The sequence below is a fragment of the Vigna umbellata genome, chromosome 2 (assembly GCF_029865625.1).
Source record: "Vigna umbellata cultivar VRB3 chromosome 2, Vumbellata_1.0, whole genome shotgun sequence".
Taxonomy (NCBI): domain Eukaryota; kingdom Viridiplantae; phylum Streptophyta; class Magnoliopsida; order Fabales; family Fabaceae; genus Vigna; species Vigna umbellata.
This window is the reverse complement of record NC_142166.1, coordinates 10,437,469-10,559,498: the sequence shown is the minus strand read 5'-3', so window position 1 is coordinate 10,559,498 and position 122,030 is coordinate 10,437,469. Positions and strand designations below refer to the sequence as shown.

At 31.5% G+C, this 122,030-nt stretch overlaps 10 protein-coding genes, 2 non-coding genes and 1 pseudogene across 14 annotated transcripts in view; 7 read left to right on the top strand and 6 right to left on the bottom strand.

The window, feature by feature from the left end:
* Positions 1–5,983: 5,983 nt before the first annotated feature.
* On the bottom strand, positions 5,984–8,545 carry LOC148203401 (uncharacterized). The gene is made up of 3 exons (XM_088107908.1): positions 8,189–8,545; positions 6,602–7,951; positions 5,984–6,359 (listed from the first exon to the last, which is right to left on the bottom strand). Exons 2-3 carry the CDS (start codon positions 7,928–7,930, stop codon positions 6,336–6,338), a joined length of 1,353 nt encoding a protein of 450 aa, XP_087964034.1. The 5' UTR covers positions 7,931–7,951; positions 8,189–8,545; the 3' UTR covers positions 5,984–6,335.
* Positions 8,450–10,341, top strand: LOC148203400 (uncharacterized; annotated as a pseudogene).
* A 4,414-nt stretch (positions 10,342–14,755) lies between these two features.
* On the top strand, positions 14,756–22,845 carry LOC148203399 (putative clathrin assembly protein At5g35200). The gene is made up of 13 exons (XM_088107599.1): positions 14,756–14,800; positions 14,879–14,948; positions 15,421–15,518; positions 15,596–15,737; positions 16,197–16,291; positions 17,776–17,841; positions 17,924–17,989; positions 18,086–18,166; positions 18,237–18,317; positions 21,944–22,087; positions 22,166–22,238; positions 22,328–22,437; positions 22,582–22,845. The coding sequence occupies exons 1-13, from the start codon at positions 14,756–14,758 to the stop codon at positions 22,843–22,845; spliced, it is 1,335 nt and encodes a 444-aa protein (XP_087963725.1).
* A 4,068-nt stretch (positions 22,846–26,913) lies between these two features.
* On the top strand, positions 26,914–26,985 carry TRNAD-GUC (transfer RNA aspartic acid (anticodon GUC)). Its single transcript has one exon. It is a non-coding gene; the product is annotated as a tRNA-Asp (tRNA).
* A 47-nt stretch (positions 26,986–27,032) lies between these two features.
* TRNAS-GCU (transfer RNA serine (anticodon GCU)) lies at positions 27,033–27,114 on the bottom strand. The gene has a single exon. It is a non-coding gene; the product is annotated as a tRNA-Ser (tRNA).
* Positions 27,115–51,144: 24,030 nt separating this feature from the next.
* LOC148203396 (uncharacterized) lies at positions 51,145–53,524 on the top strand. Its single transcript, XM_088106432.1, has 3 exons — positions 51,145–51,515; positions 52,419–52,568; positions 53,151–53,524. Exons 1-3 carry the CDS (start codon positions 51,246–51,248, stop codon positions 53,253–53,255), a joined length of 525 nt encoding a protein of 174 aa, XP_087962558.1. The 5' UTR covers positions 51,145–51,245; the 3' UTR covers positions 53,256–53,524.
* Positions 53,525–55,209: 1,685 nt separating this feature from the next.
* LOC148203395 (grpE protein homolog 2, mitochondrial-like) lies at positions 55,210–58,701 on the bottom strand. Its single transcript, XM_088106203.1, has 6 exons — positions 58,455–58,701; positions 58,000–58,180; positions 57,722–57,915; positions 57,446–57,613; positions 56,364–56,492; positions 55,210–55,626 (listed from the first exon to the last, which is right to left on the bottom strand). Exons 1-6 carry the CDS (start codon positions 58,581–58,583, stop codon positions 55,540–55,542), a joined length of 888 nt encoding a protein of 295 aa, XP_087962329.1. The 5' UTR covers positions 58,584–58,701; the 3' UTR covers positions 55,210–55,539.
* Positions 58,702–60,458: 1,757 nt separating this feature from the next.
* Positions 60,459–61,953, bottom strand: LOC148203394 (uncharacterized). Its single transcript, XM_088108084.1, has 2 exons — positions 61,749–61,953; positions 60,459–61,490 (listed from the first exon to the last, which is right to left on the bottom strand). Exons 1-2 carry the CDS (start codon positions 61,867–61,869, stop codon positions 60,703–60,705), a joined length of 909 nt encoding a protein of 302 aa, XP_087964210.1. The 5' UTR covers positions 61,870–61,953; the 3' UTR covers positions 60,459–60,702.
* Positions 61,954–64,017: 2,064 nt separating this feature from the next.
* Positions 64,018–67,328, bottom strand: LOC124821316 (uncharacterized). The gene is made up of 3 exons (XM_047293184.2): positions 67,090–67,328; positions 65,537–65,742; positions 64,018–64,425 (listed from the first exon to the last, which is right to left on the bottom strand). Exons 2-3 carry the CDS (start codon positions 65,720–65,722, stop codon positions 64,246–64,248), a joined length of 366 nt encoding a protein of 121 aa, XP_047149140.1. The 5' UTR covers positions 65,723–65,742; positions 67,090–67,328; the 3' UTR covers positions 64,018–64,245.
* Positions 67,329–73,608: 6,280 nt separating this feature from the next.
* Positions 73,609–78,636, bottom strand: LOC124821319 (uncharacterized). 3 transcript variants are annotated; one of them, XM_047293188.2, is made up of 7 exons: positions 78,473–78,636; positions 77,111–77,301; positions 76,910–76,990; positions 75,878–75,998; positions 74,633–74,947; positions 74,086–74,145; positions 73,609–73,869 (listed from the first exon to the last, which is right to left on the bottom strand). In XM_047293188.2, the coding sequence occupies exons 2-7, from the start codon at positions 77,299–77,301 to the stop codon at positions 73,783–73,785; spliced, it is 855 nt and encodes a 284-aa protein (XP_047149144.2). In that variant the 5' UTR covers positions 78,473–78,636; the 3' UTR covers positions 73,609–73,782. The 3 variants fall into 3 exon arrangements, with proteins under 3 accessions (XP_047149144.2, XP_087962628.1, XP_087962629.1); XM_088106502.1 differs by lacking the exon at positions 78,473–78,636 and adding an exon at positions 78,030–78,189; XM_088106503.1 differs by lacking the exon at positions 78,473–78,636 and adding an exon at positions 77,444–77,916.
* Positions 78,637–79,331: 695 nt separating this feature from the next.
* Positions 79,332–112,032, top strand: LOC124845496 (structural maintenance of chromosomes protein 3-like). Its single transcript, XM_088106092.1, has 30 exons — positions 79,332–79,473; positions 79,963–80,011; positions 80,170–80,245; positions 80,905–80,943; positions 81,042–81,109; positions 81,211–81,282; positions 81,630–81,709; positions 81,845–81,923; positions 82,032–82,149; positions 84,695–84,870; positions 88,537–88,782; positions 88,868–88,989; positions 90,987–91,131; positions 94,637–94,809; positions 95,022–95,121; positions 96,671–96,807; positions 97,032–97,233; positions 106,140–106,227; positions 106,312–106,462; positions 107,179–107,329; positions 107,447–107,638; positions 107,714–107,897; positions 107,982–108,052; positions 108,127–108,278; positions 109,061–109,229; positions 109,559–109,705; positions 109,983–110,075; positions 110,358–110,532; positions 111,284–111,475; positions 111,698–112,032. Exons 2-29 carry the CDS (start codon positions 79,997–79,999, stop codon positions 111,472–111,474), a joined length of 3,612 nt encoding a protein of 1,203 aa, XP_087962218.1. The 5' UTR covers positions 79,332–79,473; positions 79,963–79,996; the 3' UTR covers position 111,475; positions 111,698–112,032.
* Positions 112,033–116,762: 4,730 nt separating this feature from the next.
* LOC148203393 (ethylene-responsive transcription factor WIN1-like) lies at positions 116,763–117,729 on the top strand. Its single transcript, XM_088107895.1, has 2 exons — positions 116,763–116,856; positions 116,956–117,729. The coding sequence occupies exons 1-2, from the start codon at positions 116,777–116,779 to the stop codon at positions 117,506–117,508; spliced, it is 633 nt and encodes a 210-aa protein (XP_087964021.1). The 5' UTR covers positions 116,763–116,776; the 3' UTR covers positions 117,509–117,729.
* A 2,745-nt stretch (positions 117,730–120,474) lies between these two features.
* LOC148203392 (SPX domain-containing protein 1-like) overlaps positions 120,475–122,030 on the top strand; it is a 3,001-nt gene continuing 1,445 nt past the window's right edge. The window contains exons 1-2 of the mRNA XM_088106090.1: positions 120,475–120,807; positions 121,660–121,786. Coding sequence (XP_087962216.1) covers positions 120,538–120,807; positions 121,660–121,786 — 397 coding nt within the window. The 5' untranslated portion in view covers positions 120,475–120,537. The remainder of the gene's footprint in view (positions 120,808–121,659; positions 121,787–122,030) is intronic.

Sequence of the window (122,030 nt, the reverse complement as noted above, 5' to 3'; positions counted from 1 at the left end):
TATCGTCTGAATTGATTTATTGAATTTTAATGGTGGTTTTGATTATTCGTTTGGAAAGAGTTGGGAAGGGGTGTCTATGTCCACGTAATGTTTATTTCCTTTTCTGTTTAAATAATTTTTTACAAGCATATGAATTATATTATAATTAAAATTTAGATGTTTAAATATTTTATTATTTAATTAATAAAAGGTTGAATTTATAAATAATTTTTTTAATTGAGTTTTATTTTATAAAATTTATTATTCTTTTATAAATTTTTTTAAAGTTCTTTTCCATCGTATTTATAGAATTATAATATCATTATTTGTCTTTTTAAAGATCAAATACCATGAGATTAATTCTAGTAAATGATTTTACAAATTCATTTCATCATAGTGAAAAATAAAGTAAGTTTACTTTTTTTTAAGATCAATTTGCATTCATTTTCACTTTTATGTGGGTTATTATTTAAATCATGTGACTCAAAGTGAATCTTTGTTTATTTATGATCATAGAGATATGCTTAGATTTCTAATTGTAACTTCGTATGCATAGTTAAATTATCATGTGAGCAATAGAACTCTAAGAAACAACTTTTAGTTAAAGAGTTATCTACCTTAGGTAAGAAAAACTAGTATTAATTCTTACTTGTAGTACTTGTTAGACTGTAGGTTTATACTTGATTAGATTTGGTTTAAATTGCTAGATTGATCTAATATGTAAAGAACTATGTTGAATGAATTAGTGGTGAAGGGGAATTATGTTAAAATATGTATATGCTTAATTATTGTTTCAAATTGTGAAATGTTTGAATGTGAGTATTCGAGTTTAAACAATTGACTTCTAATGATACATTCAATTTTTCTTTTCGCACAATAAAAGGAATAAAAGTGCCCATTAGAGTTAACTGAACAAGCTAAGATACTCATGTTCACTGATTTTTTGATATGGCACCAGGTAGTAGGTTAGTATTGTTGGGTGTAACCTTAATATCTAAAAGCAATGAGTTTTACTAGTGATAGCGTTGGGTGTCACCCTAAGACTGTTAGGCATTCACTTAACAGTGAGTTTTAGAGGTGGCTGACATTGGGCATTACTTAGGTTTTGATGGGTGCTAATTGGATTTTAAATTCCAAAGAGCTTCAGGGGCTTGAGGCATTGGGCACAAGATAATTCATTAGCCAATGCTAGGCTCCCATTTGTATTTGTTGAGCGATTTTAGTGAATTAACATGTAAATTGAAATAAATAATAGGTGATTGATGTTGATAAATGAGTTATGTGTCATATATTATTTTTTTTTCTTGTGATTGTGTTTTTTATATTCTTAAAGTTATTGTAAATAAATATGCTTGTGAATGGAATGATGGCATAGTTATTCCTAGGGTGAGAATACTGGAACAAGTTGGTTGTGTGTTATTGATGTCAGAGACAGAAATGAGATTATCTTAACTTTACTAGTAATTGGAATCATATAAATGAAGATAATTAGTTGTAAGAGTCGAGGGATGTTCATATATTTAGAGTGAGTCGAAGAAGTTGAGCTTGTAAAATATATATAATTTACCTTATCATGCTCTATGGATGGGAAGATCCTTGAACATGTTATAACTATAGCTCATGAGAAGTAATAGTGATTGAGTAATGATAGATGTAGGGTATTAAAGTGCTAGTCAATACACCAATCTTGAGAAGTTGTGTCATATGAATGTTTGTGTATACATGTGCCACGAAGCTTGTATATATGATTTATGTTATTTAAATGTTATTCCTTTGGATAAGATGTGTGATTTGTTAAAAGGTGTATGTATGTACTAAAGCCATTGTTTAAATTTAGTACTATGATTTACATTTATTCTATTTTATATGTTTGTTTGTGGTCTATCTGTCTTTAATGATTGTATGTTATACGTGAGTAGAGAATGTTGTTGGAGAAGTAATAAGATAAATAATGGAAGATTAAAGTATAATTATTATTTAGTTATATAGTTTTTCATTAAAAACACTTTATATATATATATATATAGAGAGAGAGATTTTTCTTAAGTTTCACGGCTCAAGGGTAAAAAAATACATATTATATGTTTACATATTTAGTAACAAATTAATCAGTACCATAAATATGCTAAATGTTACCCTATGTATTTTGTTTATTAAATTCAAATTTATTAAGCAATGATTGTGTACATTATATATAAGATTTTATAACGTTAGTTTGTAGGTTCTTAAGTCATTTGCCATTTTTTATCTCTTTACTTGACTCGATAATTCAATTTCTCTCTACTTTCTTGCTATTTTAAATTAGTTTCTCTAAAGTACTTTTACTTTGGGTACTTTATAAAACTTCGGTACTTTTAATTCAATTAATCTACTTTGTCTTTCAATTGGTTCATTCTTCTCTACTTTCTCTTTACTTTCCAATAATGCAATTTGACTTTCTGTAAATTACTTTTGTATTGGTTTTCTAATTTTTTAATTGATTCTCACTTCATTAGTTGGGATTTTCTATTCTATGATTTTAATTGCGTTTGTTTCAATGATCTTAATATCTAGCTAGATTTGTTCAGTTAAGCGTTATTTATAATTTCATCATGAATTGAATTTCGAATTTTGGTATATGTGGTTACTTTTCTTATATTTAATTCATAACTTTTTTTTTTAAATTACATAGATGATTCATTCATAGATAAATACAAGTCTATATCTAACTATTATACCCAAAAAGTCATATATAATTTTAATGATAATAAATAATATTAATTCATGGTTATATAATGAGTTTACGAATGCATTATGTTAAACTTTTGGCAAGCGTACCAATAGTCAACTGTAGTATAATGATTTTTAAGTAAGACTTTCGAACCCACGAGGAACAGTTTCGATTTAAACAGATAAATTTTTATCTCAAACAGTATATATATAAGGATGTTCAATTTGATTCATGATTGATGTTGATAAATAAAACTACGTTGCGTGAAATTAAAATAATAACAACAATTAACTTAACGAAGATTAATATGAGAAGTTGAGATTGAATTCATCTATCTCACTCGTCTGCAATCTGGATGAATACAAACATATAACAACTAAAATTACCAACATTGATGCAACACACCAAAGTCATTTATATCAATTCCTCACATATAAAATTCATAAGAGCAGTTCCTTGAATATTGATTCCTCACATATCCAACAAACTGTCCAGCATTATATTCAAGTGTTATAAGCAATTGATAAATTGAAATCTATCCCTAGCATCACAGAATATCAAGTATTCTTGCTGAGATCAGAGTTTTAGAAATACTTTCCAGTCAAGTCTAAAATCCACATTCATGAAACTATTGTTTGGGTAGAATCAAGCATTAAGAGCAGAACAAAAATACCAATGTTGAATAAAAACAGAAATGCTATATATAAATATCACCAGATTACATCCGAGTTCGAATCGATTACATTCAATCCCAAGAGAAGAGATCAGCCACCCATGGTGGCGATTGACATTCTAAGAAATGAAGATGAGAATCCTAAAGCTAAAATGCACGAAAACCTCTTTGGGTCGCTCTGTGTCTGCTTTCCTCCGCAGCTTTCCCCCCCTTTTCCTTTCTTTCTGCTTCGTAAGTATATAAACTGCCCGAATTCTCGCTTAAGCTAAATTATTCTCGCTTAAGCGAGAAGAAACTTCTTGGAGAAGATAATCATTCTCGCTTAAGCTAAAATAGTCTCGCTTAAGCGAGAATGACTTTTAAGGTAATGGCTTCCTGGACAATTCTAGCTTAAGCGAAATCATTCTACCTTGGGCGAAATGTTGTAGAATTTGCTAACTAAGGATCAAACGATTTCTTTTTACTCAATAACTCAGAAACATGTGATTACATTTCATCTTTCTTAGATTGGAGAAAATTGATACAAATGTACTCAATTCAAAACATAAGTACTCAAATTCCATATGAAAATTAACTACTTTTTTGCACTTATCACATTACAAAGTTAATGCGACAAGCCGGATTATAATGGGACAATGAAAATAATTTAGGAAAAAAGTCATCAGTTTATTAAAGAAACTACGAAAGATCTTAGAAAATTTATAAATATATATTTATTTCTCTCCTTCTATATATATAAATAAATTAAGACGTCCTGCAAAATTAATGTAAATTTTTTAAAACATTTATTTTTCTCTTAATATTAGTAATATATATATATATATATATATATATATATTACATTATTCTTTAACTAGTTATTTTTTAAATAAAATATTTAGTCTCATACAAATTAACTACTAGAATTTTTTTAAGAACTACAATTAAATATTCTTATCCATACAATTACAGATTATGCAATGAACAAAGATATCATTTTGTGGTAGATTTTGTATGAATTTTATTTAAAAGAAAATATGAGTTAAAATAGAGTTTATTACATATTAATTATTTTAAATAATTAAATGTTAAAAAAACACAAATGATTCTAGAAAAGATTAAATATACATTTCCAAACCTATTTTTAAAGTTTATTTATTGAAATAATTTTTTTAATATATATACACACAACCTAAAACTCTTTAAAAATGTTAGAATTTACACGAAGATGTTTTTACAAGCCAATTAACATCAATATTAGATGTACAATTATAAATCAAACAAGACCACCTCCACTAATTGATGCAATTTCACATTTATTCCAAACAAGGTAAAAACTTTGTACAAAATTTTCTATCTTGAAATTGATTAATAAATTGATACTTATTTGAATTCAATCTTTCACCATTAAACTAGTTTTAATCTCTAACGTCAGTCCAAAAAATTCTGATTCCATTCCTCCAACTTCATTTTGCATCATAATTCATTAAAATACATTCATGTACATTGTTTAATTCGTATATAAAAAACTTTAAAAAGGATGCTCACCTAAACTTGCTTAAGTGATATCTTGTAAATGGAGACAAAAATATTAAAATACTCTACTTAATAATAATAATAAGGTTTAATACCTCTTTTGGTCCCTCGAAAGGGGACCAATGTTCAATGTGGTCCCACCTTTTTTTAGAAGTTCAATGTAGTTTACTTATTATTAATTAATTTATTTATAAACTTTTACTCCGTAATATTATTGACAATTAATTTACTATTATTTTATTTTAATAGCATTAATATCGTAATAAAGTACCATGATATTATTACTTAGAAATTTAATACCATTTAATAATTAGAAATAATAAAATAACGTTTCATCTAATACTATTGCATATAATTTTTTTAAGATATATAATAATATGATAAGTTTCTTAACATATTTCGTTACTAAAGTATATCATATGATCAATTATCTATAAACCAAAGGGAAAATTAAATTTGTAAAAAAGAAAAAACACAAAATGTTACTTTTTAATATATTTTTCATCTAAAATGTCAATTTTCTAAATATCGAGTGAGCATCAAAGTTACAACTATATTCCTTTATAGAAATAATATTAGTAATTAAATACATATACGAATATAAAAACATAATTGTAAGTTAATTGTTATATTTGGTTAAAACAGTGCAATTAAACTATTTTTAATTTCCTGCCTCTGTAATTTAAAATGAAAAAAAAAAGAGTGCAACAACTTTAATTTCTTCCATAAATTCACTCTCCATCTGAATCAAAAATGTCATTTTTGCCTTTATAGAGAATCTGACACATTAAGAATCTTTGATTGAAAATATTTTCTGAAGGATTACAAGAAATCAACAAAGCAAGGGAGGAGAAAGGAGAAACGATTTCTTGTAACTCTATATTATAATAACATGGTTTAATAGTAGAAATTTTCACTTATTAAGGAATTAAAGGCTTTTAAAAACTGAATTAACCATCATAATAAAACTTGTTAATATTCAACCAAAGGGTGAAACTGAGAAATCACATCGTTAATAAAATAAACCAACAAGAGTAATTGAGGGCATTCATTTACATCCACTTCCATTCAACACTATGATTGCCAAAACCTTAATCTACGAATAGATATCATTTAGGTTTATCTGCCTAAACAAGATTATCTCAATCGATAAAATGATATGAAGAACAATGCCAAAGTGTCTTGTACATCCCTTTTTCAAGAGCTCGATTCATACACAAAGATAAATAATCCAGGACAAACGACACTAAGACTCGTAAGGATATCTCTGTCTTTGTGTACAGAAACCATTATCAAAATGAATACATTTGTTGGCAACTGTTCAGGTTAGAGGATCTAATTCTATCTTTTTGTAACAACTCCACTACCAAAAAAATAAAACTGTGTATACAAACCGTATGTACATGTAATGCAGTGAGTTCATTGATTTTGTGAGATGGTCATTCTGCAGGTACTTCATCAAAGCCAAAAGTGCAACATTGCCTGTTCATAGAAATTTACTTTCATCAGTTCTTATTTGAAATTTAAGAGCACAACTAATGCATAGCTTCATGAAAAGCCAGTACCAACCTATCCTACCCCATGATCATCACATTCAAACTGATACTAAATGTAAAGTGTACACCACAAAGAATCAAAGAAAAACATGAAAGATTCAGTCCAGCAATATAGTATTTCTTGTTCCCCTCAAAAGTCAAGGGAAAAAAACAGGAAATTCTAACTACCTCTTGGAGAGAAGCCAAAGACACGTTGTCCCTAGGAGCAGCTTTTTTGGTTTTCAAGTCTCTCATCTCTGATTGTATTGATTGGAGTTGACTTTGTATGTCCTTTAACAGTCTCAACTGTTCTTCATCATTCCCTTCATGGATAATCTCTTGCTTTGCAGTAATTCTCTCCTTCTCAAGCCTCTCAATTCTCTGATTCAGCTTACGAAACTCAGCTTGAGAATTGTAAACTTCATTCATCCCTTCCTTTTTATGGTCACTGACTGCCATCATAACTGTAGGACAAGCAGCTTTTATTTCACTATACACTTTAAACACACTCTTTCTCTTTTCTGCTGCGCCAAGTTTAACAGGTTTTTCAACCATTCCCTGATAGTCAGAATCTGGTTTTCTTAATCTGTTCTCTGCATTCAAATTCCATTTCTCGTGCTTTTCACTAGTTTGTGGGACTTCATATACATCATAGACATTACGCAAACAAGGAGAATCATTTGCAACTCCTCCATTATGTGTACTTTCACCTTGACTAACTTGATCAATGCTAGCCTGCGATGAAATTGAATAGGACCTCCCTCTTCTACTACTCAAATTTGCACTCTTTTCTCCTTCAGCACAATCTGAAATGATCTTCACTTGTTCATTCAACTCCTTTATCTGGTTCAAATAAGAATCAAGAGTTCCACTACCACCTGAAAATTCAACTGGTTTTCTTGCCAAATCCAAGCCAGATTGAGCTACTTCCTTGTCAGTACTCTCCTCCTCTATTATCTTAGGAATCACTTCAAGAACTGGACTAGGTGATCTTTCCCTGGTAGCAGCTCTCAGGGAACTCAGAAACTGAATTGCAGGCATTGATTGTAGCCTTCTAACAGTGCTACTCTGACCCCCATTTTCTCCATTTCTTTTATCACTCCTATTCAGAAGGAGATCCTCTTGGAACTCAAACTCATTAGCACTAAGATCACACCCCAAGCTCATAAGTTTGTGTCTATAAGCCTGGACTTGAAATTCGAGAGACACAATTAACATTTCCTTCTGATACATAAGTTCCTCAAAAGCCTCGAGAGAGGCCTCAGCATGGCCTATCTTCTCTTCTGCCACTCTCTTGTAGTGACTGGCCTCCATCTTCACCACAGCCTTCTCTCCCTGCAAACGCAGTATCATGTCCAGTGCTTCATTCGTTGCAGTAGCTGAAGCTTCTCTTTCCTCATCCAACTCAGCATATAGCTTTTCCAGAAGTTGCTGCTGGGCACGAAGTGTCTCCTTCATTGCTATTTGATCACTTTTACTACGAGATATCATAGAAGAACACCTCATACTTTCTGCCATTCTAAACCTTTCTTATTGAACCTATCACCAACCCAGAACACAGAAATCAAGTACAGCACAACCACCCTTCGATTCACAATCATTCAAGAATCATAGGGCGAAAATATTATTATTCAAAACCCACAAAAATTAAGAAAGCTAGACGAAATTTCAATCGTTAAATAAAACACTATTTGCCAAATTCCATCAATACTAAGAAGATCCATTAACATATATATCAAAACGAAGAACAAATCGATGAATAAAACAAGCACTTACCAGTTACCACAACAGAATCTCAACCAAACCTAAATTCAGGAATCAGATTTTGTGAGAAAGAAGAAAGTAAGTGCAAATGGGATCTTGCAGGAAAAGGGTGTTTTGAGGAAGAGGAAAAACTTCACAAACAAATGAAAAATATTGGTTTGCTTAGAAAAGAGGAGAACTAGAGTGTGAAACTGTACAAGCTTTTCAAACAAGTAAAAAGACTTCACACCACACACGGAGAATTTATGAACCTTCCAATGGGACAAGACAAACATGAAAATCTCACAATGGAAAGAAAAGAAGCAATCTGCTGCAAAATTGGGTCAGAAATTTGAAAGAACCACTCACTCAGTGTGTGCACAATCCTCCCAAAAAGTAAAAAAGCTAGCCTTTGGTGTTTGCTTTTGTTATACGTGCAGGAACTGTACTGGGTCACGCGCACAGCAGAAAAGGACAGAGTGTGGCTTTCTGTTTCCAGTTACGCGCATAAGACAAAAAGTCCATGATTGCTAAGGTTCTTGGTTGGTTGGTTTCAATCATATTTCATATTTTTAGTAAAATTGCACTGAAATTTCGGTGATTTTAAAATTCGATCAAATATCCTATTTTATTTTAAAAACATTATGCTGTTTTTGCTTATTTTTTACATTACATATATATTTTATTGGTGATTAATCATTTCTCATTTTCTTGTAGTGATGGGGAATGGATTCTTATTTTTTTTTGGAACCTTCGTTGGTCTTAATTCTTTTTTTATATTTGGTTTTATTGAGTAAAAAAAGAGAAAACTCGAAAGAACAGGAAATTGTTTTATTGGAAATAACTCATTGAAAAAAATAATGAAAAGTAAAGATAATTATTGAAAAGGAAAAGAAAAAAAAATATTTATTAGTGTTGTTTATTAATGTTAATACTTTTATTTATCAATAATGTTTTATTATAATTAATATATATACATATAGTGTTATTAATATTTTTTATTTTTTAATAATTTATAACTATAACTCTGTAAGTGGCCGCCTTAAAACTAAAAGAGTCTCGGGATTAGGGATGGCAACGGGTTGGGTCGGGCACGGATAGTGCCTACCTGCAACCCGATCCGACAAAAAAATTCACCCGCAAATATTAAAAATATATATATTTTAATAAATTATTAAAATAAAATTTAAATAGAATTACACAAAATATATAAAATATAATATAAATTAAATTAAATATAAATTTAAATTAAATATAAATTTAAATTCAATTTTAATTAAATTTAATCTTGTAAAATATAAATTAATGTTAATTTTAATTAAATTTAACTTATATAAAATATAAATTAAATTTTTATTTTTATTTTTTGCGGGTAGCGGGTATCCGCGGGTACGGATAGTATAATACCCGTATCCGACCCGTTTATAAGCGGGTATTAAAATATCTGCTACCTGCGGGTTGCGGGTAGTAAATATCCGCGGGTATCAACTATCCGTCGCGGATTTTATCCGCAGATATCCGCGGGCGCGGATTTTTTTGCCATCCCTACTCGGGATGAAGTGGCCGCCTTAAAACTGAAGTTAGAGGAAGAGATAAATCCTCACTCTCAAAGTAAGAAGAAACATGCAAAGACAACCCTTCTACTTGCTAACATTGAAAGCGCCATGGCGGACATCCGCAAGTCTGGCCGCGAGCTCCAAACAAAAAATGAAGAGCTTGTAAAAACAAATGCAAAACATACCGCCACCATCGAGCATTTGAAGGAGCAGAACTCCAAGCTACTAGAGCATGGCAAGCATCTTGATACAACTTGTTTGGATGCTCGTAATGCGACGCCTTGAAAGCAAGGGTTCAAGCCCAAGATGTCCAAATCATGGGTATGGGAAAAGCTATAGTTGAGGAGCATACCTTGGGCTTTCAGAAGGCACTGAGACAGGTTCCCTTTTCTCCTTAATGCATCCACCGAGGGGGTTGGCTTCGACGTGATGAAAGATGTTTATCAAGGGAAGCTGATGCCCATGAAAGACATTCTGGATGAGGAGTTTGTAGAAGCAGTGACCTCAACAACAACTGAAGAAAGGGTTGAAGGGGAAGCACTTGCGGAGGTGCCCGCCAATGAAGGTACTGGGAAGGAATGTCAAATAGTGGCTCCAAAGGGTAATGTTGCCCTTGTGATTATCAGTTAGTTTTAGCTTTTCCTCTTTTGAATGATTATGTAACAGTTTAAGCGTATCCTAAACATTTGAACAATTTTATTGTTGTGCTGTTGTGTTTCCTGTCTTATATTTTGAAGTTGAACGCCTTTGTATTTGACGTTGTTTCATGTGAGTTGAAAACAACCTTGTATGTGCCATTGCCTCACATTCATTAGCTAGGTGGTCGAGACACCATTATTATGTAGTTGATAAACATCAATCGGATGATGTTATATGTGTTATAAGTATTCGCTTGAAACTCTTATATTGATAGAAGAGGTTATGGGTAACATTTCCTCCTATGTAGTTGATATTTTAGGGGCTTTATGAAGAACTTTTCTTCAATGGACGAGAGTGGTAGTTCATTTCGACCTAGGAGTTATTGGGAACTTCCTAGTGAACGAGAGTGGCAGTCCATTGAGGGCTTCCTCCACTGTTCGATTTTCGACCTAGGAGTTACTAAGAACTTCCTAGTGAACGAGAGTGACAATCCATTCGGAACTTTCTTCATCGCTCGATTTTCGACCTAGGAGTTACTAGGAACTTCCTATTGAACGAGAGTGATAGTCCATTGGGGACTTCCTTCACCGCTCAGTTTTCAACCTAGGAGTTATTGGGAACTTCCTAGTGAACGAGAATGATAGTCCATTGGGGACTTCCTTCACGACTCGGTTTTCGACCTAGGAGTTATTGGGAACTTCCTAGTGGATTCGCCACTTCATTGAATAAAAATTGTTCGGCTTTATTTATTACAACATGCAAACACAAAAGAATTTAAATAACAAAAGTCTATGTCATTAGAAACTTAAACATGACAGTAATGTTCATCTAAAGTAGAATTTGAGATTAGTCGCATTCCAAGTGTTAGGGATAACTTTCCCATTGAGTAACTCGAGTCGATAAGCTTCATTCATCAAATCTTCTGTGACGCGAAATGGTCCCTCCCAATTAGTTGCTAGTTTTCCATGCGCTCGATTTTTCCTGGCTTCACCTCTCTTGCGCCATACGATATCTTCTTCTTTGAAGCTTCTTGGTTTCACCTTGGTATTGTACTTTCTTGAAATCAACCTTTTCTGGGCAGCGGCACGAATGACGGCTACCTCTCGTCTTTCTGACAAAGTATCGAGGTTAACCTGCAGTTGTTCATCGTTGACATCTATATCCTTGATGTCTCGTCTCAACGAAGGTTCACTCACTTCAACCGAAAGCATGACGTCTTTTCCATAGGTTAAGTTGAAGGGATTTCATCAGTAGAACCTTGCGGAGTACATTTGTATCCCCATAGCACCTCGGGTAACTCCTCTACCCATAAACGTTTTGTTTCGCCTAATCTTCTGTTAGCAAAGGATCTTTGAAGACTTGTAGTATTACAGAAAGCTTTTGTAGTAATTGTAATTAAATGTTTAAGTTCACCTGCATGATTTTTATAATTCATTTAACATGAATTTTATAATAAGAAAGTAAAAAATAATTACCTACACTAATTCCTTTGACATGATTTTTATAATTCCTTTGACATGATTTTTATAATTCATTTGACATGATTTTTATAATAAAAAATAATCATCCACACTCATTTATTTGACATGATTTTTATAATTCATTTAACATGATTTTTATAATAAGAAAATAAAAATAATGTGTAAAATGAATATAAATGTATCTCAAGAATATTTTCTCAAAAATCAATAATTGCTAAGATTCTTGGTTGGTTTCAATGCCCACCATATTTCTTATTTTTAGTAAATTAAATTATATTTATTTTTATAAAATATTTTCTTGCATTCGGTGATTTTAAAATTCTACCAAAATATTCTATTTTATTTTAAAATTTTATTGTAAAACACTCATTCAGAAAATAAAGATAATTATTAAAAATGAAAAGAAAAGAAAAATATTTATTATTATTGTTTATTAATGTTAATACTTTTTATTTATTAATAATGTTTCATTATAATTAATATATATAGTTATTAATATCTTTTATTTTTTAATAATTTATAACTATAAATACATAGTCAACTTTATTAATTTTATTATAAAGTTAATCAATTTTATTAATTTTATGATTGATAATAGAGCATCATTGACTGTTATTTTGATATAACACGGCAAATATTTTTATTATGCAATTATAAAATTATAAAAATTAATAAACAACATTAATTTTATGAAGAAATCCAACGTAACAACACACTATTATGAAAGCGGTTAACACTCTAATACCGATGCTTAAAAAAAAAGTAAATCTTTACTTAAAATTCTTTGGTTATCTACAGTGTTAGGCCAAAAGACACACTTAAATATATACATGTTTACAATTTGGATTAAAGCATACCTTGAGATATTGGTACACTGTCTTTCAATTTTTTTTTCTCATCTTTATTTTTGCAAAAGTTCCTCTTCTTGCATTTCTTCCTCTTCCTTTACACAAAAAATGTATTTATATGTTCTTTTCTTATTTTTAAGATATTTTGGTGTATGACAAGTATGACTCAAATGACCTTTAGCACATAATGATAATTTATATTTTCATTTTATTTGTCATCATTTTCACCTTCTATATATTTTTTCTTTTTTCACATTATTATTTCACTTATGATGATAAAATGTTTCTTTGAATTTTTTTTTATATTCATCCACAATCATGAGTACTATCATGAACACGACCAATACAAAAGCCACGACCATGAAAACATGAATAAGATATTATTGCATTCACTTTTAGGAATGGAGCAAAGTCAATTTGGATGCTCTTTGTTTTGTTTAGCAACCAAAAGTCATGAAATTAATTTAAAATATTTGTAAAATTCTTTTTTTGATATTATTATTGCAGGAGTAAATGAGTTGCTCAAATGTTTGATTTCTTTCTTTAATAACATCACCAAAATTCACTGTATCTAAATGTATTTCAAGATATAATACCCAAGATAAGTAATTCTAATATCAAGGATCACAAATTCAAATTTTGGAAGAAAGTTTAACATATTTAAAATTAGCACATAAAATACTAATAATAATAATCAAATATTAAATTATAAAATACTAATAATAATAATGAAATATTATACGAATAATATTTTATGTATGAAATTATAAAATTGATATAACAATATTAAATGCTAGAGAAATAATCAAATATAAATAATAATTACATAATTATCATAATAATAATCACAATAAAAATAATAATAATAATAATAATAATAATAATAATAATAATAATAATAAAACAAAGATGAAATTTGATAAAGTCAAATAAATTTTATCACAAAAATAAAATTATAAATGAGGAAAAAATTATAAAAATTATAAATTATAAACGTTATACGCTTCTTTTTCACTAGTGTGAGCAATGTCACCAAGAGATTAGAATATAGTTGACTATATCTTTAAGAACATAAGAAACAAACATATTAAGAAATAAATATTTTATCTTTTAAAATGTTTTTAGTCAAACAAAATTTAAATAGTTCACTTATTTACCTGTACATCGTGTAGGTCCATAGTTAATATTACAATAATGAAAAAAAAAAGTAAAAGAGATAATGCTGTAATATCGCCGACAAATATGCTTTTTCAAACGTTGAACATGTATGTTTATTTCCACAAAAATTGTCACCTAGGATGTCTTGCACTGTTGAACATTTCTTTCACCTTTGAACATCTCCAACGGCCAACTTGATTCAGATGTAAATTTCTTATTGCTTTTTCATTAAAGTAATAGTACAATTCAATAAAACCATTTAAATTCTTAGAAGCTTTTTTTCATCTTGTTTAAATTCTTGTGTTCTTGTGTATATTACTCAATTTGTTAATTTGATTCTGATATTTATTGTTTTAAACAAGTTTATAATATCTAATATGCTTGAAGATGCATTTGAATTCTTTTATCGGAACCTTCTTGAATAGTTTGAACAATATTATATTCTTCAATATCATTTTTGCCACGACATTGTATTAAAATGATCTTAGTAAACTGTCATAGCTAGCTAGAGGTGTTAGATATGTATATATTAATTGATTAACTTTATCTACTCCATGCAAAGCTCGAATCTACGTGAAACGTAATGCTCGTTCGTTAACTTTGTTACATGAGATTTTTTCGATCATAACAATGATTTAATATATATTAAAAAAACTATATATATTAAAATTAGTGTGTTTTGAAAATATAATAGAGAGAAAATATAAAAAAAAATATATAATTTTTATAACCATTTCATTGTGTTCAAGCTTGAAATAACATTATTATTCGATTTGGTTTGTGCAATGTTTACAAGTTTAATATAATGAATTTATTGACTGTATTCATTCATGATTAATTATAGTTATATATAGTACATAATTTATTTGTCTTAATTTAAAGTTATTCCCATTTGAATTTTAGATGAAAAAAGTGAGCATGAAGAAGGCTTTAAAGTTGGCAAAATTCAGTGGTGAACTTAAGGTATGCTGCATCCAATTTCTTGTGTGACTAAATTTGTTTGTGAGTGAATGTTGCTTAAAATGTGGTGATGAATTGCAGGGACTAGATGCAGCAATTGCTAAGGCGACTAGCTATAAGCATAAATTACCAAAGGAAAAGCACATTCGTAGTAAGTGATTTCTAGTAAATGTTTAATGAGTTTTGGTTAAAATATAAACAAAGTTCTACCTTAGAAAAGATAAATACGAGTTTATATATATAAAAGATATTTTGACTGATAAAAGATTTTTTAGGGTGATATAAAAAATAAAGACCATGATATTTTAATAATTTTTTGACAACAAATTATGTGTCATTATTATTTTATTTGTCCTTGTATTTGAAATGAACCAATCACAAACTACCACATAGGTTGTTGTAAAAAAATTATAAAAAAAAGTTGTTAAAAAGATATTTTTCAAAAAATAAATATGTTAGAGTTTGATTCAAAACGAACAATGTTAATTGTAAAGATTTATGTGTGTTGATTTTTCCTACGGTTTTTTATTTCAATATTTTTAGATTTAATTGAATATGATCACTTAATTTTTTTTATCTTCAACTCAGTCTAGAAATTGACACTTTTTTTTTAATGTTTTCAGCAATTTTTCATTCACTGTCTCCGTCAAAACCTCGCAGTGAGGTGATTTACTGTATAGAGGGTCTTACAAAGCGTTTTAGCCATTCTAATAATTGGAGTGTATGTTCCTAATTAACGATTTTCCGATCTGTTTTTGGTTGGTACAGTAGAAGCTTGTTCATTGTGTATTTCTTCAGGTTGCCATGAAATCACTTTTAGTCTTACATCGTGCCATAAGGGAACTTGACTCTTCCATTTTTGAAGAGCTTCTCCACTATCGCAATGCTAAAGGTTACATCATTGACTTCTCATTCTTTCATGGAAAATCAGCCCCCAGCGGTACATGCTTTGCTCATTTTCACTTTTCCAACCTTCTCTTTCTCTTCGTTTCTCTGTTCGTTTCTAATTTATAAAGTCCGACGTATTTTTACATTTATTTAATAAAGTATAAAGATAAAATATCATAAAATAGTTAAATTTTATATTTTTTTTACGAAAAATGTTAAGAAATGAATTTTAAACTTTATTTATCTTATAAAACCAGTTTGTAAGGTGAGATTTTTGTATTTATTTATATATTTTAAATTAACTTTATTTTTAATCAATGTAAAACTTTCAATAAAAAATAAAGTAAAAAATAATAAAGAGTTGTATCAAAATAAATATAAAAAATTTATGTGTTAAAATATATTTTTTCATTTATATTATAAGAAACTATTAGGTATAATAAGTATGAACTTGGGTTTTTCTATTTGGATATTACTTTACTAACTTGGATATTTTGGTGAAAAACACTAGATTTTTCTATTTGGATTCGTCATTATGCCCTCTACCTTGAAGAACGCATACAATGTTTCAATGTAATAAACTATGACGCTGCAACAAATAGCTCGGTGAGAAATTTAGGTCGTAATCTTTTCCTTAGTTTTTGGATTATTTGACATAACAAATTGTGAAATAGGTTTTGCACATTTATTTGGTAACTCTTATTAGGGTGAGCAAAATTGAACTACATCAACTTTGGATTGAATTATTTTAAAATTAAATTAAATTTAAACGTGTTTTAAGATAAATGCATTGAACTGTGTCATTATTTAAATGAATTAAACTGAACTTCGTCAAGATTTGAATGAACTAAATTAAATTGAACTAGGGTAAATTGTTTAATTATTATTCATACACATTCTATTTTAGGCTATATTTCTCAATATCGTAGGTTGTATTCTGTTTTGGTTTAAATGGTGTTATTTAAGAATGTTCAATTTCCATGAATCAAATTTATAGAATATTTCAATGTAGATTTTATTTTAAACAGTCGAGTTTTTTTTTTATTAAGTCAACTTACTATATAAATTTAGTTCACATATTTTTTACAACCCTAACTCTTCCATGTCCGTCATTGATTTTTGCATGACATTCTCTTTCTATGTGCTGCATTTTATTACTTTCATTTTTCAACTTTTCTGTCGCTTCCTTTGCATTTTTCCATTGTTTTAGTTTGATGACCATGCGATGCAAAATTCTTGAGATAGAGCAGTTGGTCCAAATTAATTATCTTGTATTTTAAAAAAAAATATTCATGATAACAAATTTGGTGGTTGAATTATTAAATTTTTGTATGCGTTTTCTATTTTTTACTCCTTGTCCACAAAAGTGATTGCTTTATTTTTGTGCTGTAGTATTATATGAATAATTTTCATTCCCTCTTGCTCCAAAAGTATATCTTTTCTTGACTTGATGTCTTTTTTTTAAGGCTGAATATGTTTTTTGTTTAATATTTCATGGTTTTATTTAATATGATTTCTCAATTTTTTTTCTCAATTTTATCCTCATTTTATTTAAATGGCCACGTGTAAATAAACATTTGATTCTATGGACATTTAGAAATATAGTGAAAAGCTTGACACCAAAATCTTGTTGGAGCAATTGCCAGCCTTACAAAATCTCCTCTCCAGACTTCTAGATTGCAGGGTAACATTAATTAGTACAACAACCTAATCATGATGTTTAATTTCCATTTGATAATTTTAATGTATGACTCACAAGAAAACCACTTTCTATTTACTTTTACAGCCAAGGGGTGTAACTGAACAAAATCGCTTAATTCAATATGCTACTTCAATAGTAAGAATTATCATCTTTTATTAAATGATTTTCTTCGTTTTAATTAGATCTCTTAAGAATTTTAATTCTGTGCATATATAGTTTTTGATATTGACTATTTGATGAATCTTTAAAATATAATTTTTACGTTTTAAAATATATTCAATTTTTTTAATATATCAATTTTAAAGATTCAGTAAATAATAAAAAAAACTCGATAAATAATTGTACTCATCTTTTGATGACGTGTTTGTTTGTGATATTTATCAACTAGGTTGCTGGTGAAAGTGTCAAACTATATGTTGCAATAACTGTTGGAGTGGTTGAATTGCTTGACAAGGTGAAAAAAGCTCAACACTATAAGAATGCAATTTAATTTTATAAGTAGTTGTTAAATTTTATTTATTTCTATTTTGGCACAGTTTTTCGAGATGTACCATAATGATGCTCGTAGTTCACTTCGAATTTATAAAAAATCAGTGACTCAGGTACTTTACATATTGTCAATTTTTTATTTGCATTTATGCATGCTTAATTCTTTTACCAAATTCGTATTATGCTTGCTGAGTTATTTTTTACTGTAGGCAGAATGGTTATCTGAGTTCTTTGAAACTTGCAAAAGATTAGAATTTGGAAGGGGGAGAAAATTCATCAATATTAAAATGGTATTATTAAGCTTGTATTTTTAATTTATATATTGCTTCATAGTGAAAATGTTTGACATTTGTTTTGCAGCCTCCTGCTTCTTTTATTAGTACCATGGAGGAATATATTAAGGAGGCCCCAAGCTCCTTAATGCTAGAACACAACAACATGGTATGATGCTGAATTGTGAATTACATCATATGTTTTTTCTTCTAAGAGGTTGATGGGAAATAGGTTTCAATGAAAAAAAAAAAAGTACACCTTACTTATCATTTAGTTCACATGTTTTCATTTTCACAGTATTTTTTCAATGCATGTATCTTTTAGAAGGGTTGAATGTGTAGAGATGTTTATTGATTCAGATTACTCAGACTCAACTTATTCAATTAAATCTAATTAATTTAGGTTGAATTTTAATTATGATTGAATCAATTCCAATCCAATTGAAACTAATTTATTTTTATTAGGTTAGACAATGAGTTAAGTATGGAAAATCCAAAACTCAACTCAAAATCCATCCTTATATTTATATTAATTATGAACAAATTATGTCTTGAGTTATTAATTTAATTTTAAAAAAAATGGATTGAATTAGATTTTTTAACATAAAATATTTAGAAATTCAATTCAACCTAACTCGATATTATTTTAAAAGTTGGATAATGGATTTATTATCCTATCCTACCCAGGTATATCATTGTATCATTAGGGATTTTATCAAAGTAATATGATTGGTTGGATACAGATTACATTATCCAATAAGGTAGGTTTGAAATTCATTTATTGGGAGTTTAAGGTTAATTTTTTATTTGGGATTTAATGGGTTTATGGAACATTAACTATACGTATGCCTAACATGCACGCTGGATTTATGGAATCATTAAACTCCTTTTGAAATTGTTAAATATATTAGGATTTCATTGCTCATTTACTTGTTATTAAAGTGTACAACTATACGTATGCCTAACTTGCTCTTTCATCATGTTTATCTCATTTATCTGTGCACTACATATTTTTCTTTGTTGCTTTTGGGGTAATAGTTTATAGTATTAGGGTCATATATGTGTATGTGTGCGAAGACAAATACTAGAGTTATTCTTTGATGCTATTTTAAATCTAAAGAGAAGTGAGTGTTTTTATAAATTAGAAAAGTCTCTGACTGTCATGAAAGAAGATCCAAGCCATGACAATTTTCTCATTCTAGATATTTTATAGTTAAGCATTAATTTACAATGAAATTAAGAAAAAAAAAGTCTAGGTTATTTCGTTTTAGAATGAATAAAATTAATAAATTAGTTTGAAGAAAAAAAGTTGTAATTTTTTTAGTTAAGTGAGTCTATCTATTTAATTTACCAATCTGTAGTGGGTCGAGTTAGACTCTCAACAGTAAGATGGTTTGAATTGACTCACTAAGTGACCTATCCGTAATGGATTGGACAAGTTAGATAGCTCGTTTTACTACTCTACCAGTACATCACTATTAATTTAGATGGAGCTGTAAAGTTGACTTAATGATAATAGTTGGAACGGAGGATGAGAGAGGTTGTATAGATTCAACTCTCTCCACCAACAAAATACTAAAAACTAATACTTATTGATGGATTAATATTCGTCGGTGATGAAGGCACAAAGACAATGCAATGACAGGGTAATGACACAACAACAACAAAAGTCACGACTAAACTTGTCACTTTGATACGTTCTTATCCATTGAAAATTAACACATCATTAGTTATATTTTTTCTAATGATGATCTTGATGGAGTAATTCCTTACAAACATGGCTTCATTGTGTTTGATTAAGTTTTGTCACAATACATTGTAAAATATAAAGATATGTCTTTCGTAAGACTGAAAATAGTAGATCATGTAAAAATGCAAGTGTTTCATTTGACAGATGATACATCACCTTGCAATCTTGGCTTTGTCTAATAAGCGAAGCCTTTATGATATGGTGAGCACACAAGATCTTTAAGCTTACATACCTAACAAAAATATTCTTGAAACTTATTTTTGTATGGAATGTCTTTGTTTTTTGTTTACCTAGATGATTCGTGCAAGCATGGTCTACATCAAGATCTCTTGGGATATAAGCTAAAGTTGCTTTATTTCAAGAATCATCTTAACACAAGCTTGTGTCTACTCTGATTCACCAATTTTTCTCGTACACTCTTAGATTTTATTTGTTAAGTAAAATGACTCTTCAAACTAGCGAAAAGACATTTTATGTTGCATGGAGTTCTTTTAATGCATCTACATCCGCACTCGTTAAATGCTGGAAGATTAAGTTATCTTAGTTCAAAAGCCCTCAATGACTAGAAAAGGATTTTCAATGAGTCTTTCTTTCAAGCTCTATATAATTTGAAGAAGAAGAATATATAGAAGAGAACAATTGTTAAGTGCTGAAATGTTACTAAAATCATTTTGCACCCATAAAATCTACAAAAGAACACTGTTATGTTTGGTTAACAAACTAGAAGAGAGTTTATATCTTTGTATATGTCGTAAGATGGTAATTCTCTCTAGTGAACAAATTCTTATGATTTTTTTATCACATATTCATACAAACCTTGTTTGCTTAGTCAGAGATGACTATGTTTCAAAAAATACTCATTGTCTTAGTCAAGTATAATTGTTGTCCAAAAATTAGTCTATCTTCACCAAGAAAGATCGCATGTCAAACAATATTCAATGGGATAGAGATGAGTGATTGGAGTCTAAAAAATACTTGATTTGTTTAGCCAAGAGTATATGAGGTAAAAATATCCAACATTTTAGATACATGTTAACTTAAAATTGTGTGCTTATCATGAAATCAAAACTCCATTTATTAGATAAAACATTTGCAACCTCTATGATTTGTTGTATATATTAAACAACAAATCATGTAGGTTTAAGAAACATTTTCGTTAAGCACAAAGATAATTTAAGATTGTGTGCATATCATTGGATAAAGAATCTACTCATTAGACAAAACATTTACGTCTTACATAATTTGTTATATATATTAAACCCATAATATTTACATACAACATTTTCATGTTTTATACTTTATTATGAAAATACTTAACCAAAACTAAACTTGTTAAACTTTATTTTAACATATTTAATTATGTTATTTCAGTCTCATAAAGATAACTTTAATAATTTGTGTATTTATGTGCTTATCATGGAATTAAAACTGCACTTATTAGACATAACGTTTGCAACCTACATGATTTGTTGTATATATTAAACAACAATAAACGATAAATCATATAGGTTTAATAAATATTTTCATTAAATAAATATTTTTATTATACAACATTAACTTAAGATTGTGTCCATATCATCAAATAAAGACTCCACTTATTAGACAAAACATTTACCTCTTACATAATATGTTATATATATTAAACACATAATATTTACAGATAACATTTTCATGTTTTACATTTTGTTGTGAAAATACTTAATTAAAAGGAAACTTGTTGAACTTTATTGTAACATATTTAATTATGTTATTTCAGTTACCACAGATAGATAACTTTAATAATTTGTGTATTTATGTAAAGGAGAGATATATTCTCAAATGGGTGGGTGGTGGAAAGGAGATGAATAAATATATAAATGGTTACTATTAAAATAATAAATCAAGATTATGGGTAATGAATGTCACACGATAAGGATGAAACTCAAGTTACTTCGAGAATTTAAATAAATCTTACTCAAATTTTTATTCAATACATATATCCGTGTCTTATAAATTTGATATTTTAATATTACTTTAAATACATTTTAAATTAATATTCTTATTAGGATGACAATAGTGAAAGACTTATCAACAACAACAATGCAAGTTCAACGGGTGATATCTTGACTATAAATGACGATGTTGTTGATAAGCCAACAAATGCTTATACTGAAAACAACATGGTTGTGCCACAACCTGCTGAACTTATGGTAAATGTTGTTTCTAATTGTACATTTTCCATTTCCTTTGACAACAAATTCTAAAATTCAATGTTTTGTTTTTATTAGGGTTTGCATGACTTACTCACAGGAGCATCTGAATTTGAAGAGAAATCTCTAGCAATGACATTTATCCCAAGTGGTAAACTATTCTCTTACCATAATGTAATGTCATGCAACAAAACATTATTAAAATTTATTTATTTATTTTGTTGAAATATAATTGAACAGAAAATGATGAGAATCGGACAAGCCCAGAACTAGGTTGGGAGGTTGCACTTTTTGCTGAACCAGAAAATTATAATGGGAATATAACAACTGAGATGGAGAATAACAGAGAGGTTAGTAGTTTTTGCGATTTAACTATAATTATAATGTTCTTAACTATGAATGTTTTGATAGAGTGATGTGCATGACTTTTGAAAGAGAAAAAAAATTCTGACTGGTTTTTTTGTTGTGATTCCTTTGATGTTTTGAAAAAGAAGGTTGGTGGAATGGAGTTGTGGAAAGATGATGATGAGATGAATGCTGAGAAAGAAGAAAGTGTAAGTGAGTTTAGTAGCAAAGTAAGGTTTAATCCTTTTGATCATGATGATGAGCAATTTAAGATGCCATCTCCAAATTCACTTCCTAACGTTCCATATGAAATGGGTGAGATGCCTTACCAACATTTAATGCAGCAACAAAGAAAAACAGCCAATCCTTTTGATCCTTCAACTGTGCCAACACACCCAACCCAAACTACATAGCTTTCTTTAGGAAAATTGATTGTTTCTTACCATCAAATGGGTCTAAAAACTTGTATGTTAAAATGTCATTATCAATTTGTTTGTGAAGGTAGGAAACTCCCAGGATATATAGGTTTATGCATGTAGGAAACTCCAAGGATGTTGTTGTACAACTTTATGCATGTGTATCACTTTAAATTAGAGTAAAAACACCGTTTGTAATTTTTGTTCTACCACTTTATGCATATGTATACTTAAAAAAAAGCAATACCGAACTAATTTATAGACATTCAAACTATTTATTTTTTAAACATGTATTTAGATTTAAAATCTAATTCTATTATTTAGATTTGGATATGTAAATTTTTAAACTATTTTAAATATATATATATATATATATATATATATATATATATATATATATATATAAACTTAGATTTAATTTCGATTCCATTCAAATATATATTATATATGTAACAATCAATTTTCCTTCATTTTTGTCAATCTTTTCAAGTTAATATTTTTTTGTTGATTTCCTTTAAAGAATTATCAAGACAATAAATGTATGATTTGTGACAGTTTGTGATTTTCTTTTTAATTTTAAAAAAAAATATTTATGTGTCAAGTCAATATTGTCTCACATGATAATAATAACACTACATTTTAGAGTCAGTGACATATGTCAGTGTCACGTGTTAATATTAATGTTATATGTTAGTGTCTTGTCTTCAATATAGTCCCTATATTCTTTATTTCTTGTTCAATTTAATTTTAATTTTTTTTTAAAATGGAGCAATTTTTTGTTCTTTTTCAAATTGAAATGATATATTATTTTCTCACATTTCATTAGTGTCAAATTTCTTTCATGTCTTCTCTAAAAAAAAGTCTAACATAAATACCACTATTTCAAAATCATTCACATATTTATTAAATATTTCTAATTTTGGGTTAGAGTTGGTCTAAAATTAGAATGAAAATTTTAGAAATGGGACTAACACCATTTGTTTAAAATTTTAAGAGGTTAAAAATCACATAAAGTATTTAAATTAAAAATCAATTAAACAATTTAACCTAAAAATCAAGATAACATTTATATAAAAATTAAATTTGCTCTCAATTTGGAAATGGATAAAATTGATCACTCTAAAAAAATTTAAAACTGAATTGAATAAAAATAATGAACATAGATATCGCATTGAATATAAGATACTGACATGTGACATCGACATTAACATACGACATTCCTACTATGTGACACTATTCTAGTTTGAAATATATAATTTTTTAAAATTAAAAAAAGTAAAAAATAATTTAAAAAATAAAAAATAAATAGAAAAACCACGTGATATACATTTTTTTTTGTTAATTATTTAAAAGAATCAAACGAAAAGATAAACTAAATTATTATTTTAACCTTATTCTTATCCGTAAAAACATGAGTATTTTCGCATTTTTTAGATATCTATAATATTGTGTTAACTGGTAAAAGTATTGTAATTTAATTAAGTTAATTTTGTTTGTATTTATTATGAGAAAAATATAATATCCATTTATATACATGTATTTTGAAAAGAAAAATATTAATTTTGTTAAAAAGGCATAGTATACTCTTCAATAAAAAATTTAATTTCGTATAAAAGACGTCATCTATAATTTTTTCAAATTTTAAAAACCGAAAACAAAAAGTAATATAATTTATCTATGACACATTAATAGCTCGTGAAAACACAGACAACTTTTTTATAATAACTCAAATTATTTTCATTATTTATGATTCACCACATGTTTTGTTTTTCAAATATCAGTCCTCATTACTTGTGTAAATTCTACAATATTATTTTATTATAAATACTATCATATTTTTAATTTTATTAATATTATAATTAAGAACATCAATTAAGTTATTTAATTATTAAATAATTTTTGAATTTAATAAAAAATAAAATTATTAAACCAATATTAACCATACGTGATAGAGAGATTAACCAATTATTAAAAAATCAAATTTACGAAATTGTTTTATTTTAACCGTCCTAAACAAGCATCACCACACTCTAAAAATAAATAATCAAAATAAATAATCTGATACTCATATTTGTACTGAAAAGTAAAAGGAGACTGTCAAAGTAGTCCAGAACAAACAAAATAGGAGAAAAAGAATATAGGAAGAAAACCTGAATGTGAACAATAAACAGTACATAAATTCGTGAAATGAATAGATTAAAAAAAGAAACTGATAATCAGTTTTATACAAAAAAGAATATCTCAAAATAACTGTTAATGTTTAAAAAATCAATAAACAATTACATTAAAAATACTTAAATAGAAATACTAAATGTGTACACAACAGAGGTATCTCTTTATAATAGTTATAGATATTTGAAATAAACATATATCTCCCGTTAATAAAGGATCATGAAATTTTTTGTTTCATCTTTTTCTTTATAAAAAATAAGTATAATTATACATGTATTATAACAATAAATTATCATATTATATTAAATTAAATAGTTTACATAATTTTTTTTACAAAATGATAAAATTACATTTACGAGAAAGATCAGAAAAACAATTAAATTTATTACACTTATCATACTAGTTTAAATATTATAAATCAGAAGTCGAGTTGATTAGATGAACCAAGAATTATGAAAATATTTCCCGTAATAGTAAAACTTATATAATTTTTTTAAAGATGAGTGAAATCTCTTAAAAAATCTTAAAGAAAGATTAAAAAGTGAATTACTAAAATTTATGCTTTATTGATTTTATTTTATTTGAAAATTTTTCATGCACACATTTCAGAAAAATCAAACGTCTAAATATCTTAGTCAGATTATACACTTTTTATACTATTAATATACTAATTCCTGAAAAATATTTTTACTAACAATGATCCTTTTGTTAACATGGTTGCATTAGTTAAATATAGTTTTGATATTCTTATAAGTACTAGAAAAAAAAAAGGAGATCTAATGTTGATAGACTATTATTTACAATACATAAAGGTTGGTCAATTTTTTTTATAAAAATCAATAAAAAATCAAGAAATGAGAGCAATTATAGAGTGTAACAAAGTAGTGAATAATTGTTTGAGATGAATAATGTTCTCGTATACACGTACTTTTTACACCTTGTAACTTAGTAACTAGAAAATAAAAGACATATAATGTAACATTTAAAATAATACAATTATCTCAAAATAATTAAATAATAGATGTAATAATGAGTTCTCAAAAGCATAACCATCTCAAAATAAAATAAACACATGTAAACATAATTCTATTATCATAACTATTACCTAAACATGTGACACTAACTGCAGTAATAGAATAAAATAACATGATATATTATACAAATGATCATAATTCAGAGTGCATGATTCAACAAAACTTTATTGGATTCAAAACAGTAAATTGAATAATATAAATGTGAAAAAAAAAAACTCAAAACTTATTATTTTGGGTTTTGGATTAAAGGGTAGTATCAAATGTATTTATGTAATTGAATAATCAATTGATAAATATCCCTCCCATATTTCTCCTTCATATTATTCAACAAGTTATATTAGTGTTGATAATTAGTGATAGTTTATCATTAAAATCTTGAGGTCAAGTGTGATTGAAAAATAAATAAATTGAAGAACATATAATTAAGATAAATCCTTGTATGTGTTGTCTTTTCAAGTTTTTTTTTCTAAGATGGCTTTAAACATTTTGGAATTAGTTTTTTTTTTAAGTTTTATCAAGTTGATTTCATGTATATTTAGCTTTTTGTTTTTATTAAATTGAATTTGGGTTCCACTTAATGATTAAAATATTGACAAGAAAAATTTGATTTGGGAAAAATTACAAGAGTTGATATCCTTTGGGAATTTAATTTATTGATGGTGTATTTTGATGAATAATTGAGTTTAATATGATTATTGAATTTAAGAGATTTAACTAACAGTTTAAATAGAAATTCATCCGAATTTATATTTACTAATTCAAACTTTAATTTAATTTGTATTGATTTGTACCGGATATGGAAGATTTTCACGGTGAAATTTTGTTAGAAAAAAAATAATTAGTTAGTAACAATAACATGGTCGTTGTAGTATAGTGGTGAGTATTCCCGCCTGTCACGCGGGTGACCCGGGTTCGATCCCCGGCAACGGCGTTTTATTTTTTACAGCCAAAAAAGTTATAATAATATTATAAAAACGACGTCGCCTGAGAGATTCGAACTCTCGCGGGAAAATCCCATGTACTTAGCAGGCACACGCCTTAACCACTCGGCCAAAGCGACTTTACAATTCATACTTTATTTTTAGTTTTGTTTTTAAAAGAAGGTTGTTTATAGTTTGGTTGCAGGTTAGGATTATAATTCATCCTCTTTACTTATAATCTAGCCTGATTATTATTTATATTTCAATACATTGTGATCTAATCATCAAACAGGACAGAAACGGAGATTGTCCTCATTGTACAACCCGGTGAAAAAAAAAACGTAACTACACACGATTAATCATGATAAATCAAACATTAATTTTATGGGTTAAATTATTAAAACCATAATGAAAATGAACTTGTATTAAAAAAATACTTTAAATATTACATCACAAATTATGTTAACATAAACATTCATTTCATATATATTAAATCATATCTCAATTAAAGACAAATTCACTTTAGAGAAGAAGACTTATATGATCCTAAAATACTTTGCATTGCAATTTTTTTTTTTAACACAATATCATTCGAGCATGATTCTTTATCCCTTGATCTCAAAAGAAAACAAAAAAGAGAACAAAATGATATATGTGGTTGTGGTTGAAAACTAAATGACAAATGAAACAATAGTCGTGAAACAATATTCTCCTTTTTTTCTCCTAAAGTTTTGATATTGGAATTATGAGTAATTTACACAGCTCTCAAGTTAACAAATATCTTAAGATGTGGATTATTATTTATTATTAATCTTAAGTGTCCATTCAAAATACATGTTGAATATTATGAGAAAATAATATAATTGTAGATATAAAAAACGAGAACTACATTTACACGTTAAATTATTGATGCACTAAATTTAAGTATATTTTTTCACGCTAGTATAATATTATTTAAATATCATTTTTAAATATATATATATATATATATATTTTTTCAAAATCAATTTCTAAAAGTTGAGATTGACTAGTAAGAGAAGGTTGAGATGAGAGGTTTGAAACTAAAGCTTAAGATGAGTCCGATTGAAAGTCAAGAAACAAGATGAGACTAAATATTGAGATAAATTATTTTAGGTTTAAACTCTTTAGTTGTCCCTATTTATGTGAGGTTTTTTCATTTTGATCTCCTTTTTATTAAAATCCCCAATTGAGTCTTTAAAAGTGTTAATTTGAATTAATTGAGCATCTGTCGTTAAATTTACTTAACAGGGTTAAGTTTGTGCACAAGTGGAAGGTTGATGTGTCTATCTTTTAAGACGTGGCATTGTGAGAGTTGAAATGTGGCATGGTGAGACCTGAAATTTGGTAAAATGTAATAATTTAATGTTTATGTGGGTAAATGAAGAAAAATTATCTTTCCCAACAACAGAAACCATTTTCAATGGAAAAAAATCCAGCAGGGGAGCTCTTTTGCCTGAAGAGATTGGAGCAATTCCTGGCACCCATTTTAGATTGAAGAGGATTCTCAGAGGCCATGAAGTTCACCACATCAAAAGAGCCACCAAAAGCATTGTCAGAAGCACTGGAAGAACCATTTAACATTCAGATCAAACTGATCCGCCCATAAATTCTCTATCCTAAACAAACCCAGTAACCCCATTTAACATTGAAATCAAAGCCCACAGAACTGTTCTTCTTCAAGACATTCTCAACAAAAACAATTAACTTTTTTCTTTTAATCTGTATTTTAATCCACTCACATTGGTTCCAAATCTCCTACCATACCTATTATCCTTCTCTGTTTTAATTTTCTCTAACTAATGCTAATTTTAAAAAAAGATACCCTCTTTAACGTGAATCGATTGAAAAATTGGAACCAAAGGTGAACGAAAAATGATACCTTGGAGTTGAAGGGCATTAAGGTAGAAGGTAAAGATGTCAATTTTAGTGTTGCAGTGACTGAGAAATGATAAGAATGGATATTGATTTTGTTGTTGGATTGTTGATGATGAGAACCACCATAAGAATATTCATTTTGTTGTTGTGGTGGTGGTCCTTGTGGTACTTTCTGGGACTAGAAAGACCAGAAAATCTTGAAAAGCAATAAAGGGCATACATCAGATTTTGCATATCAAATCCAAAGTTGAGGTCTTTGAACTCTTTGAGTCTGGTTTTGAACTGAAAAGTACAGACACGAACAGAGATGAGAAGAGGAAGAAAGTAAAGAGGTGTGAGGGTAGAAAACGAAGATTATTATTTTGTCTTTGGATCTAACTTTGCCTTTGTCTTTGGATCTAACTCTTGTCGTTGACCACTAAACTCCTTCAACATTGAGGCGCGACGAGATGGTGGATGCGTGAAGAAGGTGGCGGTGTAGCGAAGGCGCTACTAGCGTTCTCACGATGGCTTCACGGTTGCGGTGTAGCAAGGTGATGAAGGCGAGACTGAAGGCTTCGCAGCGGCTTTACGACGACGACACTAGGGAAATTAGGTTTGTGCTGTTGGAAAAGATGACTCTGAGGTAGTATGAGTGATGTGGCAAAAACTGGCCACGTCAACGTTCTAACATGTGCACAAACTTAACCCCGTTATATAAATTTAACGGTAGGGGCTCCATTGATTCAAATTAGCACTTTTAAGGACTCAGTTGGAGATTTTAATAAGAAGAGGATCAAAATTGGAAAAACCCGCATAAATAGGGACAACTAAAGGGTTTAAACCATTATTTTAGGCTGAAATTAAATATAGGTCATTTAAAACCAAAGGTAGAGATAAGTCGCCTCATGTCCAAGGTTGAGACAAGTCTTTCCAAACCAAAAGTTGAGATGGACCAACTCGGGTTGAAGGTTAAGATTACGAATGTCAAAAAAATTCGCGCGCCACAGATATCTTCAGATAAAATCTGCGACAGATAGTTGGTAACCGCGGATACTTAGTACCCGTGGGTTGCAGGTAGCATGTATTTTAATATTCGCTTATAAACGGGTCGGGTGTGGGTGTTATACTATCCGTACCTGCAAATATCTGTTACCCACAAAAAATAAAAATAAAAATTTAATTTATATTTTAATAAGTTAAATTTAATTAAAATTAACATTAATTTATATTTTATAAGGTTAAATTTAATTAAAATTAAATTTTAATTTACATTTAATTTAATTTATATTATATTTTATATATTTTTGTAATTTTATATAAATTTATTTTCATAACTTATAAAAATATATTTCTTAAAATATTTGCGGGTGTCCGCGAGTATTTTTTTAGCGGGTATCCGTGCTGGTAGAGGGTCGGGTTGCGGGTAGGCATTATTTGTGCCTGACCCGACCCGTTGCCATTCCTAGTTAAGATGAGTCGTCTAGGACAAAAGGTCGAAACAGGCCATCACAGGTTGATGGTCGAGACAAGTCTTTCTGAGCCAAAGGTTGAGATTATCCATCTTGAGTCGAAGGTCGAGAATGGTTAGCTCAGATCGAAGTCGTGATGGGTTGGCCTAAGCCAAAGGTCGAGATTGATGGGTCGGGTCGAAGTGCTAAACAGGATATCTTGGATTGAAAGTTGAGATGGTCGTCATGGGCCACCTAGGTCGAAGGTCGAGACAGACTATTCTAAAAGCCAAGACAAGTTGGCTGAGGATGAAGGTCGAGACAAGCTGTTTGGGTCGAAGTTCAAGACATGTTGTTCTAGGTAAAAGGTCAAGACAGTACGTGATGGGTCGAAAGTAAAGTCATTTAGGTCCAAAGGTCGAGACTGGCCGACAAGGTTAAAGGTCGAGACAAGACATTTTGTACCAAAATTAGAAATGGGCTATCATGGCTAGAAAATCAAGACTGACCTGCCCGAACCAAAGGTTGAGATGTGTTGGATTAGGTCGAAGGTTGAGACAGAGTGACTTGGGTCGAAGTTCAAGACAATTGAATCTAGCTTGAAGGTCTTGACTGGTCGTCTCGGCCTAAAGGTCTAGATTGGTCGTCTCATGCAAAGGTATAAAACAGTCGTCTCGAGTCAAAGGTCTAAACGAAATGCCTTGGGCCAAAGGTCGAGATGACCTTCCAAGACTGAAGATCGAAATGAGTCATCTCGAACTGAAAGTTGATATGGGTTGTCTCGAGTCAAAGATCGAGATGGGTCGTTTCACGCCAAATGTCAAGATAGGTCATCCTAGGCCAAAGGCCAAGATGGGTAGGTCTGGGCTAAGTCGAAGAGGAGATAACTCATACTTAAGGTTGAAATGAGTTGTCCCATGCTAAAGGTCGTGACGCGTAGGTCAAGGATGAAAACTAAGACGAGTTGGTTGAACAGAAGGTCGAGACGATCTATTATAGGTTGAAGGTAGAGGTGGGTATGGCCGAACCAAAAATTCAATACTGACTAACTTAGGCTAAAAGTTGAGACTGGTTGTCCAGAGTCAAAGTTCAAGTTGGAATGTGTTAGACTAAAGGTCAAGATGAGTCTTTTGGACCAAAGGTTAAGAGGAGTTATCCCTAACCAAAGTTTGAGATGTGATAGCTTTGACCAAAGGTCGAGACTAATCTCTTATATCAAAGTTTGAAACTGGTTGTTTTAAGTCGAAGATATTTAAAAAGATTAATATTTTTTATGTGTAAGAAAAATCTATATTAATCGGTTCTAATTCATATAAGATTTTTTTAGATTTTAATTATGTAAAATTTTTTAATAGAGGTTTTAGTTATGTGGGTCTGATGTAAGTAGATAACAATATGTAATATACCAAATTTACATCTCTACTAAAATAAAAAAAAATAAACAAATCAAATTTAGGCTTTTTAACTATTACCAATAATTAAACTTGTAACCAAAAACTAGTGTTAACTAGTATAAGTAATCTTTAACTAGTTAATTATACTCTTTGGATATTTATATATATATATATATATATATATATATATTAATTATAGTTATATAATTAACTCATTCACTAAATACTAAGGTAAATGTAATGTAAAAACAGATTAAGAAACAATAAATTGTACATTAATGACAAAACAAATTATTTTAGTGGTAAAACTTGTCAGTAATTTGAGACAAACGTGACACGAGTCACCGTTTTTGACAAGCTCATTTCCCAAGAGAAATGACAAAATAGTGTAAAAGAGACAGAAACAAAAGACTGACATAATTTTGAAACGGTAATAAAACAAAACAGTGTCTGCATTTATTGTCCCCCAAAATTCAAAGATCACTTACCCAAAAGCTACAGGATTGGCTGTTACAACGTAGAAACCCAACGTTGAAATAAAAAAACGTCTTCTTCCCAATTTTTTCCTTTCCATCGCAGAGTTTACATGGTAAAATTTCTCTCAACAGTGTCATCAAATATATACTTTTTCTGAATTTTATATAGAATAAAAATAAAATAAAAAAGTTGAATAACTTATAAAATAAACATCATATATTTATTTTTTAAGCTCAAAAAATTCATATGCAGTGATTTCAGAAGTATACACTCTACTATTAGCCTTTTACAAATATAAAACATTAGAATTATACCAGAAACCCAATTGAAGATGCAGAAATCAATGCTGAAAATTACCAAAAACCTGAGATCATAACAATAAATGAAAAGTATGGGAAGAATAAGTTAATCTCCAGTTCTTCTTGCATATTAACATTGGTCCAAGAACAAAGAGAAAAAGGAAACAAGAGAGTAAGCTAACAGATTGAGCCGTCTTGCCAATATCACGATCGGCAGCATCAGAAATCAAAACTCAAAGCAGAAGATGAAAAGAACAAAACTTCACATCCACATCAGCTAAGAATGCACATTTGCCTGAGATTCTGCAGAAAAAGACTGTATTCTTCGATCCAGTAGGCTCTGACAGCTACAATCCTCACCATATTCACCTCTCTCAGCTTCAGCAGCTGCCACCACAATCATAATGGAATCATCAGATCAATAAATATATATATATGGGGCAGGTAAAGAAGAAAAAAACTAAAACTTTATAGCAGTGTTTGAAGACAGAAGTGTGAAGGGACCAAATAGTGGGTGGGGATGAATATTTTGGGAAGAAATAAAAAGAAAAAGAGAACAAAGAGAAAAGGTTGCATGAAGGCTAAGAAATGTGTATGTTTGAAAATGAAAGTAGTGTTGAGAATTGAATGTGTAGCTGTTAGCAGCGAGTGCAATTTTGTCCATAAAAAATTACAGGACCCCATGAAAACGAAGAAAGTATAGAAGAAAACAAGGGAAAAATGAATGGTGGGTGCGTGTGTGGGCGCAGAGTTTTAGACATGAGATAAATCTGCTTGGTTCGGCTTAACAACCACATTCTCTCATCCCGAATCACTTCTTCTTCACTTTACCATTCCTTTTTCTTTTCATTTCTTTTCTTTCTTTTTTCGTTTCTTTTCTTTTCAGATGATGCTCGACACCCAAGACCAAATTACCTACATTTGCGCAAGCAACCTCTGTCCCTCTTGTTCCCCTTCCCTGCCCTTCTTTAAAAGTTCCCAACTTTTGACTTTCTTCCCTTTGATCTTCAAATATTTATCATTCTTTTACAAATATAATTTACATACCTTGTACAGATCAACTATATTGTAAGAGAATTAGTTGGTGCTAATAATATAGTGTCTATCAATTTGACTATCTTATGTGTAATATCGATATAATATTTGTAAAGGTTAAATATGTTTTTAGTCTCTAAACTATCAAGCGAATTTGTTTTTAGTCTCTCTTTTAAAGTAAGGTACACTTTGATCTTCTCCTTAAAGAAACTATAATTTTTTGTCCTCCAAAACCAACGGCGTTAAAAATCCGCTGAGGTGGCTAACGGTAATACCAAGTCATTTTCTTTTTTCTGACACGAATCAACTTTTCCCAGCTTTTTTCCAATCCTCTCCCTCCCTCTTCCTCAATCTTCTCCTTAAACTCCTTCTCAGAAATCGTCACATTCTTCAACCTTTTCACCGTCATCACCGACCCTGCCTCAAGCACCGCCTTCCTCCATACTGTCACGAAAAACCCTCCGCAAGGAGAGAATGGAGAAGAGGTCAGTAGAGAAAGAGAACAAGAGAGAAAGTTAATGGTGCGATTATTGATTCTTAACGAATCATTGATCTCTATTTGGACTTTCTTGACAAAATTCCCTTTCTTCTAATTCTTCTTTGTTTGTTGTTGTCTCTACCTCTTTGATCTGCAGCTTCAGCATCCACATGTGTTTACCCCTCAAGCCTTGGGTATGTTCTTGATCATGGATCTTGCTGATTTGTTAAATTAATACGCAATCATTCATTTATTTCTCTTAATTTCAAGTTCAATTTTTTATTTATTTTTTTCCTAATGGCAAGATGTTGGTTGCTTGCGTGCTGTATTAAACTGGTTTTTTCTTCCATTTACAGAACATGAAGAAAACCCTTCTTGTCTTTTTCTCTCTATGTTGAAGTTGCCTTTCATATTAATCAAATTGCCTACTTTGATGCCCTTAGATGGCTTTGGTTAGATTCAACTTCAATTATATCATTTGCAAAAGCAAAAGCAAACTGTAATTTTTTTACACACTTTTAGTTTACAGTAGCCAAAAGGCCATTTTTTGGGGTTCATGTAGCCACCTCCTGAATCAGATTTACTCAAAAGCCAATGACATCAAGATTAACCCTTTTGAAACATTAGTTGTTATGATTATGATGTTCCACAAAAAATAAACTTATTCTTAAACTTAAACACAACTCAGAGGGGACTCACATAGCTTCCACCTTATGCAAATGCAACAACAGCATCAGACGTCGTTGGTGAAAGTCGAACTCAAACACTTCATTATGTCTATTCTCGACGACCCTATCGTGAGTTGCATCTTCGGCGAATCTGGTTTCAGAAGCTACGACATCAAGCTCGCACTTCTTCAACCACTTCCACCTTCAAGAATCTTCTCACGGTTGACCCCTCCGGTTTTCCTCTATAACCTCGAACCGGTTCAGAAGACTGGTTCTCAACTGGATGAGAATTGCCGCAGAATCGTGGAGGTGGTGACGATGAAGAGCAAAAAAAATCCTCTTTTGATGGGGTACGCGAAAAGTGCTCTGAAGAGCTTCATCGAATGCGTGGAAGCTCATAAAGGTGCGGTATTGCCCTATGAGCTGAATGAGTTGAGGCAGGGCTGACGGCTAGGGCGTTCGATTTGGAGGATTTGCTCGGGGCTTCGGTGGAGGTTTTGGGGAAAGGGACTTTCGAGATGGCGTGGAGGAAGACGGTGCTTGAGGCAGGGCCGGTGGTGACGGTGAAAAGGTTGAAGGATGTGACGATTTCTGAAAAGGATTTTGAGGAGAAGATTGAGGGAGAGGGAAGGAGAGGGAGGGAAAAAAAGCTGGGAAAAGTTTATTCCTGTCAGAAAAAAAGAAAATGACGTGGTACCACCGTTAGCCACCTCAGTGGATTTTTAACGTCGTTGGTTTTGAAGGACCAAAAATTATAGTTTCTTTAAGGAGAAGGATCAAAGTGCACCTTACTTTGAAAGAGGGACTAAAAACAAATTTGCTTGATAGTTTAAGAACTAAAAACATATGTAACCCTATTTTTAATTGAGTTTATATTAATTTTTTGTGTTTATTTAGTATTCAAATGTTTTATAGTTTTTAGTGGAGTATATATTGTTTTACTTTTTTTTCTTTTAATTGGATGATGTGATTGTTATTATGTGGCTTAATAGTACTGATGGTCCCAATTTTTGTCAGGTTTGTTCGAAATGGTCGTACTATTTTTAAAATATTCAATGTAGTCCTAAAGATTGTAATTTGTGTTCAATTTAATCCTTTTTGCAAACACCGTTTAAATCGTTAACGACCAACTGTTCAGCTGTGCAAAACCCACATGAGATGACATTTAACTGCCCATGTGGACACCTTAAGGCATAATGAGGTGAATTTATTGATTTTGAAAGTGTATTTCTGATATTAGGGTTTTTGTTTTGAAAATTAAATTAAGGGTATTGAGGATGAAGATTAAGACGTTGCAACCTTGTCCTTGTGATGGATGTTGATGGTCTTGCATTAGGTGGATGTGCAATTTTAGGGTTATGTGGGTTTTTGATTTGGGAATTTTTGGGTTGGTTGTGCTTCCTTGCAGGTATATGAAAGCATGAGGGAGAAGCAGGTTCGCAAATATGGTGGTTCTTAGGTGCAAATGGGATGAAGGTTTCGAACTGCTAGACTACGTCAATAAAGAAGGACGAACTCGCGAAGACATCGCGAATCGCAACGGTGTTGTTTCTGAGTTTTGGTGGGTTTTCTGGATTGGATTTGATGTAGGTTTATGGTGCAGTTGATGATGGTGAAGTGCACTTCGCGGCGGCTGACCCAAGGTTGATGGTGAAAGGAGAGGATGATGGCACGACAGCATGGTGCTGGTGGTTGCGCTATGGTGGCAGCGTGAACTATGAAGAAGATAATGCTGAAGGCGCGCGATGAAGATGGTGACGTGTGGAGGTGGTCAGCGGCGTCTTGGTGGTGGTCTTCTGGGTTGCGTTTGCAGGTCTGTGGTGATTGCGGTGGCGGTCTGAGGGTTTAGGTGTGGTGGCGCTAGGGTTAGGTGGGCTAGAAAGAAATTAGGGTTTCAATTTCTGTTTGGGCTGAAGGTTGAAGGAGATGGTGACGTGGCAGCTTCTCAATGCCTAGATCTATGTGTAAAGGATTAGGACACATGGCAGAATCTATTTGGTCCACCTCACTGTGCCTTAAAGTGTCCACGTAGGCAGTTAAATGTCATCTCATTTGGGCATTGCACAGCTCGACAGTTGGCCATTAACGATTTAAGCAGCGTTTGCAAAAAGGACTAAATTGAACACAAATTACAATCTTTATGACTACATTGAACATTTTAAAAACAGTGTAACTATTTCGAACAAATCTGACAAAAATTGGGACCATCAACTCTATTAAGCCTTATTATGTCTATATTTTTTTTTCTTTGTTTTCATGGATTAATGTATTGATAAATATAAGGTTTTGTGATTTCATAAAATAATATTATGAGTAGTCTAATACATGGCAAAAGAGTATGGTAACATGGCAAAAATAATTTTTTAAAGTTTACATATGTTTATGTGGTTATAAATGGGAGCTTATATGTAGATATCCTAATTATAATTATAAACATATAAGGGTTGGATTTTCCTTTTAATTATAATTAGAAATAAATTAAGAGTTAGGATTTCTTTTGTTAATTACTTCTAAAATTCATTTTTTGATTAATTCTAAATCCCTCTATCATTACAATTGAATATGACAAACCCTAATTTGATCCTCAAACATTAATTTTCTTTCTCTTAACCAAAAACCTAAATTTTGGGGGAAGGGTTTATGTGGCGGAGGTAAGGCTCTAAACTTGTTATTCATGGCGTGGAGAACTTACAATTCCCAATTGCACGAAGAAGACTACAGTGATGCAGTGTCATGATTCGTGTGGGGTTCTTCGTCGTGCATTAACGGTGGCTAGGAGGGTTTCGTTTCCCCTTTTCGGTCTGGTTATTTTCGCAGGGAGGGGAAGCACGCTCAGGCAGCACAGGTGCGACCTCTTCGCGATGCAATGGTCATAGCAGTTGCATCTCCCCGATACAAGGGTTTCTCTCTCCGAGGACTTCGCGACAAGGGTTTCTATTGGGGTTTTTGGGGCTTATTGTTCTTGCGTTTTTTTATCTAAAATTTGGGGTTTTTGGGACATATGTTCTTGGGTTCCTTATTTCTTCTCTGAAAGTTGGTGGCGCAAGGAGCAATGGTGAGGGAGGCTCCTACTGTTCTCTATTTTTTGTTCAGCCTTTTGGAAAACCATTTCTTCCTTTTTTTTCTTTCTATTTTTATTGGGATTTTTTTGTTTCTGGTTTTTGGCTCATGTTGCACGCAGGTGTTGCCACGAAGAAGACATGGTGGTTGTAAATTTGGGGTTCTTGGTTAAGTGAATTTGGGTGGTTCTTTGTTGTGTTATGATAGGTTGAGGTTGAAGAAGGTGTATCATGGTGGTGACCGGCGGTGACCTCTAATTCTATTAGCATTAAGTTTTTTCCCCAAATGTAAACCCTAATTCCACCACATCCTCTTATTGGCTTACACGTCACAATCAATATCACAGGACAATGTCATGACAACAAAATATGCACAACACAGATTCAAAAATAAGTCAACATTATCGGTTTAAAACAGTATCAATAGAATTAGACTTGATTGATGCACATTATACACTGTCAATAGAATTGGACTTGATTGATGCACATTATACCACGTGTGGACGAAATTGAAACTTTTTTAAAAGGATAGACCAAGTTGACACACTACAGCAAAACTAGGAATAAAGTAAACAATTAAACCAAATAATTATCATAAACTCAATTAAAAACATTCGAGAGACTTGAAACTTAGTTAAATTTATTTAAATTATTTATCTTATGATAACTAATTCTTTCTAAAAGTAAATAAGGTTTAATAATTATTAATTTTGATGAACCAAATAATATTTAAGTTTATTATCACAAATAATGTTAAATATGACTATATGATAACTTTTTAAAATAATAGTTTTTCATGCTATAACATGATAGTTATATTACCTTCGTAATATCGTTTAAAGAATTATTTTTAAGAAGTGATTATTTATTTCTTACTTAATTATGTTGTCTGGGTTACTTATTTTCTTGACAACTATTTTTCCCTTTGCCTATTTAAAAAAATATATTTTCTTTTTCGAATTCCCTCACTAACAAAGTGATTTATTTAGAAAGAAGTAAAATTTTGATGATGATCATAAATGAAAGTAAGTTTAAGACTTAATAATGATGGAGATTTATGGAGAATGGTTGAAGAGTTAAAGTGATTTATGAAGAATTGTTGAAGAGTTAAAGAATGTTTGGATTCAAGAGTTATATTAAAGACTAATAAATTTAGTTGTTGAAATAAAGTAATATATGTATATTAAGTAAGATAATAAAAATTGAAGACAAGTCAAAACTTAAGACTAGAACAGTAAAAAAAACTTGAGAGAATTTTATTTATGCAATAAACACTAGAATAATCAATTATTTTTAGTGATTATTGAATATCTCATTGAAAAATTATTATTTTAAAAAAGTTTTTGAAATAATTGATTATCTCATAAAATTTATTTTCGAAAATATTACTGGAATAATCAATTATTTCTTATAACAATTGATTATTCAAAACATTTTTTAGACTAACTTTTTATTTTCTTAACCTAATTTTGAAATGGAAAATTAGTGATACGGTGTCATTCAAATATTGAGAGAAAAACTTTCTATAGCAAAGCTTTTGAAAAGTCTAGTTCTTATGAATGGCTTAAATTTCATCAAGTGTGACTGTTGAGTGGTAAGGTGTTGTTGTCTACTATATTTTGTAAACTTGTTCATTTGAGGTGTGTGATAATTCTTTGTGTGATTCAAAGGAGGTATTCATTCCTTGTAACATCAAGGAAGATATTTCTTCATCTTTTGTGGCTCTTCAATAAAGGCATGTTCTTTCCATATTCTAAACTGCTTATTACATTGGTGATTGTAACTTTCATTTTTAATAGTATTTGATTAATCACTTTAGTTGAGTTTGTAACATCCAAATTTCTCACACTTTATAATTCATAGTCGATATATTGTAGCATTATGTCAGACCCATAAAAACCCCAACTTAGTGGAGTACAGGTGTAAGCGAACAGAACGTCTGGAATTCAGAAAGTGGAAGACATGTGTGTGATGCAGATTGGACAAACGATTTTGACGGTAGGAGTAAAACTGAAACTTTCAAGTGCCACTCCTCTGCATGCACCATCCATCTTCAACCTTCTGATATCTCCTCCTTCTCTCTACCATCTTCATCTTCTCTCTAAGAAAATCTCATTTTCTCTTCTTCTGATCACCTCTCAGGCATCGTTTGAACACTCCCGACGTCAAGATCTTCAGTTTAAACCGATCGGTTTGTGGTTCTAAGCCGGTGAGTTCCTTTCTCTTTAGCACGATCGTTTATTCTCGCATGCAAACCTCTATTTCTGGTCGCCTGAGCGAATCGTATTATTCTGAGTGTTTCTGGTCTTCTGTTTGGTTCAGTATTCCTAAAATGTGACTATCGAACGTAAAGTCTTTGGTAGTGGGGATTTCTATTCTACATCGTTGAGTGTTCGGTTACGTTTAGAGGTAAAGGAAGCTTATATAATTTGATTAAGATTCTTGTTTGGAACGTTTGTATGTTTGCATGATACATTGTTTGATTATTTGATGAGTATGAAATATGTGTGTTACTGCTTGTTTAGATGTGTGGATGGATGATTGATAAATGGTGTGAACTGAGTTGAGATAGGTTTGGATCTTCAAACTGTAGTATTCTGAGTAAATGTTGTAGTATGGTCGAGCGTCATTAGTGATCGTTCGATCCTTCATGGAAGTGCATGGCCTTAACTGATTTCTCATGCTTTAGGTTTATTGTCTAAGAGTCATTTTGTAATACTCTATAGGATTAGGTAAACTGTGACCGAGAGTTAGTATTAACCGTTCAATTTTCCTTTGAGCGTCCGTCTATACTAAATTCTTCTTCTGGAAAGAATTTCATTAATGAAGATCGTTTTATAATATTAGATATATGTAAATGACTGTTCGGCCTAAGTGTAGTCCTTCTTTAGGTTTCCTAAACAATTTAGTTAATGTATTCTATACTACTTAAAGCCGTAGACGTTATCGTTATTTTTCATTAAAAATAAGTGTGGCACAATTGTGTGTGTGTGTGTGTATATATATATATATATGTGTGTGTGTGTGTGTGTGTGTGTGTGTGTGTGTGTGTGTGTGTATATATATATATATATATATATGTGTGTGTGTGTGTGTGTGTGTGTGTATATATATATATATATATATATATATATATATATATATTCGTTCGTTTTATGTAAGTTTATTAGTGCTCGGTCTTGGACCAAGCGTTCGATCTCAGTAGCGTTCGTTTCTGATAAGTTCTTGGTCTTGGACCAGTGCTCGTTCAATAATGTACGGTTTCTACAGGGCTCGGTCTTAAACCAAGCGTTGGGTCTCCCTTCAGTAATCTATTATTATCGTTTTTAGAATAAGAGTCTTCAGCCAAACTCGATAGCGTTCGTTACTTCATAGTTTCTCATCAGTATTAGTATTGGGTGTCAAACAGTGTTGGTATTTAAAAGGTGTTCGGCCTAGACTCTTAGTACTCGGCCTAGGCTTCGTGGCGTCCGGTTTGAACCCTTAGGGGTCTGCTTATTGAAGTGGATAAGTAGCGATCCTAGTCCATAAGGTTAACTTGGACGGAACGGATTAACCTCGGGTGGCAGTTGTTGAGGGTATCCCAGTTACTACATCACCCGGGTGCACAAACGTCGTAGCTACACAGGATTCATACAATCCGGACAGTCAGAGTCAAGTTGTCGGTCTTTGTATGCCATTACGCATGAATTATGATTTAGGTGTTGTTGATTTAATCATGAACGTTATATGTTGTTATTGAATTAATTAAATTACATAAGTTTACCCTGTTTATAATTGTTTTCTGTGTTGGGCGTTCGGTTGTTATCCTGTTGTAATGATCATCCATGTGGATGAGAGTAGAAGGAAAAGAGCTGTTGGAAGAAGCATTGAAAGAGGCAGAAGTGAAGGCCGAACCTTAGGAACGTTCGGTCTGTTGTTGGTTTCATCTTTTGTAAGACCGTTCGGTAATAGTTTAGTTTGTAAACCATTCGGTCTAGTTGTAGCTAGCGTGCAGTTTTAATTCCCTACTATTATGTAAGGTCGGTTGGCCACAATAGTATCTCGTTATGTGTAGAGCTTATCTATAGTATTATTAATATTTGATTATTCTCGTATATGGTTTTATACTGTATTTTTGGGATGTTACACATTACATAGTCATTCATAAGAAAATATAAAGAAGATCACACTAGCAATACATATTTTTAAACTCAAATTTCAACTTATCAAACTCATAAAGATAACTCGAACTCTTGTATATTATTCTTCGGTCTCTTTCTTCACTTGCACTGGATCAGGCAACATTCTCTCATCTAGTCCCGTATAATGCACATGTTATACGATCATTGCATAAGATATATATATATATATATATATATATATATATATATATATATATATATCAACACAAACACAAACAAGTAGGCTTCACATAAAACATGTTAGACGATTTATAAAACATGCTTAATTATATTACTTCACATAACGATAATCATATCATCATGTAGTAATTAAAGTAGACTTAATGATCACAACATATAATAATCATGTCAAACACATTCATCTCATCATACAATAATCACACCATACACACTCATCCGGATGATACGTTGATGTGCGATCACGGGAGATTGTGCACTTGTGGTGACCTCCACTTCAGATACACTTCAAATACAACACTTCATGTCATCTACAAGGTAAATCTGTTAACACCTATGCCCAAAACCGGCACATAGACTAAGACCTCTTGCCCCTCTCATCACATAACTCATCATTCTCTACTTGAGACTGAATGATTAGTAGAGTATCAGGATAACCTCCAACAACGGGACCCTTAACATCAACGTGCACACTAATTACTTACAACCATAGAGTCTCTCCATAAGACCCTTGACCAATGTTACATCATGTTCATATCTTAACATAGAATAATATTCAAGTCAACGATACAATCAGACATACCAATCAGTAAATAAAATTACTCAAAATTCTACTCAATATTATCAAATATTATTAGAAATTTAACCAGTTATAGTATTTCATAGAATGATTATTCTCATTACAACCTTTAATTAAATATCTAACCGATCAAAATAAATAATAACATGTTTAGAACCTACTGTAAAAATTTTAGTTTGATCCAACGGTTAATAAAGTGAAAATCTTAATTTTACTCAGTTGACTCAAAAACATAATTTAAGGTGGGACTAAATTATCTAATAAATCCGAAATTATTTTCTCTAAATATATACAACCAATTACAAATATGAGCGGTCAAGGTGAATAAATATGTCTTAGGAACTACATATTAAAATTTTAGGTTAATCTAGTGGTTAACTAAATTGAAATTGAAGTTTTACCGAAGTAACTTAAAAATAGAATTTGAGTGATTTTCAAATCTAACCAAAATGTGAAATTAATTACATTAAGCATAGTAATCCAGTTAAAAATTCGAGCGATCAAGATAATTTAATACGTCTTATGGACCATATATCAAATTATCAGGTCAATCTAATGGTAAACAGAGTGGGGATTGCAGTTTTTATTGAGATAACTTAAAGGAAAAAATTATAATGTTAATTATGTTACTCAAAAATGCTAAATTTATTCCAGTAAGTACAAATCTCTAATTAAAAATCTAAATGGTCAAAATGTTGGAGGTGTTACAAGATATTTATCATTTGACCTATTGTAAATTTTTGTTTAACTTATCACATAAATTAATCATATTTTTTACCCTTCAAATTATTACTACTAGTAATACTTAGAGAAAATTACTACATTTTATTAAGATAAATATATTTATGGGCTTTACATAGATGATTAACAATTAGACACAAAATCTTTTTATCTGAACTAGTATAGAATAACTGTATAAAATTTTCTTATCTAATACTCTTTATTTTACTATTGTGATTGCTTAGTTGAAAATAAAAAAGTTAAGGTTTCCATAAAATTCTGATTTTTAAATTTTAATTTTTAAGTTTAAAGTCCAACAATTTTAATATTTTGCGCTACTATTCTAACACTTTCTACTTCCTCAGATTGCATATATATCAAGATTATATCATTTGAATTGAGTTTTTGACAGATTTTTTACTTTGTAAGTTTGTCTTTCTAATTTTGGATTAATATTTTTTTAATAATGCGTTTCAAATCTTAGAAATCATATTAAGATTCGATAGACTCTTAATTTAATAATTGGATAAAAAATTAATTTTAATTCATATATTTTGTTTAATAATCTTCATTCAATTGAATTAATTAATTGAATTAGTTAATTCAAACTATAATTTAAATATTTTAAAAAATTATAATAAAAAATTGTATAAACTTTGAATTGGAAAAAGTTAAACTCACAATTTTTTCTACTCTATCTTCCAACTTTATCACTAAATCACATTGTAACACATATTTGTATATGTTAATATAAAATTGTTATTTATACTATAGATTCTAAAATCATTATTTATATATTTATTGGAAATTGGATATATGTTCACTTAATTACATAATACTAACTCAAAATTCTTCCACAAATTATCTAGAAGCTTGAAAATACCACGTTTTTCCTCTGTACACCTATGAAGTAAACCACTCTAACTTTTCAATAATATGTGCATTATCCACCTACATAGATCGTGCTTCCTAGACAATTTTATATACTTATATATAAAGCTGTCAAAACGGATAATTTGACTCGATCCGACCCGGTCCATTGCGAGTTGGTCACTTAGTGAGTCAATTCAACCTGACTCACTTATTAGTAAGTTAAAAAAATTCGAACTCGGTTCGATTCACCGTGGGTTGGTTGGTTAAACAGGTTGGCTCAATGACTCACTTAATTATAAGTTTTCTTTAAATAAAAAAATTATAATTTTTTTAAATTCAAATTTAAATAAATTTCACTCTAAAATGATGTTAAACTTCAAAGACAATTTAAAATTAAAAAAAAATCATACAATTCAAGCTTAATCCAAAAACAAACACAAAAGGCAAAAACAAATAAGTTTTTAATATTGATAATTTTTATATCATTTGTCCATCTATAATATTAGAGTTTTGAATAGATAAATCTATAATATTTTTGTCTCTTGAAACATTTTTTTTATCTCATCTACAATATAATAAAAAAAATGTTAACTAATAATATTGAAATACAAAATAATAAATAATTAAATTAAATTAAGTGGATTGGTGAGCCACCACGGGTTCAACCCGAATGAGCCGGGTTTTAAGTGAACCGGATGGAAAACTAACCCGTATAAAAAAATTACATATTTTCAAACTCAACCCGGCTCAAACCTATGGTGAGGCAGTTTGATTCGCGTGTTACAACTCATTTTGACAACAGTGTTTATACATATAACTCCTTTTTCTATTTTTCTCTTTCTTATCATATCATATAAATATAAAGAAAAATAAAATCGTGTATACGAAAAAGAAAAACACATTATTTATATACAATAAAAAAAATAAGTCTAATAGTTTTGCATAGTAAACATTAAAAATACACTCTCAATATATTATTTTGATATTCCAAAATTATTAGTAAAAAAAATCCATAAATGCATATATTTTATAAATTTTTAATTTGTATTTTGTGTCTATACGATGTTGATGAGGATTTTAGGAATTTGATAAATGATTTTGATTAAAGATAAGATCTGTGTGAATGATATGAGATTCCTGTTTCCAACTTTATGTTGGTTTCTATTCGGGTACATGTTCTCTCTCGTGCTCCTATTTTCTTCTCCCATAGTAAAATTCATTTCCTTTATCTAATATGTGACTTTTTCTCAGACATTATGTCCCTTGTCGTGACAGTATTGCACAGAAGCTTTGATTTGAACTCAAACTGTTTATAAGAAAAAAAATGCAAATTTAGCATAGAAAGTTGAATTGGAAGTTTTCAGCAAACTCCGAAAGATAATTTGTTGAAGAGAAAGGTTGAAATAGTTATTAGAGTGATTAGAGTAACATCATCAATTACCCGAAAGGGAAATAGCCGCATAACCTTTTTTTGTTCTGTTTCCTCCGTGTTCCTTTTGCTCATTTCATGCTTCTTTTACTTTACAAATAAAATTACTCAAGTACCCTGTTCATTATTGCCACTGCCAAAAGCTTTTTTTGGATCAAATAAGGTTTCTTCTTAAAAAAATAAATTCTTACACCCAATAAATTATTCAGTTTAGGTTTAAGTCTATGGAAAAAAATTATTTATGGTACATTTACTATTGTATTTACTATATAAACTTGCAATTGTCGTAGCTATTTTGTGGTAGAATTGATTTATTATATGACTCACTTGTATAAATGTGATTTAATAAAATATAAAGATTATTAATTATTATAGGATGTTATAATAGAATAAAATAAAAATCAATTCGATTAATGTTAATCTATAAAAGGGATTATGATTATGTATTTAGTTATAATGTTTTTTCACATTAGGTCAGTGAGGAAAAAGAGAGAAAAAAAAAATAGATTGAAAATAAGATATGGGAGAAAATAGAAATAATAGAAATTGAAGAACTCATTTTCATTAGATCTTTCATGTATCAAGGTTAATATCCCATCAAGATTATATTGTGAAAATTGTAAATCTTAAAATCCTAAAGTAGTTTTTTGCAATGAATTAAGAACGTAGGAAAGTTAGAAATTAATTTACACGTGGTATCAGAATTGGATTTATGATTTTTCATATGATGTTTGTTCTATATTATGTTTTACCAAAATCTAGATACATTTTAATTATGAATTTAGGAATTTCTCTATAATACTTTTGAACTCTAATTTAAGTTTTTTTTTTCAAATTAGTAGAACCCTAATTATGAAATTTAGAAATTATAGATATTTTTTTTATGTTTTTGGTGATGCTTCATTTTTGATGTTTCATTGCATGTTTTATTTATTAATTTATCATTGTAAATTGAAAAAGTATTTTTCACTTGCCATGGATGGATGTGTTTTTGAAAGCAATTCAAGAATTGACTTTGTTACTTGTCTTGAATTGCTTTATTTATGCGCTTCAATCGCATTTAATAAGCATTTAATAAGCATTGAATAAATTAAATCCTAGTGTTATGTGTTTTAAATGATGAAGAAAATTGCACCTGTTAGGATGTTAACGTGGATTAAATGCAATAAAGGTTTTGTGTTGGAAAACAATTTTCTATTATGCAATTTGAAAATTGATCCATCCCTATTATGAAAATCTAAATGCCTTTATTGATATGAATTGCGAATAAAAAATTTCTATTAAATGAATTAAAATTATTTTTTTAATTTTATTATGTAAATAATGTATCCCTATTTTTATTTAAAATTAAAGAAAATGTTGTTTATAACCATTAAGGATATTTATTTATTTAAAATCAAGTAGGATGAATTTTGTTGGTCATGTGGTCAAAATTTTAAAGTTATTTGATTTTAAATTATTAATGGCTTTATTTCAATTATCTAGTATGGATAATAAATAATGAATAATTGATTTATAGGTCAATTGAAATTATTATTATAAAACATTTTAGGACTGTCCAAATGTTGATTAATTGTTCTTATAATGTAAGAGCATGGTTATAGATAATTTTGTATACGTCACTAATTTTGTTTATATATCTAAAGGAAGTAAGTGACACAAATTGATGTGTATTTTAATTATCATTAATGTAATATGATTAACATCATTATATTTATATATTAGTGGATCTTTCAAAGGAGAACATTAGTATACATAAAATGATTATTTTTGTTTGAATCTGTATTTATGTTTAGTTTTCTTAATCAAAGCATTAATATTTGACATGTGTGAATTGCAGTATCTATTATGATATCTTTACATTCGTTCGCTACGTTTGTTTCAGTCTTCAATGGATTGAATTTACTTTACTAGAGTGAGCAAGTCCAATTTCACTTAGGTGTATTAGATCTTGATTTGGCTTTTTAAGTTTGTTGCTATCATTATTGATGATATTAGCAATGAAGAGAAAGCCCATTACAAAGCTTGAAAAAGTTCATTCAGGCTTAACCTAATATTTAAGCGCATGAGCATAGTGAGCAACAATATGTTTGCTAGAGTTTAAGAAATTTGTGGAAGAGCGCTCCCAAACTGATGACAACTCCCTCACTATGACATTGATGAGTACCTTGACCACCATGAAGTTTGATGGCTTGCTTACTATGCACAATCATGTGATCGAGATGACAAACATCACAACAAGACTCAAGTCTTTAGGAATGACAGTGGATGAAAGTTTTCTTGTGCAAATCATTTTGAACTCATTATTGTCTAAGTATGATTTCTTTCAAATAAGCTATAATACCATGAAAGACAAGTGGAATGTGCATGAATTGCACAATTTGTTAGTTCAAAAGGAGATCAGACTCAAGAACTTAGGAAGTCACTTTGTTCATTACATAAGAAATCAAGGAGTTGGAAAGAAATTTGTAAAGAAATATGGAAAGGATAAATGACCATTAAGGATTGGCGAGTCCTACACCAAAATCGAGAAGAAAAATGACAAATGTCATTTTGTCAGAAAGTCTAGACATTTTTAGAAAGAGTACATAAAACGTAGAAATTCAATTCCTTTGTATATGCTTGATGTTACTGGATATTCTTTTAAGATTGGGAATGATTGTTTCAATTTGTTTACGCGTACTTGTTTGATTGTATCTGATACATTTTATGATGACTTATATAAATTGAATTTGGATAATTTATATGTTGAAACTCTTTTAACCTTCATCATAATGTTGACAACATAGTTTAGTGGATAAATGACCTGCTTGTATGGCATAAGTGTTTAGGACACATTTCCAAAGAAATGATGGAAGGATTAGTAAAAAATTAAATCCTTTCGAATTTAGATTTTAGTAGTCTAAATGTGTGTGTGGATTGTATTCAAGGCAAATAGACAAAACACATAAAGAAAATATCCATAAGAAGCACTAAGCTTCTCCAATTCATACACATTTATATATGTGGTCTACTTGACATAAATTCTTTCAATAAAAGAGAAGTACTCTATCACCTTTATTGGTGATTGTGTTATGAACATGGTTATATGCTGCAAGAGAAATCTCAGTTAATGACTATAAAAATATGGCCTCAGCCGGTGGGCTGTTGTGAGTTGCACTAGCATCACCTTCTCAATCTAATGATAACATGTCTCTGGATCTTGCAAAACACTACTAACAAAATAGATTGTTTTATGTTCGGGGGCGTCTTGGATTAGGGTTACACTTATCGCTTCATTTGAGACGACCAAGTAGAGTTACAACTCATTCCCTACGACCGGTCGTGCCATGATAGGTGGGCTGGCCAAGAGAGTCTTTTTCCCGTAAATGAGGCTTCACACTGCTCATCCCACTTGATATGAGAGCTCTTCTTTATCGTCTTTAAGATAGACTTTATTTTTTCCATCAACTTGGGGATGAACCAGGAAAGAGATGTCAGACGACCCACTAACCTCTACACCTCCTTGAGATTCTGTTGACTCCTCATCTCTAGGATGGTCGTGCACTTGTTCGAATTTACCTCAATGTCCTCTACATTGAGCATGAAACCCAAAAACTTGTGCACTTTGAGCAGTTTAACTGCATGTTGTAGCATCTGATCTAATCAAATACCTACTTCAGATCTTTCGTGTGTTCTTTGATTGAATGAGACCTCACCACCATATCATCCATGTAGAAGTCCATGCATCGGCCTATCTGATGGTGGAAGATCTTGTCCATCAGTCGTTGGTACGTGGCCCCATCATTCTTCACATCGAACGATATAACCATGTAGTAGTAGTTAGTATGCTCGGTGATGAAGAACGTTTCGTCCTTATCTGGATGGTACATGGGCATTTGGTTATACTTAAAGTATGCACATAGGAAACTGAGGATTTGATGACTTGGCACATCATCCACCAATTTGTCAATGCTAGAAAGGAGATAGGCATCCTTCTGTCATGTCTTGTTTGGGTTAGTGAAGTCAATGCACATCCTCCACTGACTGCTCAGTTTTTTAACCATGACCATGTTTGCTAGTCATGTGGTATATGTGACCTCCTGAATGAAGTCAGCTTCTTCTAGCTTCTTGACCTTGACCTTTACGATTCTTTTTCCTTACCCAGGTGATACTTTTTCAGTGTCATCGAGCAGGCCTTCTTGAACAAGACGAGCTTGTGGGACATCACTCTATGGTGAATGTCCAATATGGTTGTTGTAGTTTAGGTAAACAAATTGTTGTTGGCCTTCAACACTTACACCAAAGCTTGTTTGTGGTATTCGCTCACACCATTGCCATGTTTGTTAATTGGTCTTCTTATTTCCTTAGGTTTAATTGTTTGATTTCATTTTGTGGCTCCATGCTATCCTTTTTATTTGTCTTGGGATTTAAGTAAGTCACGTCCAAATCTAATCTTCTTATTTATGAATTGAGTCAGCCAATTTTTAATAACTATTTTTTAAATGTAAATAATTGTTTATAATAAAAAATTATATAATAATAAAATTATACAAACTATTTTTTATAGTTACTAGTAAAAAACAATTTGTTGAATATGATAATAAAAAAACAATATTATTATTATTATTATGAAATTAAATATAAATAAATTTTACAATATTATAAATAATTTTTGTTTATTTTGTGGTGAGTTTTATAATTAAAAAAAGAGTTAAGTTTAAAAAAACAGTTAAATGGAGAAAAACGGTTAAATTTAAAAAGAATAATTATATAAAAGATAAAATTAATAAAATAATTATTTTAACTTAAAAAAATTATATTTAAAGTATAAAATTATAAAATAAATGTCAACTCCAAAAGGGAAAATTCTCTTTACCTATATATTGTTAACAAAGAAAATTTATAAATTATAATTTAATAAATATTCGCTAGAATAAAAATATGACACATACACACATTTGTTTTTATTTTATCTATCAATATATACATATTTATTTTAAATATAATTTAATAAAAAAATTAAATATATTTTTATCTCTTAACTTTTGTAATAGAAATATAACAAATTTTAGCATCGATTATCAATTAATGTTGAAAAAACTATATTAAATAATCTAAATGTTAAATAAATTTAAAAATTTAATTAAAATAATTAAATTCACATATTTTTAAAATTAAAAACTAAATTAAATTACAAAATAAAATAAAAACGAATTCTAATTTTTACTTAACATTAAAAAAACAAAACATGTTTAACTTTTAAATAAATTGTTTTATAGAAAAAAATAAGTCACTTTTATAATATTTTATTGTAATTTTATCTTATACATATTTGTAGTGATTTTTTAAAATAAAAATAATAATTACATAATTTTTTAAATTATATTTAATACCATAACAATTTTAAAATGTTTACATTTACAGGATTTATATTTTCAATAATAATAAAATAATCTTAAAAGCTGCCACTACTTGCTTTTAACCTTATTCTCGGAACAAAAGCCACTTCTCACTGTGCCACTTCTTCCCTGGCATGCCCAGAAGCAACCCAAAACTCCAATTCCTCTTCGTGTTCTGCCACCGCCACTAAATGGAGGCAGTCGGTTCCAGACTCGGCCGCGCCTCCTCTCGTTACGGTTCCACCACCGTCTTCACCGGCCCCGTCAGGAAGTGGAAGAAGAAGTGGGTCCACGTCACTCCCTCTTCCTCACCCAGTAACACCAACACCAACAACAACGCTCACGCTCCTGCCAATTCAAACGCTTCCTCTCTTCTCCTCCTGCGCCGGTGGACCCCAACCACCGACGATGACGCTGCCGCCACCGATGAGCCTCCTAGGAGGAAGTTCCGTTACACCCCTGTATGTCTCTCTCTGTCCCTGTCTTTTTCTGGTTTACCCTTTTGAATTTTGGGGTGAATATTTAATTGGGGTTTTGTTTTGTGGTGAAAAGTTTCCAATTTTGTTCTTGCGCTGTGTTGATGGGGTGTGGTGTTTAAGTGGGTTTGGATTTTTGCTCTGTAACGAAGGAGTGAGTTGGGGTTTGGGGATGTGATAAAGGGTTTGTTAGCTGCCTTATGTGTGGATTTTAGGTCGTGATATATGTGTGACAGAGAGGGAAGAAAACAGAGAAAAGGAAGTACAGATTAAAGTTTTTCTTTTTTTTTTTGTGGAAAAATGTGTTTAGGACCTCTGCTTTGCCCGGAACTGAATTTTGGTGCATGTAATCTCTGATTGATGAATTCTGATCCCTAATTTTTCAAAATATGTAATTTAGTCCCAGTCAATGATCAAACTTCAGTTACTGATTTTGATTTTTAGTAAATTAGAAAAGGGATTAGAGTCATATCTTTGGAGACTAAATTCTTAATTTTGAAAGTATAGGAACTAAAATGTAGTTTGACCAAAAGTGGGTAAAAGAATACATTTCTCTTTTTTCTTTTGGGTGAAGGAAAATGAAAAAAATAAGTTTAACTTCTAAAAGTACAATAACAACAATAACTAAGTATTACAATTGAGAAATAAGGGAGAAAAATAGAGAGGAAATGATATAGGAGAAAAAAGTGCACATATGCACAAGGTTGCTTTAGTCCTTATTTGGGTGGAAATTGTGATTCCACTGAGGGTTGAAATTTGTATCTTTTACTGTCGGTAGAAACTAGTTATGTCATAAATTTGTGTATGGGATGGTGGATGGGTGGATCATTGTTTCTGTCAAATATGTCATTTTCATTATAGTGAGGATTGCTCAATTTAATGATGCAGATTGCTGTTCTAGAAGAACAGAAAAAGAATATGGTGAAGGATGAAAATGAACCTGCAACTGAGAGTGATCAATCCGAAGCTAGACAGACAAATGTCATTCATGAAATGCAAGGGAAATTGAACATGAATGAAATGTCGGAGGAAACAAAGGTAAAGTAACAGAGTCCTTCATTCCTGTTATGAATGGATTAGAACATTACTCTGCTTTCGATTTTCGGGCTTTCAAAAAGTTGACGGTATTTGATATGCTTGAAAATTTTCTTTTCCTCTCTTTCATTATACTGCGCTTAGATTATCGTTTGCTTACTAAATTCCAATATTGACACACAAACCTAGTGTTAACATTCAATAACAATCATGTGTGCTTGCTATAAACCATAATGCCATGTAAAGATTGCTGCTATTATTTGCCTCTAGTAGATTAGAAAACCATTCTTCCAACTCAAGTATAACACTATAAACATTGCCTATGTTGTACTAAATAAAAGAGGAGGGTTTTGTTGCAAAATTGAGAAGTTGATCATTGCCAACTTGACCTTATATTTGAAGATTTGGAATTTGATTGAGGTAACTGATATAGTGTGATTCATAGAATGCATAGTACATTGGTGATTTTTGTAGCCAACTGCTTATCCCACTTAATAGAAGAATAAGGCTTTTGTTATTGTTATTGATGGTGAGTATAGCATTAGGATCATTATTAGCATTGGTCTACATATCAATGTGTTGCAGGATTCAAACATCGTTAGAAAGGATGATGATGGTTTGGTGGACTTGCAAAGCCACAATGATGAAACCAGCCAGAACAGTGATACTCAATTGGAAAATAATGTGTAGTGGTTGGCGCATGAACTGAGTAAGTGATATGTAAGTAGAAAATCAGTGTGAGGCAGCGAAGTGTTCATTCAAGAAATACTGAGCTAGTATATAATACCTCTTATCTTCTACCTTCCTACCATCATACATTGACATGTAATGTAATTAGCCATAATCTTGTTTATAGTGCTGCCAGTAGTATAGGAATGATCAGTGACTAGTTTTGGTCAACAAGGGATGATCAGTTATTTTTCGTGATGGATCATATGTATGATGTGATGTTTACTGTGTATTGCCTTCTTATTGTGCATTTCAGCCTTTGGAAATTAATTACTGTGGAGGGCAAAATTTAGATGCAATTTCTCAAGTTTTAATTTGAATTTTAAATGGAAACATCTGGTATAAAGGGAGTGTGGGGGAAATGACAAATCCTGTGACAGTCTTTTTGATTGTGGTATGCTTTGTTTTAGTGTAATGCTTGGCTGGGAGGGGAAAATGGAGGAACAAAATTTCTCTCTATTTAGATTCATAGAAATTAAGGGTGAGTTTCTTTCAGTAATTTTTTTTTTTGAGAAAAAGTCGCTTTTAACAGAAAAAGTCGCTTTTTACCCTTGATAAATGCACATTTAGTGTATATGATTAGACGTTTAAAGGGTTGTTATATGAAAAATAAAAATGTATTCAAAATAAAAATGAAGTATATAACAATTGAATTTAAACTAAACCCACGTTTAGTATTGTCAAAACTATCAACATCCACATAATTGAATTTAGAGCTATATTATATAGCTTTCGGCGTCGTCAGGCTTCTTTCAAACGTTTTACTAAACGTTAAAATAACTTGTTCTATTAATGTGCATCGAAATTAGATTTTAACATAAAATTATTGACTTTGTTTTTTTTTTATAAGATCGAACGGTCATTGATCAAAGTATTTTCACGACGAAATATTACTGTGATTATGTAATTATGATTAATAGACCGAATAATTATCTTACATGAAAATTAGCCTTAATATTAAATAATGTAAGATAAAACATAATTACTTTCTATTGATCTGTAATTAGATTATTGTTAATAATAATAATAATAATAAAAGTAAGTAATCACATTTAATAGCTTCGAACAGTGTTAGAAGAATATGCGGATCTAGAGCTAAGGACAATGTTTGAGTACTTGACGACGGTAACATTGCTTGAGAGATAATCTCCACCTTATATTTCGAAACAATTTTATTTCTTAACCTTTATTTTTTAAAATGACAAGACACATTGTTTAAGTACAATACAGATTCCTTTCATTATATAACTATTTCAAGAATAAATTCTATGTAAATGTTAATAACGTTTTTCCGAAATTAAATGAATCTGTAACACGAATCAATTTTGTTTTAATTTGAATTCAAATTTGTCAATTTACATACAAAATCAAATAAAATTAGTTATCACTTTAACCTATTATCCGTCTTCCTTTCTATATCACTAACCTACTCGGTTTTCTTTTTGGATGAGTTATATAAAATACCCATAAACTAAATCGACAATTAATGTTTGAAAAATGACAATTTTTTCACTTTTTACTGATAACAACAATAATAATTGAATCTTTATCGCATACATAAATTCTCAGAATAAACTGTAATTCTGCAATTGAACATATTAAGGACGGGTAACACATTCTTGCTAATAAGGCCTGCCAGATGAAATTAGATTCCTCGGCCTAATTTTTGAATAACACCATCTAAGCAACCTTAGTGAAACAAAATAATATAAAGCACAAGATTGTAAAAAATGTGATCTGTAGAACACCATCTAACCATCTATTTTTTTACAGTAAAAAATCTTTATACTGACCAAGTATTGACCCAAGTAATCATTACATATAATGATATGTAGAAAACCATACAGAATCTTTATACTGACCAAGTATTCATTAGATATAATGGTATGTAGAAAAGCATAGAGAATTCAATAAATGGACAAAAATGGGGGAAGGGGGAAGCTGCATGTGAAAATTAACCATCAGGCACAAAAGTCTTACAATTTCACCCCTTGTAAAATTATGATTTGCCAAAAGGGACTAAAACTCCTGAACTCAGTGCGGGTACTCAGAGGTTACAAAAGATGTTACTATATTGAACATGCAAACAGCATGTATACTATCAAAATCTCATGGAATCAAGATCGTCGTACATGGTATTTTTTTTATTAAAAAATAAGAATCCGAATAATAGAAGCATATTGCAAAAAGACGTTGAATGGTATTCAACAAGAACTCACTACTCAGGCTTTCCTTCATGCCATCATCACTCAGTTGCTTTGCTATCATCTACTTCTTGAGTTACACCAACTTCTGCCGGACGAAGAACACGATCATAGAGCATATATCCAGCCTGCAAAAATGACCAAGGGTTAAGCCATGTAAGGATTGATGGTAAGGGATGTAAACAAAGGAAATTACTAACGGTGGCATTGTTTGAGTGTTTATGAATGAACCGTCAATCAAACCTAAGAACAAGACCACATTTATTCCAAACTCTCAAAATGGATTTTAAATCCAAATCACCCTCATCAAAATGTCATCTAAGATGAAGTTTGCATTCGATTATATACTATAATATGATTATATATTTAATTAATGTGTGATTTCCAACACACTTCCTTACACTGGGAATGAACATCTTGAGTTTGAAACTTAATATCTGCGGGTGACGCAATGACAGCTCAATAGCAAGTGCCACTATAGACTTATTAAACCTTGTCAAGATAGCTCCTAAATTTAGACCTAACTAAATCCTATAAAACTAACTTGTAAGGTGAATTTGCACTCATTTAAAAATTATAATTTGGTTGTATCTCGGATCAATGTGATATTTCCAACACACCTTTTCTGTCAAGGACACAAGCACAAACACAAAACCTCTTAGAGACCTTTGATAAACATTGATGGAAATAATCAGTGGCAAATACAATAAACAAAAAGCTAATCATTAATAATGAAACACCTCAACCTAGACTTCGTATAGTTTCCGAGTTCGAGAAGGTTTTCCAAATACAACACAATTTTGAAAAAAATTGTCGACTTTGGGAAAAAAATCACAGTACTACAACAAAGAAGTATATAGAATACCTTTAGAACAACTCCAACAGTGCCAGGGGCCTTGGTAGCATCAGGGATTTGAAAGATGGCATTGTGCCTGTGTGGATCAAATGGCTCATTTGTAGGATCATATTTTTCTACACCATGCTTTTTCAGTACCTATAAGCAATAGTTGTCAACCAAAATGAACAAGATTACACACTGGAACTATTTCTAGGAGCACATTAAGTCAAGCAAACAATATAAAAAGGATTAACTTAGCCTCACTTCACTCCCTTACGAACCACTCTCAAATCAACTCTTTTCTAACCTCCCTCCCAAATGAACCACTCTAAACAACTCTGTTCTAACCACGGACCTATTGTTAGGGTTGATTTTAATATTCCATCAATCACTACATGACTGTTACTTACGTATTAGCCTAACTATGCATTCACTTTTCTTGTACTGGTCTTTCTTGGACTCAGGCTTAAATTGGGTTTTAATGCGTTCTTTAATTTGTGTCCAAGCTTCTCTTAAATCTTAAATATAAGGGACAATAACATTAGGATTTTAATCATAATGCTTGAAGGACGTCTAATTGAAAACGCTTTTAAAAAAACAGAATGATTCACCAAAAAGTTATTACAATTCACAGCAAATTTGTATCTTCTAGAGGGTGCTTGCACAATCAGACCCTAGGTTTGATTCCCTAGTTTTCTTCTAATCTTTTCTATTGTTTTCTTCGATTTTCACTACAACCAGGCTACTTCCCTTGCAGACAATATGGACAATTCAACCCACCAAAACCAAAGTACCAGAATTAATTTTTCCTTTAAGATTTTCTAAAACCAGTATTAATCCTAGAATGTGCGGATAACACCCTGACAGCTTGACAGTCACCAACTTAGCCAAAGTCCACTTCCTATTCCTGGCACATCAACTCCCCAAAACCCCTTTCATACAGACCCAAAGAACCTTCAAATCCACCTGTTATCTATCATGTACACAGAAACCCATCTAAACACTGCAACAAGAGGTAAAACAACTTTATAAATGACACTGAGAAAATACATTATTCTAGCTAGGACTATTGCAAATAAACAACATAGCCATAGAGTATAACAGTCTACCTCTGCAAGTTGTTTCTCAGTCATTTCCACACCTTCAAGAAGTGTTTTCAGGAGTTGTGCTGCTTCCGAAGACTCCTTAGGAGATTCAATTTTTGAAAAACTCTCCTTTACAACAGAGGAAGCTCTTCCTAAATTGTCAGCAACATCTAGTAGACTCTTCGCAAAATTCTACATCACATTAAAGCCACTCAGCACAAAAATTGAAGAGCGAGTACCAAGAGGTGAAGACTCTTCCCAAATCACAAAATAACAATTTAAAAAAGGTCAAAAATCGACCTGTATAGCAAATTTTTTCGAATTTTCTGCTTCACGCTTTGTTCTGGCCATGACATTCTCCATCTCCGCATAAGTTCGCAGAACTTTGTCCTGCATTTGCGCAATCTCCTTGTGTTTCAACTTCAAAAGCTGTTCCTTCTCAGCAACAAGCTTTATTAAATCATCCCTGGATTGATCACATTCACTCTCTACATCTGAAGCAGAAAACGCAGTTCACTCAAAACTTCAAATATTTCTTTCGACCAATCAAGCTTAAGACCGAGATTTCGAAACGAAACCTGATTCTTCGGTTCGATCAGCAGCTTTGGCTTGTTCAGACTGATCAGTCACCTTTTCTTCCTCACATGCCTTTACAGGGTCATTACTAGCAGGTTCAGATGAGGCCGAAGAAGAAAATCCGAATCTCGAAGTCAAAGATGAATTCAGTGGATTCCGCAAAGTAGCTTCAACTGGAATCAGCTGGAACATTAGAAATATCACATGATGAGAATACTTAACCAAAGCTAAATCTCCTGAACACAGAATTCTAAGGAACAAAATAGAATAATTACAAAATCTACACAATAATTCATTGCCAAAATATCATAATGATAAACTCAACTCACACATGGAATACAAAATGCCAAAACGGTAATGTTTTCAATAAACCCTAAAACCCTAGTTAAACCCCAATACTAAAATTAGCAAAAAAAGAGAAAAGAAAACTGTGTTCAGGTTTTTAGAATAGGGTTACCTTGTTGGGTGATGGGTGGAGGAGAGAATGAAAGTGATTGGAGAAAGGTTGAGAATTTCGTGAAACAGAAAGGGTGAAGCTTCGACAAAGGATTGCAGAGGAACGGGACAGCACCCTGTGGAAGAACATGGCCGAAGAAAACGGATTGAACAAAGATTCGAGTTGGGATTGAAGAGAGAAAGTGGTTTTTGAGGAGAAAAGTGAGGAAATGAAGAAGGGAAAATTTGCTTGGACACAAAGAAAACAATGTTTGTGGGGTTAGGGTTTAAGGGAAATATTTATGTGTTGACGATTTTACCCTTCTGTTTTGGGTTTAGAAACTGCAATGTTTAGTTTCTGTTCTGTGTGATGAAATGGGAATTTCACTTTGGGTTTCAAATTAGAAGAATCTAGACAAATAGAAGATATGCAATCATCTATTGTTCTAGTTAATGTTTTGTTTTTCCTCTTTTTTTTTTTATAATGTTTTGGTGGGAGAAATCTATAACTTCTAAAAATATTTAATTACAATCTTTAGGGTGTCTATATGTATGTCTCATGTATTAAATAATAAAACATCAAATAAATTTGTGTTAGTTTGAAAATTAATATTTTGAAGAAAAAAATGTTGTTTACATCAAAATTAATAAACATGTAAATATTATTGACATGTTTTAACAATATTACAAAGGCTAATTTCGTATAATTATTAAAGTTTTGGAAAAAAGAAGACTGAAAAAAATTTAATATCTATTAATTTTTAGAGTTACTCAATTTATTTAACCTGATGTTAAATTACATTAAATTACTTTTTAATTTTTTGTAAAATAATACAAATATCTCTCATTCTTTTTATATTTTATGGTGACTCTTTTCAAAGTCCCGTTATAATGTTTTCAAATACTTAAAGAACAATAATATAATATACAAAGAGTTTTCGGTACAAAGTGTTTTTTATGTTATTTTAGGATTAAAAATATTTTTATTCTTTTAATTTTGACGTAAAATTAAAATTTATTTTTGTTCAAAATTTCAATACATTTTAATTTTCAAATTAATATTTATATATATATATATATATATATATAATTTTTTTAACTTAATTACTTTAAATATTTTAACGTGAAATGTTTTTGAAATGTTAAAAAAATATAATGCAATTGGATTAAAAGAATTATATTAATTATTTTTGAAGTTTAATAATCAAATTGTATTATAATTTTGCATAAATTCCAATTTTGCATTTCGTATATATATATATATATATATATATATATATATATATATATATAAACAGAAATAATTACTTTTTTCATAATGTAAGAAATTATGATAAAGAAATAATCTCATGTTTTATCAAATATAATTGATACTCTTATATCACGTGACAAGAAATTTATCTTACTGAAAAAAATTACAAACACATACAAGTAAGATTGTTGATAAATGTCAAATAGGAAGAGGACATCATGATTTTGGATGATAGTAGAAACTTTTTTTTTTCCCTCAATTAACTTGTAAATTGTTTTCTGTATTACAATTAGTTGATGTCTCTAATTTAATCATTCAATTATAAATTGTATGTAATATAGGATAAAAGATAAGAACATTGATCGGAGTGAATGAACAGACGAACGGACTTTTTTTTTTCATATTCCAAAGATGCAAGCATTAACATTTGACAAGGATTTGTCAATTAATTTGAGGTATAGATATTTAGGTTACTCATCAAACAAAGTGTTAAAATTCATTCTTATGTGAATTAGTTTAGTAAAAGTAACAAAAATAGAATAGTGATGATTTTCTTTGTGCTAAACAACAAAAGAATATTTTTTTACTGAGCATAATTGTAGTTTGTTTTTATAAAAATTTCATGATACATGTCTCTTTACCTTTACAATTTTTCCGTAGCCTTAAGTAATAAATTACAACCCATCTATTTAAAGTGAAATCATCTATTCAAAGCTTCAAACTTTAAATCCAAACTCATCGGGTTAGTTGGCCCATTGTGACACTTCTTCGCCTAACTGGAATTTCTCTCCGACTGTTAGCTCAAAATTCAACATTGGATCATTTTTTCACTTTTTTATAAGATTGAACATTGGATCATAAGTAACAAAGGAACATGATGAAAAGGAAAAAATATACAAAAGATAATTACAAGAACATGAGATCACAATCTATTTACAATTTCACGTACACACAGATAATTTTATCTCATGCCCTTGATGCAGGTTGACACAGTAATCCAAGAAAATGAAGCAAATGATCAAAGGTCTTGGTTTTTGAGTCCTGCAAAAGATGATTTGACCAGACTCTTTATGTAGAGTCCAATAAGCAACACAAGAAAGACAAGAACAACTAAGTTGGCTACTTTATTCTGCTTCTTAACCTCCAAAACCATGTCAGAAATCTTCTCCAGCCTTGTGTTCATCTTGGCCACACTAATTCTACTTAACCCATCAAGAACAGTTCCTTGAACCTTAGATGCTACAACTTCCCTCATCTCTTTCTCATCATTATCTGTTTTTATTTGTGATTCTGCCATCTTCTTTTCAGAATCTTCATGACCTTCCTTCTGCTCCTTCATTGTTGTTTGTGTGGTTTCATGCATTTCTTCTCTTTTGTCTTCAGTTTCTGCTTTGCTCATTTCCTTTTGCAGCATCACTTGAGAGATTTCATGAGCTGGTGGTGGTTGTTCCTCGATCTTGGATTCTTCATGAGTTGTGTCCTCTTTTGAGTCTTTTTCATGCTGATGTAGTTGAGTAGCATCTGGTTTGTGATCGTCATAAGTTATTGGACTTGTTGGTCGGTGGGGCGTCGAAGGTTCTTGTGGTCTTGGTGACGGTGGTGGTGGTGGTTTGATGAGTTTGGGAAGCTTTACATATAGCATTCCAGCTTCAAACTTGGCATTGATTCCAGTGGTGTCATGAGAATCAGAAAGGATTACTTCCTTGTGAAATGTACGCCATTTGTTATCACTGATCTTTCTTTCACCTCTCAACCTTAGCACACGGTTAGAGGAAACTTGAACCTTCAATTGCTCTTTTCTAAACCCTGTTAAATCAAACATTCATTATTTCATTTCAAACAAAAATTACTTTTCCTTTGTATTTAGAAAAATATACTTTGATGTTATTTTTTTTTAATTTTTTATTTTCTTCTTTTTTGAAAAATTACTTATTGTGGTGCTTTTATTTTGTCTGTAATATAAAGAAATGGATTTAAACCTAATTTATGCAGAATTCCTTTAGTCTTAGAATCCATTCCTTAATAGTAATATTACGAAAATGATACGAACTAAAAGAAGTGAACCTGGAAGCATAAGAATGAGGGTGTCACTATTTTCCTGGCGATCCCAATCGGAGGGTGGTATAAAATCTTCATGAACAGGTTCAGCTGCTGCTTGTGGATTTGTCCTTTCATCTAACGACATTCTCACACCTTTGTTTTTTCTTTTCTTTTTTTTAAGTGTAAATATCTTTGTTTCTTGTCTTGGTGAATGAAATCTGAAGTTAGGTTGATTATATAGACATTGGAGAGCAGATAGATTTGTTTTCTTGGAACATAGTTCTTCCTTTTCGTGCAAAGATTGATTTAACTATGTTGAGGATTTTTCTTTGTTGTCCTATGCAAGAGAAGGAGAAACTAACACATTGTTTCTCCAAAGAATACTTTGCTTGTATGCTTGGCAATATCAGTTTTTTTTCTCTCTCTTCCTCATGCGTCCTCTCCAAAATAAACATTAATGTGTAAATTAAGATAAGAACTTTACATTGTTCCTTGATAAGGGTTTTCTTATTCTTTATATATTGTTAAAACCAAAAAGAAAAAAAATATCCTAGCCACCAAATTTGCAACTCTACTTTTTGGTGTTTAAATTTCATTCATTCTCAATTTTAACTTATTACATTCTATTTTATCTCTTCTGACATTTTTTTAATTTTTTTTATTGAATATATATATATATATATATATAAATAAATAAATAAAACTTTCTATTTATAATAAAAGAAATATGATTAAACTCAAAATATAAGTAAAAAATAATAACAAACTAATTTAAGATAAAATATAAAAGATAAAGAAAAGATAATCATCATATATCTAATCATTGTAAATTTTATGAATTTAAAAAAGAAAAAATTAAAGTAAGTTGATATATAATAAAAATAAATAAATAAAAAATAGATAAAAGAAGAATTCATCAACCTATTATCTTAAATTTTTTTTTTGAGAATGGCATATTCATATATTATATAGACTTATTCACCTTTCATTGATAATCTTCTAGTCTGCCTCTTAAAACTTAAGACTACGACTCTCTAACTTTGCACGATTTTTATACTTCTTCTTGTCTAAGTGTAACTATTTGATTTTTGATTTAAAAAGGTTTGCATGCCTAACTGTTCAATTTCTCTTATTTTCTATTAAAACATGTTTTTGTAATCCTTTAGAACACATTTTTAAGGATAATATTATTATTAAAAAAGATATTTTTATACTGTGAAATAAAATAGTGTAGTTGACCCATAACAATAAACGGAAGCATTGTCCAAAATAAAAAGTAAAATATCTAATTAGAATTGTCTGAATGAAAATATCAATAGAAGGGTAATTCTAGCATAAAACAAATATTTATAATTCAAAGAAAAGTTTTGAAATAGATAAAGACAAAAAAAAATTAAAATATATACATAGATAAATATATAAATAAAAAAAAAGTCAAAAACAACTTCGAAATAGTGAAGGTAAGTTTTTCTTTTTTAAATATTTGATATCAAATAAACGAATGATGAGACAAAGAGTATTGTATTTTACAAATTTTTTAATTTTTTTAATTATGTGGAGAAATATTTGTAAGTATTTTATTATAGTTTTATAAAAAATCTTAAAATGTTTTTACTTTTTTCATTATTTTAAATCAGTTTTTTTAAACCAGTAACTCTCTTTTATATAGTATTGTCTATTTCCTTTTTTTTTATTTCTTTAAGATTTACATAAAAGAAAATAATAGCACGGTTTATGTTAATTTTATGTGCACATTGTCTTTGCATTTATATATTTTCAAAGTAGCTACTTAAAAGTGTGAAAAAATAAATAGTCTGGCGTGAATTTTTTTCTCACATTATTATAAATAAATATAGCTATTGATAAAAGAGTTACAAGATATTGAATTCTCTGGCCTTTTTTTTTATCGTTTTTCAGAAGTTTTAGAATTTATAAAGTTATTATATCTTAGAAGAAAAACATACAAAGATTCTATACATGATCTATTCGTGCAAGGAGACTCGTAATAGTCTTCGGCAACTGAATCATCAAATCTGTACTGTGTGTGTAATGAAAACCTTAGACAAACAAAATGTAGCACAGACATTTAAAATAAAATTTACTGTGATGTATAGATGATCTTGTTTTATGAATTTAAGATTCTAATCTGTTCAGATAATCAAATAATACTGGTGATTGTTAAGATCGAGATGAAATGATTTTTCAACTTACAGATTCAAGGAGCAGTCCTAAGAAAAAAAACCTTGGAGACACATCTGTATTAAAAAATCTTTTAATTTTTGGTAGAGGCTAATGGAAGTAAAATGCTTGGGATTAAGGCTTATTATTGTTCCAACATTTCTGACATTGAAAAGGGGTAAGGAAGGAGGAAGAGCATACAGAAAAAGAGTACTCAATACCGACTTCGAGAATTACAGACATACAAAATTGAAAGGATAGCGTACGAAACCCAAAATCCTCAAAATTTGTTAAGGATTATAACATAAACGACCACTAAATGTTTGCTAAAGTATCATGACCCCTAAAAAGCAACCTTTCTAGGAGGAATCACAACATTCTTGTTTCCTGGAAATGCATTTCGCGATACATCAACCAAAGACTTGAAGCTATAGGGTTCATGCATAGATAACTCTGATAGAACCTTTCTGTTAAGTTGGATGTTTTCCTTCATCAGCCCATGCATAAAGTTCCCATAATTGACCTGGCAAATAAAGGAAAAAATGTTCAACAAAGAAAATGGCAGAAGATTAAATAACTCGTGGCATGCAAATATAAACTCAAAATAAAGGTGTTAATGCATGAGAAAAATTACAGATTCTAGACGCATGTTTACCTAATATTCAATTCGTTTGAGGTTACATATGTATCAGTCACAGACACCGTGTATTCAGTCCGTTGTCATTTACTACAGCGAATAAGGTTCAGATGCAAGTTCACCAAATAATCCAATCTGTCTACCAAGTCAGCTAATTTACACCAAAGAACACTTTCGTTTCCATAGTATACTACTATTACACATCAAAGACAAAATCCATCTCTGGATGATTTGCTCATCCCGTGCATCCTCCTATGCTTCCTTGATAAATACAGCATTAGCGGAACATAAATTCATCGATCCCATTTATCATCAGACAAAGCTCACATCCTCCTGAGCTTCTAACTAAAACCAATTAACTAGAGAGGAGTAGCAGTTGCTCGGTCCAGAGATGCTGGATAAATATGACAAGATTGGGGAAAGAGAAGACTCATAGAAAGTTACTTCATATGTTTGCAGACAATGCTAAAGCAAAGAATTATTCTTATAGGTAACATCATAACAAATCAAAATTAGTACGGCAATGTGACTATATTTTTCATGCAGCCTATTTAAAGAAGTCATAGTTTAACTATATAAAGCACAGGTTTTACTTCCACAGCTTTCAAGTGAAACTGTTGCTAAAGTTAGACATCTATGTGTAATCACATCCTGATAATAAGAGCTCTAGCAGAAGATTCAAGTGGAGAAGTTGTTAGAGTTATATGCGTATACATGTGTTATGTATAAGAAATAGCACAAGGCTGATAGTCATAATAATTGGATCACCAACAATTTAGACAATGTTTGGTTTTCTGATAGCACAAATCCCCAACATGCAAGTGCAACAGTAATAACTATTTCTCTCTAATAAGCATATTTTAGGCTCTTTCTCAATGAAAACCTAACACGCACTTAGTAATGACAGTTTGAAAACTTAACACTGAATTTCTTGGTCAACAATAAAATTGTAAAAGATTATGGATTTGTAAGAGAAGAAAGAAGCAAGAAGACATACCCCATGTACACGGGTACCAGCATTGATCCTTTGGATCCAAAGAGATCGCATGTCCCTCTTTTTGTTACGACGATCTCTGTAAGAATATTGCAAGGCCTTCTCCACTCTCTCCCTTGCAATCCTTATGCAATTCTTGGCTCTACCCCTGAACCCCTTTGCTAACTTGAAGATCTTATCCTTGTTCATTTTTTCCCTCTTTGTTTTTTCTACAATGAAAAGCACATATTCATCAAATTTCAAACTAAGGATGAAGTAAGAACACTCCCTATTATAATTTATCAAACATTGCTCAAACCATGCCCACCCCAGCAGTTGTGGATGACAACAGGTAGAGACGAATAGCGAATATACAGACACCCATAAAAAACACCCTGTTACATGCTACATTTCAGTTGAAAATTATTGATATAATTTTATACCTGCAGGTATCCATAGACAGCTGTGGATTTTAGGAGCTTGCTAGGTAAAAGTTTATCCTGATTATGTTTCACAACTAATATCCCATCAAACAAAGCAGACAGAAGACAGTAAAGGAGGCATATTTTGAGATTGAACTGAAAAAAAATAAAGGGATAAAGACTGAGAAATCTAATCTGGAATAAGATTTTGAGAGCAGTGAAGAGTGCAAATCAAATTCAAGAATCAGAATCAAGGGCAGAATTCACCAAATATGTAACCACACATTCACTGCTTCTCTCCCCTATGAGGTTGAAGTTGTAGGAATAATGGAAAACTAAATCAAGTTAAGACTCTGCAAATTTAAGAATTCAAAATCTAAGATGATAAAGATCCAGAGTCTCGCAAATGAATAAACTTCAGCATTTTCATTGCCAAAATCTCCACTTAAGGGTAGTCAGATAGTGTATCGATAATTGAGAGTAGTTAACAGTGTGATTTGTGATACGAAATTGGTCGTAGTGGTGAAAATAAATTAAACTTATGAGTGTGATTTGAGCAAAGAAATTGGGTACATGATCATACCCTGTCATTACAGTACCAGAGAGGGACTTGTTCTAGTCCTTAAGGCAAATGCTGTCAAGCAAGAATTATGGTGGTTGTTATGTTACCATAAGTTATATTTCTCTCATTCAAAATATCAAGAATAATGACATGGACGCTTGAACTGAAAGTACTGAAAGTGAAAGTGTCACCGACACACAAGCTTGAGTATTACACTGCAGTTTAAAAAACTTACAATTATGTACCTAAAACCGTATTTCTTTTCTGGTAAGGGAAGGAACAGTTAATTCGGCAAGCAAAAGGTGTCAAGGTGTTCAATTATGATCAAAGTGCAAACTTTTGATTTAGACGACTATATGCTGATGCAATATGCCACTCACATAACATATAACCCAAACCCATCCATGCTTAGGGACATTATTTATCTAACATTAAGCATACATCACCCATATATATATTACAGAAGAATAATATTAATTTGATTGATACCAAATAGAAAAATAATTTCTGATTTCTTAAAACCTGCAAACGGAATTTGGCTGAAGAAAAAGAAAATGTCCTTCAAAAACCCTAGAAGAGGCAAAATAACTCACAGAAATCACGCGGATGTGATGTAAGTTTCTCACACGGATGACAGCGGACGAAAGTTCTGACGGGTTTACTGGCGGAGTAGAGCGGAGACGAACGGGTTGCGGGATGAAACAAAGAAAGATCGAAAGCAACCAAGTCGAGGCACCGCCGTCACGATCAAGCACGGAGGAGAGCTTGGTTTAGCTTACAAAAGGGTAAGATATTAAGAACGGATAGGAGGAGAAATCACCTTTGTCAGTACCAAGTTAATACAAAATACCCTGTTCTTTTTGTTTTAAATTTAATAGTTTGAAGTAATATTATTTCATATTATCAACCATAATATTTAATATATTTTTCATAATTTAAAAAATTACATATAAAGTTCTGAAATTTTATAAATTTATTTTTTAATAGGAATGAAGTTATTATGATAAGTGATTATTAATATTTAATTTAAATTTATGAGCATTATGTTATAAAATATAATTATGTGTAATAATAATAAGTAATTACTATTTTAAAATTATCTTTATATAAAATATTAAATATTTTAATTAACTACTATTATTATCATTTAATTTAAACAATTAATATTATAAAAATGTTATAAATTATAATTATGAATAATAATAATAATAATAATAATAATTTTATTATTCTGCTAACATGAAAATAATAAAAACATAAGGTTACCTTTAAATTACTTTATTTAAATTTTGATAAGGTGGATTGATTTTTTATTTAAATCGTACTTAATAATTCTTTTAATATAAAATTAAAAATATTATTACAGAGTTGACATGATTGATACATGTTAATATAAAAGAATGAAGTAATTGAAACATACTAATAAATTAATTTTTTGTTATTGTATATGAAGAGGAAATGTTATGCTATCCACTCTACATACTTGAAATAATATTAAAGTAAATATTTAACATTAATAATGCTACAGCTAATGTATAAAAAGAAACTGTTACAATAAAATTTATCAAATTTCATATATTTTAATTAAGTATTGTTGATATAAAAAAGTATACACTAGATTTGGTCTATAAAACATGTTAGAAATGTAATGTGTTTGTTATTATTAATATTTATGTAAAGGATTTTACTTTTAGGGTTTTGTGAGGAGTTTTTCATCTTTTTGCTTTTCAAAACTACGGTCTTTTATTCATGCAGTAATAAGTTGTATCAAATGTTTGAAGTGAAATAAAACTTTTTTGTCTTTCTAAACTCTTCAATGGTATCAAGAGCTAAACTTTTGTATCTTTCTTGTATATAGTTAGCATTGTGATTTATATCATTTTCGTTGTTCGTCGTTGTTGTCCACCATTGTCACCATTACTGTCTGTCATCGTCGCTGTTGTCAACCAACGCTTTTTCCGGCAAAGTCAAGGGTTAGGTGTCCTTTAGAAGCGCGGCCCAACCTTAGTGGCCCCTTCCTCAAAAGCCTCTACATGTGTCGCTATGTGCCGCTTCTCTCCAACCAGTTTCGAGCACGTGTTCCTCACGTGTCGCCTTCTCAATCAGAGTTACAGCGCACCATTGTCGTTCGTCTTGCCGATGCTTCCTAAGTGTGTTTTGGTTATTGTTTCTCAGTTTTGTTGGTTAGGGCTAATACTCAGGGTTTCCTCCCTCAAGTTATTTGGAACCCTAAGTCATGTTTCTTCTCACAATATTAGAATGACCTCTTCTACTTGAATTAATTCCTCCTTATTTGCTACCCCTATCATTATGTCTGCAAAAATCAATTGGAAAAATTATTTATCACGGTCTTCTACTGTGGAATTTTGATTTCTTGATCAAGGACACTATAATCACCTTGAACAAGATGTTTCTATGGTCCCAGTTGAAGAAAAATCTCGATGACATAAACTAGACTTTCAGTTATGTGTTGTTTTATGGAAATCGGTCGAGCAAGAGGTTCTAAATATCTTAAAACCCTATAAGACATGCTCCTCTTTTTGGAAAAGGGCACAAGATATTTTTGCTAATGATGTACAATGTCTTTTCGATGCAACCTAAAGAGTAGGTTCTCTCAAACAAGTCAACCATGATATGATTTACCATATAGCAAAAGTTAGGGTTGCGGCAGAAGAGTTAAAGAACTTCTTTGTAGTTGATTCATTAGAAAGTATCAACAAAAAGCTTGACAAGCATTACATGGTCCTAATTCTTAAAAGTTCACACTCAAATTTTGATCATGTACATGATCAAGTTTTAACTCCCATCGATGGATGGCTTAGTTACTAGACTTCTTCCGATACCTACATTGGTAAAAGACGAGAATTTAAGTGATATTATTGAAACATCAGCAATAATGGCACCACGAGGAAGAGGGGGAGGTATGATCAACTGAGGGGGATGTGGTGGTCGAAGTGGACATCCTCAACGTGTAAGAGAATGGTTCATACCTAAGATAAATGTTATTCCTTGCATGGCTTTCCAGACAAAGCCGCTCATGTGTCTAAATCTGATAATTCAGAATTTAGAATTTTTTATGAAGAGTACCGAGAGTTTTTGAGCTATAAGTCTGAATCTTGGTCAACTCTCCTCAATGACAAATGTGTCAACTGTCTGCATCTCTCAATTTGTGAAAGGTTACAGTCCATGGATTCTTGTCTCAGGTGCCTCAAATTATATCTTTGGTAACATTCTTTCATTTTCTTCCATGTCCTCTCCGAAAATTCCTCATTTCATTACCGTTGTTAATGGATCCAAAGTGAAATCTCGAGGAATGGGCAAAGTTTCCTTATCTCTTTCACTAAATTTGAATTTTGTTTTGTATATTCTTCATTGTCCTTACAATTTAATCTCTTTGAGTCAATTGACTTGTTCCTTAAATTGTTCTGTAATCTTTTTTGCTAATTTCTTTATTATACACAAACATAGTACGAGTTGTCTTATTTGAGAACACGAGTCATGAGGACTTTATTTCTTAAAACCTAACTCCTTTGTTTCTTGTTTCGCAACTTCATCCCCAAATTTTTTGCATGATTGGTTGGGCCACCCAAGCTTATCCAAGTTTAAAATGATGGTTTCAAGTCTCAAATACATTCAAGTCTTACATTGTGAGTCTTGTCAGTTATAAAAACATGTTAGATATTCCTATCTTAAAAAGTCTAAGACATGATGTAATTTTTTCTTTATAACTATTCACTCTAATATTTGGGGACCAAGTCACGTTACTTCTTTTGGTTTTAATTATTTTGTAACCTTCATTAATGAATTCTTTCAATGTACTTGTGTGTATTTAATGAAAGTGAGATATGAACTTTTGGCTATATTTGTGTCCTTTTTTAATGAAATTAAGAACGAACTTGGGAAGACAATTAAAATCTTCAAAAGTGATAATACTAAGGAATATTTTTCTGCATCATTTTCTTCATTCTTATCTTCCCAAGGAATTTTACACTAGTCAACATGTCCAAACACTTCAAAACAAAAATGACATTGCAGATAGAAAGAATAGACATCTCATTGAAATTGCATGTTGCCTAGTGTTGAATACTAATGCTCTTATTCATCATTGGGGTGATGCAATCCTCATTACCTATTTTCTGATCAATAAGATGTCTTCTTTCTCTTTTGAGAATAAAGTCCCTCACTCTATCATTTTTCCAAATGACCCTTTATACCATATCTTTTCCTCGTATATTTGGGTATACTTGTTTTGTTCATAATGTTTCTCCAAGTCTTGATAAACTCTCTGCAAAAGCTATTAAGTGTGTCTTTTTGGGATACTCTCGCCTTTAGAAAGGGTCAAATGTTATTCTCCCTCAATCGAGAGGTATTATATGCCTGTTGATGTCACATTTTTTAAGGATACACCTTTTTTCTTTTCCTCCATGGGGATCATTCATGTGTTCAACAAATGTTTCCTCTACCATTATGTGATCCCTTAGTTACTCCTGCTTTTTTACCTTAAACTCAAAATGTAAATGACATTGTTCCTCCACCTTTTTCACATATCATTGTCAGATACAATCTCAAACTCAGAACACTGAAGATCCTCGAGAATCAGATCCTCCTCCATCAGATTCTCATACCATGGATCCTTCATCCTCCTTACCCTCTCTTGACCTGGATAGTAATTGGCTTATTTCCCTTTGGAAAGGTATTCACTCTACTCGTAATCCTTATCCTATTTATAATTTTTGGAGTTATCATCATTTGTCTCCTCCATATTTTTCCTTTATTTCCTCCTTATCTTCCATTAAGGTTCCTAATAATGTTCATGAGGCACTTAGTCATCTTAGATGGCGACAAGCTATGATTGATGAAATGTAGACACTTGAACACAATGACACTTGAGACATTGTTCCTCTTCCTCCTGGTAAGATGTCTGTTGGTTATAGATGGGCCTATGCTATTAAGTTTGATCCTACTGGTGCAATCGATCGTCTAGTAGCTAAGGGTATACTCAAGTCTATGACCTCGACTATTGTGATACCTTTTCTCCTATGGCTAAAACTAATATTGTTCGTATTTTGCTTGCTATGATTGTCATTCGTCAATGACCCTTTTAGCAGTTGGACATTAGAAATGCATTTCTTCATGGTGATCTAGAAGAAGAGATATACATGGAGCAACCTTCTAGGTTTGTTGCTTAAGGGGGGTATGAGTTAGTTTGTAAATTACATTGTTCCATCTATGGTTTGAAGCAACCACCTCAAGCTTGGTTTGGTAAATTTAATTGGGTTGTGCAGAATTTTGGATTAAAACGATGTGAGGTGGATCATTCAATAATTTATGGTCACTCTTCTCCTAATAAATGTGTTTATCTTATGGTTTATGTTGATAATAATGTCATTACAGGAAATGACGTCACTAGAATTGCTCAACTAAAGAATAATTTGTTCAACCACTTTCAGAACAAAGATCTGTGTTGGCTAAAATATTTTTTTAGTATTGAAGTGAGACAATCAAAAGAATGTGTCATCATTTCACAAAGAAAAGTATGCTTTCAATATTTTGGAGGAAACAAGCCTAATAAATTGCAAGCCCATTGATAGTCATATGGACTCAAATAAAAAGTTAATGAGAGACCAATGTGAACTTTTCACAAACTTAGATAGATATAGAAGGCTGATTGGAATACTCATCTATCTTACCATAATAATACCTGATCTTTCTTATCCGGTGGGAGTTATGAGTCAATTTATGCAAAATCTACATGTTGATCATTGGAATGTAGTTATTCGCATTCTCATATGTAAAAGGGAACCCATGATAGGGATTGTTGTATGAGGACAAGGGAAGCACTCAAGTGGAAGGATATTGTGATGCATATTGGGTTGATTGTCCAATTGATAGAAGATCTACCATAGGATATTGTGTATTACTTGGAAGGAACCTTGTATCTTGGAAAAGTAAGAAACAAAATGTTGTTGTTTGATCTAGTGTTGAAGTTGAATATCAATCCATGACTACATGCTAACTTGTGAGGATTAGACAACTCCTTCAAGAATTGAAATTTTGTGAAAATAAGCAGATGAAGTTATTTTGTGATAATCAAGTCGCCCTTCACATTGCCTCTAATCAAATGTTTCATGAAAAAACAAAACACATAGAAATTGATTATCATTTTATTAGAGAGAAGTTGTTATCAAATGATATTGTTACTAAGTTTGTCATTTTAATTCATTTATTATTAAAAGCTATTGAATATTTATCAAACAAAATCACTTCTTATTTATCAAACAAAATATTGTTTAAATCTTAATCACTTAAAGATAAAACACCAAATATTCTTTGAATTGTACTTACTCGTGGTTAAACAATCATATCACAAGCATTGTGATATAAAAGGCCATAGGCTTACTAACCAAAAGAAAAGACAATGTCCTTCAACAAATATAAATATAATTTACCCTTCTATATAACTTATGAATACAAGAGTGTTATTTCTAAAAAAACTAGGGTTAAATGAATTTCTCATCAAGAACACAAGAATCACTAATTTCATCAACTTTTCTTTTTCAAAAGTATCTAGAAGATAAGAAGAAAGAATCATTGATAGTCTTTTTCTAATCATTATAAGACGTTAGAGAAGTACTTTTTCAGGTTATGATTATCCAAGTTTAAACTTAAAAATACATTATATGGTCTTATAATTCGCGTGCAAAACGCAATGCCTTCTCTCTATCATCTATCCAAGATTGGCATACAAAATACTATGCCTTTGTAAATTAAATGAAACATTCACATATATTTAAAAATGATATATTATACTTTATTATAAAACCAAAAAAAAAAAATTGAATTATATTGGACTTTATTCTAACAATCTTAAAAGTTAAGTATATCATTTTTTATTTTGTATATAGAAACACATTATTAATAACAATATAAGATAATAGTTAACAAAATTAATAGATAGAAACTCTTGCAAAAGTATAAATTTTTTAGATACTTACTAAAATGAAAATTTAAACTTAGTTAAAATCTTTCAAATTTAAAATGAATTTAAAACTTATTAACCCGCAGTAATAGTTAGATAAAATCTCCTCAACAAAGACTTAATATTCAAAACCTTAGACAATTCAGATATAATTCATTTAAATAATATTCAAACCCATTTTGACTAATCATTAGCTATTTCGAAGTCCATACATACGCAAATGGCAAAATTGAAAGACTATAAAATCTAATATTTAAAAAGTGAAGTCAAGAAGTTCTTTTTTTGTCAAAGTATAAAATAAATCAACCTAACTGCCTCCTTCTGTAGGCATATTCCCTTTACGTGACCTTTTCCTTTTCCTACTTCTCTTCGGTGCATTGTCTCCTTTAGCTTCCTGCAAAAAAAAAAGCAACGTGTAACAAAATGTGGAAAAAAAATTTCAAAAAAGTATAGCATAAATTATATGATTTTAATCTGAATGACTGATACATCAACATAAACTAAACTCATCCAATGATTTACATAAAAGTTGAAACAATTAACTCCAAGATTTCCAAGCCAAGTGTTTATGTGCTCACATTAAAAAATAAATAGAAATTGCAACCCCTACCTTCGAAAGATCAATGTTTTGGCTTTTACTTTTCTTCTTGCACGAAAGTGGGTTTGGACCCTGCAAAGTTTAAAAGCACTGTTACCAAACTACAAGAATACTAAATGGAAATCATAAACTGTTAGAAGTAATATAGTATAAGAATCTTTCCCAGTAATTAACGTAAATACTTTGGTCATCAATCTTTCCTAAAACAATGTCGCCAACATTTCCTGTTAAGGAATGCCTGCATATTGTCAAACTTTCCATAAATAACCTTAATGCATGAAAATACTTTGTTTTCCATTGCAAGAAATATGTCATGAAGATGACAGGCCCAATATACATGATAAAACACAATTGAAAATGCCTCACAATACTTTGTTTTCCATTGACAAGAAATAGGCCATGAAGGTGACACGCCTAATATACATGATAAAACCACATAATTGCACACAACGGAAATAATACATTGACCATATGTTTTCTTAGGACCGTGTGATTAGGCTTTTTTTTTTTTAAATGAAAAAAATAAGAAAAAAGATAAAGCACAAGCTTAAATTATAACCTTAGCTTTTTTTCTCTTGAACTGAGGTTTATCCTTGATTTCCATCCGATTCTTTGTAGCAGTACTATTTTTAACTGCCTGAATATTTGTGGTCTGATATCCTGAATCTACATTTTCCATTATTTCAGTAATCGAATTGTTAGCTTCCTCGTCCGTCAGTCTATTCATCACCTTATGCTTCAATATCTTGTACTCTTTCTCAGTCATATGCAACCGTCCTTCTTCAGAAGTTTTGACATACTGTCGTTGAAATGCAGATGGGGATTCAAGAAAAAGAGCATTTCTGAGACCATATATGAGAGGCACACCAGGTACCTGATACAAGTATTTAAAAAGAATAATATGTAAGAAGGTACAATTCTGCACATCTTGCAGCATTTAAAAGCATTATAGCACTTCAACAGATTTTAGACAAAAATATGCACAAGTTTTCTATTTTTTCTTTTGGTGAGAATATCACAGCAAAGAGGTGCATAAAAATAATGATAATATATCATTTATAAGAAAATTAGGAACCAAATGAAACACATTAAAACTTAGAAATAAAAAAAAATTATAGATGCCAAGGCATCAAGATGTTAAAGAAAATTCTATTCAACCGTTCTAATTAGAGACAACTATTCCAAATGGCTAAATCCGCAACCTCAGTACGAAGATGCTTCAGGCAAGGTGATGCAACACAGGGTATTGATTGAACGAGATTAGAAATGCGAGAGAGATAATAGTAAATGAGGTATTCATTGAGTCTGTGTCAAGAAGTATAAAAAATAAGTACCGGGATAAGGCAGACACTCTAGACAAGACAGTATCTTGTTTTACACACTTCAAATATCAACTATTTTCAAATAGTGTCACAATCTTGGATTTAAAGTAGTTCCACCTTCAAATTGGTTGTTTGGATAACTTCAAGATTATGTAAATGTCAACTAAACACTAAGCTCATCAAATGACCAATATTCCATATTCGGTAACATTACATTGTTGTTCAATTCAAATCCACCTCATTCCCACAAACCAAGATTTTCACACAGTTTTTCTCAGATAATGAGCCCGCTACAAAAAATCTAATACCAAGATAAATGTATTTTAAGTCCAATAGGAGAGATAATTATGATTGGATATTATACAAAAAATAATTCAACATTTATATAAAAACATTACCATGATTACAAAGACAATACTAAAATGAAAAACGTATCTAATAATTGGAATCAACTTTTCAAACAAATAATATATGATGCAAACCTCTTGCAACTTTTTCCGGAGTTCAGTGTCCTGACTAGCAACAAAGAAATGTTCAGAATTGTTTTCTCCAACAACCTCCTTGATGCATACATCTGCACTCACACATTTATCATGCTCACATCTGCAAATTGGTTAGAGTCAAACATTTCAACAGACATACCAGCAGTCAAAGTATTAAAATAACATCAAGTGCTCATCCTAACAAGTTTAGGATGAATTTAAAATATAAAAAAAAATACAGTGGTCAGAGAGTACAATTAATAATACTCTAAGTATTATTCTGTATTGAAATTTTCATAAAAGCACCACATCCGTTATTTTTCTCGTGGACTCAAGTTCAAAGTAGAGTCAACGTCACTTTGACACTTCACAGAGTAGGGTCAACGTCCAAAGTCTCAGTTGTTTTAAAGAATGACCCTCCAACCTGCACTACATAAATTTTTCTTATAGAGTAGTGAGTTGGCTCATTTGGCCAGTTGGTTGTGGGCTCAAATCCAACCACAACCTCTTTACCTATGCTAGGGAAAGGCTGCATACAATTACCCTCTGACATTAGGGTACTGAAGTTAGTTAATTAGGTATGGAAGGGGGAGAGATAAGGACAAAATACCATGAAATTAAAATTAACTTAAATGATATGATATATTCCAACGCAATTATGATATGACCATTAGTCCTAAGAGAAAGGGGAAAATGGGAAACAGAATCTAAAGGATAATCTATACATTCTAATAGAATCAAATAATAATTTAAGTAGTAGAGTCTTGCATCCGCATTCCCAACGAGTATCAAATATTTTAGCTATTCCAGTCATTGTCCAGGGTATTTAATCCAAGGGTCTAGTTATGATAGAGAACTAGACCAAGGGTCTATTTAATCCAAGGGTTTAGTGACCAAAACAAGCATAAATCCAAACGGTCTGAGTTATTTGCATTCAGTTATCATTCATTGTGCATGAAATACATTCATTGAAACAGTAAAACTAATGAAACAATCCACATCACATCATATGTGCTAGAGCAGTGTAATTACCTAGCAACTATGAGTTTATGAGCCGCCTCCAGAGTCTCCGAATATGAGCTACCAAGTCGCTTCAACTCATCCAGAACACACCTGCATCATCTTCATAAAAAATCCCTAAGCAAAGTAAAAAACAAAAACAAAAAGATCCAATCCCAACAAAAACAATAACAATTTATAGAAATAAATCTTGACACAAAAAGAGAGAGGAACCTGGTAGTGTAGAGTTTGACAGTAGCACTGAGGATATTGCCAAGTGCGATGTCAGCAGGGGTTATTCGATTCACAAGAAGGTGGTGCACAAATGTCCCATCACATAAAACCTTGAAAGGCTTCCGAAAAGCAAAGCACGCAGTGTAAAAAGTCAAAGTTTTTCTATGTCTCTTCTGCTTTTTCACCTTCATCTGCAAAAATGCATCGAATCATGCTTCGAAAACAATAATTACCTCGGATATTAAACCATTAGTTTTGTAAGATTGAACCAAAGAAACAAAAAAAAAAGGTTAATAAGCAAAAGGTAAGAATCGGAATAAGAGTAGAGATCACCAAATCATGTAACCAGACAACTTTTACTGCTTCTCTCGCCTATGGGATTGAAGTAGTGGGAAAAATGGAAAACTAAATCAAGTTAAAACTCTGCAAGTTTGAGAATTCAAAATCTAAGATGATAAAGATTCAGAGTCTCGCAAATGAATAAACTAGAGCGTTTTCATTGCCAATATCTCCACTTAAAACAGAAGAATAATATTAATTTGATCGAAAGAATCTCTGATTTCTTAAAACTGCAGACAGAATTTTGCTGAAGAAAAAAAAAATTGCCCTGCAAAAAATCTGAATTCTTACGGGTGCACTTGAGTTTGCTTACATATATACCAATCTTAACGTGAACTAAATACAAAGCACCTACCCGTTGAATTACACGAAAGTCAAGACTTCACGTCATGAAACAAAACAAAACCCTAGAAGTGGCAGGTCACACACAGACGAAAAACTAAATACAATCAAACCACAAATGAGAATGAAATCCAAATAAAATCAAAGTAAATGCGAAAAAACTCTATCTGATCGTAGGCAAGTGATAATCGAATGCCAAACACGATTTATACTGAACCTATGAAAATCAATACCGAACTTGTGAAAATCGTAAACAGAGAGCGTATGAGTTGTGAGTGAGCGTAAGTGAGAGTGAGTTGGGAGCGAAAACAACAAACAAGAATGAGAGTGAGCGCACTGAGACCAGATTTCATAGATGTAGTGAGAAGGTGAAAATTCTAAAGTAAGTAGATTGCATTGCAGAAACTTGCAAAATTATGAATTACACAGCAATATTTATGACATATACATATTTGATACTTCAAAATTCATAATCTAAATGCAAAATAAAAAATGAAATACAGCATCGTATGCAACAATGTTCCAATAGCGAAAAGGTAAAAAGGAAAGCCTAACAAATGGGAAATGCCAATAAAACTACTGGCAAATCTTCCTGAGAAGGATGGTACTCATCTCAATGAATCTTCATATAAAAAACGTGAAGAAAAGCATATTTCCATGAGTATTCCTGAATAAATTTACCTAATAAGTTGCTTCCGAAGTACAATAGAAAAGAGACAAAGAGACTGAAACTTGAATCTTCCGAAGTGCAGAAGATTCGGTATGGTTCTAGCAGCAATAATAGAAAAAACCTCGCGATGAGCCTGTAGGTTGAGTTTTTGCTACTGTGTTTCCAATTGAAAGTATTGTATTTACTCATGAACACTTCATAATAATAAAAAAATGTTCCAAAGGTTTCAATAATTTTCAATAACTGTTAATTGAATGAATATAAAAATAATTTATATTTATCATTACGTATCTTTTTTTTATTTATTTATCATATAAGATTATCTCATAAAAAATTATATTAGAATTTTATATGTATTAATAATATTAGTAGTTTATGATAATTTTCAATAGAAATATTTAAATAAAATGAAATTATAGGCTATCAATTTTGATTAAATAAATATTTAAGATTAAAATATTTAAAAAATGTTTTACGATTTAAATACATAAAGCAAATATATAAAAAATTAATAAAATGATTATAATTACTTTAAAAAATAATCTATATTTTATTTTTTTTGTAAGAAAAAATATTATTCATAGGAAAACTACAAATAGATTGTAGATTTCCAGTAAATTTTAAAATATTATAGTTTATTTACCAATTGTTTTTTCCAAAAAAATATGCATTAAAAACTTTAAAAAATCAGCAACTTTTCTTGCTTCTTTTAATCCAAGAAATCAAATAAATAATAGTAACACTAATGTAAAATTCACCAGAATTTTATACAAAATATTTTTGCAAGATAATTGATAAAATATTTAAATAAGTTTTGCCTTTTCTTTTTCTGAAATTAAGAACTATGAAGGAAACATGTCGTGCAACATTTTCTCAGATTATATTCTTTTTCACTTTTCCTTTCCCTCCACGCCCACTCTCGGACCAAACGATATTAAAGTTTGCAACCCAAACTGATCGCTCCAACTTCAACTTTTGCGACAACCACTCCTTTCTCACTAAACATTCTCAGGTACTCTTTTTTCGCTCTCTTAAACTCATACAAATTATTCGTATGCTTCTGCTTCTCTTTCTTGTCCGCAATCACAGTTTTTGCTCCTCAAAACCCTAATACCATTCACGGAGTTGACTTCGTTTGAATTTCCCTGTTCTTGTACTTTGATTTCACTGCTAAAACTCTTTATACCCCGATTTTGCCCTAGATTGTTCATTGTAACAGTATGTTTTGTGGTTTGGAAGTCAAATTGTATTGATTTTTGAATTTCCATTTGAACTAGTACGTGTGGAGGATTCGGTCATTTCATCTCTGACTCTGTGATAGCTGCAGTGACTTCCTATGAATATGCTTAATTATATTTTTTTTAATGCTATCGTGATTGATAGTTCCTTGTCTTCTGTTTTATAAAAAAACCGTTGTTGTGACTCAAGGAAGCGTGTACAGTACTGTGGCGTGGTTGTAATGTGATTGTGCTTATGGAATTTTTTTCATTTGCTTTTGTAGTTGCGGGTAAAAGTACGGTTATGACACTTTGAACATGTACATCAAACAGGTAATTTAATTTTGGAGTTTGTTTATTTAATTCACTTTTCACGGTGAGATAAAGTATATTAGATTTGACTAGATTCTGTTTTGTATTATGATTCATAAACACTTCCTCTGTCACAGATACCACATATTATGCTAATATTTGCTTGTTTGTGCTTTTAGGTTGTGATCGAAGGTTTTAAGAGTTATCGAGAGCAAATTTCCACAGAGCCTTTCAGCTCTAAAGTGAACTGTGTTGGTAATAATTTTATTGACAATTTTTTAGATCCTATCTTCTATTGATTCTGGAAACTCTTCGGCATGTATGATGTGGGCATTTCATTCGTAACATGTTATGATGACAGCGAAATGCAACATGTAAATCAACATAAAAAGAAGGTGTTTGGTCGATTCTTATTTGAATTCAGACATATTTTCTTAGACTACGTAATAAGGTAGATATAATAATAGTTCATATTTATCATCAAAATTAGTAAATTATTTATTGTTGCAAATATACATATAATAGTACTTATTAGTAGATATCTAAGAAAGAAGGTTATTCGTCAATACTGTGATGAAAGACTACCCATAAAAAAAGTGAAGGATATGTAAGAAGAATTTTATTGTAAAACTGATAACAATGTTATGATTCGGTAGTACTTGATTATTAGCTGATACGTTCTCACACCAAGGTAAAGGGCACATGCGGTATTTTTGGCATAAATGCATTATTTGCTCTCTTCATTACCTTCCTTTTATTACTTCCTTAGTTTTTTCCACTCTTACACATCATTCCTTTTTCTTAAATTATATTTTAAAGATGAACATCATCTTTTCTTTCAGCTCAAATGATGAACGCATCTAAATTGTATTTATTTGTAATTTAATATATCTGTTAATTTTTTATTTTTGCAGTTGGTGCTAATGGATCTGGGAAGACAAACTTTTTTCATGGTAAAAAATGATCACCGTTTCTTCCGTGTGCAATTTGGAAGTAACTACAGCCAAATCTCTGATCTTCACTTTGCTACACCTTTTTTTTTCTTTTGTAGCCATCCGTTTTGTATTAAGTGATCTCTTTCAAAACCTACGTGGTGAAGATCGACAGGCACTACTCCATGTATGTCACACTTCATCCATTATTTATACTTGTAGTTGTCGCCTATAAATAATCACCTATAGATTTTGAATATGCTTAAATAAATTATTCTTTGTGCACAGGAAGGAGCTGGACACCAAGTTTTATCTGCTTTTGTGGAGATTGTCTTTGATAATTCAGACAACCGTATCCCGGTAATATGTTGAGGATAATAACTTGTTATTCTAGTGATCAATATCATGATTTCATATTTATTTGATGGTGCATATTTTGTACTAGCTGAGAAGTAATACAATTAATGACGTGATTTGCTGTGTTTTTTGTTTCACAGAGCTTCTACACCACAATTTCAATTAAATAACCTTTTCAGCTTAAACTGTAAAATTTTGTTAGTGGTTGTTGATGTAATAATTGCACTGCTTTGAACTGATTCCCTTTTACTTTTTTGTCAGACCAAATGTGCTTTATTTTTTGTGGCAATAGTGATTTTTGCTTGATAAAATATGCTCTATCTTAGCATCTATCTGTGTTGGGTGAATAGGTTGACAAGGAGGAAGTGCGATTGCGTCGGACTATTGGTTTAAAAAAGGATGAGTATTTTCTTGATGGAAAACACATAACGTGAGTTAAATAGAGCTATGTGTCAAATGTAGTTTGCTTTTATTTTTACTATTGAGAAAAATTACCTATTTTATCTTATTTTATTTGGTCATATGAGTATTTACTCTGATTCTAAGCATCATATACTATCTGCAGGAAAACTGAAGTGATGAACTTGCTGGAGAGTGCTGGGTTCTCCCGTTCAAATCCTTATTATGTTGTACAACAAGGAAAGGTATTGGCTCTTGGTGGCAGTACTTGAATTTGGTTTGGGGTTTATTGTTGTTATATTCAAACACTTTGAAGTTGATTTCTAAACTTGTTCCATTTATATATTGTGTAGATAGCATCATTAACCTTGATGAAAGACTCTGAACGACTGGACTTGCTGAAGGAAATAGGTGGTACTAGAGTTTATGAGGAGAGGCGCCGTGAAAGTTTGAAAATAATGCAGGAAACTGGCAAGTTCATGATTTTATTTTAAGTTTATGATTTATCTAGTCTTTCCTATTTATTTATCATTCAGTTTTGAGTTCATGATTTCTAATCTACGTATAATGATAGGGTTATTCTTCTAAAGTTACCACATGACACTTTCTCATAATTTTCTTTTCTAAATTCTGGAGTTAAGAAATGGATTATGATTTTTAATGAAATATCATATTCTTACACACACACATCAAATAAAGAACAATGAATATATACATTAACATAATGTCCATTTAGTACTTTCTTTACTTAGCTGTAGATTTATACTTGCCAGACCTGACAAATTTTACAAGTTTATTATAAAACTGAATTGTTGTGTAGATATGATTAGTATCAGCTAGTTAGTACACTAGTGGAAACACATGCACTATGCCCATGTGTGTCCACTTTTTTCTTATTATAGCAAAATCTTTATTAAACTATAAAATGATTTTTAATTATTGGAATAAAAAATATTAATAAACTATAAAATAAATTTCACAAAAAGGTAATTATAAAAATAAATTATTCTTATAATTCTATTATAGGTAATTATTTTATTGTGTAAATGGTTTTTTTTATTATGAGTAATTATTCGAATTCAAAAAAGTAGTTACTAAAAGGGTAAAACTGAAAAAGTTTTGGACATCAAAAAGGAGAATTCCCTTTATTAATGGTATAGATACAAATTCTTGAAAGTTTCAATAGAAGAATTTGATAATTTATTTTATTATACTTGATTTTTATATTCGTAATGTATTTGAATTTTATTTTTACGAGGCATTGACAAAAGAAACACATTGAGAACTTGTTTGATTCAATGCTAGCATATGTGTCTGCATTTTTTAATAATCTGGCTTATAACTTTCTATATATATATATATATATATATATATTATTTTCTATTTTATGTGATTTTATTTATGTGAAAATATGATGATTAAATATATATTTTATTCTACATTTTATTGAAGTTATGTTATAATAAAAGGTTTAATTATATAGAATCAAACATTCTAAACTTATAAAGCTTAATTGTACGGAGGATTCCCACTACATGTTAGTCTCTTTGCTATTTCTTATTTTTTCTCCACCATATTTTATTTTATTTTTTGCTTTTTTACATCGGTTTTGAATTTTGCATTGTGACTTAAAAATTATTAGAAGTAAAATAGGAAAACAATATATGTACACCAAATGGGGGATAACCGTTATATATTATTATAGATTATTGGCAAATGAGGGAATCCCCATTATATATTGTTATAGATTAAATTGTTTTTATGTAATTTTCATGTATATTGTAAATTATTTATTCAATGCAATAAGATTTTTTTTTGAAACAACTCAAAAGTAGTGAAGGTTAATTAAACTGTTAGTTGCATTTGAATGTATTCAAAATTTTCTATCTTTGAGTTTAAAACTAATTGTAGTTATAATGTTAAAATTATGATCAATCAAATGGATTGTAAAATAAAATTTTGTTAATTTATTTGAATTAAATTGATTACTATTAATTAATGAATAAATATATTCATTGGTTTAAAGTATCCTGATGGGATGAGAGTAAAAAGAGATTTTAATAGCCTTCAAATTCTTACCTTTAAATTTCTTTCGACGAAATTCAATTTAAATTAAGTTTGATTAGATTAATACGTTTTTTTACTTGTGAAAAGAATTCTTTGGTTTAGGCTAGGGAGACATAATTTATTTTTTAATCAATCATTTCATATGTATGTATATATGTGTATATGTATGCATGTACGTGTGTACTTGATGTAATATGAAAATTATAGTAAATTATAAATTAAATTTTCAAACTTAATACTTTAACATTTTTTTAGGAATGAAACGTTAATTTTCTATTTGCTTGATAATTATATATGTGAAAAAGAAATAACTAATACATCAAGATCAATAAAAGTGGCTAGGTTAGTTTTTCGATTAATGATAGCATAAATTCAATTTTTATTCCAAGTATACCCTTATTGTTAAATGTTTGATGTAGTGAGTGCCCTACTTTTTATATAGAATAAGTGAATACCTAATAAATGAACTTTACAATAAATTATGGGAATAAGAGAAATTTAATCAGGTAGGTTTGAAAACGAGTCATTGTTTCTTTGACATAGAAAAGCATCTTTAGTTTCTTGTACATATGGCCAGAGGTAGCATTAATTTAATCCTCTAAGAATTGCTATTAAGTTCTTCCAATAAGGAATTAAAAGGTGTATAAAATATTATTTTGATTTGTAATAATTAGATTAAAGAACTATTTTTATTATGTGAGAGACATTTTATATTGTAAGTTTATAACTGAATAATTTAGTATGAAGTTTTTAAGATTCCAAACACATATTTTAGTATTTTAGGATTATGTATTAAAATATATTTATATTAAAAATAAAAAAATTGGCTAATATCATCATTGTTAGTAAATAATGGATAATATGAAAATAAAGTATCACATTGTAGTGTTTATTACAACTTATAGTGTTTATTATTCCTGTTATTCTCATGCATTTTTCTGTTATACAGGTAACAAAAGAAAGCAAATAATCCAAGTTGTACAGTATTTAGATGAAAGGCTGAAAGAACTAGATGAGGAAAAGGAGGAACTTAGAAAATATCAACAGCTTGACAAACAAAGAAAATCATTAGAATATGCTATTTTTAGCAAAGAAGTTCAAGATGCTCAGCAGAAACTTACAGAGGTTACGGGTTAATTGTTATCTCATAATTATTTGCACAATTTCTTACTGTTGGACTTATTGGTTTTTTATTTTTGGTGATTATTCTTTTGGCTTGGTTCTTCAAAATCACAAGTATATAACTAAAGATAAGACAATGAAAGTTTAAATAAATTATTATGGATATGCCAATTTATGTTTTCATGAGTGTGCCTCTCTGCAATCATGGATTGTCACCAAGGATTGGAAAGAACAAAAGGAAGGTGCCAACTTGCTTTGGTATCAACTTAAGATAAATAAATGAGAAATAAAAGAGACAATGCATTTTATAGTGCTGGAAATCATCTCTTATGATCTCATATTTATAATCATAGAATTTTGGTGCAATGAGAAGAAGGAAGATTTAAGATGAAAAGTATGAACTAGTAACCTCGGTACTGAACTAGGTACAATTTATTTGTGTAGCAGGTAGTAGTTTCCAGTACAACTACTTCATGTTTAATACTTATTCTAATATTACCCTTAAATAAACTATACCTATTTATCTAAACGATGTTTGAACAGTTCTCATTTAAGAAATATGTCAGAATAATTTTTAGATGGAAATATATGTATAAAACATGATATAAATATTGGAATGCTAATTGTTAGATATATTATATCTTTTATCTTTTAGTTAGTTTGTTATTATTTCTCATTTGTATTTTGGGCTTAGCCCATATTTCTTCTATTATAAATAGAGAACCCTATGTGTGTATTTTACACAAGGGAGATTAATTCAAATATAGTTTTTCACTCTATTCAACATGGTATCAGAGCAGGTTCTCTGATCTCTTCTTGTGGCCTCTGCTGTCTACCGGCAGCCGTCCGCCATGGCCGCCGGCAGCCCTTAAAATTTCAGTCGGTAGTCCATTTTCTCTTCTTCTCAGTGCAGCCAGTCACCGACCATCGCTGCTTTCCGCTGTCGTCGCTGCTATCGTTGTCGCCGCCACTTTTCGCCGCCGCCACCGCCGGCCACCGTCACAATTTCGACGGGTGATCTGCGGATCTGGACCGTCTCTTCGAGCGACGACCAACCACGCCGGTTTCGAGAGCCAGTTCTCAGTCACGCGCCGCCACGCAGCGCTTCTTTCCGGCCAGTCCATCGCCGGACGCCGGTCGCCGTCACAGTTTCGACCGGTGACCAGCGGATCTGAAGCGTCTCCTCGAGCGACGGCCAACCCCACCGGAGTGAAGACCAGACTCCTCTCCACGCGCCTCCACGCGCCTCCACGTGCCGCTTCTTCTCGGCCAGTCTCGGCCGCATGTTCTGCACGCGCTGCCTTCCGGGTGTCGGAGTTTCACCGCGTCCCTGCAGATCGTCTCGCCGGAGCTTCTTGAGTGTGTTTTGGTTCCTGTTTCTCCGTTTTGTTGGCTTGGGCTCATACCTAGGGTTTTCTCCCTCACGTTTTTGGAACCCTAAGTCCCTTTTCTTCTCTAAGTTTAAAATGGCTTCTTCTACTAGAAATCTGTTTCACTGCTAAGGATGTTGATTCTAGCAGTGGGTGCTACGGAGAAAGATTTGGCTAGAGATGAAAAGTCTAGGTTTGAGAATGTGATCTTGAGCAAGATCGACTCAATGTTTGCCGCTGTTCAGGCGCCGTTTTCTGCTGTTCAGGCGCTGTTTGTCGCTGTTCAGGCACCGTTTGCCGCTGTCCGCGCCGTTGGCCGCTGTCCGCACCGTTTGGCCGCTGTCCGCACCGTTTGGCCGCTGTCCGGCGCCGTTTGGCAGCTGTCCAGCGCCGTTTTGCCGCTGTCTCGCGCCGTTTGCCGCTGTCCAGGTGCCCGTTTGCCGCTGTCCAGGCATCGTATACTTCCAACCACTATAGGCCCCCATCACCTCGTCAGTTAGTGATGGCAGTCCCTATAGTTTTGTCGCTTCCAGCCACTACAGGCCCCATCAGTCAGTGATGGCAATTTAGTCCTTACAGTTTTATAGCAGTCAACCGCCGCTACAGTCGCTACCGCCTCAGATAGACGCAACTGCGTCAGTTCTTCTTGGGCTAGAGTTTAGCCCGATCTTCTTGTGATACACGGCTAAGTATCACCACTTAGGAGTTGTCCAGCAAAGAATTTTGGACCTCCAACGTATCTTTGGATCTTTGATGTCGTCTTTGTTTCAGCATTGTAGCTTAATATTTTGTTTTGTTTTAGTGGTCCAGCAACTGTGATATTCCACATTTCCGTCGTTCACACTGAGGGGGAGTACGTTTCCAAGACACTGCAAGTCACATATATATGGGTGTAGTCCCTGCAGTTTTGTAGATTTCAGCTACTACTGTTGATCCCGTCACCCAACCATCATTAATGAGGATTTAGTGTAGTCCCTGCAGTTTTGTAGCTCTTAGCTTTCAGCTACTACTGTTGATCCCGTCACTCATCCATCATTGATGGGAATCAGTCCTTGCAGTTTGTCATTGTCCACCACTGCTCTCCTTCATCCACTTTTGAAGTTGAAGTTTCACAAGCTGCTGTTAGTCCATCTATGTTTGCCTCACACTCTTGAAGACAAATCATCTAGTTCAACACTGAGTTCATCTATTCCAAGCTTAGTTCATACAATTTGTATGCTCCAGCTTGAGGGGGAGTGTTAGATATATTATATCTTTTATCTTTTAGTTAGTTTGTTATTATTTCTCATTTGTATTTTGGGCTTAGCCCATATTTCTTCTATTATAAATAGAGAACCCTATGTGTGTATTTTACACAAGGGAGATTAATTCAAATATAGTTTTTCACTCTATTCAACACTAATATATGCTTATCAACATTCTTGAAAATGATCTAAACTCAAACAAATGTCTCCATATTATAATTTTGTGTGTGGGTTTGGGTACTTTGCTACAGACTCGTGTTGGGTATCGAAATGACATGTTAGATTGGGTTATGTGTTCGGTACAATTATAAACACAAGTGTTTGTAAACTGTGTGCCGAATATTAATATTTCAAATGTATACTATAAATAACTAATAATAATAATATAATATTATTGGAGTAGGCTAACATCTGTAAGTCACTTTTTGTACTGAGAACATTTTTATTTTTACTGTGAAAATAGTTTTCTGATGATAGAGCTTCGAGTTTGAATAAATGATGATGACCAATAGAGGAAATCTTGTAAACAGTGAAAATAAAATTGTAACATGAAAGTTAAATTAGAAAACTTTGGTTAAGATAATCACATATGGTCTAGAGGGTTGTGACATGCAGAACTGTTGTCGAACTCAACTTTTCCTCCAATTTCAAATTTCCTTCTTTTCATTTTCCTCTGATTCCTTTCTGCTTTCCTTCTCCTTTTATTCCCAAGTCATCCACCTCACGGAAAACCCTAACTTCTACACAATTGGTGTTCTGGCAGTTGTCCACTGTGCTATTTCACTTTCTATCTTTTGATTTCTCAATTTGACCCTGGGGTCCATTCATAATTGCCTTGATATCCCTGGCTCCTCTTTCTTGCTATAAATACTGGTAAAAGGCCTGCTATATACTTGATACAATTATTTGGAGTTTATAGTTGTACACTTTTATTTTCTCTGCTGATTCTTATGTCAATCATAATATTGAGTGTCAAATATTTATTGTTCAGACATTTTTAATCCCTTTTCTGTTATTCTGATTTCTATAATTGAATGCTTGTCACCTTGTTTTAGATAGAAGATGTTCGGGCCAAGGTTTCTGAAACATCAGCAAAAAAGTATAATGATGTTCTTGATGCCCATGAGAAATCCAAAGATTTAGAGAATACATTAAAAGATGTATCAAAAGAACTTCAAAACTTTAACAAAGAAAAAGAAGCTATTGAAAAGCGACGAACAGTTGCATTAAAGAAGCACACAGAACTTGAGCTTGATGTCAAAGACTTGCAAGAGAAGAACTCTGGAAACATCCGAGCCAAGGTACTAATTTGAAGAAGACCTTTTGTGAGTTGTTTTTGATGGGATTGTTTTGTACATGGCTCATCTTTTTCTTACATGCTTTCAGGAAGATGCTGCAAGACAACTGGAGATACTTGAGAAAGAAATTCAAGATTCAACCATTGAACTGGGCAAAATCATTCCCTTACATGAGGATCAAATTCAGAAAGAAAAAGACATTGCCATGCAGTATGTTTATGGTTGAATGTATCGTTTATTTGCTTGAATCAGCTCACTGTATCTAATCTAACTCTCCTAGTTTATTGTCTCTGACTCTTTAACATGGTAGTTACATATTTTAGTGCACTCTATTATACTGGAATAATCTTATCTCTTTTAGTGTCTCATTTAGCTATAATCTTGGATTAGGTAGGATATAGGACAGTAAAATATATTTTTTAATCTTTAACATGCTTGTACTGCTTTCAACAAAAGAAATATAATAGTGAAAGCCATTTGAAGATGGGACTGGGGAAATATTATATTTGAAGAGTTAGCACAAGAAACGGAATTATAAATTATACACCTAGCAGAAAGAGAAACTTGAGAATGTGGATGCTAATGTAGATTTGAAAACTGGTTCAAGCCATCAGCATGACACTTGAAAAATACAGTTGTCTTCGGAAAATTTACTCACTAGGTTTTTTGTTATAAGCAAATTATGTAATTGGAGTACGACCGTAAGTTTAAGATGGGAGGGAAAGTAAGAACAGAAGGAGGTAATATGCTGACCATGTCTATTACTAATGTGAATCTGGTCCTTTCCTTATAAAGGATCCAAGTTGATATGATGTGAGGCACCTTAGGGGACCAGGCTGTGCTGGTCGCAGGGCTGGAGTTACTGATATTGACGCGGGGTTTCTTATGTTTTTGGGAGACCCAAGTAATGCAAGGTTCTGAAATAATACAGGATTGTTTATGTGTTAGCATTTTGAGGCAATATGACCATATTTGAAGCATACTTTGCATTGCATGTTAGCGAAGTGACTGCAATAATGACTGCAAGAATTACAATCTCTGACCTCTTAGAGGTGGTTGTGACTGGGAGAATTGGACAGTGCTCGAGTAAGATGAACTTTAGCAAATCATATAGAACTTCCTGGAAAAACTTCTGAAGTTGCATTTAATGAGCAAGAATAAACACATTGATTTCTTCAATAGGAAGAGGTTTACACTTGCTTCTGACAATTGAAATATGTTCTTGAAGTGAAATTGGATCGCAATTGAAGCAAGCGCATCAGCAAGCATTTTGATGTGAAGGAGAGTGTTGTAGATTGCAGTTTTGTATGCAGCTGTGTACTTTTGTGCATTGCTTTTGAAAAAAGTCAAGAATTTTATCCTTAACATGATATGCATTGCTCACAAAAAGGCTTGTGAGAGAAGGGAACTATAAAGTGAAGACTGAAACCGTGATAAGAGTATTTTCTGTTGTTGTTAGGCTTTGTACACTGGACTAACTTTTGCAACGTTGCAGTTGGCTTCACTTAGAAATCAGAAATGAATCTTAGTCACTTAGAAATGTTGATTCAACATTCTTGAAGTCATTGAGCCTGGCTTATAGGTTCTACTTGTTGTTGGCATAGGAGAAAATTCTTGTCATTAAGTTTCTTTGAGATCGAGTGCGAGAGACATTTTTTGAGGAAGAAGATAGAGTAGAGTATACTGCCATCAGGATATTGGGTCCCAACTGTGTCAAAGTTTACAAAGAGTATTTCATTCTCTTAGCGTTCTGTTACAAGTTAAAACAGAGATTATATAACTCAATGTCACTTGCCAGCTAGTTAGGGTGAACTAACTTGACTTAAGTTCCTTTGAGATTGGGTATGAGTGACAGTGTTTGAGGAAGAAGATGGAGTACAGTATTCGGCCAGGATATTGATACCCAACTGTGTCGAAGTTTACAAAGAGTTTTAGAGACAGAATTTTGAAAGAAGAAAAAGTGTATTTCATTCTCTTAGCATTCTGTTACAAGTTAGAACAGAGATAATATAACTCGATGTCACTTGCCAGCTTGCTTAGGGCAAACTAACTTGACCCAACAACCCCGCATAATATTCCCATTCTACAATTCTTTAATATTTGTTACATGTTTATAGCTAGTATATGTTTTGGCACATATTTCTATCATTTATTGAGGATATTCAACAGGTCTAATCAGTATTTCTCTTAAATAAATGAATTGTTAGAATAATGGAGCGTGAAAAGAAACTCAGTATACTCTATCAAAAGCAAGGTCGAGCTACCCAGTTTTCAAGTAAAGCTGCTCGTGATAAGTGGCTTCAAAAGGAGATTGATGATCTTGAACGAGTGCATTCTTCAAATAAGGGGCAGGCAAGTATTCATTTATCTATGTGAGCTCTAATTAATTTTGTCCTAAACACTCTTTTAACAGATTCATGACATGAAGATGTCTGTTTTTATTTAATCTTGATTTCTATTAATTTTAAGTGTGATAACAAAATCATTTTCCTACCCTGTTGTATATGCTTATTTTAATTAATGTTTTTTCTGATTAACAGATTGAATGCATATGTCTATTTGGGAGAATTATTACCTACTTTTGCCAACTTCTTTAGATAGCTTTTGATAACAAGGTGATTATATCTTGTGAATGATCGTATTTAAGATGCAGTGTGTTATTAGGGAATAAAAAAAATTAAAAATCATGGGAGGCTCCCCATCCCGAAACATTGTTTGGCTATCATCGTTGTAAAAATTGAGATTTCAAGTAAACTCTTTGGGGTTCCATAAGCACAACTTATACATTCAGAATATTTAATGTTAAAAAGTGTTAAAATACCAATAAATAGCATACTTATTCTACATTTTAATTCCATAATAAAGCTAAATATAAAACTATAATATCCACTATTACACTAAAAAATTGTATATACTTTTGGATTGAAACGAACATGACAAATCATTTAGTGTTTTGTTGTCATACTTCTCTTCGGAAGTGTGATTATCTTATGGTTTGTGTTGATGATATTGTTATTACAGAAAATTAGAATAATAAAATTGTTCAATTAAAAAAGCATTTATTTTTACCACTTTTGGACCAAAGATCTGGGCTATCTAAAGTATTTCTTGATATTGAAGTGGTGCAATCAAAGGTATCATGATTTCACAATGACAATATGCTTTTTATTTTTTTGGGGGAGATAAGCATGGCAAATTGCAAGCCCATTGATATATGGACTCAAATATGAAGTTAATGAGAGACCAAATTGAACTTTTTCCAAACCCATAGAGATTTAGGAGGTTAGTACAAATAAATACTCATTTATCTCACTGTAATAAGACTTGATGTTTCTTATCTGGTGGGAGTTGTAACTCAATTTATGCAGAACGCCAACATTGATCATTGAAATGCTATGATTTGGATTCTTAGATATATAAAAGGACCTCGGGACAATGATTGGTATAGGAGAATAAAGGAAATACTCAAGTCTTTGGATATTACGTAGATTGGGCTGATTGTCCCATTGATAGGAGATATACCACCAGATATTGTTTATTCCTTGGATGGAATCTTAGAAAAGTTAGAAACAAAGTGTAGTTACTTGATCTAGTGCAGAAGTTGTGTATAAATCTATGGCCCTAGCTAATTGTAACCTCTTTCAAGAGTTGAAGATTGTTGAAAATGGGCAGATGAAGTTATATTGTTACAATCATGGTCTTCATATTGCCTCCAATCTGGTGTTTATGAGAGAATTAAACATCCAAAGATTGATTGTGATTTTGGTAAAGAGAAGTTCTTGTGCAAGGATCTTTTAATGAGTTTGAGTTCTAACGATCAACTCACTAACATTCTAACTAAATCTCTAAGAGGATCTATGTTCCAATCTTTGGGCTATGACTTGTATGCTTAAGCTTGCGAGTGAGTGTTAAAAATTGATGTTCTTTTAATATTATTTCTTTTGTATGTATCGAACTTTAGGGTTAAGGTTTAAGGTAAGTGTCTTACCTTACTTTGTAACTCCTATATATACATAAATTAAAATCACACCAATGAAGGTTGAATACATTGCTTTTTCTTCCTTGTTTTTTCAAGTAAGATGAACAAACATGAAGATTAAACCAATATACACTAAGAAGGAAGAAGGAAGAAGGAAGAAGGAAAAGAGGATAAGAGGATAAGAGGATGAGTGTGGGGGAGAGGGAGAAGGGGGTAATTGAAGAAGGAAATCTATTCAATAAGATTGAATGGTTTTTCGGATACATGAATTGTATGTTGCCTTCTTGTCAATCCTTAAAAGTGTCGAAACTAACCTAGAGTAAGATCTATCTTTCACATTTGTCTTTGTAATAGATTTAGTTTGATGATGCGATAGGATCAGTGACATATTAGTTGCCTCCTTGCCTCAACTTGGCATGATAGGCGGAAATTGACCTGTCATTTAATGTTGCCGACGTCCTTAAAAGCATCAAAACTAAAATTTTGTAATAAGAGAGTGAGACCTTTCTTTCGCATTTGTCCTTTTTAATAGAGTTAGTTTGCTGATATGGCATGTTAAGTGACATATTAGTTGCCACCTTGCCTGAATTTGTCATGGCAGGTGACAACTCACCCATCATTTAACGTGTGATGTCAATGAACTTTGTTAACTAACATTATCCATATAAAGAACTAACGTGAAAGATGGATATTACACTTAAGAGTTGGGAGAGAAACCAAAAACTTCATTATAATTTTCTCTTAACCCTAATACATCACTAATCATACTTATATAAGAAAGGAATAGTAGTTCAGCATAAACAAAAACAGAAGGCTCCTAAAAAGCCTACTACCAAAATACATTACATATCAACAATTACTAGAGTCTAGTTTTTAGTTTCGACATTTATATGGACTGACTAGAAGGTGATAACTACTTTCAAGGACTTGAAAGACTATATAGCCTCTTGATTTATTTAGGATTTGTGAAGAGTGGCGCAACATATATATATATGAATATCCTTTCCACATTAGTACGTGCTCCCCATCCAGTGGTAGCACATAAATAATTCCTAATGTACTTCTCAGTCACCAGGATGAGACTAACTCTGATACCATTATCCTATGGTAGATCTCTGATCAATGAGTCATTGGCCACCTACATAAGAGAATATGACACCACTGTCAACTAAAAATTTTAAGATAGAAGTTTTATGGGTCCTCCTTATATTTGCTCATCTTGCCTATGTCTATTGAACGTGAGACTTTAACTCACTTTACACCAATAATCTCCCCTTTAAGTATGAGTTTCTTCCATAATTATACACACTACCCCTATAGCGGAAGCACAAAAGTACTTTTACAATGTTACCCATGTTGTCTGGCATATTGTACTTCTACAGCAAATTATCCAGACGTACTTGTCGATTACCAGAACAGAACTGGCTTTGTTACTAGTTTGTTGTGTTCCATGAGGGTGAGCAACATATGGTCATGAACCAACTACATAAGAAAACATGATAGTACTTCTAATCTAAAACTTTAAGGCAATAAGTTTATGGAATTTTTGCCTTATACATTGGTCATCTTGGGGGACTCAAGTTAACAATTTACTCCAACACTATCAATATCTCAGCCGATAATTCTCACTAATAGTCATTAATTTTTTTCCTTATTGCTATATCTCTTCTATGCTGTATTGATGTAATGGTGCTCAACTTGTTAGTGTTGACATATGCGTATTCTCAGTAGCTTTGGATGTGGTCGTGACTCTTGCCATAATTTCCATTATTTATTTCTGTATTTTCAAATTTAAATCATTATTTTTATCTTCTGTTGAATGAATAGTGATCTTTTAAACCATGCTCCCATGTTTTTAATTGTTGTTTTGGTCTGCAGGAGCAAAAGCTTTTGGATGAAATTGATCGGCTTAAAAAAGAACTGCGTGATTGTGATGAAAACATAAATAAACGTAAATCAGATATTACTGTTTTCGAATCTGGCATTGCTGAGTCCTTTAAAGGGCTTAATCATTTCAAATTGGAGAGAGACAAGTTAAATCTTGAGAGGAAGTATGTAAAAGTCCTCCTTTTGTCACCGTTTTTTATTTTAAATTTCTATATATACTTTTTCCCAGATTAAAGAAGAATTAGGTACACTAAAGAATGAGTACACTGAAAGTGTAGGATACCTGCCCTCCTAACCAACAGCAGAAAGGAGGAACACAGTAAACTGCGAGTAAATATAATATTGCTAACGAGTGTATTAAATTGTTACATTTTAGGTCCCTATGGACAAAGGAGAATGAAATTACTGCTGAAATTGATAAGCTGAGTGCAGAAGTTGAGAAGGCTGAAAAGAATCTTGATCATGCAATTCCTGGTGTGAGTAATCCCTCTTTTGTAGCTTCTTTTACATCCCTTTTCGTAAATACCATTAAATTATCAAGCATTCTCAACATGGTATTTCTAGGCATTGCATCTTTCAACATGTACAGCCTAATACGGGCTTATTCAGTGTAGAGTTTTATTTTAACTTATAACCTACTCGATGTGAATTAACAGTGTTATGACTCTCTAAAGTATATGAAAGATTTTGACATGGCTTTTGTTGGTTTTTCACATCTTTTATGCAGCATATAGATGAAGGGAATTGCAGAAACACTTTTCTTCCATATATTATGCGACACTTAGAATGATAGAAGATATAAAATCATTTTGTTCTGTTGGAAAATGCTTTTAATTTTTTGATTTTGTAAATGAGTTGAGTAATTGCTGGTTTGCTACCACTTAGTACAACACTAAAATGTGACAAGGTTGCAACCTGTGTAAGTCAACATCCATTTAGGAGTTTCTGAGAAAATTAAGATTGAGTCTCTTAAACAGAGACTATAAAAGAGCATAATCTGACTTTGTTATTTTGTTGGAGCCCATCTAACCACAACCAAGTAACAAAATATTAGAACACAATTTAGATGTGTTCTTTGGGATATCCTAAAATCGGCATCTTGTTGGACTATAATAACAGGTTGAGAGGGAGAAACGGGAGGATAGGGTAAATTTAATGTTTATAGACCACAACTGATAGGTTTCGAATAAAGAAACCTATTCGAGACCCTCTAGAAACAACACTTAGGCGCCAAGAAACCAGAAAGAAAGTAAACAGAACTGGATATTATTCACAATGACAAGTCTGTACACTCACAATAGCAAGGGCTTAACCCCTTTCACAGGCTTAATCCTGTTAACTGTCAAACTGTCAAAAGTCCCCAAACAACTAACCCCTCTACTATTTATACAACAGCTATTCCCCCCCTACCCAACTGTAATAAGCAGTTGGGTTGCTCAACTAACTCATTCTTTTCCTTCTCTCATAAACTCTCCAACTCTTCTCATTCCTAACAACAACAGATCTATTAAATTTATAAGGGTGAAAACATAATAACAAAACATTCAGTTACCCTATTTTAGGGTAATAACAAGTATATATAAATTTAGTTAGTGAAAATGTTCATTCTTGCTATATTTACAGCACTCTAACACAATTTTAACTCAACCAATGCAAATAGGTTCCGGCTTGTTGTATAAGTGGTGTGCATTTGCTGCATTGGATTTGAATATTTATAAATTTACTGTTGTGGAAGTGTATTATATAAGTATTATGTTTGTAATCTTTTATAGAAAGCATACTTGAATATTTGTTTGATTACTCTGTTGAAGTTAATTAAAATGTGGGTAGCATATACAGATATGCTTAAATAGATATCCAACTGGTAAGGGGTAAGATGATTAAAATTATTATCGACACGAGTATGAGTCCAAGTCCGTGTATATATTTTTTTGAATGTGTACGGGTACTTAGATCTTATTCCATTGTTTATCTGTTGAGTGTTAGGGTTAACTATCATGATATTTGGATTTATTATGACTTCAGGATGTGAGAAGAGGGCTGAATTCAGTTAGGAAGATTTGCAGGGAGTATAATATTTCTGGAGTTCATGGTCCAATTATTGAGTTGCTGAATTGTGATGAAAAGTTTTTCACTGCCGTTGAAGTTACGGCAGGAAACAGGTCATTTCTCACTGATATTTATTTTAATACCACTTGTTGCATTAAGTATATTTTCCTACATTGTTTTGGGTGAAGGGAGAGAAAGGAGAATTTGCCTCATCTTTAGCATGTAGTTGTTCAATATTTTTATTTTCAGTCCTTTGTTGGGCTAATTTCTTGACTGGTTTTACACTTTTGCACATTTGGCGTAATGTTTTATATTTTTAACATCTTTGTTTGAACAGCTTATTCCATGTTGTTGTTGAAAATGATGACAAGTCAACCCAGATAATTAGACATCTTAATTCACAGAAAGGTGGTAGAGTTACATTTATTCCGCTTAACAGAGTAAAGGCTCCACGCATCACTTATCCGCAGAGTTCTGATGTCATACCTCTTTTGAAGAAATTGAATTTTAAACATGACTATACTCCTGCATTCAGTCAGGTTAGCTTCTGAAAATTGTTATATTTTATTTCACGCAGGTACAACTTCTTTAGGTGCTATTTGGTAATAAAATAATTCTGAAGTTTTGGTCTACAAATGTCAACTTAACATGAAAAAATTGATGCATAATGGAGAAATGTAATTATTGTAGTTGTGATATTTAATGATTATTATTTATTGTGTATGGCATATTGTTATGTTTTTATTAAAAGTAAATATAACATTATCTCTTATTCAAGCGATCTTCCCTACTCTTAGCCTCCTAGGACAATATTTATCATGTTGGATTTCGTATTTAATTTTGTTTCATTAGGATACGCTTTAGGAAACTAATTTTATATTGGAATTGTCTAGGATTTTTATTATCTTTGGGTTATAGGTGCCATGTGTTATTCTCTTAATGAGTTGAGTTGATTTCCTAGAGGATTGTGCTTTGGAATTGTGAGAATTTGTGGTTGTTGGCATGCTTTTTCTTAGTGCTGTCAAAATGGGTTGTAACCCGCGAGTCAACTCGGCCCACCACGAGTTTGAGCCGGATTAGGTTTGAAAAAAATGTAATTTTTTTTATGCGGGTTAGTTTTCAACCAGGCTCACTTAGAACCCGGCTCTTCCGGATTGAACCCGTGGTGAGCCGAGTTGGCTCATCAACCCACCTAATTTAATTATTTATTATTTTGTGTTTTAATATTATTAGTTAGCATTTTTTTTATTATATTTTAGATGAGAATAAAAAAAAGATGTTTCAAGAGAGGAAAATATTATAAATTTATCTATTCGAAGACTCTAATATTATAAATGGACAAGTGATACAAAAATTATCAATATTAAAAACTTATTTGTTCGCCTTTTGTCCTTGTTTTTGGATTACGCTTGAATTGTATGATATTTTTTATTTATTTTGAATTGTCTTTGGAGTTTAACATCATTTTAAAGTGAAATTTATTTAGATTTGAATTAAAAAAATTATAATTTTTTTTACTTTAAAAAAAACTTATAATTGAGTGAGCTAGTGAGCCAACTCGTTTAACCCACCAACCCGTGGTGGGTCGGGCTGGGTTCGAATTTTTTTAGCTCGCTAATAGGTGAGCTGAGTTGGCTTAGCTCACTAAGTGACCAACCTCGTGGTGAGCCAGGCAGCTCTACTTTTTCTTGTGATTGTGGGTTATAGGTGCCATGTCTTTTTCTTGTTTCATTGAATTTTTTTTATGTTCGGAAAAGAAAATGAGTTAAAAGTCTGGCGTTGAGTAGAAATAAGAAAGTTTAGTAACATATAAAGAAAAAAAGACTGACAAAGACATTGTTTGCTCGTGACTCGTTGGTGATGAATCTTCTCAGAATATCCTTATAGAAAAATCTGACAGCAGTATCTGAAGTGATGATTTGTCTTGGTGACCGGTTCAGATTGAGGTATGCATGTCTTGTTGTGCTAAAAGTCAATAGTAGTTAGGGTCAGGGTAGTGTGCTGAGATAATTGGTGGGAGCAAGCATGTCCTGTGTTGGCAAAAACCTGTGGTAAAGAAAACCAAACTCACTTGAGGGGAAGACTGTTAGGAATCTTAAGTAGAAGTTTAAAGTCACATGTGTTGAAATAATGAAGTTGAGTAACATATAAGAAAAAATGACCTGCTAATGCAACCTTAAGGTTTTGGGTTGAAGTTAGTGTCATAATCTATTATATGGTTTGCTCATCACATGGTGGTGAATCTTTTCAGTGTATTCCCCTAAAAGACATTATTATTTTAACAAATGGTTAAGGCGAGGAGGGTACATGTAGAACATGGAAAAATGTGGCTGACCAAATAACTATCCCCTTGATCTTAGACATTGACATCTAAAGCATAAACAAATATAGACGTGTCCATCAGTGGATATAAGCTATGTTATCAATAACTGTTGGAGCGGCCACCATTGTGATGGAGCAGGGTTCTGTGACAGAATCTGTCATGTTGCTTTTTGGAGTTGTGGTTGGATAAGCTGCAATAGTGGCAGTGTGGGGCCACTAAGGGTATTTGAGCATTGTGGTTATGAAGCCGAACTATAAACTGCTGTGCCTGACATTCAACAACCTCCGTTATGCTGTTGTGGACCTTCACTGTGTTCTGTCACAGAACCACCGCTTCACTTTGAGGGTGTGGCACTAACTAATATAACTGATGGGTTGTGGGTCCTTAGTCTTTCAGTATGTAGTTTTTTCATTTCTCATTTTCGGGCCTCAATTTGAGTCCAACATCTTAGATGGGTTGCTTTTAAACTTATAGTATGTGAACAATTAATTTTAGTATACTGTAATAAACTAAATAACAACAAAAATAATAAGAAATATAATAGTTTTAAAGACTTAAGATTGAAACTGTAAAATAATTCTAGAGGGCTTGATTGATCCCTCTCACAATCTTCTATTTATAAGAATAAATTGATACACAAGTACATGATAAATAGGGTAACCCTAGACACAATATAATCATGATAAATAGGGTAATCCTAGACACAATATAATCATGATAAATAGGGTAACCCTTGACACACTATAATGATGATAAAATAGGATAAATATCCTAACACTCTCCTCATACAAATTGTATGTACCAAGCTTGGAACAAATAAACTCAATCCGAGGACCCCTTAATGACTTGGTCAATACATCTGCGAGTTGATCGTTTGACTCAATAAACTCAGTACATATTTCTTTGGTCAACAACTTTTCACGGACAAAATGACAATCAATTTCTATATGTTTAGTCCTCTCGTGAAACACTGGATTTGATGCAATGTGGAGAGCAGCTTGATTATCGCAATACATCTTCATAGTATGGATGTCACAAAATTTAACCTCTTGAAGGAATTGTTTCACCCATATAAGTTCACATGTTAGTGATGTCATTGCCCTATACTCGGCTTCCGCGGTTGATCGAGCTACTACATTCTGTTTCTTACTTTTCCATGAAATAATGTTTCCTCCCAGAAAAACACAATATCCTGTTGTAGACCGTCTATCAATAGGTGAACCTGCCCAATCTGCATCACAATACCCAGAGACATGAATGCTTCCTTTATCTTCATATAACACTCCTTGCCCGGGAGCCTTCTTTACATACCTTAGAATGTGAATGAGAGCATTCCAATGGTCAACACATGGAGTCTGCATGAACTGACTAACCACTCCAACTGCAAAGGATAGATCTGGCCTTGTAATAGTGAGATAAATCAGCCTCCTATACCTCTCTGGATCGGAGAATAATTCACTTTCTTCTGTCCTTAATTTCTGGTTTGGGTCCATGGGACTGTCTACCGGTCTACAATCAATCATGCCTGTTTCTTGTAATATATCAAGAGCATACTTCTTTTGGGAGATTACAACTCCATCTTTTGATTGCGCTACTTCAATGCCTAAGAAGTATTTGAGACTTCCAAGATCCTTGGTTTGAAAATGTCTACACAAGTACTCTTTTAGTTGAGATATTCCAACAACATCATTTCCTGTAATGACAATATCATCAACATATACTATTAAGTAAACACATTTCCCGAGAGAAGAATGACAATAAAAAACTGAATGGTCTGCTTCACTGTGTTTTAGCCCAAATTTTTGAACAATGGAGCTAAACTTTCCAAACCAAGCACGTGGGGATTGCTTGAGGCCATATAGAGATCGATGCAATTTGCATACCATACCAGACTCCCCTTGAGCAACAAACCCAGGAGGTTGCTCCATATAAACTTCTTCCTCAAGATCACCATGTAGGAAGGCATTCTTGATATCCAATTGATGAAGTAGCCAGTGACGAATGGCTGCCATGGCAAAGAAGAGACGAATAGTAGTCATCTTGGCTACAGGAGAGAAAGTGTCACAATAATCAAGACCATAAACCTGAGTGTAACCTTTTGCAACAAGCCGAGCTTTTAGCCGATCAATTTCACCATCAGGGCCAACTTTAACTGCATACACCCATCGACAACCAACCGCCTTTTTTCCTGGGGGAAGGGGCACCAGCTCCCAAGTATTACTGTGGTCAAGAGCCTGCATTTCTGCAATCATAGCTTGTCGCCATCCAGGATGATCAAGTGATTCTTTCACATTCTTGGGTATAACAACAGAGGACACTGAGGATAAAAGAGAAAAATAGGAGGGCGACAATCGATGATAGCTTAAAAAATTATAAATGGGATGAGGGTTCCGAGTGGAACGAGTACCTTTTCTGAGGGCAATAGGCCATGCTGAATCATTTGCACCAGGAGGCGTGGGAGGAGGTGACGAGGGAGAAGAATTTGAAGTAGGAGATTCACCATTGTCTTGCGGAGGTGGACTATCCATTGGGGCCCTGTGTGGGATGATCTCAGTATGTGGAGAAACAGGTGTAGAAGGATTGTGATCAAGACTTGGAATGACAGAGACAGTGGAGCTATTTGACTCAGCCATGGGAATAGGAAGGACCTGCTGGAGGATAGAAACATCCTCCACAGATGGAGAGAAGTAAGGAGTCTGTTCAAAGAATGTGACATTGGCAGACATGTAATACTTAGTTTCAGGAGAGTAACACTGATATCCTTTTTGAAGTCGAGAATAGCCTAAGAAGACACATTTGAGAACGCGAGCGGAGAGTTTGTCTAGACCTGGAGACATGTCATGAACAAAACATACACAGCCAAACACTCGGGGAGATGTATGAAAGAGAGGATCATTAGGAAACAAAATGGAGAAAGAGACTTTATTATCAAGAGAGGAGGAGGGCATCCTATTAATAAGATAACATGCAGTTAAGATGGCATCCCCCAGTGATGGACAGGAATATGGGCACCAAGCAAAAGGGTACGAGCAGTTTCAACCAAGTGTCTATTTTTTCGTTCTGCTATAGCATTTTGTTGTGGTGTATGAGGACAAGTAGACTGATGTAAGATACCATGGGAACTCAAGATGACAGAAAAGGAGGATGAGAAATACTCTTTTGCATTATCACTTCTTAATATTTTGATTACTTGACCAAATTGATTCTTGATTTCATTCAAAAAGGATGTAAAGATAGCTAACAATTCAGAACAATTTTTCATAAGATAAACCCAAGTACATCTTGAATATTCATCAATAAAGGTAACAAAATATCTAAAACCAAAGGAGGAGATACGACTAGGTCCCCATATATCGAATGGATGATGGAAAAACTAGAATTACATATTGATTGAGACCTTTTAGGAAAGGAAGATCTAACATGTTTTCCTAATTGACATGACTCACATTCTAAGGTTTTGAGACCACTAAGTTCAGGACACATCTTTTTTAATTTGGACAAATGAGGATGGCCAAGTCGATCATGTAGCACTTTAGGATTAGGAGCAGCAACACAAGACACCCTTGGACGAGATCCAAAATGGTATAATCCGCCAGCTTCATATCCTTCTCCAATCTGTCTCCCCGAACCACGCTCCTGTATAACAAAGGATTTATGATCAAAGGTTATTGAACAATTTAACATTTTAGTCAACTGGCTTAAGGAAATTAAATTAAAAGGACAATTAGGGACAAAAAGGACTGAGTTGAGATTGAGGGAGGGAGACAAAGAAACATGACCGACTCCTTTGGAAGAAGTTTTAGATCCATTTGCAAGGGTTATGAAATGAGGTTTTTCTCGAAAGGAAATAGATGAGAACAAAGAGGTATTACCAGAAATGTGATCAGAAGCACCTGAGTCAATTACCCATGAATTTTGACATTCCATAGATTGAGAAACGCAGGCTGTTGATGTATTGGGAGATTGAGATGGTTGTGCCAAGCTGTTAGACTTTAACCTTAAATACTCTTGATATTCATCCTCAGAAAACATAGAAGTGGAGGTTTCAGTTTTCGAAGTGGAAGTTTCAGTCTTCGAAATATTGGCGGTTTTGGAAGAGAAACCATGTAAGGAGTAGCAATTCTCTTGAGTATGACCCATCCTTTTACAATATGTGCATTGAGTACGTCCCCGACCTCCTCGTCCTCCTCCTCTAGTGCCACGTCCTCCTCTTCCTCGTGTGGCAACCATGACAGATGGTTCCACTAGTTCATGCGCTTCTTGAGTTTGAGATACCGGGACACGCAGAAGGCGAGTGGTCAATGTTTCCATAGAGGGGACCTCATGACTAGTTAGAAGTTGATCTCTGAGATGATCAAAATTGGGATGTAGGGCACGAAGGATCAACACCATGTAAAATTTGTCTAGTTTCTTTTTGATATCCTCTAATGGATCTACTTCCAAAAACATCCTAAGTTCTTCGACAGCAGATTGGGCTTCAGCCATGAAGGACACCATATCATGGTCTGTCATTTTAAGAGATGCAAGCTTGTTTGTAGTGTCATAGAGACGTTGAATATCGTTGGCATAAATGCTTTGGGCTTTCTTTCAAAAGGAGTGACAAGTTTTGAAAGCCCTCAAAGATACAAGAAGTTTGGGTTCCACTTATTGTCATAACAGGGCACACAACTGGAAATCTGCTTGTTTCCACTGATCAGCTTTTTCAGTAGGCACAGGGCTTCCATCTCGCTCAAGGTGGTCATAATGCCCTTGGCCAAGGAACCACATTTCAACGGCAGTAGACCATGATAGATAATTTTTTCCATTTAGCTTCTCGGAGGTAATTGATGGACTTCCAGAGAAGGAAAGAGTACTGCCAGACGCCATTTCTGAAGAAGACGAATAATACTAGCGAGGAACAAGAAAACCCTAAGGGTTTAGACGAAGGAAACTGTGACAGTGATGGACGACGGTGGCCGGCAACGGCGGGCGGTGGTCGGCGGTGGCCGGCGGCGACGGTGGCCGACGGTTGACGGTGGCCGGCGGCAGGCAGCGGCAGGCTGCGGCGGACAGTGGCGGGCGACGAAGAACTTGGCGCCGGACAGATATATATTACGAGACAGAAACCAGAGCGGGATCGACCCGCTCTAATACCAACTTAAGATTGAAACTGTAAAATAATTCTAGAGGGCTTGATTGATCCCTCTCAGAATCTTCTATTTATAAAAATAAATTGATACACAAATACATGATAAATAGGGTAACCCTAGACACAATATAATCATGATAATTAGGGTAATCCTAGACACAATATAATCATGATAAATAGGGTAACCCTTGACACACTATAATGATGATAAAATAGGATAAATATCCTAACATATAGTATATAAAATTTATTTAAATCCTTAAACATTAAATAATAAACAAAATAACAACAAACTATATATATATTATTTTTTGCATTTCCTATTATTTTTATTACTTGTTTATTATTTATTTTTTATATCATATTTTACACCTTATTATATATATATATATATATATATATATATATATATATATATATATATATATATAGTAAGCAATCTAAAATGATTTATCTTAAAAAAAAATTAGAACATTAATCATTCACTATCTGCTATAGTACTTTTGTGGTCAACATAACTATGGATATAAGATTAATCATTCATACCATGTAAGAATGTAAGCATAGGGCATAATTTCCTAGAAACAAAAGGTGATGATTACCCAAAGTATTACAAAATGTAGGATGAAATTTTTGACTTTTCCACAAAACGCACTATAAACTTTGCTTTGTCCACCTATCTGTGTCAGAGTGGCTAAATAACCTGGTTGTGTTGCCCTAATGGATTCCTCTGCCTTTGTTACAATGTGTAAATACTTTCAAACTATGTTGGCTCAAATAGGTTGCTCTAAGAACTAAGGTTTTCCGAAGTTTTGCATATGGCTATCATGTGGCAACCAAGCTGCCTTCATATTGTATTAAGCCCAATATTTAATTTTTAGACCAAACACATTGAGATAAAATGTTATTTAGGGGAAAGTTCTTATTTGGAGACATGACTGTGGATTTGTCAATTCAAATGATCTAGCATATGTTCTCTCAAAGTGGTAGAGGTTTTTGCATTAGTTATATATTTAATAGGCTTGGTATACATACAGTTTGTAAACATTATATAAATAGTTGTAAAAGATATTTATGAGATATTTTGAGTTGTACATGTTTATGTAAATTATTGTAACTATGAATCGGATCGACGTATTATGAATAAGAACCTGTGTGTAAATTTGATGTAGAATTCATCACATGTCTCTTGTTTTTTCTTCCTTAACAGTTTCCTACTGTAACACAACACACGCATCTAATGATATGGCCTTATCTTAACTATGAACCTGCTTCAGGTGTTTGTAGTGATCCAGATTACGCTTCAATCAGACTCATCTCTTCACCTTTGTTTTAGATTTTCACTAGACAAACATCCTGTTTGGCATTTATAGATTCATACAATCACTCTGTATTTGGATGAAAATTCAAAGGTACCTGTTGAGGGCCGATCTATGTAATGTTCAAATTAAAATATGTCACAGTTAACTTAAAAATGTCTATGTAAACATTTTAATTAATAATAATAGTTGATCTTTAATAAATTTTTATTGTATTTTTTTCTTCATGAATCTAGGGTATCCCTTGGCTAAAATCCAATTACTAATGCTTTGAAGTATTGAGATTCATTTAAGGGATTCATGTCTCCCTACATATGTTACTCAATATACATGAACCAAGACTAATATTTTTTAGTAAAATTATAAGATGTATTTTTCTGTCATTTTGATGTAATGGTCAATCGCCCGGGATTTGTGCAAAATGTTGTCTGGGAAAATTAAAATTATTCTTGTGAGATACACAAGATGGGATTTTAACACCTTTATAGAAATTTTATAGATTTATTGATCTGGATTTTGACGGAAGGTAATGTTGTTCTGCTTGTTTGTTTATCTTAGATTTACAGTTACATATGTATGCTGATGTAGGGAAAAATATTGGATGACAGTATATTAATACATAACTATTCAGTTGTTTTTTATGTCCCTTAACGTCACTTGTGATATTTCTTTTAGGTTTTTGCGAGAACGGTCATCTGCAAAAATCTGGATGTGGCTTCAAGGGTTGCTCGTACTGATGCTCTGGACTGCATCACACTGGATGGTTGGCCTACATCTTTTCATTGTCTGTCTTCTGTATTTGGGCTGGTCTTGTGTTTCCCCTGACAAACTCACCAACTTATTGCAGGTGATCAAGTAAGCAAGAAAGGTAGTATGACTGGAGGATTTTATGATCACCGAAGATCAAGATTAAGGTTTATGAATATCATTACGCAGAATAAAGGCACTATTCGCATTAGAGAGGAGGAATTGGAGAAAGTTAGATTTAATCTACAGGATATCCTTTGTGTTAATAAATTTACATTAATTTTTTAATTTTTGTTTCTCTTAGGTGAAAACTCATTATTTATAAGTTGCAAATTAAATGATTGATGAAACAAAGGAAAGAACATCCAAATTATCTGGTTTACCTGATCATATTTTGGTCGGAAATAATAGTTCCAAGAGTGAGTATAAAGGAAACTTTAGTTGCATTTGTTTAATTTATGTTATGATGCCTATTTCTCTGATTAACTGCAGTTTTACCACTGTAATTTTATTCCAATTTTCTGGTTATTTGTTTTTGGTTGTTGGGGCATGTCATATTCATCTTGATGCCTTAGGTAAGATGTTTAGTGGGTAAAGGGCGATTGGTCCATAAAATTGTTTTATTTCAAATTTGTCAAGCTTAAGTTAACCATAATGAGATTCTCTACCTGGGTTTTCAGGGACAAAAGTTAAGTTTTACTGCACTATGCATTTTTCTTTGGGACTCTATTATCTAGAACTTTTTTTTTTAATTATTTATTTATTTATTGATGATGGTTACTTTTCCTTTCTATGATTTATTTCCATCATCTTGTGCTAAAAGTTTTGCAGGAGAGTCTCAATTTGTTTTTGTCCTGACAATGTGGGTTATGTCTATTTCTATTTTGTGAATGTCTTCTCTGATGCCTAAGCTATTCCTTGTCATGAAAGAATTTCCTCCCATTGTTTTTGCTGAATTAGTCTTACAGATAGACCAAAAGATTAATGAACTTGTGGCTGAGCAGCAGAAGATTGATGCCAAGCGTGCTCATGACAAATCTGAGATAGAACAGCTTAAGCAAGATATTGCTAATGCTAATAAGCAGAAGCAGTTGATTTCTAAAGCACTTACAAAAAAGGTGTTATGGAATTTTTAGGTTATACTTAATTATTGTCAGGGAGCTACTTTTCGGTTGTTTGTTACCTTGAGGAATTTTTCACTATTTGTTTTACCTTTTTTCTTTTATTGCTTGTAGGAGAAGTCTGTTGGGGATGTCCAGAACCAGATTGAACAGCTTAAGGCTAGTATCGCAACAAAAAATGCTGAGATGGGCACTGAGCTAATTGATCATTTAACACCAGAGGAAAAGAAACTCTTGTCAGATTTGAACCCTGAAATCAAAGACCTTAAAGAGAAGCTTGTTGCTTGCAAGACTGACCGTATTGAGGTTATTCAATCAATTGTATTTGTGTTCACAATCTTTTGAAGTTAGTATTATTATTTTGACTTGAAATTTTAACAGACTGAAGCAAGGAAAGCAGAACTGGATACCAATCTTACTACTAACCTTAGGAGAAGGAAACAAGAGCTGGAGGCTGTAATATCGGCCGTGGATTCTGACTCTCTGGTTGGTGAGGCTGAATCCAAGGGGCAGGAGCTTAGTGATGCTAAAATGTTGGTTGATGACTTAACAGAGCAGCTTAGAAGTAAGCTCTTCAAATTTTAAATCAATATAGTCTTTTATCTATATCTTGAATATGTTTCCTTTTCTGATCAAATTTCATCCTCAGGAGTTGCTGAAAATATAAATGATCGAATGAGGCAAATTACAAAGATTAAAGATGAATTGAATAAATTGAAGGTAATGATTTTTTTAATTTGATGCTGGTTGTATGTAATTTTGCTCGAAACAACGATGAAATCTGTTGGCTGCAGTCTTTGGAGGACGAATATGAAAAGAAACTTCAGGAAGAAGCAAAAGAATTAGAGCAATTGCTGAGTAAAAAAAATACATATGCAGCTAAAGAAGAAGAGTATGCCAAGAAAATTAGGGAACTGGGACCATTGACATCAGATGCTTTTGAGGCGTAAGTATTTTCTTTCATCGTATTTTCCCCTTTTCTGTGTGCATAAGATGAATTATATTAGAGGGATATGAAAAGATTAAAAAAATGACAGTTCAGTTATATGGAAAGTATTAAAGCTCTCCATTCTCTTTATTAGCAATATCTCAGCGTAAGGAAAAGTGACAATTTTCATCCACAATGAATTTGATGTTATCACATTCTTAAGTAGTCTTGTGCTCATCAAGATTCTGCTTTGACACATGTCCAGTGAACACATTCGTTTTGCTTCATTGTCTTTAAATATGGCAGTGGCAGAAGTAACTCCTGCAGCCATGGAGACAGCTTATGAACAAACAAGAGCATAAAGTCCGTTGGAATTGTTTAGCTTTTTTTAATAGGTTAACTTGTTAGGATAGTTTAACTTATTTTTTCAGTACGCATCTGTCACCTAGGTGTAACCTTTTCAGTCTTTTTGTATGTGATGTAAGGATTGTTCTAAACAAGAATTAGCTAAAAGATAAATTAATTTCTTTAGCCTTCTTATTTTCACTGTCAAGTAAGTCCATAACAAATTTCCAAAATCGTTATCTGGATTGTTTTGTTACTTCGTTTTTTATACTTAATGGTATTCAGTCTTTCCTTGGGGTTAATCATGACTTCTATACCATGATAGTTTGAGGATCTGGCGGATATGATGCTATTACAGTTTATTTCTAGTTGTGTAGCTATATATCACTTCCTTTATGCTTTGGTTTTAGCTACCGTTAATTAATTTTTTTTCCTTTCCTCATTGCAAATGACAGGTATAGACGAAGGAATATAAAAGATTTGCACAAAATGCTGCACAGGTGCAATGAGCAATTGCAGCAGTTCAGTCATGTAAACAAGAAAGCACTGGACCAGTATATAAATTTTACAGAACAACGAGAAGAACTTCAGAAAAGACAGGCCGAACTTGATGCAGGAGATGAGGTACTTTACAGGGATTTCAATTATGAATGCCCTTTATAATTGTTTCCAGAGAAAAAAAATTGATGGCTACACTGCCTAGCATATATTTTTAGTTCTGCACTTTGCTATCTAAATGATTTGGGTGCCACTGCTCTGTAATGATTCAAATCATTGTTGTTTCTTTTTGTGCCTCTTTAGTAGGTTTTATTTACCAATCCCCTAGGAATGTTTGTATTATTTGGTTTCAAGCTTGATTTTGCTCATCAGACTGATTCCATTGCCAAGTTTTTCATTTTTTGCTATTTTGTATCATGCATTACTAACTTCTTTGACCAACTGAATAATTACAGAAAATTAGGGAGCTGATATCAGTGCTAGATCAGCGGAAGGACGAATCTATAGAACGCACTTTCAAAGGTGTTGCTAGGCATTTTCGGGAAGTATTTTCTGAACTTGTGCAGGGTGGCCATGGTCATCTGGTTATGATGAAAAAGAAGGTCTGTGATGGTTCTTGAATTATACATTAAGTTCTTTTTTGCATAGGAAAAAGTAGTGCTTTATAGCTCGTTCTGTTTGTTCATGTTTAAAAGTTAGTGCCATTGTTCTTTTTTATGTTTTCATGTCCTATTTTCATTCTGTTGTTTCAATGTGGTGCTTGATTATTGCTTTATTTCGTTGTGCTTTGCAAAATAGTGAGGATTCTCCAGAAAGGTCATTTAGTTATCGTAATTGATATAACTGTGGTATTTCTGTATTAAATTCTGTTTCCCTCAGGATGGTGATCATGATGACGATGAAGATGAGGATGGTCCTCGTGAAGCAAATCCAGAGGGGAGAGTAGAAAAATACATTGGAGTGAAAGTGAAGGCAAGTGTATTCCTTTTGTGCCATTTTAAAAAGAAAATTAATGTAATGTTTCAACCTGAAGACTTGTGGGTTTGTTTTGTACATTAAACAGACAAAGAAAGGTGACAGAAGCATACTGCATTAAAATGTGACAGAAGCATACTGCATTAAAATGTGACAGAAGCATACTGCATTAAAATGTGACAGAATCATACTACATTCAGATAGCCATGCCTTATTCACTTATATTACAACTACATAGCATCTTAGTTCTGACATTTCTTGTCTCCTTATTGCTTGCAGGTCTCATTTACTGGACAAGGGGAAACACAGTCCATGAAACAGTTGTCTGGGGGTCAAAAAACTGTTGTTGCCCTTACTCTTATCTTTGCCATACAGCGATGTGATCCTGCTCCCTTTTATCTATTTGATGAGATTGATGCAGCTCTGGACCCACAGTACAGAACTGCTGTTGGAAGTATCCATATTTATGTTTGCTACCATATTGTGTCAATTGATTGGTCCTGTGCATTTCATCCATCTCTATTGACTGCATACCTCATCTTCCATTGAAAAAGTGGCTCAATTCAGAACTCTGTGGACATTTTACTGAGTGAAATGGGATGGGATGCAATGAAATGGAGTGGAATAAAGTTGTCACTTAATTGTTTGGATGTTTATTTAGGATAAAAGGTGGTTTTATATTTGTCCCCTTAAATTGGAGGGGAGGGAAAAGAAGTGGTTATTAGGACTGAATGGAATGCACTATCATTAGATTCCGTTTCATTCTATCCTATTTTACAAATTATTCTTAACTATCTCGGTAGACATGATTCGTCTCCTATATTATTTTGAAAATCTATTATCATATCTTAAAAGAGTATCCTTTAGGGTTAATTTCCCTATTTAGTATATCATGTCAAGTAAGTATATGTAAGCCATATAATGATATATAGTATCTATTCTCTCCGTTTTGGTGGTTCTGGTGAGAAAAAGCTTTTGTTATGGTTGTCTGTGTTTCTGGTGCCATTGAAATATAAAAAGTTAATTCATGCTTGTGATATTCTTTCTGAATGACACGTAGATTTCAGGGTTTTATCATGTCTCTTTTGGGATTCTTATCTATTGAAATTTAAAAAATTAATCCATGCTTGTGATATTCTTTCTGAACTGCATATATAGATTTCCTGTTATATCGTGTCCCTTTTGGGATTCTTAACTATCCGTAGATATGATTCGTCGCTTGGCTGACGTAGCAAACACTCAATTTATCACAACAACATTTCGCCCAGAGCTAGTGAAAGTTGCTGACAAAATATACGGTGTAACACATAAAAACAGGGTCAGTCGTGTTAATGTTGTATCCAAAGAAGATGCATTGGAATTTATTGAGCATGACCAGACGCACAATGCTGAATAAGGTAAGCCTTATAACTTTTCCACAATTTCTCTTTATGATTACTTTAGGGTTTGTTATGATCCCCACTTCTATTTGGGGTCATTCCTTCTCTTATTAAAAATAATTGCATTTTTATGACCTTTGTTGCATGCTTTTCATTGATAAATTACAAGGCTTTTAAGCGTCTAACTTTTCAGTCGGTTATGTTTGATCTGTTTTTGAAGTGGTGTTTATGTGCTCTTAGGTGCTTTCACTCACACGTTATGAAGTAGATGTCAACACTAGGCACTTTTGGAAGATTGTTTTTGTAGAGATTGCAGACTCAAGTTCATTCAAATTCCTCGACCTAGTATTTGTCTGTCGTGTAGTGGCTGGTGTGAGGCCAACCCTTGGCCAATTCTTGTCTGTTGTAAGTTACGATTATGTGAAAGTGAATCATGATTCCAATGAACCTTTCCGAATCCTAGGGAAAAAGTACTTTATGTAATATGATTACACTATTCCTAACTCTGTAGATGGTCTTCATAATTTAGTCAATATCAACCTAAATCATAGATCTACCATCAATTTCTGAAAATATTTAGATTCATTTTTATTTTTAAATATTTGAAACAATATTCTTCTTAAGTCTCTTCTTTAAAATAGAAATTAAATTGAAAATTAAATGCTTTTAAATAAATGTATTCTGAAAAAGAACTTATAACTCTATTATATTTATCTATCCCAAATATTTAAATATCCCATGTACAAATAAACCGATCAAATACACTCTTTACATAAAAATGTTATAATTTAATCAAATTGTTAATTTGATTACAACGATAAAGTAAAGTAAATGTTTTCTACAATAATATTCAACTATAAATTGTTGTGCAATAAAATATAACCTTATATAATAACTAGTTTTAGAGTCTAATATTGAGTACCTTCTAGTTGATCAATGCATGATGCTTATATCTTTACAAAAATAAACTTTTGAACCTTCTTTCTTTAATTTATGTACGAAGCTAATTGTAAAGTAGTGCCATGTCTATCGGTTATAATATTTACAATATGGTTTCAGAAATTGTTTGTGATAAACAAGAAGTGTATATAAGGATATTAGCCTAAGCATAAACATATTTGATTTTTATTTTGGTTCATCCCATCATTAAATCATTAAGCGATGTTGAGTTTTTTATAATTTGTAAATGATTTTACTTATTATATTTACTACAATTTTTCTTTTATGGTAGATGTGAATACACAAGTCACTTTTAAATAATTAAGTCACTTCTGGTATGAATATTCTATTATTGTTACTTTTGACAATAATAAAGGAAGTTGATTAAGATATATTAAAATTATCAAAAGAGAGGATACACAAGTATACTCTCCTTTGTTAAAAGATATCTTTCACAAAATAAAGATTTTACAATGACACACTCTCTATATCTCTATAAAGTAATATGTTATTTAATACTTATATTTGAACCAATGGCTCATGTGAAGTACGTTGTAATTGTACGTGAGATTGTTGTATAGATTATTATTCATTTGTTCTCTACGATGAAACTTCTATTTATAGACGCATTGAATAAGATTGTTGTAATTTTGCATACTAAAAGTTGTATCAAAGGTTGGTAATCCTTTTAACTAACATATATCTATATTGCAGTCAATTTATTATTCTTAAAGTACATTTTATATTATTTATCCCTTTCTGAACTAACAACTCCAAATTTAACATATAAGAACATGAAAATTGATTTGTTGTGTTAGAGTCCTACTTAGACGTGACTCAACTAAAGTTTCTTTCAAAGCCAGTTTAACAAATTTGTAAAATGACATATCGTTATAATAGAAGGGGTTGAATACAACTTTAAAAAACTTTTAAATTTCTTTCATAAGGTAACCTATTATAAAGGAAGTTGTTTGACTGTTTATAAAACATGTTCAAAATACTTTTGCAACATAGGTAAATGAGACTACCAATAAGAATTGATGTACGTCAATAATGATTGAAACGCAACCATCGTCATAGGTCATATTTTGGGTTTAATTTGAAGCATGAACAAGTATATCCTCCATAGAGTTGCTCCTTTTTCTACTCCTGAGCTTCTCTTATTACTCTATTTTCCTTATTGCCATCGTCGTAGGTTCATATTTCTATCAATGCCACCTTGAATTGAGTTTTTTCACCCATATCGTTGGTCCTGAACACTGTAGCTCCACCACAATTGTTGTCATCATTACGAACATTAGGTTATTCACTCCATGCATTCTTAAATTCATGCCTCATAAGCCATCTAAATTTCATTGAAAAAGACATCCCGACTAATGATACACTTTTTGAATCATGACTCAAGAATCATGACTTCTTGATAATTGTATGATCAAAGTTTTAATACAAAATAGGAGTATAATATAAAGGTATTAGGAAGAAGTTAATAGAGATTATGCACAATGTTTTGAAAAACAGGTTCAAGAAACTACACTAATTTCATGTTAACTACTGTTTTGTATCTAAATTATTGGTCAATTTTACACCCAATAGCCTTTATTTACCAGTGAGATTTTAATATTAGATGATAGAGTTTAATATAATTTTGTGGAAGTGATCACGATTAGCTCCTTCCATAACACAACAATGGAGTGGCTCATGTTTATGTTTTTTTTTTCTTAGAATGTTCATAATAAGCAACGATTTTTGGATTTTCTATCAATATTTTTGGGTATTATAGTTCTCTTAACCAGTTGATTGATGGATTTTTTTTTTAAAGAGATTTAAATAAAAAATACAACACAAATAAAATACAAGTCCGACACTAATAAGAAATTAAAATCAATTCTAATTCAAAATTTTAAGTAATGAGTTTTACACGGCTTAGAAACTGATATTAGAATAATTTAAATTTATATTTCTCTTAATGTTTTTTCAAAGATAAAATATTAAAAAAAATTGTTTAAAAACATACAATATATTAAAATGTAGTAATTGATACTTATACTATCTAGTTGGAATTTACATTAAAATATATTTATTTTATAATTATTGTTTTTATTAGTATTGTCAAAATGAATATCGGATTCAACCTGAATTGATCTTTTATGAGTTGGTTATTAATGAATCAATCTAACTCTGTTTACTTATTAACTAGTCAAAAAATTTTGAACCTCGTCCGATGAAACACGGGTTGATGGATTAAACAGGTTGACTCGCTAACTCACTTAATCACAAGTTTTTTTCTTCAATTAAAAAAGTAACAATTTTTTAATTCAAATATAAATAAAGGGGAATTATCTTAAATTATATTTATGATTAATCAAACATAAAATTTCATTCATACAAAGATATCACACAAAATTCTCAACAAAATTTGTAGTTGTTTCATAGGGATTTAAATTTGTTTTTTTCATAAAAATTGAGTTACTAAGTATATATTTGTGGATTTTTCATGTTGCTTAATTATTCCATACAAAAATAATTTCATGTGAGTCTCCATTTCAATATCTTGTAAAATGATTAATCCAACAAAAAATATTTATTAAAAAAATTAGGTAGGTTGATGAACCAACTCGACTCACCACAAGTTCAACCCAGGTGAACCGAGTTGTTAATGAATCGGGTTCAAAATTAATTCTATTAAAATTAAAAAAAAAAACTCAACTCAACCCATCGAAATTTGTGATAACCGAATTAACTTGCAGGTTTCACTCTGTTTGGACTGGACACTAGTTTTTACGCGTGTATATATATATATATTTTAAGGAACACAGTGAAATTGTCATTTAAAGTGGTTTTAGTTAAAGAAAATAAAATGAGCGATTATGATTGTGAAACAGGAGCATGCATATATAGATGAGGATCTTAAACAGTGGTTTGAGACGTTTATGCAGGAACTACCATAGTTGATTTAATTATGCACCAACTACTTTGAATTTGAACAAGTTAAGCATGGTGTAATTATTGGAAGTGAGTAGATAATAATGAGAAATAATAGAATCTGACTGAGCGTCAACTTCGTCATGATGTATTACATGTGCCAAATGGTCCCAACAATATGCAACAATATATAAATTGGATAGCAACACTTTAACCCTAGTTTTTGGCTACTAAATTAGCCGACTAGTTTGAAGAGTTTAGGTACAAAAATCTATTCAACTTTCAAAATCATTTGTTTATTGTGCCTCAGATCAAATATATGCTCATTTCTATGTCTTCACGGAACGCAACAACCTATACATGTTCACTATATCTAGTATAGGTCTCTTCATTTTGTAAATTCATCCACGACATATTAAATAGCCTCTCACTTTATAATTTTATAGATTATATAATCATAAAATTATATAATTATAAATTTATAAAATAATAAGTTACATCATGCAAACTCCTATCTCTTTATTAATCAAATCATCAATATAAACAATATTCCTTAAAATTATAGTAACCTCAAATTGTTGAGTAATTTTTGAGTAATTTTAACTCATTTGTAGTTGTTAATAAGCATCACTCAACTAGTCAAAGAATGTCTTATAAGTAGACAACTCGCTTAATACAATCACACCATCTTGTAGTTCTAATTTACAGTATACTGCAGTAGAATACCTTATATATCCCAAATGTTTCTTCAAATATCTAATAATCCTTAATGTCGTTTCTCATTGTTCTGTATGAGATTTATGTATAAACTGAGATAAAATGTTTACAAACTACGTAAAACAAAATATATTCATAGACAAATATTAATTGTCAAATTAGTTTTTGATAAAGTCTCACAAGTCAATGGTAACTTATGATGTTGCATTGAAAAATTTATAGGCTTAACACCTAATACACTCTTTAATAAATTTCATATTTTAGCTGACAATATAAATTTTCTTGAAGTTAAAGACTATCTCCAATCATAAAAAACATTTGAAGACCATCAAATCCTTCTTATAAAAGTTTGAACCTAAGTAACCTTTAAAATATATATATATATATCTATTTATATTACTTTACATAATTTAAAAAAAAAAAATAGACATTATCTATCTATCTATATATTATGAAAATGATAAAGATGTTCTAATAAGATTGTTTCCCTAGCGCAGAAAATGTACATTAGGGAAGGATTGGAGTGGGTGGAGAGGAAGTGAAAGACGAACATTTATTGAAAGGTTAGTTGGGTTTTGGAAGGAGAGTATCTAGGTGAGCATGTTTAAATTCAGTAAGAGAAAAAGGTTTTCATTAAACTCACCTGCTTCCTCTTACTTTTCTCTCCCTTTATAACTTCTCATCACTCTCAATCCAAAATCACTCACTTCCATTTTCAGTATCATCATCATCATCATCATCATGGTGCAAACAAGGAAGTTCCGAGGTGTCAGGCAGCGCCATTGGGGTTCTTGGGTATCGGAAATTCGCCACCCACTTCTGTAAGCTCTTCTCTTTCTCACACTGACATCCTATTTTTCACTCAAATTTTATTATTTTACTCTTTTTACCAATGGTGTTTTATTGGGTGCATGAAACAGCAAAAGGAGGGTGTGGCTGGGTACGTTTGAAACAGCAGAAGAAGCAGCACGAGCATACGATCAAGCTGCGATTCTGATGAGTGGACGAAACGCAAAAACGAATTTTCCAATGCTTCAAACACCAGAGGGTGACCCAAAGACGCTAACAGCCACGCACGAAACCCCATCAACCTCAAAGGAACTGGAAGAGATTCTTCACGCAAAGCTTCGAAAGTGTGGGAAGCTTCCTTCACCTTCCATGACTTGCTTGAGACTGGACCCAGAGAACTCCCACATCGGCGTGTGGCAGAAGCGCGCCGGTCACTGTTCTGACTCCAACTGGGTAATGATGGTTCCCTTTGGAAAGAAGGGTGATGAAGGTGGAAACAGTTCTACGAGTGGTGCTTCGTTTGATTCGTTTTCTGAGTGTGATCAGACGGTGCAAGTCAGACGACAGGAACATGTGAGAACAGAGATGGACGAGGAAGAGAGAATCGCTATGCAGATGATAGAAGAACTCCTCAGCAGAAACTGGCCCACTAGCCCTTCTTCATGTAATAATAACATCTGTTAATTAAGGTTTCTTCTCCAATCACTTTCTTTAAGAATATTTTCTCCTCAGTTGTTGTCGCCTAAGAACTAGAACCACTATCTTTTGTTCTTGCTTCTGTTTTTAGTCTTCTTCTTGTACTTGATTTTTCGAAACTTCCATTTTACACTTGATAGGTTAAGTCTCGCTTCTTTTTTCCTTCATGTGTGTAAATGAAAAGTAACGAAAAATCATAATTTGGATCATATATGCTATATATAGATATATTATTATTTCATATAAACTTCTTAAACACTTGCTGCATTTTATTTTTTCTTATTATGTCCTATTTTATATAGATATATTGTTTTAATTACTCTTTTTCTAGTATTGATGAATCTTTTTATTATGTATAGTTTTACTAACTTTATTATGAACTTTTCATGCAAAAAAGTATTAATGTAATTTATTTGCTACATAATATGATACGATTTGTGTTAATTTTACGTTGTATGCGAAGATGAAGGTTATGCGTATACAAGGGTAGGTTGTCCAAATCACATAAATGGTTGGGGTTGTTAAGGGTACTTGCAAGTCAAGTGTTAGAAGAGATTTAATACTATCATTCAAAATTTTGACTGTGTATTAAAACTGACATTAATGGCAGATTCACTGTTGTAAATATATGAGTTAATTATACTCATAAATTATTGTTATAATGGAATAACGTAGCATATGACGATCATATTTTTAAAATATTATCAAAAGTATAAATCATGATTAAGTAGAGACCCCACAACGCTATAGGCACAGCGTCATAGTGTTCAAATAAAAGACAAAAGGGTAGGAATGATATTAAAGAAATGATGGGATGTCAGGAAGCAATTGGTAAATCAATTGAGGGTATGAAAATAAAAATGGAATGGGCTTACTAGCCCATAGAAAGAAAGTGGAGGATTTCTTCCTATATCACCCCAAATTTCTTTCTCCACCACCTTATTCCACAATTACCCAGACAGAAAGTTTAAACAGGATGCAGGAAGAAATCTGGGATGGTGTAAAGAGAAACTTTCAAGAAAGTGATGTCAAAAGAAAATGAAGTGGGTATTTGTGTAAAAATGGGTCGGGTTTTTAACAAAATAGAAACAATGTGTAAAAAGGAAAACTAGGTGTCAAGGATTTAGAATGTGGGTTGGGTTGCTGGCCCATTGAAAAAAAATATAAAAGAAAGGATAAATGAGATTTAAAGGACCCTTCTTCCAGCACTCCTATTCATTTAGAAAAATTTAAGTTTTGATACCTAAAAAAACACTTATTAATAATACCAGTCAAATATTTAAGTTTATAATATTACATTTATTTGTAATATATTTTTAAACATTAATATTATTTTTACAGATTTAATATTAAAAATAACTTTACCTTAATAATAATATTAGTAATAAATTCACAGAATGGTTAAATTAATAAAATATAATCACTAATTTTTAATGTAAATATTAATTTAAAGTTCTTTTTTGCATATTTAAATTATATTTGTATGTTTTAATCTAATACATTCACAACTTTTTAATATTAGTAAATTCAAAATGTTTATTTTGGCTACATAAATTAATTTGGTCAATAATTTAAAATAATTGAATATATAATTATAAATTAAATATTGATAATAAAATAATGAAAACATGTGTTTATTTTTTTATGATAATAAAATTATTATTATTATTATTATTATCATAAAATTAAATATAAATAATTTTGTTGTAAGAGAAATTTTCCTTATATATAAATATAGATGATAACATAATTATTTTAATTTAAAAAGCTTTAGTTTAAAGAGTATAATTGAAAAATAAATGTAGACGTCAAAAAAGAAATTCTTTTTATATATACATATATGGATATAGACATAGTTAGGTTATAATAATAACTATAATAATAATAATCTGTATTTCTATTATATTATATAGTGAGGATTTATCTTTTAATTGTATATTGTTTTTTCCAAGTTCACACTTTATTAATCGTTTATCAATTCTAAGTGTTTGTTTTAAATTTAACTATATTTTTTTAAAAATTTGATCATTTTTAACCTAAAATTACTATTTATAATAAAATATTACCTACAAAAAAGTAAAAACTATTTATAATTTTATATTTTTTATCATAAAAAAATAACACACATGTACGTGTGTTTCAATTAGTAAGAATAATAAAATTATAGTATGTTTTAAATCATAAACAACAACTTTATATGAAAAAAATAACAAATTTAAAAGACGGTCATAATAATTTTTTAATATTAATTACATTACAACTAATTGTTCTATTAATAGCTTTAGTACTGACAAATATATCTTTTAATAAAATAATTCCATTGATATTTTAATTAGAATTTCAAACTATTTTTCATTTTTAACGAAACATAAAAAAATGTAATAAAAAAATTATCGTTAAAATTTATTGTTTTTAAAAACATTTTTAGTTTATTATTTTATAATTTTAATTTTTTTTTCAGTAAAAAGTTGGGATTGGATGATTGTCTTTACAAAAGTGGTATACTGTGGGAAAATATTCTTCAAGATGAGTACATTAACAAGTTGGTAAATTCTCCTATTCAAAAAAATTAGAACTGAGACAAAACTTAACTAAAACAAATAGGTTTCTGTTGTTAATAAATTTTATTTAATATAAATTTTCGACGGAATAATAGTATACAAAACATGTTTACTTTAATGGAAACAAATGTCTTAAACCATTTAGGAAAACAATTATTTAAAATAAAATAAAATATTATTTTATTGAAAAGTTAGAAGAAAGAAGGAATAATCTGTGAATAGATAACTAAACGACCACGTTCCAAACGGAAGGAATAAAACCCTAAATATACTCTTATTCGCATTGGATATCCAAAAACACCCACGAATATTCTCTTCCTCGTTACCCTTATACCCGTCACACGATTCCTCTTCCCTCCTTTTAACCCCACCATTTCATTCTTCACCACATTCACTTTCTTCCTTTCTCAAAGTTTTTCTTTTTCTCTCTCATTTCTTCAATCTTTTAACGTAACCATGAAATTCGGGAAGAGTTTGAGCAACCAGATCGAGAAAACACTGCCTCAATGGCGCGACAAGTTTCTCTCCTACAAGGAACTGAAGAAGAAGTTGAAACTCGTGGAAGCCGCCCCCAAATCCTCGGAGGAACGCCCGGCGAAACGCGCAAGGCTCGATGCGGACATGTCTGTGGAGGAAATCGACTTCAGGAACTCGCTCGAACAAGAACTCCACAAATTCAACACCTTCTTTGAGGAGAAAGAGGAAGAGTGCATCATCAAATTGAAGGTATTAGAGTTTTCATTTTCTTATTTTCTCATTGCATAAATACCACTTCACTCAACTCTTTTCAAGTTGTTTATTGTGTGATTTGTTTTTTTGTAAAATATATCGAATAATGTTAATTGAAATTATTTAAAAGTAAACTGTTAACAAATTGATATCTGGATAGCTTTGGAATCTGATGCGAATATAGCAGACATAAACCTTTATTAATAAATAAAAAATTGTTGATATAAAACTGTAAGTAAATGATAGAAGCGTTTCAGTGTAGTTGTATTTATGGAAGCGGATACCCCCTTAATATTTGTAGAGGGATACCATGGTAACTTTTATAGAATATTGTAACTTAATGTGGCCTACGTTTTTTAATATATTCACTGTAAAACATTGTACCACTTAAAAAAATTGATATGAATAATGATGAAAATAGTGAATTCTAATTGAATGATTGGATTGACAAAATTAATCTTTTATGAGTTCATATATATAATTTACATTTTGTGTTAATATTTTTTTTATTTAATTTCAGTTCTAAAAATAATATCTTGGTATTAATTGTTATTTTTTTTTTTATATCTGATTAGGAAAATATTAATCATTGAAAAATTATTTAAATTTTAATTCTATCAATTGATATTTTCTTAGAAAAATATTTTTTTTAAAAATTACTAAATTTACTAATCCAATCTAATTCAATGATAATTAGGTTTGATTATTAATTAAAAGAAGATAAACCTTACCTAATGAATTGAAAATTTGGCAGCACCTTTGCCCCTACTTATTCTTAACCTTTAGCTTAATAAAGAGCACCCTAGATTTGGCGCGCAAGTAACAGTGAGTTGTGGTTGAAACGTGCAGGAGCTACAAGATAGGGTGGCCAAAGTAAAAGATTCTAATGAGCAGTTAATGGAAATTCGCAAGGAAATTGTGGATTTCCATGGAGAGATGGTCTTGCTCGAAAACTATAGTGCTCTTAACTACACAGGTACATTCAACTTTTGACATATTAATGTTATGTTTTTAAATAAGATTCCCACAATAGGCACTATTTTTTAACATATGAACTGAAGCATGCTATGTAACTTACGGTCTGACTAAATGCAATAGAAAGTGTAGTAGTATATTAGAAAAAGGGTTTCGTTTCCCATATAAAGATTTTCTATAGATCATGACATTTGTGTGGGCAGCTTTGTAAAACAATGAATATAAAGAACGTTAGCAGACAGACT

Excerpts from the sequence above, each read along its gene's own strand:
- LOC148203401 (XM_088107908.1), bottom strand. The coding sequence starts at position 7,930 with ATGGCAGAAAGTATGAGGTGTTCTTCTATGATATCTCGTAGTAAAAGT. Across the intron at positions 6,360-6,601 it reads CTTTGGCTTCTCTCCAAGAG|GCAATGTTGCACTTTTGGCT; the intron begins GTAGTTAGAATT and ends TTCTATGAACAG.
- LOC148203399 (XM_088107599.1), top strand. The coding sequence starts at position 14,756 with ATGAAGAAGGCTTTAAAGTTGGCAAAATTCAGTGGTGAACTTAAG. Across the intron at positions 15,738-16,196 it reads TGGAAAATCAGCCCCCAGCG|ATTTTTCTATTTGGATTCGT; the intron begins GTACATGCTTTG and ends GAAAAACACTAG. Across the intron at positions 17,842-17,923 it reads TGGTTGAATTGCTTGACAAG|TTTTTCGAGATGTACCATAA; the intron begins GTGAAAAAAGCT and ends ATTTTGGCACAG.
- LOC148203396 (XM_088106432.1), top strand. The coding sequence starts at position 51,246 with ATGGAGGCAGTCGGTTCCAGACTCGGCCGCGCCTCCTCTCGTTACGGT. Across the intron at positions 51,516-52,418 it reads GGAAGTTCCGTTACACCCCT|ATTGCTGTTCTAGAAGAACA; the intron begins GTATGTCTCTCT and ends TTAATGATGCAG. Across the intron at positions 52,569-53,150 it reads AAATGTCGGAGGAAACAAAG|GATTCAAACATCGTTAGAAA; the intron begins GTAAAGTAACAG and ends AATGTGTTGCAG.
- LOC148203395 (XM_088106203.1), bottom strand. The coding sequence starts at position 58,583 with ATGTTCTTCCACAGGGTGCTGTCCCGTTCCTCTGCAATCCTTTGTCGA. Across the intron at positions 58,181-58,454 it reads TCCACCCATCACCCAACAAG|CTGATTCCAGTTGAAGCTAC; the intron begins GTAACCCTATTC and ends CTAATGTTCCAG. Across the intron at positions 56,493-57,445 it reads CTGAGAAACAACTTGCAGAG|GTACTGAAAAAGCATGGTGT; the intron begins GTAGACTGTTAT and ends TATTGCTTATAG.
- LOC148203394 (XM_088108084.1), bottom strand. The coding sequence starts at position 61,869 with ATGTCGTTAGATGAAAGGACAAATCCACAAGCAGCAGCTGAACCTGTT. Across the intron at positions 61,491-61,748 it reads CCTCATTCTTATGCTTCCAG|GGTTTAGAAAAGAGCAATTG; the intron begins GTTCACTTCTTT and ends TTGATTTAACAG.
- LOC124821316 (XM_047293184.2), bottom strand. The coding sequence starts at position 65,722 with ATGAACAAGGATAAGATCTTCAAGTTAGCAAAGGGGTTCAGGGGTAGA. Across the intron at positions 64,426-65,536 it reads CTGGTACCCGTGTACATGGG|GTCAATTATGGGAACTTTAT; the intron begins GTATGTCTTCTT and ends TTTATTTGCCAG.
- LOC124821319 (XM_047293188.2), bottom strand. The coding sequence starts at position 77,301 with ATGAAGGTGAAAAAGCAGAAGAGACATAGAAAAACTTTGACTTTTTAC. Across the intron at positions 74,146-74,632 it reads TCAAGAGAAAAAAAGCTAAG|GGTCCAAACCCACTTTCGTG; the intron begins GTTATAATTTAA and ends TAAACTTTGCAG. Across the intron at positions 73,870-74,085 it reads AAAACATTGATCTTTCGAAG|GAAGCTAAAGGAGACAATGC; the intron begins GTAGGGGTTGCA and ends TTTTTTTTGCAG.
- LOC124845496 (XM_088106092.1), top strand. Across the intron at positions 81,283-81,629 it reads ATTCAGACAACCGTATCCCG|GTTGACAAGGAGGAAGTGCG; the intron begins GTAATATGTTGA and ends TTGGGTGAATAG. Across the intron at positions 81,710-81,844 it reads CTTGATGGAAAACACATAAC|GAAAACTGAAGTGATGAACT; the intron begins GTGAGTTAAATA and ends TACTATCTGCAG.
- LOC148203393 (XM_088107895.1), top strand. The coding sequence starts at position 116,777 with ATGGTGCAAACAAGGAAGTTCCGAGGTGTCAGGCAGCGCCATTGGGGT. Across the intron at positions 116,857-116,955 it reads GAAATTCGCCACCCACTTCT|CAAAAGGAGGGTGTGGCTGG; the intron begins GTAAGCTCTTCT and ends TGCATGAAACAG.